This window comes from Eublepharis macularius, chromosome 10, assembly GCF_028583425.1.
Source record: "Eublepharis macularius isolate TG4126 chromosome 10, MPM_Emac_v1.0, whole genome shotgun sequence".
In the NCBI taxonomy this organism is placed as follows: Eukaryota; Metazoa; Chordata; class Lepidosauria; order Squamata; family Eublepharidae; genus Eublepharis; species Eublepharis macularius.
The window spans coordinates 23999946-24129123 of record NC_072799.1 but is presented as its reverse complement, the minus strand read 5'-3'; the positions used below and the strand labels follow the sequence as shown (position 1 = coordinate 24129123).

The window sequence follows — 129178 nt, the reverse complement described above, 5'->3', positions numbered from 1 at the left end:
TATGAATAGCTGGTAATTTGGTGCTTCAGATATGGCATAAGATTCAAAGAGAACTGCTAGTTCCACCTCAGATTTTAATTATACACATTGTCTCATTTTATAGGCATTGGGTAGCCATGTTCCATTTGTAAGAGCCTGAAAATTTTAATCAAATACACGCATGGCTGTATATCAATCAGAGAAAGACTGTTTTTAACTTTTTAGTTATATGGTTTTTCCTTTACGGATATAAGTCTCTCCGTAGTAAAAAAAAAAAAAGTATACACAGTCATGTGTGGATTTGACAGCGATTTTTACTTTCACACACACAGAGATACACACAAAAGTGTGAGAACGTCAACATGCAGAATGGCTTCCCAACCTGTATGTTTGCTGTGGTATCATTGCTGAAGTTGAATTCACTTGCGAAGGTGTATACTTTTTCTTAACTATACTGTGAATTCCATAACACGTATAAAGAAGAAGCGAGGAATTAACTGCAAAGAGGGGCAATAGAAGTGGATGTGGGGAGAGAAAGAATTTCAGAAGCTGGCCTCAGTCATTCTGAATGTTTGAGGCCACTGCCATCTAGTGGCAGAGTACACAATCTTTATACATTAAAATAAACAACTAAATTAGTTTGGTAAACTGCTTTTCTGAGGAGCTGGCTATACTCAGTTATCAGCCAGGATCAGTCCAGGAATCAGGTAGACTAAAACAAATAAAACTTTGTGAATCTCACTTTCCTTTTTCTGTTCTTTTTAAAGAAAGTGAGAACTTTTTCTTTTACCTTTTAATAATTTTCATATTAGTTTATAGTACACATAATATGTCCATTGTAAGTAATATAATTAATATATATATATATTAAAAATATGAATATATCTATATATACACACACCTATATAAAACAAGGGAAGTTGCATAAATGTTTTCTAAAGTAATTATGAGGAAGTTATTTTAGCCTGTTTTGTTTACCATTTTCCTGTATTATTCAGATAAAAAACATTTTAAGTAGCATACATGCATTTTGCTGGATCGTATGTGGCAAGAACAAGGCTTAGCTCACAATGGCTGCCCTCTGAAATTTCTTCCAACATACTGTGGTTGAAATAATCTCTCATTGTGGTGGTCCTTGGTTCTCTTTGCTTTCTCCTAACCAGGGCTTTTGTTCTGGGAAAAGAGGTGGTGGAACTCAGTAGGTTGCCCTCGGAGAAAATGGTCACATGGCTGGTGGCCCCGCCCCCTGATCTCCAGACAGAGGGGAGTTGAGATTGCCCTCTGTGCCGCTCAGGGCAATCTCAACTCCCCTCTGTCTGGAGATCAGGGGGCGGGGCCACCAGCCATGTGATCATTTTCAAGAGGTTCCGGAACTCAGATCCCCCGTGTTCCTGCTGAAAAAAACCCCTGCTCCTAACATACCCCACTCATTTAGTTGCAGTCTTTCATTGACATGATTGAGGCTTAAGTTTAACCCTTTGTTTTCATTGCTTCACAGCTGTAGAAAGTATAATACATTTGTTTTTGCCCCATAAGAAGGTGTCCCAACTACATCGACGGGGGTGGGGGAACCAAGTCTCAAAATTTCTGCGTAGACAGGTGATGAAGAGGACCTTCATGCATCTTCTGCTGCCCCCAAACGTCTCTGGGTCAGGGCCAAATGCTTTTTGTTTTGTCTTCATTTCTTACTCTCGTGTGGTCACAGGCTCAGTGATGGTGCCATATGGAGTTTTCAGCTTAGCAGTGAATGTAATTTCTTATCCTCTCTTCTCCTTAAATATCCATACTGAGTATAGAACTAAGAGACTGGACTGTGAAATATCAATCTTATTGCCTTGAAGGCCTCTAGGAGAAACCTTCAGTAATTCACTGCCTCTCAGGTTCAACTTTCCTTCTGCATTATGGGGACAATAATACTGACCCCATTAGAATGGAACTATAGTGATTACTTAAAGATTGTGTACGTGAACTGTTTGAATACTCCAGAATGCTTGCTGAGTACCATGCTTCTGTTAGTTATGCCAGTCTAATGGACTGTAAATGTAAAAGGTATCTAACTTAGTACTGAAGTTTCCTGCATACAGGATACTTCCAAAAAGGTAGCTTAGTGAGATTTCAAATACTTGATCTTCACTTTAGAGCCTAGCTAAGCATCTCTGAAAGAGAACCCGAATCCCACCACTCGCCCTTGGCCTCTCTTGAGGGTCTCCTCCCAGATAATTCTTTAGAGTTGTTTCTGATTGTTTCATCTATAGCTTCTAAAAACATGGCACCCCTTTCATTCTCTTTGAAGTTGACACCTGGTCCAATGAGATGAAATACGAAGAAATGTCCATGTTCATACAGCCTAATCCTAAGCATTTGTCTCCTGGTTACCAAAAGTAACACCCCTCTCTGTAACAAAAGGGTAGCCTCAAGGTTTTATCATTTTGTAAACTCCATCCTGAGATGCTATTTGCTTGTACAGAAAAAAAATTAAAGTAGGTGATACCTCTTAATATAAAATCATCCTGTTTCTGATATATAACTTTCATCTTCCTTGGCTGTTCTTCAAAAGCGGTTCCTTATGCAGTACATTAGCACAATGCATTATAGCATTGTGTCAGAGCCAACATGGAAGGTGGATGATGTTTTGCAAAACAAAAACAAAATTCACATCCTGTGACACATGGTCCTCTGTTTCAGTGCTGGTTCATGGGGCGTGTAAAACAGGCTGAAAATACTCTCTTGTTCAGAATGGGACAGGAAGCAGTGCCCTTACTCGGAATTGACTATGTAGTGTTGCCGTCATGTAACGAAAGCTGATTGGCTAGGTAACTTCATAAATGTCATCATCTTGGACACATATTCCCTGATTGGCTGCATCACAGCCAATAAGGATAATTCTGTTGGCACCGAACCACATGCCAAGAGAAGCAGCAGATAGAAAGCTTGAATTAAATTATGTGGTAAGGGTAGCAGGAAGGTTCTTTCAAGAACATCTCATGACCCTTGAAATTTCCTTCATGCATTGAGAGTGTTTGCCTATAAAATGTTGTAGCCTGATATATCATCCATTTTTACAGAGATTTAGTTAGGGACAATGTCAAGGTGTATAACTGAGACCAAGGAGTTTCTGAATGCATAGCCCCAACTGTATTATGGGGTCCCAACTAAACACACTGAATGCAACTTGTAATGCAGTTAGGGATATAAATTCTCCATCTGGTGGTCACTGATTCTTGTTTATGCCTACATCTGGATCAGGGCCATTGTTTGTAAAACAGCTGTAGCTAACATGAGAAACTGATGCCTCGCTATCCTGTTTTACCCCAGTGAAGAGATGTTACCAGAACAGCATTTATAAGACCGCTACAACAGAACCTTAATGTCAACCTGAGTTGACAAGGTAAAATAGGTCTGAAAAGAGCTTGATAGTATGACAACTTTATTCTATTACATGCTCTCTACAAAAGAAGCAAGCTGATAGCCCAGATATGAGAAAGGTCTTTAGCATTTCCTATAATGTTAATGAAAATGAGTACAGTTGGTTTAGCCTCTGTCGAAGTTCACAGAGAGATTGGGTTGGATCCAACGAACACAAGTGGAACCCCACTCATAAAATGGATGTTCTTCATGTCCTCACTGCAGTCCTGCTTATGCCAGCCTACCCCACCCCCAGCCATTCTCAAGATTCAGGAAATGTCCTAAGATACAGCTTGAGGATCTGCAGTGGAAATCGGGGGACTCACTCCCTGCACTTGGAAGTACTTGGATCCAACCAGTTAATTCTTATCCGTGTATCGATACGGTTTTGTCTGTGAAAGATGCTATGGGTGCATCTCATCTAACTAGTTTGTTTTTCTCTCCAGAGTCAGGAAGCCAAATGCCAAATCCTTTGGTGGCTCTATTCAAGGCTAGTCGTAGGCTAGGAAAAACTGTTTTTGTATGGTTTCCTTGAGCCTGTGTGGCCTCCACCTGGTCATTTCCACAAACTGGCTTTAATATTAACCAGGAGATATTGGTGGCGGGAGAGGGGAGATGTAGCAAAGTAAAACCTTACAATACAAAGCAAAGCTGCGCCGTGCCCGCTTTCATTCTCCATCCACAGCCTTTGCAAATCATCCTATCCAAACTTAAATCCCAAACTGCACATCAACCTCTAACCCCTCGTTTTGAGAGAGGGCACTGAACATAATCAGTATGAAGAGCTACGATGCTCCTGGGGATGATATTTACAGCCGCTCCTGAATTTCACTTCCTTAAAGGAAAGATGCTTTCCCCATCTATCACTTGAACAGCTGCAACATGGAGACCAGAAACCCACCTTCCTTAAGCACTGGCAGGGCAACTCCAACTAAAACGGGGAGGGGGGAGAGGAATCCTATACGCAGCCTATGCTTCGAAGGTCAATCTTGGTTCTCAGCTTTTCACATGTCACAGCTAAACCATTGAAGCATCACTCACGGTGAGTGTTGGGGGTGCGGGTTCCCCCACCTCTTTTTTTTTTTTTTGCTGATCAAATATGGGAAAGTGTTTTGTTCGATTTTGATCTCCCTTATTGCTGTATCTTCTATGCAATTCCTTTTTCTAAAGAATTACTAACAGAAAAAGTGCTAGCCATTGCATTCTTTGTATTGCTATACAGTGGAGGTGTAGTTTACTAGTTCAGAGTGTGCCTCTTTCCCCCTTCTCCCCTTTTTTCTTCTGCCCTCTGTTTGTAAATGCCTGCATTTATGCTGTCAGTCTGACATGTACAAAGTGTAAGAAAGAATTTTTAAACAGGTTATAAATTATATTTATAAGCAAGTGAAAAAAAAATCCCATGTGTGTCCTTTCATTTAGTTACGGGAAAAGCCTCTTCAGATTCCTTTGTCTGTCAGAAAAGAGTTTACTGCTTCTTTTTTTCCTCCACCAAGGAGTTCCTTTAGCATACAAATCAATGTCTGAGTCTCATTTCCAAGACAGACTGTAACTGCAAAGACCTGCCTTACCGAAAGGTGCAACATGTCTCAAGTTTCAAGGAGACTTCAGCGGCCTGGCAAGGGTTGGGCTCAGCCTGGGAGAAGCTCACTTCGAATGTTAAAAGGAAAAGACATGCCACAGGTTCCAAACTAGGGCTGAGCATCCAAAATGGCTTTAGGCGTGGTTTTAAGGGCAGAAAGATGGGGGGAAAGCCATGCTGAGTCAGAGCAAAGTTCCGCTCTGTCCAGCATCCGGCTCCCGTAAAGAACCACCTGCTGCCTCCAAAGGGCAGCAATAGCGCCACTCCAGCAATGGCGCTACTCTACCCCCGTAACTAGTATTCAGTGGCATGCTGCCTTTGAACATGTGGGTGCTGTTCAGCGAAAACAACCAGCAGCGGCTGTTCGGCCCGTCATTCATTCATTTTGTTGACCCCTTTTAAAGCCAATGAGCAGCTCTCGCCTCCCTCTTGCCACAGGACAAACTACTTTAGAACATGAACCCACCTATCCTGATTACAATCAAAACCTAAATGTTTGGCTAATCCGTTAGGTCAACTCTCTGGCATCCTAAACAACTCCCAACACTTGTAAGTTGAAAGACAGCTGTGTATTTTTATGCAGTTGGGTGTTCTGTTTAAATCAAAGGAATATATACCAGGAGAACCGTTTCCTCATTGCGCTATGACAGATATTCCAACTTCCATTTATCCTTTACACAAATGCTAAGAAACACCAGCAGGTGGGGGGAAATCTAGACATGAAGGAAAATCCATAAGGTGATTCCTGTAAAGTGAGGAAAGGAAGTGAATTAGAATTCAGAATGATTTTGCTGAGTGGGACGTGGTTCTTCTGGTCTTAGTCCTACCAGGAAGAAAATGGATAGTGGAGAGGACTCCCTCTCATCTGCCCATGCTGACCCCTCAATCAAAAACTTTATGCACACAAAATCCATAGGCAACCTAACCTGTCCAAATGTGAGTCATGCCTCCATCACATCTAATTTGCTCTCTAGACATGTTGCCAAAAGATCTCGTATTGACAAGGGAGGGAAGGTATAACCCAACCTCATCAAATCTTGGGAGCTAAGTAAGGTCCATGCTTGGTTGGGGGATCACCACAGAAGACTCTGCAGAGGAAAGCAATGGCAAACCACCTCTGCTTTTCACTTGCCTTGGCAGCCTCTTCCTGGAGTCACCATAACTCAGTTGCAACTTGACTGCATGTATGTATGTGCATATTTGTGGCAATACAGTGTTCTAAGAATTGGAATAATGCATTTTCTCTCATACTACATCTACAGGAATCAAATAGTCTCTTGACCCTTTTTTTAAAACGTAGCAAAGTAGACACACACAACCATGACCTACCCTCCGTCTCTGTGCAGTGGGGGTACAATCTTTTATGGTGTTCCCCAAACTGGGATCCAATACTCCAGGTAGCTCTTCAGCAGAACTTTATTTTTAATTTCAACACTGACCCCTTGGATGCAAAATATAGTGACAAACTCATTCTATGCATGTGCAAAGTGCATTTCCTTCACCACCAAAATACCAGCCTTTCCACAAAAACCATTTTGGGACGACAGCTACACAAAAACATACAGTGAGGTGTCCATATAAGCCTTTGCTTTTGTAGAGAATGGACTCACAAATCAAGAATGCAGAAAGGGGCAATTTGTTGAACAAGAGTTTGGATTGCAGGTACAGAGATGGCCTGTGTACACATATCTGAGCCCTTGTTGAGGTAAGGAATCGGATTACACTATATTACACTGTTTTCAAAGTGAGGCACAATCCTGAAATGAACTGTTTTTTCCTAGACCACCCAAATCCCACTATAACAAAAAACATGCTCCTTATTTCGTGGAGCAAACTGCATGCCTACAGACAATAATGAGTTATTAAGTGGCTTAAAGCAATTTTCATGCATTTTTAGACCTTTCAATAATGCTTCTCTAAACAACAGCCATAAAGCCCACAATACTTTACATCGTGGAAGGAAGTGGTCATGTTCAAAAGGGTTGTCCCTTTATGATCCAAGGCACCACTGAGTGGTCATACCTCCCGCATTATGGACTACATCCTGACATCGATCTATACAAGGAACTTTCTTCCTGTACCCTATAGGGATGTTTTACATGTAAATCAATAACAGAAGGCAGACACAGTAAGCCCCATCTGTGAAGATCGTTACAACAAAGTAATTAAATCGGTGGTAAAGTACACAAGCGAAGCAGAATGTGACCCGACTTTTTGCCCATAAAGCACAGAGACAAACTTATACAAGTAGGAGAGCCTGGAATTCCACGTCATGCAAGCAACTAGACACAGACAACAGCCCTGACACCCCTAATGCTGTTCCAGAGAAAATTCAAGAATGAACCATAAGCAAAGGCCTTGTGGTTCGGAAGCAGAGACATCAGCTGTTCAGGTAGTAGGTTATGTGAAAAGCCTACTCCCGAAACTGGAGAGCTGCTGTCAATCATAGTAGATGACTCAGTATAAGATGTCTTGTACCTCTTTTTCATAGACCCATCTCTTCCTTCTCAGTCTTGATATTTAGCCTACCACTATTTGCCTGGCTGTGAGAAGGAACTGCTGAGAGCTGCTTACCATTGCTAGGCAACAAGTAGACCCCTTAAAGACACTGTACTGGAGAATAATGGCTGAAAGACAGATTCCTTGTTTTGCCCTTGAAAGAACTGAGTTTGATTCCCCACTCCTCCGCTTGAAGCCAGCTGGGTGACCTCGGGTCAGTCACAGCTATCTCAGCCCCACCCACCTCACAGGATGATGCTTGTGAGGATAATAACAACAAACTTTGTAAACTGCTCTGAGTGGGCATTAAGTTGTCCTGAAGGGCGGTATATGAATAGAATGTGTTGTTGTTATAGTATGCAGGCCTGGATTCAAATCCCTGTTCTGCCAAACAACTCTCTGTTTAATTCACTGCTTGCAAGCCAAGCATCTCCCCCAGGATGGTTGGAGAGGGAGCAAACAGGACAGCACACTGTACTGGAGTGTAATGGCGGAAAGATAGATTCCTTGTTTTAAATCTCCCCCTGCCATATAGGCACTAGGTTTCTTTGGTCAACCATTCTCTCTCTGCCCTTCACATCTGAAACATGTAGATAGTAATAACAGCATATGTTAGAGGATTGTTCTAAGGATCATTGAGATAATGGTCTTTATACAGCTCATAATACAGTATCCCTATGCCTTGCTGAGTTACCTCTGGAAAGACTATGGCATAAGCATGATGCAAAAGTACTGTATGCTCCTCACCCACCTGTCCCTGAAGGCTGCCTGAGAACAGAAATACAACAAATGAAAACATCCCCATTCCTGAAAGTCCATAGCAGGAAAAGCTGCACGTGTTAAATGTCTGTCTGTCATTCAGCTGTCAATAGTAGAGGGCTCATGGTGGGACAACTGGAGGCAACCGTGAGGTGTGTATTCCGCCACCCATATATAATGCTCACATCAACTAAAAGCTGTGGTAATACAAGACAAAGAAATTAATACTAATAAAAATAACTATGCATAAATGCTGCTCTTCTAGACAGATTAGTGTCCCACTCAGAGCTGTGGTCAAAGTCAATGTTATTATCCCCACAATACAGCTGGAGAGCTGGGGCTGAGAGGAGGGGCTTACCCAAGGCCACCTGCTGAGCTCATGGCAGTAGTGGGATTCAAACCAGCAGAGTACTGATTCACAGCCCAGACACTTAATAACCATGCTACAGCAGCTTGGACTGATTGAGAACAATGTGGTCTTATGTATGCTAGTAAATATGCCACATCAGAAGAGAAGAGCTTGCCATTTGGGTTGATCTATTTTGTCCATTATGCAGACCTGTCCTTCCCTAAGCAAAAAAGTTCAGTTGCTATCAAAACATTAGTTGCTATCAAAACATTAGTTGCTATCAAAACATTGTCAAAACTGTGAAGTGACTGGAAATAGAAAAATACAATAAAATATAGGAGATAAACAGAAGATAAAAATTGTAGCAACTCGTGGGAAGCAGGTGATAAAATTAATAAAGCACCCATAATACCTACTTTAAAATCAGTTTGAAATATGCAAAACAGTAATGCTACAGGTTTAATACTGGCTTTCACAATGCTCATACACACCACTTTGGAAATCCTCTTAACATTGGCCTAAATAGGGTATCTCCTCTAATACAGTGTATAGAGCAACATGGTAATTGGGTTGAGAAAATGGACTTGGTTATTTCCAAACTTACCTCTTAAGCTTCCCCATAGATAAAATAAGGATGGAAGTTTTATCAGGTTCTGCAAAGCTGAACAAGGCCAAGCAGATTCTCCACCAGTGTTTGTTGTGAACATGGGAAATTTCCACTACATTGTATTGCAAAGAGGTCTAAAGTGAAATGCTTTAAATAATATTTTTTAACATTTGAAGATTAACTTTGATAGATTTAAGTTTCCAGTGCCACATCAGAATATGCCACATCAGAAGAGAAGAGCTGCATTACACTGTTGGTAGTGATGGGATTAATCCCTTGACATCCATGGACCTTAGGGCTCTGAAGGAAATATACATTCGGGTGAGGGAAGATAGGCAATGTGGCCAGTGTGCCACAACCAACATGAAGTTGTGAGACCCTAGATGGGAGCTGGAAAACCTGAGGGCCTCAAGACAGAGAGCCCTTTTGCACTCAAGTTTAAAAATGATGGATCTGAGCAGTCAGCCCTACAGCCTTCGCACCAGCTTGGAACCGCCCCTTTTTACACTCTCTGCTCCTGATTCAGTCTCACGTACTCTGCTGCATCTTATATTCACTTGTTCTACTGTGAGCTTTGTGGGCTACTGAATACACGTCACTTTTTTTTAAGTTTGAGCATCCGTGGTAAGACTAAGAATCTCCACTCTCTATGTGCTGCCATTTCGAACCCCAACTGTTGAAAGTTTGAGTCTTTTTACAGCACAAGAGCAGCTGCACTGAGATTAACACCAATCCTTTCACCCCCCACTGCCTACTACTCACGGAGTGATCTTCCTTCTCCCCTCCCCCCCACCTTTTTTACTGTTCTCTGCAACCAGAGAAGAGCAATAAAAGAAAGCTGGTTCTACGCAGGGAAGGCTGCAGGACGGAAACGTGTGTGTGTGGGGGGGGGACCACTCCATTTAGCCAGGTCCCAACTGAACGCTTTAAAGAAAATAATCTTCTTAGGTTTGTGTTGGGGAAAGATGCCATCTCCACAACTGTTAAATGCCCACAATTCTGTTTTAAAGTGCTTGACGCCTCAACGATACTACCCTTCAGAAGCAGTAAAAAAAAAACAGATGGGGAGATGAGAAGGGAAGGGGCAGAGCCAGCACCACCTCTGCTTGTCTGGGAAAGAAGCAGAGGAGGCGAGCAATGGGCACAGCTGAGCTGCTACTTGGTTCAATGGTTGCTGCCCAATGGTGAAAGAAGCATTAGGGGAGCTGACGAGGGTGGGTGTGGTTAAATCTGCTCTGGCCAATCAACTTGCAATAGGAAAGGGGGGGGAAGAGAGGCAAACATTTTACACTTACTTTCACTGACTCAAGCGTGAGTCAGCATCTGAGGCAAAAAAAAAGTGGTGATATGTCCGTAGTCACATACCCCGGGAGAAAAGCTAACATAGCCCGGAGCTGCGTCACATGACTAGCTCAGAAGTGTAAAAGGCAGAAAAAACATGGGATGTGAAATGGTAATGAACGCGCTGTAAAAACCGAGTGCAAAAGACTTCCCAGCGTGAGAACTAATAATCCTCACTGGCTCTCCTGCACTGTGCTACTTCCCATTTGGCAGCAAACTAGAGGCAAACATACGCGAAAGCAGTTGGGGTGTTAGAGGGCTACAAACCACATTTTGGTTTCAACTTATGCCAGTTGTAAGAAAGGTCAAACAAGCTGGAACAAATAGTCCATTTCATCTACTGGTACTTATTTGATGGTAGTGAGAAGCAGTGAAAGCAATAGTGTGCTACTCTCTTGTCTAGTCACATGGGGGTGGTTTCATTAAAAATGTGAAATCTGACAATCAAAACATGTATGGATAATGCTAGAGGATTCAAAGAAGCCAAACTATTTGAAAAGAAAGTGAATTTCTTTCAATGGGGAACTGAAAACATTTTATTGGGAGAATGTTAAAACATACATATACCATCTTGAACAATTACAACATAGGCTTGTTCCCTAGTTTTTACAATTACAGTATTTACATATTGAATAAGGCACTGGTTCTCAAAAAAGAACACAAATCATCATCGTAAAAAAATTACACTGTCAACATTTCTTCAAAAGAAATAAGTTGTGCTGTGCTAGCAAATGGCTAATAGTCAGGGCTTTTTTTCAGGGGGAACGCGGGGGAACGGAGTTCCGGAACCTCTTGAAAATGGTCAGGGGGCGGGGCCACCAGCCATGTGACCATTTTCTCCGAGGGCAACCCACTGAGTTCCACCACCTCTTTTCCCAGAAAAAAACCCCTGCTAATAGTTGACAGATTATCCTTCTCCTTGAATCTTTCCCTACTGCACCTGCCATTAACAGAAACTCTACATGTTTTGGTCTACATTTCCCTGAAAACTCTGTTTTTTGCCCCAAGAGTTCTTCACACTAGTGCCCATGTGTAACTATTAACTTTGATGGTCATTGGATGAAGTCTGAAGTTGTGTAGATTCTGAGCATAACAACCACCAGGAAATGAAATCATTAGAACAGCCCTTACAAATGTGGGTGACACTTAACTCATCACTGGAAAATAACTTTCCTATCTGTATGAGTAAATAATTTGGTATGAGTAACTATGTTGTAAAGTCATATGATACTGTTAAACCCAAACCACTTGCAACAGTGGCTGGAGACATCAGCTGCATTCACAAAGCACAAACAAGAAGCAGTTTGTTTGTAAGAACAAATCTAGCTTACTTCCAGACTTCCAGGCACCCTCCCTCTTTCCTTTGGACATGAAGCTATTTTAAAATTTTTGGAAAGAAACTGCAATTTGTTGCAATATCCAAATTGAGATGCTTTAACAAAGTGTGGTTTGCTTCTTACCTAAACACTCAGATTCTAAACTATGGTTTAATCCTCATTGGTTGTTTCTTATCTACCAGCTAGGATTCTAAACCAGACTCATACCATGCAATTTGTTAATGCGATTTAGATGTCACTGCATATAATGCTTAGATGAAGCAGGGTCTAGCATTTCTGCTGTGCATTTGAAGAAAGGAAGGAGGAAATGTACATGTCCACGAAGACACATTGATTTTTGTCATGAACTGGAATTTGTGAATGCAGACGGTCCACTCAGTCACCTACAATGCATGATTTTTGTTTAGTGAGAGAGAAAAAATGGCCCTTCAACTGAAACAAAAAAGATTTTACTCTGCCCGTGTCATCTCAGTGCTAACGTCACTCCTTTTTTCTCATATCATACCATCAGTATGAATTGTCAACTACACATTTTCATAAATAAATAGGTTTCATTTAGTGCTTTATCATCTGCAATAGTTTACTCTCAATCCCTATATATGGAGTAACTCCAGACTCCCAACTCAAAATTATATTGGTGTGTATATATATACACACATGCACATTTAAAAGAAATACAAGCCTGAACATCCAACAGAAGAAAAAGTTAAGTGGCCTACCAGCTGACATCTTGCCTTAATTTTGGAGTCCATAAATGAAACACTTTTGCATCTTGAAATGACTTGGAAATTCAGAAGTTTGGAGCTGTAAGGCCTTCTTTTTAAAACTTTACTTTGCGTTCTCTGAAGAAATCATCTCATGCTACAACAAAAGAAAGCCCAAAATACACAGGGCTCTAACAAAAAACAGATTTTGGTTTAACTTGACTAGTTATTTTACTAGGGAATTAAAAAGTCAGGACTCTAAAGTATTCTTAGAACGTAAAATGTGGACTAATTGTAGCTGCAGTTCTGCTGATGGCAATGCAATCATCCAGTTGGTTAATTGCAAGTCCAGATCATTTTTCATCACACATCTACTTCACCATTGCTAAATCACTTTCCAGAAGTTGCAGTGGCATGGTGAATATGGGATGTGAATTGGACGAAGAGAGAAGCAAGCTTCATCACAGACTGAACAGCAACACAAATCTGTCCACATTTCACCATACTCTAAGATTACCTGGAGATAATAACCAGCTTTTCTCAGAAACCAAAATCCGATTGATGAGATCTGAACAAGCTATAAGGGATAACATACAGCAGGGAAATTCTATGGCAAGGAAAAGATTGTGACAGAATTACTGAGGATGCCCAAGAGTTGTTGGTAACATGCTTGTGTGTGTTCGGTACATCATAGGCTTTTTCTTGAAGACTTTGAGGAAATACTAAAAATACTTTCATGGTTTCATCTCCCAGCACGGAATAATGTATTAGCTTAAGCACCTCCTCATAATTTACCCTGAACTTCAAATTCTCATTCAGATTTTAGCAGGTCCGATTTATCTGAAGTTAATTCAACAGATTTCTGTTCTTTTCTGCTGCCCAAGAAAATCAGGGCAACTGTATTTGGATGAAACGACACAAGAATTATAGCAACATAAAGGGGTAGGATTAAGCGAATTTTAAAAAAATACTTCTATGTTTTTGTTTTGAATCCTGAGACAATTTGGTAAAAGAGAAGTTCCTATGAAAACCTTTCATGATATGGCAAAATCATAAATGGGTCGTTTCCTCTCAATCCCAGTCAGGTCAGAATCTCTTTGGGTTTTCTAAGCCTCCATTAGCTAATCAGCAGTTACAGCTTCAGGAATTTATGGTGCCAGTTGTCAAGAAGTGAGGCACCCAAGACGGAAATATATCTTAAGAAGCTAGCTTTGTGCATGATTGACTTCACTTTGGAACAGAAATGTTCATGTAGAAGCAACTAAGAGCTTCACAAGTCAAATTGCCCTCAGAATAGCCGATATATTATCTCCAAATCAATAAGAATCACCCATGCTTAACAAAAAGCAGTAGCAAGTCTTTTCAGATTCACAAGCAGTTGGAAGGTTCATGACTGTTCTTGAGCAAGGCATCTTTATAGACAGGTTGTTTTGCCAGAGACTATAGAAATTCCTAAACTCTCCTCGGTAGAATGGTAGAGCATGCATACGCCCAATAAGTATCAATATACCTCTCTGAAGTCAGAGTCTGAAACAAGCTTTAACTACCAATTACATTTTCCGCATTTCCATCACACATTTCATACATGCTGCTCTATCCCCAATATTTTTAAACCTTTGATGTCCACTAACCTTGCAAAGTAGGGGAGAATGCCTAATGGCTGTAGTTGTGGTATCCCACCAAGGCCTTTCACTTTTATATGACCTATTCATCCCAGACTTTCAGAATCAGAAGATGCACAGTGACCCCTAGAGGGCATAACATTCATTACAAAAGGCCTTCCAAATGATAATGTTAGTATTTCAAAACCTCATGTTTGCAAGCCTTGTTCCGTGTGAGCGGCAAAACTGTTCAATACCCACACTGGTGAACTTCACACTGAAAATTCTAGACATATTAGAAAACTCCTGTCATGGTTAGCTATGCATGTGCATTCCAGAAACACTTTTTAAAGATCCAACTGGAGTAACATTCATACGTTATGGGCACATTTTTAACTGAAAGACTTTATAGCTGAGAAACCACAATATCCGCAGGGAGAAGAATGCCAGTGACTACACACACAAGATTCTAAAACAAAGCTAGAATTAAAACAGCCCCATAAATGTGCCTATGACTCTGTCACATGAAATTACCCTTCAGTCTCATTTACCACTCATGAGTAACCTTTTGGAAGTGCGGAGGCTGCTTCAGGAAGGTACCCCCCACATTACTAGTGTATGCAGAGAAGCCCCCTCACAATTCTTGGGATTCCAGCCCAAATCATAGGGTACTTCTATGAATATAATTACAGAGAGACAATCCAACAATATACCATTTTTTTTAGGGGGGAAACACTATTTTTTTTTAAGTTCAGGCAGATTCTCTTCTAAAACTGCAGTAGGAATGTGGGCAAGAGCAAAAATGCTGTTGAAAACTTAGAACTTCTTTTGCAATATTTTATAATTCTCAGTATCTTTTATTGAAGGAAGGAGTGTATATTTTTGAAAAACACAGAGGCTTGCTTCATGTGTTCATGATTTTCCTGCCATTGTAACTGCTTATTTTCCAACACCACTAAACAAAGCACTTCCCTTTGTTAGCACTGTTCGCTTTCTAACTTAAGACAACACTTTTAAAATACAACTTTTCAAACAGTTTCATTTATCAGTGATTTTCCTGGTAAATGAAAGGCTAGTAAGAATGTTCAGATTTTTTTTTAAATCAAACCTTTATTCAATCATATTCTTATCAAAATATTGTTTGGGGTAAAAAAAATGCCACAATGGCAGATGGCCCTAAAATTTCAGAAATATCAAGGTAGAGGAAGAATGAAAAGGGACTAGAAACCCATCACCAAGCCCCATAAAACTCCCCTGCTGGTCTGTGGCTTTTAAGAGCTGAGACACAGCAGGCTCTGGCCATATCCCACCAGGCATATCTCCTGCATAAGTGCCTTGAAAATGATCAAGGCTGCTCCAAGGGTACAGCCGTTTGTTCTCTGAGGCTTAGGCACAGGGGACACTGGTGGAGGATTATGTATGAGGGATGCTGCTTGACAGCAACTTCGAATACATGGTCTTTATAAGAGGCACAGTTTGTTTATATCAAAGACATCTAGCAGGTCACTTATCAGCCAGTTTCTATTGTACCTTCCTTTTATTTCAGAACACAGCAGGAACTTGGTTGTGGAGTGCAAAAAGTCAATAGGAAATCATCGCCACTTTACTCTAAACTTCAGATGAGCTTTCTTTTGATATTTTTTTTCTTTAATGTAACAATATAATTCTTTTTGTACTTTGTATTTCAAAGGTTCATTTTCATAAAATTTAAACAATCCAAATAATAATAGTAATAATAATAATAATATTAATATTATGGGCTTTCATAGAAAGCAGCATGCATTATCTTGAAGCAGTTGTTGATATGATCCTTCTCCAGGCTCCCCAAAAGCTTTCTGTGTCAAGGTACAGATGCTTGGCTGAAGGACCACGTTCAAGGTTGATATTAATGAAGGCTTGTCATTCCTCTTCCTGTCTCTTGGAAACGTGAAGGAAAGTCCATTTTTCTGAGTTTTAGCAAAGAGATGCCTTTTGTCCGCTGAATCAGAGCTTAATGTCCTGTGACTCTGACATTTTGGCAAGTGTTTTCTTTACTCGCAGGGCTGTGAGCCGCGAAGCAGGGTTGTGAGCCCAGCATTCCGTCATGAGTTTGCCCATTTGTCTTAGGCACTGCAGAAAGAAAGAACAAACGAACATTAAATTGTTTATTGGCTGCAACTTAAAATTTGAACTTGATAAACATCTAAAACTCAAAATATTCCCTTGTGCATGGTCAAGAAGCATTAGTGGGTCTGTAGTTCTGTGTGTACATTCAATGTTTATAGTCTTGATACATGAAAAGGTCACCACAGTTGGAGGCCTTGGCAAGATTCCCACAGTGCCTCCCCCCCTCCCCCCGCACTGGTTACATGGGAAATAGGTAAAAGCACACTACGTTCAGGAATGAGCCTCCTCCACTTGGCAGGTACCAGGCTGCAACCCAGAAGGAGAAGGCAGACGTGAAACAGTTCTGCTGCTTCAGCTTCACTGCTGATTACAAGGGGAGGGGCTTTGGCTCAGTGGAAGAGCCTATGTTTCGCATGCATCTCCAGTGAAAAGGTACAGGTAGCACATGAGGTAGAAGACTTTTACCTGAGACCCTGAGAGTTGCTGCCAGTCTGAGTAGACAATATTGACATTGCTGGACCAAGGATCTTATTCACTGTAAGGCAGCTTTATGTATGTACATGCAATTGCAATCTTACTCCTGCCAGTTTACCAGCCACTACCCTTTCTGTCTGAGTATCTATGGATGCTGCTACATCTGATAGAAAGAAGAGGAAGGAAGCAGAGGAAATGCTTCTTCAAGCAGTAGAGGATTCCATTCTTCCACAAGGTTCAGTGCCATAGATGAACTAATGGCAACCCCCATAGGTACACAGTAGGCCACACAGCTAATCCAGTGAGCAAGTGAATAGCAGCTAGAACAGTAGCACTCATCATTCACTCACTTGCCTGTCTCTCTCTGGGAGGCAGCTGCTGCCTGAACAAGCAAAGCATTAGCTTCTACCTGCTCTCAGGTTTCTGCTCTCCCTTTCCTTTTGACTGGAGAATGGAAAGCCACTGCCAAGGACCACAGAGGGAGCAGTCTCATCTCAAAGCCAACAAGACAGAGAAAGTAGTGGCTGCTGGGAGGGAGTAGGTTGTGGTGGTTGTGATGGGTCTTGCACCTGCTCAGCGATGCTGGATACAACAGACATCCAGCTAGCTCCTGCATAAGCCTTACCCACTGATTTTGCAGATTTTTTTGCAGGGTAACATATTACCAAGTATGTACACATTAGACTGCACAGGTGTAGGTAACTCAATGAAGACTAGTAAGCCAGGCCAAGGGCTGACTCAGGCCTTGGGACCTCAAAATGGATCAGATTAGGGAATAATTTCAGTCTTAGAGGGCCTCTGAGTACTTACATTAAGAATGAATATTGATGTTTCCTGGCCTCAAAACTGGAAACCAGCATTAGCTGTAAAGTAATGTTTCAGGTAGATAGCCATGTTCTGCAGTAGAACAGCTGGATCTGAGTCCAGCAGCACCTTGAAAGTTTGAAGGAGGGAGCTTTGACTCTCGGAAGTGTATACCCTGGAACAATCTTGTTGGTCTCTAAAGTGTCACTGTACTCAAGTCATGCGGAGAAGAGTTACGTGAGCAAAGTCTGGTCATGTCTTTTCAATGCTGGATTCATATTTTCAGAAATAAACAGGCTGCCCGGCTCTCAAAAGCAGTACTTCTACTTTGTTTGGAGGCTGCACTGCTCCATTTTGGCCATTTCGAAGGCTCACAGAAGACACCATGGTTTCTATTATACACTCACTTCACTGGAATTTGCCACAATTCATATGCGACTACAGCAGGAAGGGACCCCCCACCCAAGTGATACAGCTTCGCAGTTCCCTGTTGGCACATCTATTTATTGCGAGGTGCATGATAGGATAAAGTACAGTCTGTCTGGCCTGATCCATGTTATTCCTTCAGTGTGAGTCTCATGGAGCTTGAAGAAGCAGAGGAACCAGGGCAGGTTCCAGAGACAAATTGAGAAAGGAAGATTTTATAAAAAAAGAAGAAGCTGGCTTGAATAACTAAGCACCGTGCAGCTATAAGCAGATTACATCAAACCCTCTGGAGAGATAAGCCCTTCTTGGGCACACAGTGAGGGCAAGAGCCAGGTATAGCTCACTTGGCCAGGCAGGAACACATGCTACCTGGTGCTTTCCTGCCAAATTCCATGCTGTGTTGCAAAGAACACAACAGAGTGACCTTGAGTTCATAACCATGTATCACAGGATCCCACTGTAGTCAGTGGTAGTTATGGTCAGCAAGCATGTCTCCAACTTAGGGCGTCAGTGCCCCAAACACCAAATTTTTGCCGTCCGCTTTGGTATAGCTTTCTTCCTTAATCCCTCCCTAGGCCCTTCTCCCTACCACCACCCCCCACACTCAAAATTGTTTACAACTCTTGCCATTTAAGTCTTTTTAAATCTAATTGCAGAATACTTAAGCAAAGACAGCTATTCCCAAATCACAGCTGTCTCCTACAATAATAGCATTACACTGTACCACTTAACAAGATTAATGACCTCTGCATAGCATCGCCATAACTGTCGGCAGATTTGTCTGCGGCACATCAATTACGGGTCTACTGATTCCAAAACACAATTTTGCTTCATTATAAATTCTCAGTGGAAAGTGTTCAGACAACTTCCTCCTTCCCCTTAAAAAGAAAATACCAGTACAGATCTGAAAAACCATTTCCTATATTAATTTACAAATGGTGGGAAATGGGAGAGTGCATATGACAGAGAGGCTGATCATGGGGGTTTGTACACAGCATACATGGATGCATAACTATTTTGCAAGGCTGGTATATATAGGGTTGCCAGGTCCCCCTACCCTCCCAGGGGGAGGATGGGCACCTCATACTCACCTTCTCTGTGCCCCACACACGCACAATGACCTTACTTCCAGTGATGTCACTTCTGGCTGACATCATTGTGCAGGTGCAGGAGTGCACATGCGCTTCGCAGCAGGCAATTTAGGCCTCAAACGGCCCAATTCAGCCCATTTGGGGCCAAAATCAGTCTGCTGTGAAGCGTGGGAGCGCTCTCAGGGCAGTCCAATGACATCACTCCCAGGAAGTGACATCATCATGCTGCTAAGTTCCCATGCCCAGAAGGCCCGTTCCCATCCCTTTCCCCCCTCCTGGCCAGGTGAGTGGTGGGGTAGGTGGGAGGTGGGATCCCCTGCTACCACAGTGGGACTAGTAACTCTAGGTATATACCAGATTATGATTTCAACACTACAATAATGATGAGGTGGCTGCTTTTACATGTTGTGCACCTGAAATTAGAGGTTTTCACAGTCACAAATCTTGAAAGTCATCTAGTCTGACTTTCCTACATATATTTATACACACCTACCCAACCACTACGACCATCCCTGCTTGACACGCCCCTACACCTTCTGAGTATAGAAAGATGGCTATCCAAGAGAGGGCCTTCTTGGTTTCACCAAAATTACAGAACTCACTTCCCCTGAATATTTTCTGTGCCTATTCCATCACTGTCTTCCATTGGCAGGTGAAAACTTGTTTGTATCGACTGGAGTTCCCTTAATGACCTCTCCTTCCTGCTGTATGTTTTCATCACTGTCTTTTAATACATGTTTTATTGATGATATTGAGAGCCAATCTGGTGTAGTGGTTAAGAGCACTGGGACTCTAACCTGGAGAACCGGGTTTGATTCCCCACTCCTCCGCTTGAAGGCAGCTGGGTGACCTTGGGTCAGTCACAGCTCTTCCAGAGCTTTCTCAGCCTCAAGCACATCACAGGGTGTTTGTTGTGGAGATAATAACATACTTTATAAATCACTCTGAGTGAGTGTTAAGTTGTCCTGAAGGGCAGTATATAAACAGAATGTTATTATTAATGTTATTTATTATTTTAGAATGAATTTAATAATGTTCTATTTTTATTTGTTAGCTGCCTTGGAGACTCTGTTTGGGCCAAAAGGCAGGATATAAATCCTGGAAATAAATAAACAAAGCCCATGAAGTTACAGTGCTGGACCACGACTTGGGAGACATGAACTCCCACTGTACTAGAAGGAGGACCTCAGGCAGTCGCTAGCTCTCAGTCTAATGTAACCCAAAGAACTGAGGATAAACTGGAGGCGGGGATACAATGGGTCAATGCTAGACCACCTGCTTGCCTTCTGAAGATTGTAGGATCAAGCCCTCGTATCCCCAGTTTAAAAGTTCTCAATTAGGTAGTGTTAGAACCAGGGATCATTTCGTAGAAAAAGAACTGCAGGAACTCATTAGCATAACTCATTAGCATATGCCACACCCCTTGCCACCACCAGAAGTCTGTTATTAGCATAACTGATTTGTACATGCCACACCCCGGACCTCACCTATCCTGGCTATTTTGGACCCAATCCTGACCATTCAGAGCCGAAATTGGGCCCAAAATGGCAAAAAGGGGCTGAAAATGGCTGAAAAGGGGCCCAAAATGGTCAGAATTGGGCCACTGCTGAGCGGGAGAGTGATCCACCACCTGTAAGAGGCCCGATCCTGGCCATTTTGGGACCAATCCTGGCTGTTTTAGGCCCAATCCAGGCCAAAACGGGCTCAAAATGGCCAAAAATCAGGTGGGCAGGGCCACCTGACATGTGGCCTCTTTGGAGAACTACCAGAACTGCGTTCCTGCGCATTCCCCCTCAAAATGAGCCCTGGTTAGAACTCACAGAGATCCACTGCCAGTCCAAGTATGCAATACTGTGCTAGATAGACCAATGGTCCAACTTAGGTTCCTTTGAAGTCATGCACACTGTTCTGAGCTTTCGGTAGGAAGGGTGGGATAAAATCTAATGTTACAGAGGTAACTATCACACATAACAACATCTTGTCCTCTAAAGCTCAAACCCAGTCGGTTCAAGTTTTCTATAAGCTCAGAGAGGAACACAGTATCACAGTAACTGAAATAGCTTGCGTGGTTCAAGAGATCAAACAATTAAGAAGCAACTAGAGAAAGGAGAGTCTAAATACTCAGTAATCGTTCCTCTGTTTAAAAAAAAGAAATCATACTTCGGAGAGGCAACTGTACCCCGGGGGTGAAACAAAAGACATCCACAAAACTTCCCCTGGCACAATTCCACTCTACGTCCTAAGTTGCAATTTTCTGTCAGCTGAGAACTGAAGCAAATTCCGGTGAATTTAAAGCATTTAAGTATTCCGACTCTCACTAACACCCTATATATAGAAACGTGGTTTTAAAGGGCAGATCAATATATTGACATGCTTTTTAAAAAAGGAGAGAGATGAAGCAAATACATTATGACTGTAAATACTGATGCTGTAAAATGTGCCCGCAGCATCTATGTGGTATGTCCATGGCAGAAAACCTTATCAAGGGCTTATATGCCTCTGCTTCTCTCTGGTACACAAGGTGGCCTCTCTTTCTTCCTCCATGTGAGCCTTTCTGACCATTTTCAGATCTGGTATTCCATGAAGCAATTTCATCGTGAACAAAACTGTACACAGAATCAGCCAACAGTGATTTCTATAGTCATGGCAGAAGGAATATGAAGCAATTGCAGAAATCTCTGATGCTGCTAACTGTGTCTGTGCACAGACTAGTTCATAGGCGCACAGGATCCAGGACGCAGATCAGATGGGAAAAAACTAACACACCTCAAACTCATGTCCATGCATGCGTCCTTTCTCAAGCGTTGCCTATGTTATGATAGTTCATATGATATTAGCATGTGACATAAAAGCCGCACGTACCCAGTCAGTCACGGGCTCTACAAGCTGGATCTGCCATAGCTAGGAAAATGAAGGGCAATCTGGAAGCTTGCCAGCTCAGATCTCATCTCAGTGGCATATTCAGCAGATGGCCTGGGACCCAAACTACCCGTTACGATTTGTAGCATATAGGTGGGTTCCCACACCTGCCTTTGATGCCGTCAGTCAGATGTCAGGAGTGGGGGGATTTGTTTCCAAGTGCCAAGGGCCCCACAGTTGGATTAGAACCACAGCATGGGAGAAATGGGCTTCAGTTTGGGCCTTAGGCAAAGGGCCCCCACTTCAGCTTCTTCAATCTGCAATATTTATTTATCTATTTGCTTCATTTGCATCTTGCCTTTCTCCCCAATGGGGATACAAAGCACCTTATATTGTTCTGCTGTCTTTCATTTTATCCTCACAAGAACTCTGTGTGGTAGGTTGAGCTGAGAGTATGTGACTGGGCCATGGCCATACAGCAAATTTCCATGCCAGAAGAGAGATTCAAACCTGGGTTTTTCAGATCCTAATCTGTTATTGTAACCACTACATCACACAAAGACTAATAATACTGATCCATTATTTTAAGTATTGCCCAGTTCTCAAAAATACTTCTTCTTCTTCCTAGGTTCTCCAAGCCTACAGTAACCCCACATTTTTAATGGCTTTTCCCAAATATTTAGTGGTGGCCTTTTGAAAGAGAACTCATAAATCCTAAAATGTCTTATTTATGTACATCTTTGTCTTTGAAGTCATCCAACTCAATCCGAGTTAAACTAGGTGACTGAGAGGGGGGGGGGTCAATCTCCCTGCTTCATAATGAAAGACTTCTTACCTCATCACTGCTCCACCTATTGGGAAATGAAGGCCGTAGCTTCTTCATACACACAATTTCCCTCATGTCTTCATACGAGGGGTCACTGGGCACAAGATCATGGTATGGAAGCTGGTATTCTTCAACAATACCTGGAAAAGATATGTTTGCTAATTACCTCACTATCATTTAACTAAAAGTTCCTGAAGGTTCAATAAATCTGGATGATGAAAATCCAAGTGGAGATAAATTTAGTGGAGCAATAGGTTCATGGCAGTAGGGAGAAGCAAGATGAACACAGTTTTCATGCTTACTCTACTGATCATGTAGATGTGAGGACTCAGGCCAGCATGTTCAGTTAACATACAAAATGGTTGGGTGTAGGGGACTTATAACTAATGAAAAATTTGCATTTACTGAATACTTTAAAAGGCTTAATTTTAAATCACGTCAGCTGACAATCTTCTGCCCCAGATTCCTAACTCTAGCAGATTATAGTAAATCAGCGGTAAAAGAATCACAGGAATCAAAGGCACTCTACTATTATTTTGCAAGTCTTATGGGTGAACCGTGGCACTCTGTGCAGGCCTCAGACTCAGTGAGCCCTGCCCATCTCTAACATTTTTCAGCTTTCACAGCAGTGACAGCAAAACCTAACCTCCTTATTTAAACTCTCTGAGTCTAGGAGATGAAATCTCTGTATTGCCGTTTTAGAGAGGTAAAGGAAAGCTTTGCAAAAAGCTATACAGCAAATATCAAAAGGGTTTTTAAAAAAAACACCAAGGAAGAAAATGGAGGAGATGGCTTAGAAGTGCCAATCTTCTCATCTCTGGAATTAATTTTAAACAAGAACTGCCTTGCTCACCCCTACAGTTTTTCTAATTCTGCCAGCACCTGCTAATGCCTGTCTTTCTGCACTTAAATCTAAGTAATCTCTTTGTTAATCAGGGTACCTAAGCAAAATCAACCCCATTGTATTTCTCCATAAACAACAGGAGAGCTCCTGTTTTAGCAGTTATGTTTATAACTCTGGAAGTGCCCATAAATGAGCTCCAAATTCCCACTACAATTATGAAGCATTGCATCTTTAAAGAGACTATTAAAACAGAGAATAAATCTTTGCAGCTAAATGGGGACTTACAGAAACAGAAAAATAAGTCCCAGCAGAAGGAAATGGAAATAAATAAGTTTAGGGCTGCCAACGCTTTTAAATAGATTAGTGGCTGGGGGTGGTAATAGTTGAATAGAAATAATATAGAGGGAGAGAAAAAGAGAGATTCAATACTTTAACCATTTACCTCCTGAAACGCATCTTCTTGCTATTTCCCAAAGAATGAGCCCAAAACTGTACATGTCGGCCATGATATATGACTGGAAATGATTCCGATTCAGGCTTTCGTCCAAGACCTCAGGAGGCATATAACGTTTAGTTCCTACTCTGGTATTTGGAGGAATGTCCACCTCATTTGTATCACTGGAATACAAGGGAAGGGAACAAACAACAAAAGACACTCAATACATTTTCAAAATGTATCTCCAAAAATCCCAACAGGATATAGGGCGGGGAGGGGGGGGGGCGAAACCTCCAAACTAAACCCATCTATGAGCAAGGTCAAAAGTAACAGTTAATCTTAACAGAAATGTTTTTTTTTTACAGAGAAAGCGTCTTAACTGTTAACCAAGAACTTATTTTTGAAGGCTTACTTGCCTGCGGCTGTATTAAGCATTCAAATGCAGAACCACAACAGAGCAAAGACTCAGCAGGGGAGGCTATGTAACATTTGCGAGATTTCATTAGCATTAAGATGGAATTCTGATGCAGAAGATAACAATCGAGCTTCCTTTAAAGGTTGTATTTTTAATGTGCCTGGTCTCCTAATGCTTCAGTGTTTCAACTATTAAAGGCTGATAGCAAAAAAGCTAGAACAGAGCAATTAACTCACTTGGGAGACGGATCTATAAATAACAGAGACTGTTTTCCTTACATAAGCTTAGCAGAAAGTATTGACATCTTGGTGGATTTTTGTATTATTTTCTCAAATGCAGCCATACCAGCGTTTTTGAAGGCCCAGATATGCAAAGAGTGGCTAACAGAGAGCCTGAGAGCCTCCATGTACTTCTGAGATGTTTACTTTTTCTTTAAACAGACCCATCATGCCATTTAAATCTGCTAGTGAAATTCATGACTGGCTTGACATCATATATGTCAAGGCATCATATAGCCAAGTATACTACCCTGTGCAAATAAAAATAATACACAAGGAGAGGTTTGCAGGGCTAAAGCAGATGTTGTAGATACTGGGCGGGGGTGCATTTCAGAGCCAGAGCAAAGAGGAAGCAGAAGTTGGTGGAGATAAGACTTCCCTTCCCCTGAGAGCCCCTCTCTTGTTTGCTTATTGTATTTATCTCATGTCTTCCCAAGGGGTCACATAATCTGATACACACAATTAGAATAGTAAAAAGTCCAGTAGCACCTTTAAGACTTATCAACTTTACTGAGGCATAAGCTTTCGAGAACCACAGCACTCTTTGTCAGATGCCACAGAGAGCTATGGTTCTCGAAAGCCTATGCCTCAATAAAGTTGGTTAGTCTTAAAGGTGCTACTGGACTTTTTACTATTTTGCAACTACAGACTAACACGGCTAACTCCTCTGGATCTATGGCCTTTAGACTAATCACTTGATACAACTTCCTAGGCCTGTTTCACTTCAAAATGCACAGGGGGACTGTTTTGTCCATGTAAAATATCTCTTGTGTGTACAAAACTAGCTCAAGATTGAGATAGGTTCTAAAAAGGGTTTATTGAGAGATGGGTCCATTTCAAAGCACATCTGAGCCTGGAAGTCAGCATTTAATCCCATACCTGAACTACTGCCCATATGTATACTACAGGAAACAGCATACAAGGGCAGTGAGCCGCGGCACTTTTGGATATGGGATTTTTATTTTATTTGTATATTGAAGGTCATTCAGTCATGAGAGCTGATACCTGCAAAGTGAAGCAGTGTGACCTGAAAACGGATGTATAACCTTTTCTACAAGCCTCACTTTGAAGGAGGTTTAGGTGAACTTCAGTAAATTATGCCTGTTTTAAATTTCAGCCTGCTCCCACCCACCCACCCCAAGTTGTTCAGGCAGCCTCCTTATTCACACATGCATTTTCTCCATAAGTTTAAACATGTTTGTACATTAAAAAGTTGCATTAACCTTTAACAAAGTACATCACCACCCCCTGATTTTAATGTGACGCTGAACAAGGCAACAGCATTCTCCTGCAGGACTTTGCATTCGCACAGTGAACGCAAAGGCCGCTCCCCATACAAAGAGGCTAAGCAGCTGCTTTGAACGGGGGAAAGCCTGGTTTCAAAGAGACTCTGGGCAAGTATAAAGTCCCACAGGAGAGTGTGTCTGCCTCAGCTGGGGTCACATTTAATCCAGATAGCACACCTTTAGGGTCCAAAAAGCCTGGAAGGCTTTGCTTTCATTCACCATTGTGAGAGTGAGCATGTGTAGAGAAACCAGTCTCTTTGGCCACAAGAATTAAGGCCTACTGGCAGGAGAAGAGATATCATATGTATTATGCCCTGCCAGTGTGAGAATGACTCCACCGTTTTTTAATACAGGTGCTGGATACGACAGAGAAGTCTGCAAGGCTAGAGGGAGGGGAGGCTGGTGCCTGGGTAACTAAGCTTATCTATCCAGCTGTGGTTCTCCTGGGAAGAGGATATGTGTTCCTGGTGGTGTGAGGTGATGCTGACATAGCTGCAGAACGTCGTCATCCCATGTCACTGCAAGGCACTGATTGGTCAATCAAATCTCCATGAGCTGCATAAAAATGCAGTAAAGAAGTCACTTTTTTCACTCTTAGCATCTGGTTTAGGTCCCCTACTGTTGGCCTTTCGTTCCTCCTGACCTTGCTGAAGTTATGGATGCTTTGACACCCTGGGATTACAACCTGATCTGATGCCTTGGACTTTTTTATCTGAAAGCTGATTAAGAATGCTGTGTGACACATGAAAGTTACTATCATGGAATAGATTGGCACAGTCTCTGCCACTAAGTACACTGTAGGTTTTAGCCAGCTTTAGCATTTTATCTATTTTATTTTCACACTCTCAAAATATAACATTTTACTCACAGTTTTAATAAAATGTTCTTCAAAACCATGTGGTGTTTCTTGATTTCTGGCTTCAGCTTAACCCAGTGCCTAGACAAACTACTTTTGTAACTTTTTTTGTGGAGACTCTCAAGTAAAGTCCAGTAAAGCCTGAGGCCTGTTTAACCTGGGCCGATTCCAGATGACTAACCTTAAGGCGCTTCATGCCGCCCTCTTCCGGATCGCGACGGGGAAAATGCGAAATATCGTGTTTCCTCGCGCGAGTTTTGCGCGACGACGCACAAAACTCGCGCAAGGAAACGTGATATTTCGCATTTTCCCCGTCGCGATCCGGAAGAGGGCGGCATGAAGCGCCTTAAGGTTAGTCATCTGGAATCAGCCCTGATCTGCGTGCTAGGGCTTAACTGGGGTAAATGGTTACCTATTCCCGCTGGGTGTAGAGATGCTTTGTTAGAGTTGAGTTTTCTCCCAGTTCTGCAGGCCCACTCCCTGCCCCGAGCCTTTTAGTTCCCCTCAAACCCTTGACAGCATGAAGCCTTGCTTCAAACCAAGGAACAGCCTGATGCACAGAAATTTTGTACAGGTCCTTAAGCGACCAAGTTCTCCTTGAATGCTCACTGAAGGTTGTTTCAACAGCAATGAATTTAATTTTGCAATAGCTGTTTTAAAAATCAAATCTATGTGCTTACAATTTAATTTGCAGATGATGAAACAATAGCATTACCCAGTAGGATGTGTTCCCTGCCACCACTAAATTCCTAAAGAATCAAAGAACATAAGCAGCCAACCTTCAACTTACTTTTCTGTATGTACTTTCACTTCAGCCTGAAATTCTTTAGTCCAGAACATGAAGAGGCTTACTTACTTACTGTTTCATACAGCCTTGGTTCACACACCTGTCAACCCCCATGCAATTACCTTTAAGACTTTGTGGCAACCAAGCAGGCTCATAGCTAATCATGGGCACAAATCGAAATAGGAAGCAAATTTTGTCACAAAATGGGCCGTTTTGTGCGTTGCAAAACCATGTTTTGAGGGGCTGCGATTATCACAAAATTCACGACTTTTTGGCCTGTTTCGTTCACTTCGTGAACGATTTGTAATTTCAGACAGGCTAGCGCCGATCCATTGATTCCCGAGGCAACAATGGGCCAGACTTTTTGTTACCATTGGAAACCCCAATCATAGCCCATTTACCCTTGATTGGCAGCTCTCCTAGCCATCTGGAGAGCTTCCATTCTGCCCTATACAGGGGGTCAATCCCCTAGGCAACCAAGGACGTGGGCTTTCTGTAGCCACGGGCACACCAATCTCACCCCTCCAAACCCTGTTAGGCAAGTCTGTCAGCCAACCACAGACTTCCTGTTCTGCTCTGTCAGCGTTTTTTACAAAAGGCACCTCTCTCTGCCTCGTGTTTCAGTCCCAGTAGACAGAGGTAGAGGGAGGAGGACCTGTTGCTGGGACTGGAGTGAGAGAGTGTGGATTTGGAATTGTACTTTTGGCTGCTACTGCTGCTTTAAAAGAGACTGAAAGAAGCCTCTTATTTCTAGCTCTTGGCCTTGCTGTGGGAAGGTCTTTGGATGAGGGTGCCTTTTTTCCTCAACCCCACTCTAGTCTCAGGCCTTAGCCTGGCTCTGGGACCTAAGCCTCCTCTTTTTTTTTCTTTGCTTGTCTTTGTTTTGCCTCAGTTCTTTCTCTGCTCTTTTGAGGGCTCACACGCTTGCTGTTTCCTTTGGTTTTGGTTTAGGGCTTCTCCCTCCAAGACCAGTCTCAGGGCCACTGCCTGGCTCTGGGGCCCAGCTTCGTGTGGGTTCCAGAAGGCCTCATTCTCTTCTGTTTCCTTTCTCTCTTGTTGTACACTTGTCTGGTACAGCTCACTTTTGTTTTGTGCACCCACATACCGGAAGTCGTGGGTGCCCCTTAGGGCACATCTCAGGATAACTGGCAAGATTTTGGAGAAACATCCAGCTCCTCCAGTCCACATCCTAAACTCTTGGGACTGTCCCTGCCTCAGTCCACCCCTCACTCCATCTTCCCAGCCCAGCTCCACACCGTGGCTGGTAATCTTCTCCTGACCCAGCAAGTTGTGGTCCCTGTTTCAGTCAAGCACTCTGGCAACACTTGCCTACCGGTCAACATATTGCAACCGTGGCCAATCTGGGAGTGTGGGTGGAGGAGAGCCTGCTGAAATCTCCCCGTGAGTTTGGCATCTCTGGATGAAGGGGGCTGTTGAAATGCCTCTGGTTTTGACAAATCACAAAACTAACAAATCAATTTGCAAAATGGGTCAATTTTGTGGAAATTCGTGGTTCGCGATTCGTGAAACATGATAAAACACGAACCTCTCATTTTGTTTTTTTTCCATTTTATGCCCATGTCTACTCATAGCCAAATGGGAATCAATTGGAACTAATGAACTAACTAGAACATTGCATGTACAAAATTATGACAGTTTCAGCTTGGTAGCCATGTTGGTTTGCACTAGAAGAGCAAGGTTAGAGTCCAGTTGCACCTTAAAAGACCAACTAGATTTCCAAAGTATGAATTTTCAAGCGTCAAAGCTGACCAGGAGAGCTTTGACTCTTGAAAGCCCATATCCCAGAAATCTAGTTGGTCTCTAAAGTGCAACTGGACTCGAATCTTAAAATTCTGACCGTTTGTGATGTTCAAACTAGGCGTGATGTGGGAAATTTGTAATTGGGATCTCCTTTCTTAAAAAGAAAAAACAGAATTCCCATGCAACTGCTTTGGAGATGAGACATGAACTAGGCATGCAGTATTTATCCTTCTACAGTGTTCAGGACACCCTTGCTTCAATACATTTCACAGCTTTAGAGCCAAACTAGATCTTGTCCCTTATTAATTTAAAAATACATATTCTTCTGCAAATGCAGCAAGCAGGACAGCTTTATCAGGTGGATGAACTGCAGGGGGAGAGGAACTCTTTAATTGTTTTCCTCTCCAGCCACTTTTCCTGCTGAAAAACATCACATTCATGCTGCCCTGACCTGGATAGCCCAGGAGAGCCTGATCTCATCAGATCTCAAAAGGTAAGCAGGATCAGCCTTGGTTACTAATTGGATGGGAGACCTCCAGTGAAGACCAGGGCTGAAGAGGCAGGCAATGGCAAATCACCTTTGTTAGTCTCTTGCCATGAAAACCCAGCCAGGGGTCACCATGAGTCAGCTATGACTTGAGAGCAGGATTTCATTTATTTTCCCATGCTGCTTACATCTTGGGCAAAACTTATGAGAACTCACCCACATCTTTTCCCCCAGTAGCTCATGGCTGACTTTTTTCGGCTTCCTCCCTCCCACCCTTCTTTGCAATGTAAGAAACAATACTAACAGCTTACTATATTTATAACTTGGCCTAACCCACATCAATTGCATCGATATCCATTTTATCCCCTTCCAAACACACACCAGAGGATATAACATGGAAGATTTTTTTTTAAATATAAGAATTGTGATATATAAATTATTATGTAGGCCCCAGAAACCTAATTAAAGGATTCCAAATTTGGACCGTTAGCAGAGTCAATCATTTGGCATAGGAAACATGATTATAGGTGGTTATGAGTTGGTTCTGCTGGTTGGTGTGTGTGCAGGAATGAAAATAACAAAAGTGTACACTTGCTTCATATTTAGAAAGAAATGAGAGTTCTTTATTGCAGGAACTCCATACTCTGATAGGAAAGGAGGAGAGACAGATCCTAACTACCCATCTAGTCTAAGGATGGGCATGGATGGCAGGACAAGGCCTGCATCCATGCTGCCAAGATAGAGGGAGGAGAAGGAGAGAGGTGTTGCTTGGAACAAAGCCAGGAAGAGAAGAAGTGAGAAGGAGGAAGTCAGGAGGAGGAAATCCTGAGAACAGGATTAAAGAATACATATTAAAGAATAGTCAGAGCAGTAAACAGAGTGCTCTGACCTCTCTATCTTTCTAACCCCCTCCCCTGAAAGCTGAGGAAAAGGACAGTGTTAAATCCTCCTCTTCCAAAAATTATAAGAATTCAACTCTGAATGGTCATTTCAACAAATAAGAAATTCTTAGCTAGAAGCATATAAACAACTTCCAATTTTTGGCCAGTCAAATATGGCCATCGTTTCAACCTCCTTTCTGCAACGTCCCACAGAAAGCTCAATACCCAATACAGAAGAACTCACTTCTTTTCACGTTCACAAGTCTGGACTAGAATAGACTACTCACCTTATAAATTTAACTGCCAAGCCAAGGTCTGCTATACAACAAGTTCCATTTTTCTTCACCAAAACATTTTTGCTTTTGAGGTCCCGGTGAGCAATAGCTGGTTTGCCCTGAGTGCTGAAAATCTCAGTGTGCAAGTGGCACAATCCGCTGACTGACGAATACGCCAGTTTCAGCATGGCTTTTGTATCTAAGGTTGTGGATTTCAAATAGTCATAAAGGGAGCCGTTCTCGTGGTAATCTGTGATAAGATACAGCTGAGTCCAAGACCCTGTACCTTTAATGTCAGCAGCAATGAACCCTAGAGGAAGAAAAAAATATAAAGTTGCAAATTCAATTCCTTCAGCATTCCTAATTAAGCTGAGTCATACGCCGTAAATAAACTTTTAAAATATTCATCCAATAAGTCTTATGAGCAAAAGTCCTATGAGCAAAAATTTCTCAACCATGGCAATGTCAAAAACTGCCCATTGCATACATAGAAGTATCTCTTAAATTATATGAATCAGGGAAGTCTCTGTTCTGTGGTGCAGTCAGAGTACCAGCAATAGATTGCATTAGAGGCAGGGCTTTTTTCAGCTGGAATGCGGTGGAACGGAGTTCCAGAACCTCTTGAAAATGGTCACATGGCTGGTGGCCCTGCCCCCTCATCTCCAGACAGAGGGGAGTTTAGATTACCCTCCACACTGCTCGGCAATCTAAACTCCCCTCTGTCTGGAGATCAGGGGGCAGGGCCACCAGCCATGTGACCATTTTCTCCGAGGGCAACCCACTGAGTTCCACCACCTCTTTTCCCAGAAAAAAAGCCCTGATTAGAGGCACTGATTAACCTAACATACGAAGCTGCCTTATACTTGATCAAACTACTGATCTATCAAACTATCAACGTATTGTCTATTTTGACTGGCAGGTCCTACCACTTGATCCTTTGAAATGTAGAGAGTGGAGATGGATGCAGGCAAGTAAATATGCCACTGAGCAGCAGCCTCTCCCAGAAGATGTAACGCAATGACTGTCCAAATACAACATCTAGCACTGCTGCTGGATTCAAGACAGATAATTTGAAAAAATCTAATTCTAAATTTTGATATCTGATTTTGGGAGTTCAATAGTTGGGTCACTGGAATTGTCCTTCAGGAGAGAACCGTCTTCAGGGCCACTTCACACATCATGCCTGTTTCTGCACATTTTACTCGATATGGAGGCAGAAAGACACCTACAGTAAAGATGCTTGCTCTAATTTGCTTTCAAACTCACACTGCTGGGAAAAAAACTACTGTATGACTGATATTTCTGCATTACCCTCGTTTTACGGTAGCTTAAAACGGTTTTATGCTGTTCTAGTCCTTTTTTAAAAAAAAAAAATTATGCTGTTCTAGTCCTAAGAGTTCAGAGCATATCTTGGACAACACTCTGATATCTTATTACAGAATCTCTTTCTTTGCAAGTTTTGTTAAATTAGTTCTTAATTTTCTATTACTGCCCTGACCCGGATGGTTCAGTAGCCCGATCTTGTCAGACCTTGGAAGGTAAGCAGGGTTGGACAGGGTCCGGATTTGGATGGGAGACCACCAAGGAAGGCCAGAGTTGCTATGCAGAGGCAGGCCAAGGCAAACCACCTCTGTTTGTCTGTTGCCTTGAAAACCCTACCGGGTTACCATAAGTTGGCTGTGACTTGACGGCACAAAAAAAGTAATGAATTGAAACTACTGAAGCTACTTTTTTGTTGTTCATTTTATCAATTATCAAACATTACTTGTGCATGTGTAAAGGAAAGTAGTAACAAAAAACTCTTGCTAATGGATGCTACTCACCCAAAATGTTTTCATGTCTCATCAGGACAGTCTGATAGATCTCTGTTTCTCGAAACCAACTGGCTTCCTCTGTGGTGAAGAACACTTTGACAGCCACTTTTTCCCCTCGCCACTTTCCCATCCAGACCTCTCCATAGCGACCTTTGCCAATCTGCTTCACCATCTGAATCTGCTTCGCTATAGTCCTTTGCACCTGTCACATGTGAAACCATGTTGCTCACACAAATGGCATCTGCATTAAACAATTCTTAACGCCTACCATTCCACAGCCATTAGAGCCTACCTACTAGACAAACTAATGCAGCAATTAAAAGCCAGTTGAAGTAAGTGGTTTGTGAGTCCTTTCTTACAATTATGCACGCATAAACCATATATATTGCAACGGTTCTTCTCTAAGAATTGCTGAGCACCCACCACCACCACCACCTCACTCTGTAACTCCATCCACTGATTTCAGGCAATGTAATTATGAAACAAGAGTGAAGGTGGCATGGTATAGCCCAAGCATGTCAGATCTTGGAAGCTAAGCAGAGTCCGTACTTGGATGGGAGACCACCAAGGAAGACTCTGCAGAGGAAAGCAAAGGCATACCAGCTCTGCTTCTCACCTTTCCTGAAATCCCCCTTGCTGAGGTCACTGTAAGTTGGTTTTGACTCAATGGCACATAAATAAGTAATTATCAGACAGCAAAAGCACCCTAATATAATGTATATATTACTTGAATATTTCATGGAATATCTTCAGATTGTTATCTGTATAAAGAAACAGAGATAACTAATTTACTAATTAGTCAGTTCACCATTAAAGGACTTCCAAAGGTTCTTAAGATACTGGACGTAGTTCTGTAAACCCCGAAACATCTCAGCAGAGCTGTGTTCACGATGATCACAGTTCACTGGCTTTCATATTGTGTTGCTTGAGATTCATCAGATGACCAGAGGATTCTCATGGAAAAGATACAGGAGAAGCTTGCCAAAAGGCAGCTTACCCTGTAACGACCAAACTTATTCTCAGTGCTGACTGGCAGGCAAGTATTAGGCACTTTCTTGAGTGCACTCGCCTTTCTTGTAGTGCTGCACAGCTATGATGAAGAGGCCTGTAGAAGCCGAGGGTATGCTCTAGAATTACACCCAGAATCCTTTGCAGTGCACATGAATTCCATGGCCATGGTTATTTTGCAAACGCATTAATGCAGGCTGTGTTCTCTGAGTTTAGGAAGCATGAAAGCCACTGGCCTTGAGTTCACGAGGGAATGTCAATGCATATCTTTCAATACACCTGCATTGGGTTTTAGTGCCACAAAGAGAACAAAAGTTAATCTTGTGACACTTTACAGACTTGATGAACACCTCTTTTTTTTTTGCTATAAACAGACCAGCATGGCTGTACATCTGAACTCTGGCATATTGTGAGGGAGATGTGGCAAAGAAAGAAATCAGGCAGTTTTCCTGAAAAGAATCTGATCCTCAGGGCTGAAACAACACAAGGCAACTCACCTGGCTAGTAGATCTGCCCCACCCTTCTTGTGTGCTCCTGTGAACAAGGGCTGCAGACGAAGCCACCCTGGATTCTCCCCAGCTGTCTCACTTGAAGCACAGGGGCTGGATTATGTGCCACCTCTTTTTTTAAAAAGATAACTATCATGACACCTTGTACTAAAGCAACTTCTGCGGGCAAGACTGAGAGGTGGACATTGTTTTGTTTTTGCACTGTTGTATCTGTTTGGAAGTGGTACTTGTGGCTCGTATGCATTATGCCCAAAGTACTTCTTTCTTACCAGAAGAGGGAGCCCAGATCCACTTCCTGAGCTCTGAGACTGTTCAATAAGGTCTTTCAAGGATTCTCCCGGTGGAATGTAAGTCTCGTCTTGCTCAAGCCCGATGCTGTAACGAGGCCTGCTCTCTTGCCTTTTATACCTACAGTTTTATATGAAAACAAACACATATGACTCTGCCTCTGGGTGGCCACAGACATTCAGCAAAAACTACGGCATGTGTTCATTTACCAACTAGCTCTGTGTTAAGCTTTCTCAGGCTTTGAGTTTCGAATCTCTTTTTCAGCAGAGAAAGTGACAAAAATGCTACTTTCATTTCTGTGAACTTGTTTCCAGTTCCACTCATTTCAATTGGCTGTGTATTAGCAATGGAATTAAATACTACACATGGTAGCTCACTGTTCATGTTAATGCATCATGTCAGAGCCAGCCTAGTGAAATGGTTAGAGAGCTAGACTAGAATATGGAAGCATCAGGTTCTAATCTCCACTCAGCCACGGAAGCTCACTGGGTCACTCCCATGGGCAAAAAGTTGAAGGAAAATGAAATACTGTTAAGACACTTTGAGTTCCTATTATGGAGAAAAGCCAGGTACAGGTATCTATATAAACTAATCATTAAATGAAAGGTACCAGTTGGGTCCCCTTGAGATTAAAGGCAGGTCTCAAGTTTGAAAATGTTTGGACTGAATTACTAAACTGATATGTTTCCAGCAGAACGGTCTTGATATTTCCTAGGACCAGTCTGTTCTGTGGATATTGGTCTAGGGGCCAAACATGCATTTGATTCACCAGCCAGTGCTTCATGGGGAACAGCCAGCGGCAAGGCTCAGTCTCCAGGGACTGAGTTCATCCCTGTTGACATGGTCCTGCTTCTGCCAACCTATACCGGCTGCAGCTCCCTTTTCCCCGCGTACTGAGAAGGATCATTGGCTACCATCTCTTACAGGTCCTCCTTGCTCCTGCCATGTGGCAGTATCAGTATCCCCACCAGTTCCCCTCCAAGCAGCCTCTCCTACCCAAGAAGGATGGGTAGGAGAGGCAGCTATTGGCGATGGTAAGAACCAGCAGCTCCTGGAGCGGTGCCAGTGCCTGCCCTCTTGCTCTTGACAGGAGATGATGGGGGGTGATCAGTGAGGCTGTGCTGGGGCCATCCTGATGTGGGAGACAAAGAGGAGCCATGGATTTAGTGGCAGCAGCACAGTTAAATACGGGATGGGCACCAGAAGTGATCATGCCCAGACCCCTTTTATCCTGATTTTTTTATTTTTACAGTTCCCCTGATCATAAGATTGGACACCAATCACAACAGCAGGAAGAAACAGACAATGCAAAAGTAATGAGCTTAATGAACCTACCTGAAGTAACAGAATAGGATGATAAAGACGAGGAGTATACTACAGACAGTCACCGAAATCAGCAAGACTTTGTGGTGGATGTTTTCCTCTGCAAAATCTCAAATGAAAATCGGAGGGGGGGCGGGGTTAACAGGTAGGCAATGGCTAATAGGTAGGCAACAGCAGCATTCCCCAGCAGGCAGCGGAACAAAGCAAAACCCAGGTTCAAGTCTCTGCTCTGCCCATGGAAGCTCGCCGGGTGAACTTGGGCCAGTCACACATACTCCACCTAACCTACCTCATAAGGATGTTGCTGCAAGGATAAAATGGAGGAAAGTGGAACCATATCAGCTGCTTTGGGTTCCCAGTGGGGAGCAAGAGAAGTACTTTGGGCATAAAGGAAGTAAATAAATAAAATAATTTAAAAGTGGATTTCAAACAAGCTGAGATCCCAAATGCTTCCCTAACTAAAAGAGCCTTGTGTTTCTTCCAGAAAGTTAATCAAGTGGCACATCATCCGTTGAAGCTCATATAGAAATTGCATCTAACAGCACAACTGAATTCTAAGCAGAAAATTGCTATGTAAAAAAAAAAACCCACCTAGCAACCAATGAGAAAATTGCCCAATTCTTTCAAGAGGGAGGGAAGTTTGCAAATTCCAGGCTGTGAATACCTTAAAAGTTAAAACAGTACCTTACATTGTACCCAGAAGACATGAAGCAGCCAGTGCAATCACTAAGTATTGCTGCCTCCTTGCATCCTAAAAAGCTGGCTACCATCCCAGCTGGAATCTTCAATCCATCTTCAAGGGAATCCCCGGTAAAGGGCACTGCAACAATCAGTTGTACAGATTACAAAGGCATGGGTGACAGCACACAGGCCCTAGTCTTGAAGACAAATACAGCTGATTAAATACACTTTTCTCATTGGTTGCTAGGTGGTTTTCTTTTGCATAGCAACACCCTGCTGTCAACCAAAGAACAATAACCTTTGCCAGAAGTTCCAATACACCAATATGTGTGTGAGGCCCTTCAGCTCAGATGTAGGCAAAGGTTCTATCCAGCCTGTCCAAAGCTTAATCCATGTCGAGACAGCTGGCTTCTAGAGCATATGCCACCTGTTATTTATTTGTGTGTGAGGGGAGCTAATCCAGGTATAAAGCTTTGGTAGTCCATCTAGAGAAGGCCAGTATCGTGTAGTGGCTAAAGTGGCAAATTAGGATCTGAGAGAGCCAGGCTGAAATCCCCACTTTGCCATGAAAGCTCACTGGGTGGGCCAGTTCACACACTCCCCATCGGGGAGAAAGGCAGAGTATAAATGAAATAAACATATGAATAAATAGATCCTCCTAACACTGCCCATCCCTGCCTTCACTAGTGTTTCAGAAAGCTGTTGGCAAGACTCTGGAATATTTTCATGGCTACAGTTCATGGAGTGGGAAAGCAATGTTTTTTTGAAGAACAAGGCCGCATTTTCATAACTGCGATGTGTAACAAATCCGATTCACGAGTCTAGCGGTTTCAGATCAGGAGCCTGTGTTGTAGCCTGACTGTCTTAGACCCTGGCTCTAAGCTAAAAGATGTACGGGCCATAAGCTGTGAAAACTCTAGCTTTATTGATCTCTCCTGGAATACGGCTATTACATTTCAGGTTTAGCAGAGCGATGTGACAGGGAGGTTCCTAGGGGATTCTCAGCTTTCCACCCTGCAGCTTCATTTCCAAGTTCTGATTTCCTGTGCTATTTGACCACTAAAACACATTTCCTCCTTGCTTGCTCCCTATACGAGTGGCTAACAAACAATACATTGCTTGATTGCATCAGGGCCAACATTTTAATTTAACATTATCTGCTACTGCACATTAGTGGTGTAAACATTCAAGACACTGCCTTTGCTTTTTCAAACCCCTTTTGAAAGGAGAAACTGGCATACTGTTCCCAGTTGGGAAAACACTACCATGCAGTATTCTCACAAGGCCAGCGGATTAGTACCTGAACTATCGCTCCAAGGGAGGGGGACGGGAAACTGAGAATCCACTAGGGAAAACATTCATCCCTATGAAGGAAGCGGCTGCTGCTGGGGACAAAAGAGATGGGCAGAAAATGCTCTGCACTGTGACTTATCAGATACACACTTTTGCTAGCAATGTACATCCAGTCAACACAGACCGTGGTGGACCGCTACATATTAAAGCTACCTACCTTCAAAAGGATAATGGCAGCATATAGTGGGGCAAGGGAATCATGCTTCTGAGAATAAGGTGGTCTGTGCTCTGCAACACAGCTCCAGTTTCACAGTTTATTAGCCAATTAAGGCTCAGTTTGGGGCTTCCTCTTAGAAAAAAATCTAAAACCATAACATTTTAATAATAACATTCCATTTATACACTGCCCTTCAGGACAACTTAATGCCCACACAGGGCAGTTTACAAAGCGTGTTAGTATTATCCTCAAGACAATCATCCTGTAAGGTGGGTGGGGCTGAGAGAGATCTGGCAGAGCTGTGACTGACCCAAGGTCACCCAGCTGGCTTCAAGCGGAAGAGTGGGGAATCAAACTAGGTTCTCCAGATTAGAGTCCAGCCACTCTTAACCACTACACCAAACTGGCTCCAAACCATACAAAATGCTGAACACCGCTATTACTGGGCTCAGTTCTGATCTCATGTATACACAGATGAATTAGGTACCAAGATACCGATATCTGTAAGAAACTGGTGTTGCACAACCAAGAAGCAGTTATGCATCATAACAGGATGTGAAAGACTCCAAGAAATAATGGCAAATGGTTGATGGCTATTTTCTACCTAAAAAGAAGCTATCACTATTTGCCAGAAAGTTTTCCTGCATGAACCCCACTGAAATGAATGAGGGAGGATCAAGAGCTGCTATGCTGTACTCTTGGACGCTCCCATTCATCTCAGTAGATCCTGAGCAGAAAAATTCCCTGTGTACCAGACCCATGACTGGTGTGTCAGTACAGATTGACTGGACTGATACCTTGCAGGTTGATGGAAGCCGAGTTAAGCATACCTAAGGACCATGGATGTTAATCATTTAATAGTAGGCTCCAGTCTCATTACTTTCTGACGCCTGCTGTGGATGGCACTCTGTCAGTTTTGTTTATTGCTCTGTCACTTGCACTTCCATCTATGCTAAACAAGGCTAAGGAAATCTGAAAAGTGCTTGAAAAGGAAATGGACTGAACATCTTGGCAAAATCTTTGTTGAAGTCATCGGTAGCAGAAAATAAACACTCAGTGTGTTATTAATACTTCTTCGCAGACTCCGGATGAATAGCAGTATTCGACACTGTCCCAACAACTGGCAGACAAATATCCAGCTTTTAAGAATGGACAACAGTAGTGTAATTTCAAGGACTCAAGGACAGGGGCCTTTATTGCCCTTAAAGGTAAAAGTAGTCCCCTGTGCAAGCACTGAGTTATTACTGACCCATGGGGGGACGTCGCATCATGACGTTTTCTTGTCAGGTTTTTTACGAGGTGGTTTGCCATTGCCTTCCCCAGTCATCTACACTTTACCCCCAGGAAACTGAGGGCCAAGCTACACATGACGAATGGCAAGTGGATTGAGTGGAGGGCAAGTGAACAGGGAGAAATACACTTGCCGTTCAAGTGTCATTCATCATGTGTAGCTTGGCCCTGGGTACTCATTTTACCAACCTCGGAAGGATGGAAGGCTGAGTCAACCTTGAGCTGGCTACCTGAACCCAGCTTCCAACAGGATCAAACTCAGGTCACGAGCAGAGCTTGGGCTGCAGTACTGCAGCTTACCACTCTGCACCATGAGGTAACATGCAAATGGAAGGAAAACTTTGGATAGAATTCTGGTAACAGACTACTTATACACAGCTGAAAAGAGCAAGAGTCCAGAAGCACCTATAAGACTTAACTAAATTTGTAGTAGGGTATGAGGTTTCGTGAGTCACAGCTCACTTCTTCATTCTAGCTATATTGGAAGAAGTGAGCTGTAACTCACAAAAGATCATACCCTACCACCAATGTTGTTAGTCTTATAGGTGATACTGGACTCTTGCTCTTTTCTACTGCTACAGACAGACTAACACGGCTACCCATCTTGATCTTATATGCAGCTGCTATTTCAGAATGAATTCATGGTCATTTTTTATGGTGCCACTTTTTATTTTATACTAGTATTGTTTCATTTCTTTTAAAATTCACTCAGTGCTATTAATTGGATTACTAATGCAACATTAAAGTTTGGAGGACTCAAAAGAAAACACTGTAGGAAACTGCCTTCACCAAAACACACAAAACTTTCCCCCCAGTTATAAGTCAGCATTTCAAAGGACTGGACTTTTCCATCCACGGTCTCCATTCTCTATGAAGTTTTGAACAAGTTTCAAGCAAAAACATAAAAGCACAACATTGTGTGCACCCTTCTTCTCTTTCCCCCTGCCCCCAGGTTCTAATATTCAGGTTTACTGCAGCAACAACTTGGCATTTGTGGATTACACACACATCAAACTCTGTCCTTTTTCCAATCATTGCTACCCAGCTCATTCAATAATCACATATACAGGCGGGAAGCCAGACATGGTGGCACCAACATTTCTGCTTACAAGGGCGCTAAATCAGTAAAGACGGATTCCGCCTCTCATCTGCCTGCAGTCTGCCTTTTCATTGGGATTTCCAGTAATATTTTTTATTGTTTAAAATGGCAATGTTATATTGGGATCTGATTATTTTTCCTGCTTCCTTAATAAGCAGACGGCTCAGCAGCACATCAGCTTCTTGTTCTCATCAGGGTCATTTTATTTTACTCATTGAGTAAGAAGACTATTCAGGACTGCGTACACTGATCGGGCTGAACTACTATGGCGTTTTTCTCTTCTTCTTTGACATCTGAAATTTCTCCCCCATCCCCTCTTCAGTCTGGTTAGCTTTTAACTTCTTGTTCAGCTTTGCTCATGCATCTACAGCCCTCTTCATTCCTTTCATATTTAGAAAATGACCCCCTCCCTTCCCAAGCAAATTCTAGGCACGGAAAAACACTTCAGAGAACAATATCCTAGCTTTTCCTGACATCACCTCTGTACTTGGGTTAATTTGTAGTTCAACCACCTCTGACCTACAGCTGGACAACCTTCCTAGAACCCAGCTTCCCCTGTGACCCCGGTCATAAGCTTCTTGGATCCGAAGCAAAGTTGAGTCAATTTTTGCAATGGCAAGCAGAAGGCGGTTCGCCATGGAGTCAGAAGGGGAAAAAAGGGGTGGGGAATGAGAATTTCATTCTTCATTTCTGGATTACGGCTGTCATCTGGAAGCTGTCTGACAGATAACGGTCATCAATCTACCTAAAGATAAGCCAAATGACTCATTTTCAACAGTGTTAAAAAAAATCACTTTCCTATTTGGCAATTTTCCACCAGTCCTTACAAAATTGCCTTTTTTTAAAAAAAAAAAATTGTATCAGCGCCACTTTCTATCAGCGACATCATTGAAACAGGGCAATCTGACTGGCTAGCATTGTGACATCATCGCATTGACTGACTTAGACCAGTAACTGGTCCAAGAAGGAAGAACAGTCTGCTGTCAGAGAGGGGGGAAAGGCGCTTAAGGTGAAATGCAGTGCTGATGAAGAGGTTAAAAAACAAAAGGGGAAAATTCGCTCAATGTGATTTCTGAGGAAAACAATCTTCCTCTTCAAACTTTGCTAGATTTCAACTAGAAACTGGTCTGGAACTATGGCTGTTTCCACACACGTTGGATAATCCACTTTCAATACTCTTTAGTGTACATTTGGAACTGCTTTTTCCATGTGTGGAACAAAAAATCCACTTCTAGAGGATTGCTAAAGTGCATTATTCAACGTGTGTGGAAATGGCCTCCATCATATTCATCGCAACTTTAATTTAACCTATTACCCAATCAGCTCACTGATTTTTTTAAAAAAGTGTGTGTTTTGAAGACATGTATAAAGATAATTTATCTCAGTTTGGAAGCATAATCATATTATCCAAAGTAAAGCCATCTTTAAAATGCTTCACCTGAATAAGCAAGAGATGCAAATGGAGTGCTTTTCTTGTCCTCTTTTTACAAAGAGAAAAAAAACCCATGCAGGTTGGAAACCAAGATTGCCTCTTTTTTTTACCTCCATTTTTTAGGGGTGGCAGAGTAGGGTGAAGATCTTTGTTACAGAAATCTTGATCTGTGCAGCATTCAATTAATCTTCGCGGGTGAGAAACTGGAGTGTCCTGCAACAGACATGATTTATAAATAGCTTTGCCCTGAAGTGATGAGTCACATATATCTCGAATACGTAAACAAACAGTAATAAAACAAAAAAACAATTCTCTGTTTGCTGTGTGCGTATTTGTTGATCAGTGGCTATAGACATAGCTTTGAATCTAATCAGCTTTTTAACCAGTGAAAAATCAGGTGGTTCCCCTATAAACCGCCCCCCCCCCCAAAGCTAAGCTGTGGGTCATGATTGTGTGGGACATAAACTGTTGCTAGGAAGGGAACTGGGCAACAATGAGCTACCTAGATATGACCCATACTCCAAAATTCACAATACAATGCTGTGATCGATTCATCAGTGTGAGGCACTTCTTTTTAGAGAAAGAACAAGAAAGTGGTTTTAGGTCCTCAGCTGTTGGACTTAATATGAAACAGCCCCCTTCCCTATATACTCAACCTTTCACAGCCAATGTCATCCATCGAGTTGCTTTGAAACTATGCATACATGCCAGCATATCCCCACATCATGTATTATAACCAATTCTTGCCTTGCAATACCCATTGCTTCTCAAATACAACAACTATACAGATATTTACTCGTTTGTGTTGATTGGCTAACAGAAAAGACTACAAATCTCTTCAAAGCATGACCCTCATGCTAGTTACCTTACACACGGTGGAAGCTTTCAGTAATAATAATAATAATATTCGATTTATATACCACCCATCAGGACAACTTAATGCCCACTCAGAGCGGTTTACAAAGTATGCCATTATTATCCCCACAACAAACACCCTGTGAGGTGGGTGGGGCTGAGAGAGCTCCAGAGAGCTGTGACTAGCCTAAGGTCACCCAGCTGGCTTCAAGTTGAAGAGTGGAGAATCAAACCTGGCTATCTAGATTAGAGTCCCGCGCTCTTAACCACTACACTATCCCTCTCCCTGATTATACTACAGTGAAATAAAAACACACAAAGGTCTCATCAAGTTCAGAATACATTCTTACCCGGCACTGGAAGTCAGAGCCCTCTAACCCTAGACAGCCTGACGTAAGTGTCTGCCCTCCAGAGTCCTCATCTTCTATCATAGCAAAACAATAGCCATCCGTTCTGAAAAAGAGAGAAACACAAATTTAACCAGCAGTTCTCATAAAGGCAGTAGTAAGCATATTACATAATATTCTACTTCAAAGGATGAAGGGATGTGTCAAAGACTCCCAGCATAAAACTCTTCAATACTGTATTCACCCTGGAGAAGGATTTTGTTTCCAACCAGTTCAAGTTGATAGAAATCTTATTCAAGACTGAAAGACAGTAATGTCAGATATGAGGGTATTGCTGGATTATATATTGTATCTGAGAGTGGGACCACAAGTGACGCCTGACACAGGCTGGACACTTGCCAGCTTCCCTCAAGTTTTGATGGGAAATGTAGGCAGCTTGGCAGAATGTTGGACAAGTGACAGTTGAAAAGTCCATTGGACAGCAGTCAGAGAGCCAAGCTGCAAGACCAGGACGCTCACATTTCCCATCAAAACTTGAGGGAAGCTGACAAGTGTCCAACCTGTGTCAGGCGTCACTTGTGGTCCCACTCTCAATTGCACTATGTAATCTGCTTTGGATCTCAGTCAGAAAGGCGGACTGTAAATGAATGAGTAAATAAATAATAAATTTGGATGCCAGCTGCTAGAAAGTACACTTAAATGTTGCAAAATCAGAATGTTTTAAGTATTTGGTTGAAATGTTCAGCTGAATTTTGTGACGCATATAGCTTTTGTAACATGGTGGCATGACGTCTGTGGAACACAGTCTCAGGTTCATTATTTGTCTCAGGCTCTTCCAAGTTCCATCTCCATGTTCCAAAGCAGGTAGAGGAAACCAATTGATGTTTGAAAATTCTCACGAAACCAGGATATATAAATCAGTACATGAAAGAGCTAAGAAATATTCATGCAAGCCTTCCATCTTCTGAACTCTATTAAATTCAAAGGAAAAAATTTGGAGCCAACAGTTATTTCCAGCACCAGTTTCGGTTAGGAAAATGAACTTGATTTATGTTCAGGGGTCCACAAACTGACCCAGTAGTCAAGCAGTAATTTGTAACAATAATTTGGGTATCCTGGTCCAGGGACCCTGCTTCTTTCCAAAGCCCACCAAGATATGAGAGTACTGGAAGAGGTGCTATTCTGAATTTTAAAATGGGTTGGACACTTATCCCCTCCCAACATCCTAGGCAGTGTACTTGAATTGCAGCTTGTGTGGCCCTCCATACCACCAACTTCTTTCTTGAGCACAGTGCCTGGTGAACTGATAAAGCAGCTTCGCAATGCTAAAGAAGGAGGGGACATATGGAGCAAGACAGCATCTTCCCAGGACTTAGCTGGGTACTGCTGGAACTGCCTGATGTGCACTGAAATGGCAAAGTGGTGTGCCTTGTAGATCCTATTTCTGTCTCTCTGTCTCTCTGTCTCTCTGTCTTTCTGTCTTTGTGGACAATACTGAAAAGCTGCCTTTGAAAATTTCAGAAGTAGGTCACCAGGTTCACATTTCTTCCAGATAACCCCATGGACATTTCTTAAGTCCCAGACAGACAAAAGCCTTTTCCAACACTTGCTGCCTAAGATCCTTTAACTGGAAAAACCAAGGACTGAACACAGGCCCTTCTGAAGGCTCTTTCCACCAGTTCTGCCTGCTTCAAACCTCAGCACAATATTAGCGATATCCTCTATGTCCTCTGCAATTGTATGTGTTACGTTTGGAATCTTAGCCAGGGGAGGAGTTTGCTGAATAAGAGCAGAACCACAAATTACAAAAGGCACAGATTGGACACTTGCTTCCCTCAAGTTTTGATGGGAAATGTAGGCATCCTGGTCTCGCAGCTTTGCTCTCTGACTGCTGTCCAATGGACTTTTCAACTGTCACTTGTCCAACATTCCGCCAAGCTGCCTACATTTCCCATCAAAACTTGAGGGAAGCAGACAAGTGTCCAATCTGTGCCTTTTGTCACTTGTGGTTCTGCTCTAAGTTGTCACACAGACATGTGGGGTTCAAATTGGCCACTGTTGTCTACATTTACTTTCAGCATAATCCTCTGTTACGTTTATGCAGAAGCAAATCCCTGTGAGTGCAATGGACCATGCTCAGAATTACAGCCGTGCGCTACTGAGAAATTCAAATACAAAGTTTAACTAACTATCCAATGCAAGACCAATACTGTGATTCCTTAATTATGTGTATATTGATTAATATTTATATTAATTATATTTATATAGATTTATTTTTCTTTCAAAAGGAGGTTTTTTTCTGTGTCTATACGATAACGCTAAGGTCTACACACTGTCACTGAGCCCAGATCATAAAGCATTCTTTTAATTGCCCCAGTGTTAATAATTCCAGTTTTGAATTTTGATTCCTGCCCCCCTTTCCTCCTCCTGGCAAAAGCTAAGATATGCTTACATGTTAGGCCTTACTTTTATTTCTTGCACAGAGCATACTTGAAATTATTGTCTGAATAAAAGTAAAGCATTTATACTTTTACATTCTGTAAATATACCTCAGCAGAACTGTTTTATATATTGTTATATATTATATATTTAATGTCCTGGACAGGAAGAAAAACTTTGAAAGTAATGGAGCACAGCAAGGTATACCCACACAACTTATGCTTGCTAAAACTAGACTCCTTGTCATGTTTGACTGTGTCAGGACTTGCCGCAGCTGCCGCTGGGCATGGCACTGGGCAGTCTGCTCCTGACGTCACAGGGGGGCCAGGGATTTTGCAGGACCCTGCTCTGTGGAAGGAGGGGCGGTATACCTCATCCAGACTCCCCCTCAATCCACTCGCTGGCCTGCTCAACCTGGCCTGCTTACCCCCTGCATCTTCCACCATCTCTTCCTCCCAAGACTCTCCTTCAAGCCTCCACTCTTCTTCTTGCCTTTTCCTTGGCTTCTCTCCACTCCAACTCTGCTCCATCACTCCTACTCAAACCCACCACCACAGGGCTCTTCCCAGCCAGCTTTTATAGGGCTTCCTTCTACTGTCCCACCCCTCTTCCAGCCTGGTCTTGGGCTGCACCAAGCAGTTGCAGCTGGGGTAGCTGATCTGGCCCCACTGACCAGCACCAGCTGTGCCTTGTTCCCTGGCTGCCCAGCCTCCCTGCCTTGGCTGATTGCTGAAGGCCTGTCCAGCTGCAGTCCCCTGGCTAGCAGCCCGGCCTCCCTGGCTGAGCTGATGGCTGAAGGTGGGTCCAGCTGCGGCTCCTTGGCTGGTTGCCCAGGGCTTCCTGCAGAGTGCCTCCAATAGCCCCACCTGGAGTGGCTTGGCTTTTGGCAACTCCTGGGCCAGGCTACTATTTTCTAGCTGGGGTGTGGCTTTGGGTTGTTGGGGCTGCTGCTGCTTCTCCTCCTCAGGTAAGGTCTTTGGGTGGGTGACTGCTGGGCCCCCCAATCCCTCTGCCCTTGCCCTCTTCTGCCTTGCTTAGTCCCCTTTCCTTCCCCAGGGGAGTGGGACTCGCTGGCCTCTCTCTGTCTCCCCCTGCCTCCTGAGGCCCTGGGCCTTTGCCCCTTGCCACTGGCACAGGCAGGTTCTGGCTCCATTTGCCCGTGGGAGGGGTTGACCTGCTGTCCCCCGGCTGCCCCCTCTGCTTGCCAGTCAGACCGGTTGACCTGCTGTCAGCTGGCTGACCAGTTGACCTGCTGTCAGCTGGCTGACCAGTTGACCTGCTGTCTGCTGGCTGACCAGTTGACCTGCTGGCTGCCCCCTCTGTTTGCCCGTCAGCCCGGTTGACCTGCTGTTCCCTCTTGTCAAGTCTGGGGGCTGGGGCTCAGACCCCGGACAGACTGTACTCCTCCCATTTTGTGCTTTAGGGAAAAATATATGAAAATCAGGAACATCCACATTTCTATAAAATGTGAATTATAGACTAGCGAAGTTTCAATTTGTATCAGGGCTAAACTGAGATGGAAGAGGTATTTTAACCCATCAACCTCCCCCCTCCCCAATTTTGCTAATCAAAACCAGCATCCAACTCTGGTTTAGCTTTTCAATGGGGAAAAAAGATGTGTCTGCTAAAAACACAGCTTTTTGCCCTTTAAAAATTCTATCAAAACGGAAAGCCTATTTGATCAGCAAAAGCAAGCAGAGGTTGAAGAGTTAAGTCTAGGGTTGCCGGTCCCCCATTGGGGGGAGTGGATCCCCCATTCTCACACTCCCCTTCGCCCCTGCTTACCTGGTCGGCGGGGGGGGGAGGCAGGAGAATGCACCTCCCAGGCGCGCTCCACAGTAGCCCGAATAGGGGTCAAATTGGCCTGTATTGGACCCGAATCAGACTGCTGCAGAGCACAGTAGCATTCCCACACTCTGCAGTGGCCGAATCCGGGCTAAATAAGCCTGAATTGGGCCACTGCAGAGCATAGCAGCACTCCCGTGCTCCACAGCAACCTGATCTGGGCCAAAATGCCCCAAATCAGGGCCAAATCAGCCCCAATCAGGACCGCTGCAAAGCACAGCAGTGCTCCTCTACTCCACAGCAGCCCGATATGGGCCGAATCAGGCCCATATTGGGCCCTGTTCACCTCCCTGTGGAGGGCAAGAGTGCTCCCAGGGACTCCATATGGCCTGCATAATGACATTACTTCCCACAAGGCCTCTAACCTCCCACCCAGGGAGTAGGGGGACATGGCAACCCTAGTTAAGTCCGTCTCTATTACCTGCAGGGCCTCCACACAAACTGAGGCTGCAGAAGCCTAAAATTTGCGTTTTATAAATGGCTGGTGATACCTGATGTTCATCTCATCTGTTTCTGCCTTTAGACATGAGAACATGACAGTTGCATGTGGATTCCTCACCTAAATATATGTGGACTCTCCAAATTTGGACCAAAACAAAACCTACCCAAACAAATGCAAAGTTACTCATTTAGACAGCCAGATTCCCGTAAAATGTAGCCTTAAAAGGTTAGGTATAATTTGCTACTTCTGAAACATAAGCTATTTATGCAGTCCAGAGAAACAAACATTTTGTAATTACTTCTACTATGCTTTAATGCAATGTATCTGGGTAATTCAAGTAAGACAATTGTCCTTCTAGGCACTAAGTATTATGACTTCATTGATCAAGTTCAGTAAAGAAATTGTAGGGAGGGCTGCCAAGAAAAAACTGAAAGACATCCATTAGGGTGGGATATTATATTCGCTATATTTTATGTATTTTCATGGTGTCTTTGATGCAAAGCAACAAACAAGGGTAATAGAGGAATACAGCAGTCAAAAAATGGATAGCAATTAACTTTTTTAGTTTTTAAAGGAACCATCAACTAATGATTGTCAATAGAAGCCCAACAATCAACTCAAACGAGGCATGTTTATCTTATTTATAAATCCGTCCTGTTTATACATACAGCCAGGATTCTATTTTTTATACAGGAAAAAGGTATATTTCACAAAAATGCCAAAAATTATGTATTACATGTATGTCCCACTCATATATAATCAAAAAAGAAGGGAAGAGAAACTAATCCTTCCATTGATGACCTATGAATGGCAGTTATTAAGCAGAGAAACTTCAAAGGAAAATTACAATGCAAGACTGCTGAAATTGGGTTTATTTGCAAATTTGGACCAATAGACCCCCTCCCACACACACACACCAGTTTGAATCGTAATACTGGATTTTTCCTGTGCTACAAATACTAATTTTCTGCTCTTCTCACCCAGGCGCTATCTAGCAAACTACCATGTGTATTATAGCTAGTTTCCTGACACTCTAATCTGCAATACCTCTTCCCCCTCTGCCTGGAATAAGAAGACTCCTACCTTTTTCCACTCCCTGTAGCTGACAAAGGGACTCTCAAAAGCTCATACTCTGGAAATCTAATTGATCTCTACTGGACCCAAAACTTGCTCTAATCCTTCCTACTTACCTCTCTGAGCTCTGTTGCATGAAGTTCTTTTCTCCTAAGCCAGCTCAAATACTAGAAGTGACCTGGCCGGAAGCAACAAAATACTGTGGTTAAGGAACCACTACTCATTTCATGTAGAATAATAGGCACCATGCTGCTTTATAAGTGAATAGGGCAGGCATCTAATAAATACATCTTGGCTACTCCTGTGATGTCAGGTTTGGATAGCAATTAACTTTTAAATAGGATCTGGCAGACCGGGGTTAGAATCCCCACTCTGCCATGGGAGCTCACTGGGTGAGCTTGTGCTGCTCACACACTCTCAGCCTAACCTACCTCACAGGGTTGTTGTGAGGATAAAATAGAGGAAAGGAGAAGGATAAAAGTTGCCTTGAGTCCCCATTGGGGAGAAAGGTTGGATATTACTGAGCTGGTAATGTCACAGTGAAGGAAAGCACATTGGTTGGATAACAAGTTTATTTTCTATGTTTATGCTCCCCAATCTCTGCACATTGGTTTGGAGAATAACTGTCATTTGACTTGCCTACATGATTTCTTCCATTCTAATATTACTGCAGTGGTACAGGATATAATCCCAGGGTGGCAACCATGCTACTCCTATAATATAACAAACAGGCCTCAGACCTATTCCCAAAATTTATGGAAGAAAGATGTATGTATATGAAGGTGTTCTGATTGATCTGTGAGTTTTATGGAAGCAGGCAGATTTTGACATGTTCTTCCTTCTTGCAATCAGAAGTAGCCGGTATAGCTATAAAGAAGCTGGTATCACAAGCTACACCCATTCCCAAATGTGTGCACCATTTTTTACATTCAAGTAAGTATAATGAGGGCTATCGCATGTTTAAGTGATATATCTGCAATATAATGTTGTGATATATCACTTAAGATACCAGGATTAAGACATTCCTTCCAAACATCTATAACACACTGGCTTGGAGCCTATGAATAATTCCATCAATACTGAATAGTCTCTGCTGTGAAGCATTCTTCCTCTTGTGCTAGCATTTGTATTTGTACAAGATCAATGGTTTCCAATGAGTCTTGCACAAACAGAAGTGCACAAGAGGAAGCATGCTCCATGGCAAATACATGCACAGAAATTGTTGAAGGGCTCCAAGTCTAAGGAATTCACACGTAAAGCATACTTGATTGTTTATGTTAGTAAAATCTTTCTTAAATTGGTTCTTAAGGTTCAGATTTGCAGTCCTAAAGCTGGGAATTTCTCAAGCTGGGAATTTCTATTTAATGCATATAATATTGCCACTCAAGGACCAACACAACAGTATCCCAATGTAATGTACAGTTTGTTTCTGATTAGATCTAAACCATCTAAAACTGAACAGCTCATAAAAACTTATCTAATGCATTAGCATAAGCACTCCTTAGCCAAAACCATTATTTTGCTGTTTGGGCAACTATATTACTTTGGTGAAAGATATGAAAGATAGCACGCAAGTATACACTGAGCCGAACACTGACAGCCATCTGTCATCACTGCTGGTTTTATGACTCAATATGAACTTAGCAGATTGTGAGAGGGAAAGTGAGAAGGAATGAGTCAGCGCTTGGTTCTTGTGGTCCTTTCTTATGTGCCCAGGGTAATACTTATTGTCTCTTTGGGCTCAGGAAGAAATTCTGCCGAGAGAGCAGCAGAGATAACAAGGCTTCCTGAGAGACACCTCCCTGCCTAATCTCATCAATGCCTTCTTTCCTCCACCTTTCCTCTCATACTTACCTAATCTGGCTATTCAGCACATCTGATAGCTTTTCTACCCGGTACTAACCAGGTTAGCAAGCAATATTTTTACCTATAGTCCATCCCAGTTAGTCATATTAAACTCTTCCCAAGTTATTGTCCTACCTCCGGACAAGCCGTTAAGCCATTGTTTTGGGGCAAGACTGATAATAATCACCCTTCCCCTGAAATTGCTTTCCCATTTCTCCATTGTCTTCTTAGTTAGTTCTGTGTGTATGCTGTGTGTTTTCTTTATGCTCGCCTTTTTATTCCTCTGTTAATAAAGAAATCTTTCCAGTAGAACATCTGCCTCTTTGTTTGAGAGTTCTCTAAGAGAACAATCCTGGTATACATGGGTGGAGATTCTTGGTTGTCCCGCCTCACTGCGTCTCCTTTGACACTAATTCCCCCAACAAATTGAGGCGACCTCCTTTTTGGGTAACACCTTGGAGTCCCTTCCATCTCTATGTTTCTAAAGGCCTCATGCTGAACCAGTTCTCCTCAGCCTAGTATATTCTAGATATGAACAGAACAGAGAGGGAAATTTTGTTCTCTAAAGCAGGATCAGAGTAATATTTCACATTCTGTCTCTGCCAAAGAAAAGACTTGGGTCCAGTTGACACAACTGATTAAGTCAGAAGGGCACAACCCAGCTTTCTTTTGATGTTGATTCAAGTGAGGTACAATATTACCATGAAGGAAAAAAAGTATCTCCAAAGGCTCTGGGGCTCTACTTCTCTTATCACCTTGGAAGAAGACTTTGAACACGAATATGGGAAGGAAGAAAGGGGAAAGTAGCAACTGGAGGAAGATGGAGCCAGCAGGTGGGTGGTCACAAGTTCCTCGCTTTCAGCTAAAGCTAAATTTTTTGCATTAAAGTAAAATATTCCTTTTCAAGACAGTTAACTCAGTACTAATATGTAACTTTATTTACAACAAAAGATGTCACACAACAAAGAAAAAAGATCGTATGTAAGGGGGGAAATTCAAATCTGCTAATCGTTTGCTCTAGGCAAGAAACAGATGAAAAGGAACAATTCCATGGTGGCCTGTACACTAGCCCAACCTTTTTGGTATGGTAACCCTCAAGTCCAAATGCACTTTATATGGTGACCCCACCCAGGGCTGGCCCAAGGTATTTTTGACACCCTAGATGAACAATGACCTTGTCACCCATTTATTCCAGCATTCCATTTTCTATAGTTCATATGGGGGATTTTTTTCTTAATTGCAGACTCATGTTGAGCGATAAGGAACCAAGTAAAACATGCCTTGATGATTACTAGAGCAAGATTCTTAGAATCTTAGGGGGGATTAGAAGGAGTAGTGGAGAAGCTGGCAAGGATGCAAGGGGTAGGAGCAGCCATTAGGGAGGACTGACTTGCAACCCACTTTCAGAGGTTTCACGACCTACTTTTGGGTCCTGATTCACAGGTTAGGAAACACTGCATTTGCCCATAGTGCCCTTTCTAATTTGAAAACAAAGCTTTCTTGTAACAGAAAATTGGCCTTTAATTTGGTATTCTTAAACTTCTATCTTTCATACTTTTTATGTTCAGAGTTTTAATATATGATGAAAAAGTTAAAGAATTCATAACAGATGTTACTGTACAAGGGAGGAGCCAGACGACAAACCAGGCTAATTTAAAAACATTAAAACATGCACATATAACTGTTCCCAGGCATGGTGTATGAAAAATAACTGCATAAATGTGGCCAATTGTTTAAGATTAACAGAGGTTCTTTATATTCAGTAATGCCACATGCTGCTTTTGCCCACATTTAGCACTTACAAAAAGGATACCAAATATATTTTGAAAACATCAAAGCTTTCTTATGGTGAGATATTCATAAAGGACTAGTAAATAAATGCCTATTTGGAACTTCCCAGGTGCACAGCATATTCACAGAGAGGGTTAAAGTTTCAAAAGGCTGAGGGCTAACATAACCTTTACAAGGTTTAGGGAGCCCTTTCAAAAGCTTTCACCTTTCTTGCAGAAAGGTCCTTGTTAATCAATCAGTCCCTCTAAACACCTGTGCACTCAGCCGCCACCTCCTTCAGATACATTGACAGTATTTACATATCCTTTGTGCTGATGTAAGGTAACAAGGAAACCTGACACCCCAGCCTTGAAAAGCTACCAGAGGCCATGGGATTCATACTGAGCCCAAAACACACACATGAAATGAATCACCTCATCCCCCTTCTGAAATTCTGTGTGCAAATCAACTATTTGGGGGACCGAATTACTAGCCGGCCGCCTTGTGGCATTTGGAAAAAAGCCAGCTGTATTATGTAACCAGGTAAATATTTGCAGTTGGCTAACGTCAATGTTTGTACTCTTCAGAATATTCCTCATACTCAGTATGAAGTAACACAAAAGGAATAGCTAAGTTTACTACCTTATCAGGTGAGAACTGGCAACTGCTCTGAGATTTAAAAATGATAGTGCATATTAAAGAAGAATTAAAATATCAGAAAAAAATCAGCTGTTTAAACCAATTTTGAACTTAACCCTGAATAGAAAAGTCCAGACACAGTGAATTCTGCAAGAAAAACTACATATAGTGAAAGTGATACTTTCTAGGAGGAGGAAGACTGCTGTAGAAGTAGAAATTTAAATTCTAGGACCACAATGGGCTCTGCAAATTGGTTTTACAAGCTATACATATTTTTCATAACTCCAGTTGTAGAATCTGTTTATTTGGGATTTTTTTTAAAAAAAAGACTGATAGCAGATGGTATCACTAGAGAAAGATTTAGAAAAGAGGGGACAAAGGAAATAAAAGCAAGAAATACAAGTGCTAAGACTTTGTACCAACATTTACAAATACCACAGGCATATAGCAGGCCTTTATATCTTAGGCACTGATAACAATGCAGTATCTTTATTAGGGTCAAACAAAAAGTCATCCAGAACTAAGCAAACTTGGGAGTTCATCAAATCTTTTTATCTGACTGGACATTAAGAAAAGTAAACATACGAATGAACAAACCATCTTGCTGGATCAGACCCAAGGTCCATTTGGTCTAGCATCCTTTTTACAATAGCTGCCAGTCAGAAATCCACAAGCAAAGCAGGGAGGCTTTGCTTGTTGTTTTTCACTGCAATGACAGCTATATTCCAAACAGACTTTGATGGACCAATATTGCAGTAATCTGTCTAAATGCCTTTTAAAGCCCTCTAAACCATTAAACTCCCTAGCAATTTTACACTGCAAGAAGAAAAATCTCACTAACTTGCAGGTGTTGTTGCTTGATTCTTCAGGACAATGATGATGACAGTGACATAACAGTATCTTCTGCGGGGGAGCAGCTGCTGTGCTCCCACCATCTTCCTTCCTCGTATCCATGTTCACTTTCCCAGAGCTACGCAAGGGCCTGCTGTCTAGGAAACTGGCTGCACAAGAAAGGAAAAAAAGAGACATTAAGATTTTCGTGCATGGACACTTTAAGGCTTCTCAACAACAAACGTAAGAACCGCTGCCAATCTTATCAATGGAAGTGGAAAAAGCCGTGTCAGTTTAGTGATTAGAGTGTAGGGCTTAGACAGGGGAGGACAACCGTTCAAACTTGCACTTAGCCATGAAGCTTGCTTGGTGAACTTGGGCCAGACACTCACACACAACCCAAATTAGCCACAGGACTCTTATGAGAAACTGAGGACAAGACAAGCATGTACTCTGGTGACCCCCACCCTATGGAACTGCCTGCCTGAGGAGGTCAGGAGAGCCCCCACTCTCCTGGCTTTCCGCAAATGATGCCAAACTGAATGACTCAAACAGGTTTTGTTTACTCAGATAGGAGGGCTGTACTGTAGGGAGGTGGTCTCAAAGAGATGCTTCACTAAACAGATAGGGACCATAGACTTCACCACTATGTTGCCTCTGTTGCTTTAAGTATGTGCTCCTATGTGCTACCTGTTGCTTTAAGTATGACCCTACTGGGTAGTTCTTTGTTGTCTCATGTCAGTCCTAGAATTGCTTATGTTCTGTTTCAGCATTTCTTCAACGCTGTACTGGATTTCTGCTAATGTTATATCTTTAGATGGCATTGTTTATTGTACTAATCTCTCACGCTGTAATCCAATGTCTCAGTGAGAAAGGCAGACTAATACAGGGCTGTGTTTGCATGGTGGATACTGAAAGGCTTTGTGGTCTAATACCTTCAGGACTTGCTAGCAAGATGCTCAAAACTGTAATTTAATAAATTGATTAATAAAATTCATTATTCTATTATTTTCCATTCATTTCTTAGCCTCATAGATAATTTTAAGGACTTAAGTTGATCTAAGAGGTCAAAGACTTAATATAAGTTTGTGCTAAAGATCATTTTCCTAACTGAGATACATTTTCAGTATTACTGTAATAATAACAATGTTTCAGTGTTATTGTTAAGATTTTATTAGTAAGAGCACTATGCCATTTATACAAATGCATAAACTTTAGAATAATCCATTTTGTAATTTGTCATGAGAATCAAAATTACAGGAGACCGTTCAGTATAGTTAACCTTTATTGGCATCAGTTGGCACAATATTCATAATACAAGAAACAGAAAAACAAAGTATAACAAATCAATGGATATGCCTATGGTAGTTATTTTCATTTCAATATAGGCTAGCCAATTGGACATGTTGGACTCTAAGAGCATTTGTTGTATAAAGCTCCCTGCCTCTGCAATATAATGCAAGTGTAGCCAGTATTTTACTGTCCTGAGCCACGCTCGTTTCCACAAGATTTAAACCAGTTTCTAGACACAGGGCTGCATAAGGTGTACAGCACGGCGTGCCCATAATTTTCCGCAAGAAGCTGGCCTGCACTCGTTCCGTAGCACCATCAAATGCACTTATCCATGCTGGGATGCTATATAATAGTTGGGGAATCACACTGGCCTTAAATTTGGTACAAATTGATTTCCTCTGTTGTAAAAAAAAGGGGGGGGGCTATAGCAGAGGCGCTGATGTTGGCCATATTTATTGATGATTTGCAATGGTTAAACCATGATGCATTATATTGGAAACGCAGCCCCAGATACTGGAAGTGGTTAACCTGTTCTATTTCTTTCCCTCCAATTACCCATTTGGACAATTCCCTGGATTTAGAGAAAAGGATTATTTTTGATTTCTCATGATTCAAAATCAGTTGAGAAAAATGTAAGGTATCTGTTCAGTGACCATTTTAAGCCTACTCCAGAGCAGGAAAGTAATACAGTATCATCGGCGTAAAGTAACAGGGGCACATGTATCGCACCCAATTTAGGATAATGGCAATCAACCTCTTCTAGATAGGGGGTGAGATGATTGAGAAACAAGTTGAAGAGAAAAGGAACTAATCTAGAGCCCTGCTTGATGCCATTATTGGATGGAATTTTGGGAGTTGGTTCCCCTGCCAATGAGCATTTAATTTGGCAAGTGGTGGCTGTATACAGCTTTTTGATAAGGTTAAATAGCCTCCTATCTATGTTTAAATAGTGTAATTTGGTCCATAGGAGTTCCCTATCAATTGAATCGAATGCTCCCTTGAGATCTAGAAAAGCAGCATATAGTTTTGAGTTACTCCTTTTAACATATTTGTTAATCCGATGAGATAGAATAGTACAGTGATCCAGTGTTGACTTCCCTTCACAAAAGACCAGTTGTTCTGGACCTAAAATTCTCTGCTGCGACGTCCAGGAGATGAGCTTAGATAATAAGTGCTTAGACTATAACTTGCCCATTATGGAGAGAAGACTAATCGGCCTATAGTTAGAGGGTGTTGTTTGGTCACCTTTTTTATAGACTGGAACCACAATTCCATTCAGCCAAGCATCAGGAATGATGCCAGTCCTATCTATCATTGTAAACAGAGATGCAAGAGGGGCCATCCACAAATCCAAATCTAACTTTAAGATTTCAGGGAGAATTATATCGGGACCTGATGCCTTCCCTGATTTCAGTTGACCAATCAATTCCTTTATTTCATCAGAGGTCACAGGGGGCCATTCTTGAATGTTTTCCGAGAGAAAATTATGGGAGTTAACTGGGGAAACCTGATTCTGATGGAACAGCGATAGAAAATATTGAAACTACTCATGAGAAGAGATGACAGATGTGGAGGGATCCTTGGCATGAAATGCACTCAAGACTATGGCCCAAAATCTTTTCGAGTCATTCAGGGTTGTAGCTTGATGTAGTTGCTCCCATTGATTAATAATATAATCATTCCTCTTTATTTCAGTTCAGTGCCGTAACTGGGCCTCAGAAGGAGACAGAGCCTATCAACTTTGATAAAGTGGCCAGATACAAAATTATTAAAGGACACAACTCAGTTTAATATTCACACCTGGAAGACATTATCATTCCCTCATGCTTATACAGAATTTTAGTAAAAATAATCAAAATGCATGGAGAATACATTAGCAAAATGGTATATAATATTTAGAACTTTGCAATTATATTGAAATTTGGATTTTTAGTGGTCCATATTTTTGATAATTTAGGCCAGAAGCAACTTAGTATTTCAGCAATTAGCAACAAATAGTATTTTAAGAAGCAACTGTAGTAGTACCATATTTGCTCAAAAGGAAGATGTAGTTTTTTAACCTTTCCGTCTTTCTTAAAAGGGCTGGTGGTGGCAATCTTCCACTCATGTACACAGATAGCGCTGATTGGTGCTAAACAGAAATGTGGAGCCTGTGGGCGGGGGGGGGGGAGAGAGATGATGTGAATGGTGATTCTTTGCACATGCTGAGAACTTTGGAAAATTCATTCGCAGCAGACTGGAGCAGCACTGAAAACGATGCAACGTCCAGCAAATACTTTTCAGGCTGCTTTGAGTTTCAAGGGGAGAGGGTGGACTTGTTGCTTTGGAAACTGCAGTTCCTTGTTTAGCAAATGGCAAAGAGCAGTAGGAACATTGTGTGTGGATTTCTTCCTCTACTAGAACTGACCCATGTTTCTGTCTCCGAATTTTATTCCACAGCACCTTTTGCTTCTTCTGTTGTGTTTCAGACAGGAGTTGCCTAGTTCTCCTCTTTTTTTCCCCAGGAGAAAGAAAACCCCCAATGCCTGCACAGTTTTACAGCAATTTAGCACAACATTAGCTATAGCTGTTATAAATTTGAGGACATTTTAGATAGAGAAGTATAAAGACATTCCTGATGGACTGATGATATAACACAGTCTTTTAAGATCACCTGTTTCAATGGATTTAAAAGTGTGTTTTGTAATCACTGTACTCACAGGAGTTGCTGAATGTAACACTGCTTTATTCTTAACCAACAAGGAACTAACACAGAATAGGAAAGTAAGTAAGAGAACAGTATAGGGGATGGAGTTTTCCTCCATCCCATAATCAGGTTCCAGTTAACTCTTTACTATCCATTTTATTTCATCGCTCCCCCTTTAAGTCTTTCTTCTTCTTCTTCTTCTTCTTCTTCTTCAATAATCACCCGAATAGTCTTTCAAATCCCAGGAGGTCTTCTTGCTCTCATTGGATAGCGGTGTGCTTCCACCCATCATTATCTCTGGGTCTATAAAGGCCAGTTTCTGCAGAAGCTACCCTAATTGGTGACCTGGAAGGGGGCATCAAATTACAATTGGCATCAGTCTCTGGTTTTCTGGGCATTCCTGCTGCTCTCACCCTTTTCCCGACTCTTGCACATCAGTTCTCTGGCAGACATAGTCTTGATGCCGCCTGATGACGTGGCCATCAGGTAAATCAATCTTAAAAGATAGAGGCCCTGTCTGTGTTTGAATGCTACCAGGAATCCAGATACGAATCCAGATAAATTTATGGTATAGGCCTGATCCTGTACTCCCAAGTCTGTCTTTAGCATGGTAATCATGGTTATTTTTTTTTGAAGTGTCTGTTTCCTTTGTACTTCCTCTTTTAGTTTGGGACACATTAAATCCAAGTGAGTCCATACGTGCCTTCCCATTAACAACTGGACTGGACTCGCCCCTGTGACGGTCTGGGGGGTAATTCTGTATTTCAAGAGAAATCGGAACAGCCTGGTCTCCAAAGTCCCAGAAGTCATCTTTTTCATTTCTTCTTTGGAGTCCCCTCCTTTATATATATCCTTGCTTTAACAACTTTGAAGGTCCCCAGTCCTTCTTGGAACACTGCTGGATGAGCGCTCAGGAGGACTAGAGATGGGCATGAATCAGAAAAAATGAACCATGCGGTTCGTGGTTCGTGAAGTTTCATGAACCACGAACAACGAACTTTCGCGAATTGGTTTGTTTTGACTCATGAAAATGTCACTTCCGGGCCAGCAAATCCCCACTTCCAGGCCAGCAGAAGGTCATTTCTGGGTCAGCAGAAGGTCTGCAGGAAGTCCATCCCCTATTGCCTAGGAAACTGATTGATTGGCGCCAGGCTGACTGCAGTAATGAACTGAAAAACAAACCAAACAAACCAGCCTGAAGTTTGTGGCGGTTCATCAGAAATGGGATCTGACAAACTACATGTGAAGATAATGCAAAGAGGTGTAAAAAGTGAAAAGAAATTATTTTCACTTCTAGTATATATTGCTTATTGTCTACTGGATATATTGGAATATTGATTATAGCAAGTTGAACACTGATATGAGAAACATATATTTATCTAAAATGTTCACATCCCATCTAACTATATCCAGTGTCTTACCATAAAACAAATACACAAACAAAAATATATAATAAAACCAATCAACAAACAAAAAACTGGAATAAAACAAATCAAGCTAAAACAAGATAAGCTCTTAATATCTTTTAAAAAGCACTAAAAGAGACTTCAAACAGCCTAACGGCAACTGGATAGAGTTTTAAAATCAACAGCTTCAGAGAATAAAAATGTCTTTATCTTGTATTTATTTATTTAAAACATTTCTTAGCCATTTTTCCACCTTAGAGGAGCTCAGGGCAACTTACAATATGAAACAGAAACAACCATAAAAACAGATTAAAAACAGTTTAAAACTATCCATACATTTAAATAAATAAAAAAGTGCCTAAGCAAAAGCCATCCTAAATTTTTAAAAGTCTACAATTGCCTCCTGAAGATAATGAGTAAGGGGGCCAGGCACACTCCCCTGTGGAGATTATCCCATAATCATGGAGCTGCCACTGAAAAGGTCCTCTCTCATGAGGGGACAGTTAGGAGACCCTCTCCTTAGGATCTTAACTCCCAGGCAGCAACATATGGGAGAAGAAGGCAGGGCTTTAAAGGATAGAGCCAACACTTTAAACTGGGCTCAGGAGCAGATTGGTAGCCAGTGCAACTGCTCTAATATTGGGTGTGCATGTTCCAGGTAGCTGGCCCTGACCAGCAGTCTAGCAGAATTCTGCACTAGATGTAGCTTCTGAACACTCTTCAAGGGTAGCCACAAGCAGAGTGCATTGCAACAGCCCAGTTGGGATGTAACTATGGCATAGATCACGATGAGTGCAGGAATGAGTGCAGCAGTCTTGGTGTCAAGTTCCAAAACATTGGTAGTACTACTGAAAAGGCTTTGGCTAATGCTCACTTCTGAACTTGCAGAGGGGCCACAGAACAGGGATTCTGATGGCAGGTGGGTACATGCAATATAAGATCAATCTTAAGTACCCTAGCTGTTTAGGGATGCATTGGACAAAATCAGCACTACCACTTCAGCTGCCAATTAAGTGCAGAGTTAATGGGGCTTCCACATGGAGGATTCTCCATATTTTCCCTTCTCCAGTCCCCATGGGAGCTATTCCCTCCTCCATCATTCCACCAGGGTGCTGGGGGGAGGGGGGAGTAAAACCAGTAATGGACAAATCTTACAGCCTTATAATCAGAGATTAACCTCTCAAATTAAGTCTCTGGTGGAGTGCTGGGGGAAGTGGTCCCTGCAGGGAACTGGGACAGGGAACATATACTTTCTGATCCATACAGCAGCCTTCCCAACTCTTGTAATCTTTGCTAAAAGACTGTAGTAAAGTGGGTTTAGGAAAGATCATAGGAGAGCTGCATAAAACTCAAAAGATACATAGAAGCATGACAATGTTGTATGGAATCAGGGGGGAAAAAAACTACTTTCCATCAGCACCAAAGCCAGACCAAACACCCAGTGCGGAAGTGACCCCACTGCCTCACTTGATTCAGGTGTCATTTACTTATTAATAACACTTCAGCCCAAAACTTCAGCTGCAGGTGGTTGTTCGAATTCTTCCCATGTCAATATTCCCTGTATTTTGAAAACAGAAAATTTCTGTCCTTCCCCCAATGTTCTAGTTTTGTATGGGTTGAGGCCAAATACTCCCTTCTGGTATGTGCCGAGACTTGCCACGCAGAAGTGTTCCACTCCATCTCTTGAGTATTCTAAGACTCCTTCTTCCAAAACAGGCCTCCTCACAATGGAAGAGAGTCAATGGATCCATCCCAAGATGCAAGGAAATTCTCCTTTGTTTTGAGCACTAAGGGAACATTCCAATGTGCCATTTTTTACATGGAGAAAGAGTAGAATCAAGCAAAATGTCTGAGCATTTCATTCAAAACTGTATTATTCAGCAGAATCTCCTTTTTGTATTGTTGTAATCTGTTGCAAGCCACCTTGGGTATAAATCTTTTAAATAAACAAACAAGAGGTTTTGTTTCTATATACATCTGTAACAGGTGCACTTCTTTTGGCTTCTCTTGGGGGAAAATGCATGACATGTGGGTTCTGAAACAATAAGATGTGACCAAAACTAACTTTAGGAGGTGGGTATATATGCTGCATAAAACTTCTCTCTCTTATTGCTACTTCTTTTGGAAAATAAAACTCCCTTTCTCTTCCTCTAAAAGGATTGTTTTTGGATAAGGATACTTTAAAATCCAGCCTACACAGGGCAAGTTAACATCAACAGATGTTCACTTTCTGGGTCAGTGGAACAGAGCCTCTTAAAACGAAGTCCATCTTTTAGCAAACAGCCACAAAGCTGGGATTGTGACTGTGCTACATTGTTATTCATGGACAGAGAAGGAACTTTTATAAATTTTCCAGGCAGAGGCTTTCAGACATCTGGCTCATGGAGTTACGATATTAAGTAAAAATATTATTAGTAATTTAAAAACGAGAGTTCCAGGTTCTGTTTTCATCTTCCATGGTATTTTTGTGGATGTAATGAAGTTTTTCTCAGAGGAAAGGCTGCATGCTGTAACCTGATCTTGTCAGACCTCGGAAGCTAAGCATGGTCAATACTTGGATGGGCAACCACCAAGGAAGACGCTGCTGAGGACGGCAATGGCAAATCACCTCTGCTTCTTGTTTGCCTTGAAAGCCCCTTGCTGAGGTTGCCATAAATCAGTTGCAACTTTACAGCACTTATGCATGCACAATGAAGTTTTCTACTCTCTGTGGCCAATACAGAAAGTTACATTTTGCATGCAAACACCCCTAAAATATTTGGACCCTAGCCTTAACTATATAAGGCTAGTTATATAGCAAATTTGCCAAAGTCACATTTAACCCAACTGGTTTAAATGGAAGCACTAAGCATGCAGATAAAGATCCTTAATTTGGGGAGGAACATGACTTTATTTTCTGCATCCTGTGATACCATATATTCATCATATGAATACATGAAGCAGCCTAACACTACAGTCAAAGCAGAGGTCCATCTATCTTAGTATCGTGTATTCTGAATGATAATAACTCCCCAAGGTCTCTGGCACAGAAGGGTCTTTTCTGATGCCTAACCGAGATCCCTTTTTAGCTGCAGATATCAAGGACTGAACCCAGGAACTTCTTTATGCAAAGCAGGTGCGCTGCCACACAGCCCCTCCCCTCCACAGTGGAATGCTGAACAACTCTGTTTCAGTCCCAAAGCATTTTTTAAAAAAATCAGGAAATAACTCACAATAGTACCAAGTGTGCTAAAGTACAATCAACTGACTGATTGCATCTGAACAAGCTAAATGACATCCTAAAAATGACTGCTTTTATGGGAAAGGGAAACATTAACTCCCTATATGATCCAGACAGCAGATAAAAGAACTTCCAAAGGATATTTCTGGCTACTAATCTGTTACTAAAATAGCAGAGCTATAAGGAAATGGCAATAAATTATGTCTTTTAAACCACAGGCTGGTCTACCAAATACAGCTGTTCAGAGAACAACAATTTTTTTTAACAAGGTAGATTGTATTGGCTACCTTCATGTACTGAATGAAGGAGCCCAGTCCATATATCCATCTGCAGCCCATTTGCATTGCAAAGTTAGAGAAAAACTTTAATCTAAAATAAATAAGTATCAATAGGTTGATGCAGACCTAACTGGAATCTCTGAAATGCTCATGTTCAGATATTGGTTAGAATTAATGGTGGTTAATATTGGTACTGATGTTAAATTTCTGTAAGTGCAATCGTAAACACAATCACACCCTTCAAAGCTCATTGACTTCAATGAATTTACAAGGATGCAGTTTTATTTAGTATTGCACTGTAAGGCAAGTGGGAGAAGTACAAAAGGAATTTGTTTCTGCATGTCAGAAGTTATTTTTTCATACAATACCTGTGTTAACTTCAGATGTACCATTTAAGCAGTGGCAAAAGGATATCTCAACACTCATATGGGAAGGGGGAAAAACAAGGGTTAAATATAAAATTCTGCAGGATGCAAAGAAGAGAAGTGGTCTTGGTTTACCAGATTTGAAAGTGTATTATGCATCCTCATGTCTAGTGTGGATGAAGGACTGGATGCTTTTGAGACATGAGAGACTCCTGACACTGGAAGGTCATGACTTGAGATTTGGATGACATGCCTATTTGTGGTATGACAAAGTATATCAGGAGAGCCATTTTGAGAATCTGGAAGAAATATAAACTGAAACTAACACAGAAGACACCACTTTGAATTTCAACACAGGAAGCATTTTATAGAAGAGATGATTTTCAAACAGGGATGGCTGACTTATGATTTACTGGAATTCTCACTGGGAGATTGTAAATTGAAGATAAGGGAGGATTTAGTAGCTAAAGGTTATAAATGTCAATGGTTTTCCTATGCTCAACTTTTAGAAAGATTCAAATTAGTTAAAAATGATGGAGATTTGAACATGACAAGACTGAATTTGAAAAAGAGCTGTGTTTAGATGATGAACATGCTATTTCTAAAATGTATAAGCTGTTATTGAAATTTGAAACATAAGAAGAATCTGTGAAAGATTGTATGGTAAAATGGGCTAAACATTTTGGGTATAATATAATGATGGATCAGTGGGAAAATATGTGGATAAAGGGGTTTAAATTTACTTTTGAGTGTTAGACTTAAAGAAAATTTTTATAAAATGATGTATCACTGGTATATGTCTCCTGACAAATTAGCTAAAATGAGTAAAGGTATGTCAAATAAATGTTGGAAATCTAAGGAACATTCTATCATCTCTGGTGGACTTGCCATAAGGCTAGAAAATGTTGGGTTCAAAACCATATGATAATACAATTTTTTTTAAAGACTACTGTACATTTTAAGCCAGAAGCCTTTTTGTTGGGATTAATGGACAGTTGGAAAATCAGCATACGGTCTTATTTTTGTATGTGACTTCAGCAACTAGGCTTTTATATGAGCAAAAATGGAAAAGCACAGAATTGCCTTCAACGGAAGATTGGATTATCAAAATGACGGAGGTAGTAGAGATGGCTAAATTTACAGCTTTGATCAGAGATAAAACTGTCTAGTTTTTCGGCTAACTGGAATCCCCTTATGGACTTTCTGTGTGAAACAAGGAAAAATTATTTGGTGATTTGTGGCTTTGATTTTTAAGAAGATAAATCTGAGAGAAAACAAATAGAAGGGAGGCGGCAGTGGAAAAGAAAATTTTGGAGAGATTAAATTTTAAGTACAATGTTTGTTAAAAAAAAGATAAGTGTTGTAGAGAAGAATGGAAATGAAATTTGTATTATTGTTTTCTTTTATTTCTAAATACTGTTTTTGCTTCTTCTTGTAAGCTTTTTACTATCCTTTTCTTTATTTTTGCTTTCTGCTCTTTTGGGGGTCTTTTAATTCTATGAATAAAATAAAAATTTAAAAAAGAAGTGTATGGGGGTGCATAATCTCACAGCGCACCTCTGGATTTTCATCATGGTTAATACACAAGATTGGCCAATTCCTTAGAATTAACTCAGGTTTTGGTCTGAGTATAAAGCTTGCCTTAGCCAATACTAACATGCATAACCAAATAAGAAAAAACCCAAACAGATATAGTTGTTGTGATTAAAGTTTTCTACATGCCCTGCAGGAAAGTGCCAATTCTCATATGGCAATTTAATTATCATCATTTTAGATCATGACATACAGATTAGTAAATATATTTCAGACTAAACAATGCATGCATGTTTGAATCTTTGCTGTTAAAAAGAAAGGTACACATCATATAAAACTATGATATTAGGAACTGCTTAACTCTATGAAGATGATATATAAAATATCAATGTATGTTATTTTCTTCAAAACCCAGAAAATTACCTAAGCAGGGTTTGCTTTCTCAATTTACAACTTTTTTTTACTCCTCAAAAGCCCCTCTGAGACTTTCTTGAGCCATTGTCTTCCATGTGTGAATATTGCTTAATGTGGGACAGAATGCAGAAGACGTTTTCTATTCTATCTAGTGAAGGCCTGTTTCTATGGGTCACTGTAGCCCAGTGTCCATGGTAAATAGTTCTCTGAACTTGCTAACATGTGAATCTGCCCCCTCATATAACAGCCGCAGTAGCTTTTGGAGTACTCAGAAAGCATCACATAATGTACATTATCTTGGTACGACAGCACTGTAAAGTAGGTCAGAATAATTATCCTTGTATCAGAGACAAGGGGGACAGAAGAAAAAAGTTAGGAAACAGCTACTGTGATGACACCCTCTCATATGAACTCATACACATATATCTCCCACTGGAATCTGTTGAGGAGAATCAGCTATACCGTATACTGTCTGGAATTTTCACTCCTCCAGTATTCCAAAATAGAAAAGAGTCCAGTAGCACCTTTAAGACTAACCAACTGTACTGTAGCATAAGCTTTCGAGAATCACAGTTCTCTTCGTCAGATGCAGTATTCCACCATTCATATCTTCAGGAGGTGGGAAAGACCCACCTTTATGTAATGGGAAGCCTTTGATAGCTAGTTACCTCTGTAATTACTGTTGTGTTTCTAATTTGCTATTGCCAAGCTCTTGCAATTATTCTGATGGTTTACTTCAGTGTGACAACTTGTTTATGGATTTATGTTTACATGACATCTTGTTTATGGATGTCTTCTTGAATAAGGTTTCTCCAGTAGCAAAGAAGGCAGTGTAAAAAAACAACAACATCAGGATATAATTTTCTTGTGAAGAAAAGGAGCAGAAATGGTGTGCTTCAGCACGCAGTTTGGCATGGCTCCTGTTCCAGTGGTAACTTGTAAGGGAAGTCTCTTTTACAAGCCACAATCAACACTATACACGGAACAACAATAATCAGGCTCACAGAGCAGCACTATTTAATTTACTAGATCTTTTTCAACCATATAAAACATTTCTGCTGTTAACCAGTGCGGAACAGCTGATAAACTGAGCTGCAGTAGAAGCGCAATGACTTCTGCAGCTTCTGACAATAACAGAGAAGAATCTGTTCACTCTTTTGGCAGCCAGCCACAAAATGGGGGAAGGGGGCATCTTTAGATAGGAAAATAAATGCTGTGTCAACCATCTACTTGGGAGGGGGGGTGTCAAACTAAGACGGCACAGTTTCAAAATACAAAATAGGTTCAGTTGTCTCATTTTTATTTTTAATACCTTGAGAAATCTCAGAAAGGAACTCAAAGCATATGATTTGAAATCAATTTAAATGTAAGAAGCTGCCAGAAGCATGACTTAAAACATAAGACAACAAGAAAAAACCGAAAAACCACATTGTCCAACATCCCATTTCCTACAACGGTCCTCAGAGGCTTCCACCGAGGCTTAGGAAGATAGCATCTCTCCAGTCTGTACCTTCAGCATATGGTATATACTTGCCTTACTTTATTTATTTATTTACATTATTTAAAGTCCACCTTTCTCATGGAGACTCAAGGTGGATTGCACAGACTCAGTTAACGCAAATAACAGGATTGGACATCCAATGTACAATACCATAGGATTTGGATTGCAAAACTCTGGAACCAAATAGAAATCTGAAGAGAGCTGAAACAAACATAAGCATTAAACTGATGCATTAAATGATGCAAACATTACACAGTGGGATCCTACTTACAGCAACAGACAGTACAAAATATAAACTCTAGTACAGTTCACAGTCGCTAGCCCCTTTACCCAAGCACCCTTCTGAACCATTTTGTTACCGTACTGCCTTATTACCTGTGTAAAAAAGTCCTCTTGAATAATTCAGTTTTGCATAGTTTGCAGAAAGGCCATGCACCTGCAGAAGGCCATACACAGATGAGTGAAGCTATCATGGTGGGGCATAGGGGGATAGGCTGTTGTGCAGATATGAGGGGCCAAGGCCATGAAGGGCTTTGTATGTGATAGCCAGTACCTTGAACTGAGACTGGTAACTGATCGGCAGCCAATGGTGTTACTGCAGAATGAGAGTAATATACATGCTCCACCTAGCTCCTGATAATAACCAAGATGTGGCATATTGCAAAGAGAGGAGTCTCCAAGGTGACTTCTAGGGGAGACCTATACAGAGTGCATATTAGAATCCATGTTACCATGGCATGGATCCAGGTGGCTAGATTAGCCATCTTTACTGGAGGGTTCCAATGGTCAATAGATGCTAGATTCAGCCTCCATAAATATGTCATATCCTTTCTAGAAGCAATCAGTAGTGAACTCCATAACTTAATTGTGTGAATAAGCACTTTCTTCTGCATAGTGATTCTTAGTTTAGCTCTTGCTACTGCTGTGAATTGAGAAGCGTTTACAGCGGCAAGAGAGCATCCAGGCAGCAGTTTTCCCTGCATTTCTTGTCTCAGCCACTTGTAGCCACCATTTCTCCCCTCCACTGGAGGTTTTTTTTTTCTTAAATCAAAAATTGCTACATTGCTATAGCATTATACTATTCTAACACTGTATTGCACTGATCTCCTTGATTCCAGTTATCATTAAAAGAAGGGCTTTTTTCTTGGAAAAGAGGTGGTGGAACTCAGTGAGTTGCCCTTGGAGAAAATGGTCACATGCTGGTGGCCCTGCCCCCTGATCTCCAGACAGAGGGGAGTTGAGATTGCCCTCCACAAAGGCAATCTAAACTCCCCTCGGTTGGGAGATCAGGGGGCGGGGCCACCAGCCATGTGACCATTTTCAAGAGGTTCCAGAACTCCGTTCCACCGCGTTCCAGCTGAAAAAAAGCCCTGATTAAAAGAAATCTCTAACCCTTCTGGTAATCAATTCGTAAGGAGAAATACAGAGGTTGCAAGTTTCCCTTCGTAATGTGACAATGAAAAGTACTAGTGATTTGCTTTTAAAAAATGAAATCTGTAACTAGTTTATCATTGCTTATTGGTGATATACTGATCTAGCAATTCCTAATTGTTTTAAGACCAAAAGAAGCCTCCAGTATGTGGAAAGGAACTGGTGGTCACAGGTGCACTTGGATTCTTGAAAGTGGCACTTCACACCATTGGCTAAATATTTGGCCTGATCTGACTTAGAAAGAAATATGGACCATTAACAGTCATCATCTAAAAACAGATTTCCTAATTCACTAGGACCGCAAAGTGGGGTTTACCTGTTACATTAATTAATTTTTCTTGCATCCTGTTGGAGTTGTTTAGTGTTATGTTGTGTAGTATTATGTTGTGTAGGCATGTTGTGTAGTGTACAAAATTTTAACCACTGAGGAAGGTCTCATGGCCAAAACACATTTGGTTTTGGTGTAAATGTATGATATACCATGGATCACTACACCTGGTCATAGGAAACATTATTAACACAGAGAAGGTTTCTTCTTTTTTCAACCTTGGTTACCTGGTTTTTGCTGGGTTGAAAATATTTTCCCCCTCTTGATTTTCTCTAGGATTTTATTGATATTTTTTTTTAAAAAAATGACTGTTTTATATGATTTGTGAATTATCTAATTGTCTATTTAAACAACTACCTGTTGAGCAGAGAAGTTACAAAGCAAGAACCGGGGGAGAGGTAATATTACTCAATCCGCCTGTGTGAGAATGCACATGCAACGAAAACCAGATTGCACTGTACTGCATTGTTATGAAAGAAAACTGTGAATACATACAGTGAGGAAACCTGTAGAATGCCAAGGAACAGACTCATGAACTACTGAACCAATGGTCGAAAAATCAGGTTCACTTCTAGTCAACAGGATACAAGCAGAACCACCAGGTTTTCAAGCCTCCGTACTAACAAATCCCCTTTTATAAAGGTATAGTAGAATAGAGCAAACCTTTTCAGGCTTTTAAAAAACCTGTTAATTAAAAGTCACTGTTAAAATACTACTAATCCTAATCTGCAATCCCAAACAGAGTTACTCCAGTCTAAACCCATTGATTTCAACGGGTTAGACCAGAGTAACTGTGTTTAGGATTGCCCTGTTAATTTATTAACACAGGGCATTAAAATGTTTTGATTCTTAATTCAGGTAGAAACCAATTTTGTCTATACTGCATCAACCATTATGGTATACTTCTAAGTAGCTAACATTGTATTCAAACTTTAACAACTCTTCATTATATATTTATTTTCATATTTAAATTAAGACTTACCAGATATTAAAAAATAAATAGCCCAGTTGTGCATTCGCATCACAGTAATACTTGAATTTGACCTTTTCACTATACAAAGGAGAGATTTTTTTCCTGTGAGGCATACAGCACCCATCTTTAAATTTTGTCTCTTGACTTTTTGCAGAAGAGTGGCAACACAAAGAGGAAAGCCTTATTTTACTTTGCAATATATTTTCTGAAGATGTATTCCCAGCTGGAACTGTACTTTTATATTAATGTTTTTCATATACAATTATAGATGTGACCCACACAAATATGTGGATAAAAAAATCAGTCCTTAAAAAAAAAGTTGTTTTTGATCTTAAGCACATTTAGTTGGAAGTAAATCCCAATGGAAATCAATGTGACTAACATCCAAGTGAATGTGATAAGAGCAACCTTTTGCCTAGCGAGATCTATTGAAGGGAATTAGCAGAGGGGAAACACAGAAATGCAAGACAAGGCACACACAAAACAGTCCTCTCAGCCCCACAGGTAGCTAGCTGCACATTTAAAAAATCCTACTTCAACTAAATGGAATCCTCTAGTCATGTGCCCCCATGCCTGACCTTTCATAAAAAGTCAGTGAACTTCGCCTCTCCCACACAAAGAGGATAAACGGAAAAACTCATTCTCCTTTTTCCCCCTTTCCCTAAAGCATTTTGTTAAGATTTTTTTTTAAAGCTGACCTCTTCTACTTACATTCAATTTCCATAGGCCTGTTCTATCCTTGCCAAATCTGCCCCCCCTCCGATGAGAGTCATGTGACAAACCACTAAAGTACTGCTGCTAAGGGGCTTCCATTAACAAAACAGAATACCGTATGTTGAGTTAATCCTGCACCTGTGATCTGTTATTCAGCAGTTAAGAAATGTAGCCCAGGCTGCGGTTGCCTAATACTGCTCAGCTGTTTTTTTTTTTCTTCCCTTGTATTCCCTTTGATTGTAAAACTGGCAAGCAAAAAATAGTTCAGCCAGGCACACTGCTATATGACGAATATAAAGCATGTGATGGTAGAAAGGTGAAAGGGAAAGGAAAGCCATGAATTGGAGAGAAAGACAGATTTACTACTCATATAGTATTTATTACCATTTCCAGGTGGATTTCCAGATGGATTAAAAGCTACTTTTTAAGTTTATGTGGGGGAAATGTTGTACCTTACTCCTAAAATCCAAAGTTGCATTTTTTAAAAAAGAAGAAAAGAAGCCCAACATCTATTTGATGTCAGAGAATTACATTTTTCATTTTTTTTTGCAGAAGGAGAGTCTTATTTCCCATATCACCACTCTTTCACGTGCTTTTCCTTTTTGTCTTCCCCTAGAAGTACTCACATGATATCCTCTGTTTTCTTTTTCTCTTCTTGGCCATCTCTGCTCTCACTCACTCACTCACCTACTTTCCATTTTCTGTCCCCCTCTGCCTTTTTTATTCCTCATACTCCAGGTTTGCCCACCTTTTTGCCTATCTTTTAACCTTTTTTAGTCTCTCTCTCTCACCCCTGCACTGTAACTGAGAGCTAAGCTACAAGAGATGAATTACACGAGGAGGAGCCCATGAAAGGAGTCATAATGTTAGCCTGGAAGCTGAGTTTTAAGAGAGATCAGAAGGCTTTGTTAATTTCCCCACTCTACAGAGCCAGGGAGATGCTTGCTCAGAGGGTTTGTTTATTTCCTCTTCACCTCTTACAAGGGGAGGTGAAACTGACAGAGCCTCAGGAGGCAAAAAGGAAATTAAGAAACCCTCTGAGCAGAAATCTCCCAGGCTCTGTAGAGAGGGGAAATTAACAAAGCCTTCTGGTCTCTTTTAAAACACAACTTCCCAGCTAACACTGCAACTCCCTTCATGTGCTCCTCCTCGTGTAATTTGTCTCTTATAGCTTGGCTCTGACACTTGGAATCCTCAGCAAGATTAGCAGCAGTTTGCCTAGCAACCCCCAAAATGGCCACCAAGATCACAAAACATAGTCTTGCAAGATCTCAGAGGCACTTTTCTTAAAGAAGCAGACACTGCTTCTATGATTTGGGTAGGGATCCCATTACCGCAGTAGGGGTAGAGGGTTCCTCACTCCCAGCCTCTCCTCCCCCACCTCTCACTTAGCAGGCAGGTGGGAAAGGTGTGGAAATGGGCCTCAGAACCCCGCAGAATGCTCCAGAGTACATCTGTGTCATGTCTGGACCCAATTTGGTAAAAATTGATACTCAACGCTAGATTGGAGCTGATTTTTACCAAATCGGCCCTTGGTGTGACTCGTCACTTCCACATCATTCTGGGAAGTGACATCATCCCCAGCATGACACAGAAGTGCTCCGGATCACGTGTGAGGTAAGTATTCCAGTTGTAACCCCTGCAACGAGACTCCAGCAAAACAAAACCTGTTTTACAAGAAGGAAAAGAAGAACAAAAAGACTATCATAGGGAACAATGCATAAGTTTTGCAACTTTCAAACTCTCTTAAGGAACAAACCGTACTTCCAGGATTAGCCTTGCTCCCCACAATCTGGTATGATTTTAGGTTGCACTCAAACCTACATATTAATATGTTTTGTACTTACATCTACAAGCACCACAGTTAAGGCTGAGTATGGAAAGCAACATGTAAGGTAAAGCGACTAGAAAGCTGATTGATTAAGTTGCTATGTAAAGACAAGCTATGGGTCACTCTGCATGTTACATCTTTCCCAAGTTTACCGCAGAGCAAACCCATAATCCCTACAGTCACACAGGAGCTCTGGGGAATGGCTTCTATTACAAAGGAAGAGTGCAAATGGACTTGGAAAGCTGCTGCCAGGGGAGGGAAGAGTTCGTGCCTTTCTTCCAAATAGTGTGGGGGAGGGGAGTTTTCCTATTTCTGCTGCTTTATGTGCATACAATGCCTCCTCCACATGAAGCTGCAGAAATGGGTCCCACCTACCCAACCCGGCACTGTTTTTGCATGGGGGGAAAAGCTTGGGAGAAAGGCAGGAGCTCTCTCCCACCACCACCCAGCAGCAGCTTTCTGAGCCCATCTGCACTCTCCTTGTTTTATAGAAGCCATTCTCCCAAGCTGCTATGTTGACTATGCATAGCATAGATTGGCTCTGAGGTGAACTTGTGAAAGAAGTAACGTTTTGAGGGACCCTATGATTTGCAGGAAAACTGGAAGTTAAAGAGGGAATCAGAGCACCAAGGACAGGAGGGATGACACAAGCCAAAAGTTGGACCTGATGGCCAAGTATGATCATTATATTTACATAACTCTATTTATGCAAATTCAGAAAATCTATTGACGTAAATGTTGAAATAATGGCACATTTTTCATTCACAACTCATGAAACTGTGTATACAGGATTGAATTATGGTACAGAGGGCTTTGAATCTGTACCAAACTCAGAGAAATTATGCTTGGGCCCTGATATGCTAACACTCAATGAACAGTCACAGTTTAACTGTGACCCTAATCACAGGAACCTCAAATGTAGAAAGTCTCAATAAAAGTTACAAACCCAGTCACATTTAAACCATTGAAACTAATATGACAAGGCAAAACCCAGAAAACTTGGCATTCAGGTACAATTGTAGATAGAAAGAAACAAATACTGTTAAGTTCATGAGACTTTCTCTCTGCCCTTGTGTTTTGAAGCAGTATTATGAAAACAGAGTGATTATTACATGATACGCAGAGATAGTCGATGACTTATTATATGGAGGATTCGTACAAAAGTTTTGATCAGAGTTTCACAGTATATCACAGCATATTCAGAAAACACTGAAGACAGATAACAGACATATGAAGACAAAATGCAAAAGAAAAACAGATAGTACTTGAAAGGCTTCAGATACACACATGAACTCCAGCCTTCTGTACAGAATGGATCTGCACACTTCTTTCAGCATCACAGAATGCTCCTGCTTGAGGGGTGTGTGTGTGTGAGAGTGAGTGAGTGAGTGAGTGAGTGAGTGAGTGAGTGTGTGTGTGTGTGAGTGAGTGAGTGAGTGAGTGAGTGAGAGAGAGAGAGGGGGGAGAAAGGGAGAGTGGGAGAGAGTGAGAGATTCCTAATGTAAATATGGTGCATGGACCAGTTAACAAATATATCAGAGTATCGTGCCAGAGAAAGGACTGAAGACAAAATGGAATGCAGGAGTTGCATTTGCATCTTTAAAGGCTCAGTACAATTATTTTATGTATTTCATTTAATAGGAGCTCAAAGCTCATTTCAGCATCTAAAAATAGAATTCAAAGGAAGATCAAATTTACCATGCCATTTATATATGAATCGATCTCTGTGCAATATGTGCTGAGTCTGTGCCTGCATTCCATACTTCTATATAGAGGCAAATGAACAGTGTCCATTTCCATAAGAAGGTCCATAATCGAGCCAGATTCTCACTTTCCTAACCAATACCTTTAAGAAATGAATGAACCGTGTTTCTGGATACCAGTTATCTTCACTAGCACTGAGGTAGAGGGTAGCTAGGCTAGCAGAAGTGAGTGAATTTGGAACCAGCACTGAGGATGGAGCTCACTCTTAGAAGCAGCAGAGAAACTGTTAATTATATGCTCAGTAAAGTTGTAAGTGAGTAAAAATACTAATCCAAACTCCAAGGCAGATTTAAGATGTGATGCATGCTTTTATGTAGGATATGTGTTTTTGTATATATATATATAACTGCATGACATATGCTGTTGTAATTAATACTTTAAATGTAATTTGGGAAATATATCATGACTACAACTCAAATGCATATTAAAAATATAGGACTGTTCCATTAACTTTTAATGCAACATTTTCCATGTTGCAAAGGTCAGAAATATAAAATATAAATGAGATATGAAATGGCAAGAAATTGCAGCTTCCAAAGGCGGACTCTATAGCTTCACATCTCCACTGAGCCCCCTTCTTTCCTCAAACTCCATATTCCCCAGGCACTGCCCTCAAATCTCTAGGAATTTCCCAAGACAGAGCTGGCAACTCTAAATGCAAACCTCTGATAAGCAAACCAGCCAAATGTTAATTTGCATGATATAGCAAAAGCTGGTCAATGTGAATGGACAGAAAATGCCTTCCAGATCCCAGATGTACCAATCAGTCAGAGCCTAAGCATAAAGTTACCCTGCACCCTGGGAAATTTGATATGCATATGTCACCCTGTTCTTAGTCATCTATCTGTTACGGGGTCTTTTCCTACCGAGGCTTTGCAGTGGTTTGTGTGCTGACCTGCAGTGGTTTTTCTCTGAGCTTCTTCACATCCTCATTTTCCATTTTTTGTCCTTCAGTGGTTTCGTCACTGTTTCGTCATGCTTTCTCACAATAGGATCAAAAATGGTTTGAGAAAGCACAGGGAAATACAAGGAAAAAAACCATTGCAGGTCAGTACCTAAACCACATATGAAAAGACCCACATTATTACACTTATTTCCAATGAGGAATTATTATTTTAAAGTTTTGCATTATGTTCTTACCATTTTTTCTTTTATTAACTGCAAATATTTTTATATATCTGGAGGTTTTTTAGTCTTACATATTTTTGCATTCTGTCGTTTTGGGGGAAAATATCAATACAAATGTTGCTTAAATAAATTCAACAAGAAAAATCTCTCTGCAGTGTACAGAAGGCATGATCCAGTCAAGTTAAATAACGTTCAAGCACATATCAACCTCAATGATAGATAAGGTTGCCAAGTGCCCCCTGGCAACCACTGGAGGGGAGACTTACTAGGTGCAGGGTGGGGAGGTCACCGGCAATAACATCATGTCACTAATGACATGCTGACATAACTCCTGCAAGTCACATCATCACATCACTAGACCCACCAGAACAACTCTGGTATCTGGGCAAAACTCTACGGGTTTTGCCTAAATACCAGGGCTTCATCCAGCAAAACAATGACATTATTTCCAAGTACATGGGGAGTGACATCATCACATCATCACACTGCCCAGCCTCCCCCCAGTTTCCCACTCTTCCCCCCCACACACACACACACACTGGCCAGCTCAGGCTGGGGGCAAGGGGGCTGGCAACCCTGATTTCAAAGACATTTAACTTTCCCATTGATGTCCATGATACTTGAAAGTGCTGGATGATGAACACAATTAATAGGTATTGCACAAAATAGACAAAGATAACCCAAACTGGACGCTATGTATTAATCCAGTTTGCTTCACCACCTGGATGCATGCAGCTGTTTAAGCAGCGCTGGACTGAATTCAGCCGTGCCTCCATGCTCATAATCCAAACAGTTCAGTGACAGAAAGAAGAGGACCACATTTTGCTCCCTTTTAATACAACAGAGCAGTGAAAGCCCTGTCCTAGCAGGCGCCACCATATACAAACTACCAACATTCTGTACAAAGGGCTTTCTCCCCTCTCTGCAGAATTCAATGTCTCCTTGCTTCTTCTACACTGCAAGCCAAAAGATCATTAGTTATGACTAGTAGAGTCTAGCAGAAATGTGTTGACTCTTCCTTCAGGAACTACAAACAGTGCCCTGTGAAAGCCACTTATCTGCATTTTAGAATAAACAGGAGAAGCTGCTCAATTTAACAGGCTACAAGACATAAGCTGCAAACATAAGCCTGTAACATTCACATTCTAAAAAAAAAAAGTACATGTTTATAATGAAAGCCTCACACTACAAAAGCGACAAAAAAGATTCATATGCTTATTATGCTATAATAATTCACATAGGACTTGAAGAGAAAGCATAACTCAAATATCAAACACACATAAATGCTACACTGAGGCCACTTACGGACAAGGATCCGACATTCCCCTATCTCAGTTTGGAAGAGTTAAAAATGTAAATGTACAGAAAGATCATTGTGCTCAGCGACCTTGTTTGAAAATGTGATAATATGGCACCATGAGTTAAATGCTAATACATTTATTTTCCGAAACATTCTTGTCTAATCTGATGAGTGTTTTTTTTGAGAACTCAACAGTTATTCTGAGGTTTGAAATCTTTTGACCCATTTCACACTTATTCTCTTACACAATAAAGAAATCTGAAATGAAGGAAAATAGGCTAAGCCTGGCCTGGCTTCCACAATGCATAGCCATCATCAACATCACAAAAATGATTGGTTTGTCTAGGATGTGGGAGGCAGAGTAATGTCTAGGAATGTGCAAATGTTCCTCCTCTTTTGTTTTTGTATGCTGTCATTGTGCTGTGACCTGGATAGCCCAGGTGAGCCTGAACTCAACAGATCTCAGAAGCTAAGCAGGATTGGCCTTGGTTAGTAATTGGATGGGAGACCTTCAGGAAGACAAGGATTGCAATGCAAAGGCAGGTGATGGTAAACCAGCTCTGATGGTTTCTTGCCAGGAAAACCCCACCAGGTGTTGCCATAAGTCGCCTATGATTTGTGGCCACTGTCCACCTCCACTATGCTCTTATTGTAAGCCTTTTAGTTTTTGTTGCTGGCATTCCAAATTCATCTGTTTCTTTATACCATTTGTTACAGGCCACTCGCACATTATTTATATGAAACTGATGCTAAAAGATGTGTGAATTTTAACAGTGATGGTTCTATTTATTTTTGTTAACATGGTCTGGAAAAAAAGAAAAACCAAACTTTTCTCTTAGGAAGGGAGAAACCATATCGGAAACTGGGATTTTTTAAGAAATCAAGAACAGTGTACTCCTAATTAAGATCCAAAATGACACCTGTAAGATGTTTCTCCATGCATATATATTCCGGACAGTTGTGTGCGCCATATGGAAAGTGTCAAGATGGCATTATATGTGACAACTGTAGATGGCACACACATGTTCTATGTGTATGACATGTAGTCAGTTTGGTGTAGTGGTTAAGAGTGCGGGACTCTAATCTGGAAAACCGGGTTTGATTCCCCACTCCTCTACTTGAAGCCAGCTGGGTAACCTGGGGTCAATCACAGCTCTTTCACAGCTCTCTCAGCCCCACCCACCTCACAGGTTATTGTTGTGCAGATAATAACATACTTTGTAAACTACTCTGAGTGGGCATTAAGTTGTCCTGAAGAGCAGTATATAAATCAAATGTTGTTGTTGTTGTTGCTGCTGTTGTTGTTGTTATTAACTTTGGGTGGGTAAGCAGCTAAGTGTGTGCTTCTCATAGATCCTTTAAGCAAGTCATTCATTAAATTGTCTCTCCTAAAATTCTGCTACCTGGAAAGGTGGCATCACCTTGCCTCATGATGACAGGACTCCCTTGAAAAGGTCCCTAAGAAGTTAGAGCTTTAGTAGAGCCTTCCTAGTGAAACAACCAGTATTTCAGGAATGCAAAATTAGGTGGTGTTGCATAACACTATACAGATATGTGGCATCTTGGAGAGTTCTTTAACTTGAACCATGTAAAAGTTACTTTTTCATGAGCAGGCGTAACAAAGGAGCTCGATCTAAATGGGCCACTGCATGCTGATTGTGTAAGGAAAATACATGTGAATGGATCTTACCCACATTGATGGGTTGTTTATCTGCAGCTTTGCCCCTCTCTCATTCCCATGGGATCCATTTACAGATAAATGGCTCCAATACAGCTGGGAATGACATTTATAGGACACATGACACTGATGAATGGAGGCTAAGTAAAACACCATAGGAACCTTACATAAGTCTTAAAGAACAAAGAAAGAAAGAAGATGCTTACTTCTTCTGTTAGGCTAGCAATAATTCCAAACATCTGCAGCTAGACAACATAAAAGCAGAAATAAAAAAACATATTTGCAAGGGGGGAAACACCTTTTACATTGCCAAAAAAGCACGAAACTATGCTGCACCATAGGTGCAGCATACAAACAAAAACAAGCCAAAAACACCTCCCACTCAAAACATGCTTTCTGAATTCAGGTCTCACAGTCTTTTCAGTGGAGCTTACAGGTCAGAAGAACACAGAGAGGTGTGTGTGTGTTTGTGTATGTGAGAGAGAGAAGGGGGGGAGAGAGAGAGAGAGAGAGAGAGAGAGAGAGTTAGGTCAGTAAATGAATGTCTGGAATTTGATCCCACCACCCACACATTCCAGTGGGCATTATAAACACTCCTTGGAGGAATATTACACTAATACTGACTAATTTTCACAAATACCTCTGATCTCTTTTAAACCTCCTCCTCTTTATCTCCATTGTGTAAAGCTAGTTTTGCTGGTAATGTGGATCTCCACTGTGCCTGTTCACATAAAGACTTTTATGTTCTCTTCATGGTCAGCTTTTCTGACAATGTACAATGCTCTTTAAAACATTCATCCCACACTACTTTTTCAAATATACCTTGTGACACAAACATTTGTTATTTTCTCATAAATCAGTAGGTATGAGAAGAACCTTCAGATATCTTGCTTATGGTTACCAACCTCCAGGTGGGACCTGGAGATCTCCCAGAATCACAACTGATCTCCACACTACAGAGATCAGTTGCCCTGAAAAAAATGGGTGCTTTAGAGAGTGGATTCTATGGCATTATACCCTACGGCATTATACCCTGACCCTCCTCTTCCCAAATCCACCCATCCCAGGCTGCACCCCCAAATCTCCAGGAATTTCCTAACCCAGAGTTGGCAACTCTTCATGTTTAGTTGGAGGATTCAAGCCAAGTTAAGAGCTGTTTTACACACTGTGGCTATTTTCGAAGAATCCTATTTAGAGATAGGAATGAACCAGAAAAAACGAACCATGCAGTTTGTGGTTCGTCACATTTCACGAACCATGAACCACGAACTTTCACGAACCGGTCCCAGTTCACGAATTGGTTCATTTTGGTTTGTGGAAATGTCACTTCCGGGTCAGCAAATCACCACTTCTAGGTCAGCAGAAGGTCACTTCTGGGTCAGCAGAAGGACTGCAGGAAGTCCATCCCCTGTTGCCTAGGAAACTGATTGATCGGTGCTAGGCTGTCTGCAGTGACGAACTGAAAAATGAATCAAATGAACCAGCCTAAAGTTTGTGGTGGTTTGTCAGAAATGGGATCTGACGAACCGCTGGTTCACGAACCATGAACTGGCCTGGTTCGTCACAAATTATGTTTCGTATTTCTGTTCGTGCCCATCTCTGATCCTATTTATTATGACATAATGTGATGTAAGCGTAATATGTGTTTACATATGTCAAAAACAAAAGGATGCTTTTATCATTCTCCGGGTTATAAGTGGACTCAGTAAAGGAAGCCTTGGCCTCTAATTTACAAGATCTGATAGGATATTTTGGTAGTCATTAATTCATAGAGTCACCATAAGTCAAAAGCGATATAATGGCATATAACATACTCCTGGAGTTATATGGAGAATGACAGTTGTGTCGTTCTCTTTCTTGCTTTTTGAGCTATATGTCTATTCTTCTGCATCCACATAAAACAGGTTATGTGCCAGTCACCTTTCTTTCATTCAAAATCATATAATATCCTTCCATAGAATTACAAGGATGATATAAGTGGATGCCATTCTCACCTATCTGCACCTTGGTTGCTGCTGTAGCAGATGCATTTTTGCATCCCTTGGTCCAAATTAAATTGAACATATTTTATCCTGAAGTTTACCACAGACATTACAAAGCAATTGTTAACTGCAACAGTAGCATTGCAGTTCTTTAAAAAAAATTCTCTCCCATCTCTAGGGCTTTTCAGTTTTCTTTGATTCTCCACAGAACATATTACTCAATGACAGCATTTTCCTTTATAAACTGCTGACTAGAACTTAACAAATACTGAATATTAGTAGGTGACTACAAATACACTCGATGGTGGCAAGTTGTGTAACTTAGGATGAAAAAAATAACATTTTACCAACCTTTTAACTTTTAAAAGTATAAAAATGTCATGTGTCAACAGTAGGCAAAGTTGTTAGAATTATAGCAATGTGTGGATGAGACAGTACACTGTAATATAATGCAAATACTATTATTCACAACTAAACATATTTATTGTGCAGCATCTTACACAAGCTCAAATATATAGAGAGAAAGCAGGACCAAATAGTAAGATCATCCCGAATCACATTGTACCCTGCAAAATATTAGTAGTTCTAACAAATGCAATGTTAAACAAACCTCCCTTTTTATTTTTTTATTTATTTGTCATTTATAGTCCGCCTTTCTCACTGAAACGCAAGGTGGATTACATAGTGTGAAATTTGTACAATCAGTATCAAAGACATTTCCATGCAGTATCAAGGACATTTCCATAAACAATTTCATAGGACTCCTTACAAAGACATATTGTATTTGTAGTCACCTGCTCATTATTCAGAGTTGGAGAATTGCTGAAACAGAACATAATTCTAGAACTGACATTAGACAACATGAAGCACAGATAGTATATAGGAGTACAAATTTAAAAGCAACAGATAATATGTAAGAAAACATAGCGGTGAAGTCCATGGTCCCTAACTCATTAGCAAAGCATCTGAGACCCTCTCCCTACAGTACAGCCCTCCTATCTGAATAAAAAGCCTTTTTGAGTAGTTCAGTTTTGCATAGTTTGTGGAAAGCCAGGATAGTGGGGGCTCTCCTGACCTCGTCAGGCAGGCCGTTCCACAGGGTAGGGGCCACCACAGAGAAAGCCTGTGTATGGGATGCTGTTGATTTCGCCCATGTGCAGGCTGGCACATGCAAGAGACCCTGTTCAGATGAGCGAAGTTGCCGTGGAGTGACATAGGGAGGGAGGTGGTCCCATAGGTATGCTGGGCCAAGGCTGTGAAGAGCTTTGTGCTTATTTTTAAAACTTTATATGTCACTTTTATCCCTAGTTGGGATTCAGAGTGGCTAATTATGTAGATCATTCCTGCTCCACTCTGTCCTGGTAATAACAACCCTATAAGGTAGGTTAGGCTCAGAAGTTCTGATGGGCCCAAGGACACCCAATGAGCTTCCAAGGCAGAGCAGGGGTTCTAAACCAGTTGTCCCATTTCCTAGTCCAACAAGCAATACTGCTCCTTCATGGGGTGGAACAATATGTGAAGAATCACAAGCGATATCTGAATATGCTGTACATTTGAAGCTGCCACAACATAGCTCCAGAGACACAGGCACAGAAAAGTTTCTATAGGAATGTTCTCTTTCCCAACAAGCACCTATATGGATTCCCATTCCTGTTATACAGTCTACCTACCTCTCTTTTATTATTCTATAACCTGTTAAACATTTTGGAGGGAAGGAGTAAGAAATAGCCACACAAGCAAGGCAAGTGCAAAAATGGAGGCCATCCCTTTCTCTATTGAGTGAACTCCAAAGGAACTTATTCTTTGAAGGCCTGACTGCAGAAAGAAAAAAAATCCTACCATTGGCCATACACACAAAAACTCCAGGAAAAGGCTTAATATTCAGAAACTTCCAGACACTGTCATACCAGTTCAGTCTAGGTGTATATCTAGACATATACATTTTAATACAAGACATTTTAAAGAGTTATAGAACTAGAATTTAGTCTCAGGACCAAAAATCTTAAAATACTTTTGAGTTCTCAGAAAATGTTGACTTTATTTTCCCATATTCAGCATACAATCTCTGCTAACATAAATAATTTTGCTATTAGCTGCATCTTTTGCATCCAAGACTTTAGATTTAAATAGCTAATGCTCCTCCAATTTTGTGATCAGCATTATATCTGCAGTTAGACAATTCAAAACCATACTTTTTGCAAATGGTGGAATTTGTATTTAAACGATCCCAACAGAAGCATTTTTTATCTCCTAGTCCTAAAAGTTACTTTTTGGCCACATTCACACAATTTTTCTTTAGTCATTCTGATACTGTTTGGGAAATCCTGATGATTTCCCAGGCATACCTACCTCTCACAAAACGGGAAAAAAGCCAAAATGAGTTTCATGTTTCGCCGCAATCCATGAATCACGAATCACAAAATTTCATGATATTGACACGTTTACCAAAACGATTAGTTAGTTCCATGATTCGTCAGAACCCGAAGCATTTCAACAACCCCCTTCATACCTGGTGATGCCAAACTCGCAGGGAGACTTCAGCAGGCTCTCCTCCATCCACCCTCCCAGTTTGCAATATGTTGATTGGAAAGATTAAAGGGAAGGGTGGGAAGGGAAGTACTGCCAGAGTATATGGCTGAAATGGGGACCAGGAGTTGCTGGATCAGAGGAGGACGAAGGACCAGCCGTGGTGTGGAGTTGGGCTGGGAAGACGGAATGAGAGGAGGACGGCAGGCAGGACAATCCCAAGAGTTTTTGATGTGGAGGGCAAGCTGGATGTTTCTCCAAAACCCCGCCATTCATCCCAAGAACAGGAGGTCTGTGGTTGGCTGACAGATCTGCCTAACAGGGTTTGGAGGGGTGAGGTTGGTGTGCCCATGGCTACAGAAGGCCCACCTCCTTGGTTACCTAGGGGATTGACCCTCAGCTCCTAGTTGTATAGGGCAGAATGGAAGCTCTCCAGATGGCTAAGAGAGCTGCCAATCAAGGGTAAGTGGGCTATGATTGGGGTTTCCAATGGCATCAACAGGTCTGGACCCATTGTTGCCTAGGGAATCAATGGATCGGCGCCAGCCTGTCTGCAATTATGAATCATTCACGAAGCTAATGAAACAGGCCAAAAAGTTGTGAATTTCGTGATAATTTCATGATAACTGCGGCCCCACAAAATGCTGTTTTGCAATACACGAAACAGCCTGTTTCATGATGAAATTTGCTTCATATTTCAATTCGTGCCCATGTCTACTCTCAGATACTGGTTATTCCAAGTTGGTATTTACTTCATTATATTATTTTCTGCATAGATCACCACAAGTAGAATCATTAAGTCTCTTTCTTTCCAAGGTTTATGTAAAAAACAGATGGCTTAAGTAACAAGCATGACAAGTCAAAAACCTGTGGCAAATGTGACTAACTCACTCATTTATGGGTTTTTTAAAAACCGTTTAAAAATAAAGCTGTGAAGAACATCAAAGAGATACTTCACTTTCTTAAATTCAGAAACTCTCATGAAAACATAATGCTACAAAGTTTTTAGTTTGCTTATAAGGCAATCCAGACTTTTAAAAAATAGTATCATGCATTACCAAGCGCAATCAGGAATCTATTAACAACCCGACCACAGTCCATCTTGTTCTATACAATGCTTAGAAGCATCCTAGCCTCAAGGCTGCAGAACGATCCCTAACTGACACTGCAAGTTAAAGGGGAAAGGCTGGAGTTAAATCCCATATATGGTTTTTACTACACAGCCCAATTTAAGCTGATTAATATGTTCAGAAGGTTCTCCTGCACTTAAGAATGCATGTAGGATATGTTCCAAATGAAAAACTCCCTAAACATAGAAAATAAATGCGTAAGGAAGATACATTAGTTTTAAGGGACTGAAAAAAATTCCCTGCCTCCATTCGGAAGTGGCACCAAGGAGCTGTGACATCTCTCTGCTAAATATGGAGAGAATCCACAGCCCTGTTCAGTCATTACAATTTTGACACACCAGCCTTGAGTAATTATGTATTTATTTTATTTATTTATGTCATTTATAGTCTGCCTTTCTCATTGAGACTCAAGATGGACGACAGTGTGGAGATAATGCTGCCCGCAATCCTCCTGAAATGTGTGCTTGCCATTTTGTGTGAATACGGCAACACACATATTGGCCAGCTTTGGTATATGCAATCATGTACCCTAAAAAATGTGTTATCAATCTTGCATACTGCAACTAAACAGCTGGCACGTTCTCCTTTTCAAACAAATGGTTGGTATCTGTGACTACTGGGAGGCTCACATACAGCAATGGGCAAAATCTTAACAACTGAACAGGGCTTATCATAGAGGGATATTATTTATTATACTAACAAATAGCACATTCAGGAAATTTAATTTAGAAAAGGGTTGCTTTCAGAATTCCTACTTCCTAATTCCTTCTTTGCCACAGGACCTCTGAAATATTTCTTTCCTGCATAATTAGCTTCTTTAAACCATTCATAAGCAAGCCAACCATTCATAGGTGTATGCCAATGCTGATATTACAAACCTAAAACATCATCAGGTAGCCCCCATAGAGGTCAACAGTATTATCTAACTTCTTCAACTTCCTGTTCTACATATTTGGCATTTAACCAATAAATGATTAATATGAGCTCCTTCTGAAAATATAGAAGTTACCAAGTGTCAGTAGGTTGGATTCCATGATATGGGAATACAAGGATCCCCCTCCTCCAATGCAGGAGAGATGATTCCCAGGGTCATGGTATCTATATGGCAAGTGAAATCCCCCCTCCCTTTCCATCAGCCCACCTCTGCTGAAACCCTACATACAACCACCCCAGACCCTTGTTGATATTAGATTGGAATCAAGTTTCCCATGGTCAGATGGTACTGTTGATGACTGAGGAATGCCGGAAAGATGAAGACCCAACAGCACCTTCCACTTTCAGTATTTCCTTGAACAGCCCAGAGGAAGCAATCTTATCTCAATTTGTAAGCAATGTAAAAGGGTTATAAATTCACCACGGTCTACATTTTTATATTGATACCAAGTAACAACATACAACAATATTTTGCCCAGGAACTATGTGGATGAGCAGTAGAGGCATTTCCTGCGTCACGGTATATCATTCCAGACTTGAAGCAAACCTCAGATAATGAAGAGTTCAAGAGAACTAGTTTTTGGCTCAGAACTGCTTTCCAAGGGAGCAACTCTCCAGCAAAACCTGCCTTTGCCAGTACTGTAAGATCACAGCCTCTAATGGTGTGTATCCTGCAGTCAATTTCTGCTAGCATAAAAACTATTAAATTAGTCATGGTGTTTTTCTTAAAACTGTGGTACACATTGCACAAGGAAAACCTCATCACATCCAAAAAGCTATTTCACCATTCACAAGGCATAGCTCTATCGTTAGAATGTGGACCTAAATATTTTTAAGGCAATAATGCCTTTACACTAAAGAACAGCATTTCAAAATTGGAAATGGTTATATGTATACAATTGTGCAATAATCATGCCATGATTGGTGCTACAACTCACTCAATGTTCCTTGTGTTAATGGAACACCATTTAGTTGGAGTAGCAGCACGATGAAGTTTTGTTGGATACACACTAATAATGGCAATCACACGGTTTCATTACGTGCTCAAGTTCCCAAAAGAACCCTCTCCACTACTTGCAACAGCAAAACTCATTCCAATCCCACCAATTAGATCCCATGGGCTAACATTCTAATGACTGGAGATCCCTTATTTCCAGTGATATAATTAAAACAGTTTACTGATCTTTCCAGTAAAGAGAAGGGGCTTCAGATTCCTACAGCTAGCAGGTTGAAGGCATTAGAGGAGGTGATCCTCCCCAGTCATAACCAGTTCCAGTGTCCTTGCTGAAAATGACAAAAAAAATTGGCACTACTTTGCCTATATGTGAAAAAAGATTTCTGCTGTTTCCAATAAGCCTGGAAACAAGAACTGTGTGTTTGTATGTCTGTGTGTGTGCGTGCATGGAAGTTTGCTCTACGTGCATGAAATTTTTGCAGGTGTCTTTTTCCTTCAAAATGAAACACGATCTTTATGCCCCATAAAATCTAAATTCTCAATCATTTTATTGGTTTCTAAGAAGAGGGCAGTGCATTTTATCTTAATAATCTGCTTCCGTTCAGACAGTGCTTTGACACTTATGAAGGAAAACAAATTTAATGAGTGCCATTTGGTCAGCCTCTGAGCTCACCCAGCATGACATCTGCAGATGTGTTTGCTTTCAGACCAAGAGTAACTCCACGGAGCAAAAACTACTGCAGTCCAGAAATAAATTGCTAACTATTACCCGGTGTTTTGTTCTGTTTTTTTTTTAAAGAGTGGTACCAAGTTTTGTTTATCCCATCTTCTGGTGCCATGGTGCAACCCAGAGCCCTAAGGAGATGTAAACTATCTACAGTGTGGTACGATTTTCTTTTTCAGACTGGCCCCCATAATCTTTTTTTTCTTTATTTATACAGAACAGTTACAGGAAGGAGAGCTGAACATTTCTATTTGAGGAAAATCTCTACATGATTTATATTCCTAGGCTGGGGAAAGTCTTGTTTAGCTTAAAACAATAATGCTGGAAGGTAGCAACATTTTTAGCACGAGTTTGCTTTTCTCTTAAAGATCATATTGTATAACTATCACTGAGAGGAAATCCAGTCCCATCCACTTGAAACAATGCAGGCTTCCTCACAGATAGCTTCTTGAAACCTGGCAAAAATGGGTAACCATCTGCCACGACATTATTACCTCCAAGGCAGCTGCTTCAGTTACACCACCCAACCCACTCAACACTAGCATGACAAAGCACGAATGAAATTATTGCACACGTGTACCTTACAAATTTTAAGAAGTACTCAACTGTTACCCTCATCCTTCATTTGTGGCGCTGAAGCCTACTTCCTCCTTCTCCTCAAGGTGCATTAACCTGGATCAAAGTAATGCAAGTGCTCCCTGATATGCCAAGTAACTGCACCTAATTCAATCAAGTTTGCTGGGAGAGCTCCAGGATCTGAGACAAGCCTATTGTACCCCCAGTCGGAAGTAAGAGACAGACACAGGCTTGGATAAAAGGGCCGTTTATTAAATGACCATAACAATAACATTCGGCAAGGGCTAACTGAGCGGTACAGGTCAAGCCCTGGGGTCAGCACCTGACCACCGCCTTGCCTGTCTGGGCGAGCCCCCAATGCCCCGGGTGTAGGCCATCTCCTGAATGGCTGCAACCCGGCCAGCTAGGCCCTGGGATCCCACTCAAGCACCTGTTGCGCCCCAGCCGCCAAGCATGAGGTGAGGTCTTGTTCCCGGGGATCCCCTCAGGCGTCTGCCCTCCCTGACGGTAGCCGCCCATGCATACCGCCCTAACAGCAGACCCTGTTCCCCAACCTTGGGGAATGCCACAGGGGCTCACCAGCCCGCACCCTATTCCCAAAAACTCCTGCCACTATCACCGACGGCTAAACCCAACAATACTCATACCACCGCCATTAGTGCAAGGTAGGCGAAAAACCCCCCTTCCACAACGCCAATCAGGGAAGGAGGGAAAAAATTCCTACCTGGCCCATAAATAGCAGCCGGCTATTCCTGCACTAAAAACAGGGTGAGGTGGGTGGGCCGAGCGCTTGAAAAATCTGACGCCGGGAAGGGGCAGAACGCGCACAAAAGCGCCAAGCTCCGCCCCTTCCCAGAACCCGGATGGAGAGGGAGGGAGTCTGCCTCCTTCTCCTTCCAAGGGCTCCAATTGCCGGCTCCCAGCTTACGCGGCGATCCGCGGCTGGGAGAGCCGAATAACAGCAACAACAAAAAGACAATGCCTAACCCTAGAATCAGTATCCAGAGCTGATCAGATCACAACTATCAGTGTGTCTTTTGCCACAAAAGTCTCAGGTGATCATCCATATAATAGTAACAACAAATCTTGCCTTCCTACCTGGCTTTGTCCCTGTCAAAGCTACATAAGCGGGGACTTTTTGGATTTGGAATAGTGTTCAGTCAAGAGAGCCTCCATTGGCAGTTCCAGAGACAGATTTACCAACTAAGTGATGGCCTCAGTACCATTGTTGGCAAATAAAGCTGGGCACATTTATAATAATTCTTATTACAGGTAATAAAGGATACCAAGAATGTTTTAATTCTGAATCAAGAATACTGATACTGGACAAGTACTGCCACCCTGAGAGACTTTTAAAATTGAAAGGCAGAGTATAAATGGCTTCAATAAATAAATAAAATATAACAGCAATATGTTTGCCTCATGGACCACTAAGTTGCTAGGTAAAAGTGAGGGGAGGTGCTGGGTTTAGCAGTGGTTTAGGAGGGCCACTGAAAGCTTTTTTTTTTTAAGGCCTGTGTTCTTAGAATGAATTCCAAGAAGAGTGGACTAAGTTTATTCCTTACAGAGTGGTGGTCCCAAAGCTCGGAGCCTCCCTCTCTTGGAAAGAAGTGCAATTTCTTATTTATCACTGTGGAGATATCAAGATGCCGTTTCAGTGGAGAGGGAAAGGCACTTCATAGGAGCTCAAAATCATTAAGGAAGGAGCATGAGCAAAGATGGGAAGGATGAAGACCCAGATGGCCCAGGCTAGGTCTTAAAAGCTAAGCAGGGTTGAACCTGGTTAGTATTTGGATGGGAGACCACCAGGGAAGTCCAGGATCACTCTGCAGAGGCAGACAATGGCAAACTATCTCCATTTACCTCTTGCCTTGAAAACCATACACTGTAGGGCCTACAGGATTGCTGTAAGTCGCCTGCGACTTGTCAACACTTTCTACCACCACTATAAGACCTGCAGTGCCTGGAGAAATATTTTTTTCTAGTTACCATTTTTCTACTTAGTTGTGAAACTAAAGGTTTGCTATGAGGAAATAATGCAAATGTTTCACCTCATTCCTTTTCCCAAACTGTATTTAAAGGAAGGAATGCAAAATAACTTCAGACAGCTTCTGTGCATAACCATTTATCCACTCCAATACAATCATTAGATTTGGACTTTTAATTTAACAAACATTATTACCCTTAAGATTTGTATAGTGTAATTGGATTTGCATGACATTGTATTTATTGGCTGCCATTGCAGTCTTCTGTGATTAATCATCTTCACCATGGAAATAACTTCCCCTTCAGAAAGCAGTCATGACTACATTTTTAAATGTTATTATTGTGCTATGCACATGGATAATGAGGAAAAATTAAAAGGGCAAGTAAACTCTGAAGGGAATTTGATGCTGCAAGAGGTATTCTGAAGAAAAAGAAGAAGAAAAAATAGGGAAGCAGATGGGATTATATAATAAAGTATTTAAGGTTCCTTTCACATGGGCTCATTCATTAACCCATATGACAGCAAACAGATTTTTCTGAAGGCAAACAGATTTTTTAAAGGTTTCAAACACCTTACGGATAAAATGTTATCCTTCTGCAGTTAATGAAGCTTTAATCCAGGTCTTCCAAAACCTATTCGGTTTTTGTTGTTATTGTGTTTTATCTAGACTTACCAGGCATGGCCTGGCAACCAACACTAGGGGAGAGAAAAGGATATAGGGTATGGTAAAACCAAAGAGTTTCTGGTCATTCCTAAAGAGAAATGATGTCACTTCTGGATCTTCCCCAGAATTAACATCATACTATCCACCCGACAGCCATTTTTCGCTGCCCCTGATTGGGTGGGTGGGGGCTGGCAACCCTAACTTCTACATGGAACATTTTGAAAAAGCAGCTCCAGAATCAGCACCCCACAAACCTACAGTCTGGTTCTGGTTCATGGATGATAGCTTTATCATTTGGAATCATGGTGAGGAAGAATTGATGGAGTTTTTAAACCACCTCAACAATATCCACCTGAACATACAATTCACCATGGAGAAAGAAATTGAGGCTAAACTCCCATTTCTAGATATCTTGGTCATCCACAAAGCAAACTTTCAGTTAGATCACAAGGTCTACAGGAAACCAACTCACATGGATTGGTACTTACACAAAAACTCCAATCACCACCCTCAACAGAAAAGAGGCATAATAAAAACATTAGTAGACCGTGCAAGACGGATATGTGAACCGCACTTTCTCAACAAGGAAATTAATCATCTAAACCATGCACTTCAAGTAAGTGGCTACTCCAGAAATGAAATCAGAAGAGCGATTAAATCAAGGATAAATCAAACAACTAAGAAAAAACAGTCTCCCACAGGAAAAGTGTTTTTGCCATATATCAAAGGAATCACTGATCAGATGGGAAAGTTTATGAAAAAGCACAACCTGCAAACAGTATTCAGACCCACCAGAAAAATACAACAGATGCTACAATCAGCAAAAGACAGTAGAGACCCTCTCACCTCTGCAGGAGTATACTGCATACCCTGCAGCTGTGGACAAGTTTACATCGGGACCACAAAGCGTAGCATCCAGACAAGAATAAAAGAACATGAAAGACACTGCAGACTTGGACAACCTGAAAAATCAGCAGTGGCTGAACATAGCCTAACTCAAACAGGACACAGTATCTTATTCTGGGACACTAAAATACTGGACAACACTTCCAACTACTTTGTCAGATTGCACAGGGAAGCCATTGAAATTCATAAGCATAAGCACAACTTCAACAGGAATGAAGAGACTTTAAGAATGAATAGAGCATGGTTTCCAGTCTTGAAAAACACCAGGCTAACAAAATACTCTACATCTTACAATAGCCCTGCAGATAAGATTAGCATATCAAGCACCAATCCATATGCAAAAGAACCTCCTCAGGATACAGTGAAGCATTAGCATTCCATCAGCATTCCACACCCTGGGAAACTCTTACAGGATGACGCAACCCAAACCCACCTTCCTGAGTAGATATAAATTACCTGCTAACATCTTCTCCACAGTTTGACACTGAGAGAGATCTCTGTCTTTCGGTGCTACACCTCTGAAGATGCCAGTCACAGCTGCTGGCGAAACATCAGGAACTACAATGCCAAGACCATGGCGATACAGCCTGGAAAATCCACAACAACCATTGTTCTCCGGCCGTGAAAGCCTTCGACAATATATTGCTAGGATAGTTACAGCTAAGTATCAGTGAAATGGTCAGCAGTACCATTAAATGTAAACTGTCCCAAGAAAAAGTTTGTCACAATATTATTACAAAGTCATAACAACAACTGTGATTATATACTGCTCTTCTACACAGATTAATGCGCCACTAACTCAGAGCTTCCGTTTAAAGCAAAATAGTTTGTTAGGATTCTTCATTTTAGAAAATACATTAAAAGTGTATTTTGTAAATGTATTTACAGTCTAATGACTGGCATTTTAGGGCAGTCAGAATCATTGTATGCTGTGCATACCATTTTAAAACAAATGCAGAAGTTATTAATCTTGCGAGAGCATCAGCTCCTGTATTACTCAAAATAATTCAATAGTTGCAGTATGCCACAGAACTAGATCAAGAAGCCTGCAATTTAAATTCATTAAGTGATTCACTGATTCATTTTATTCACTATTACCAGGCCACAGAGGGCAGGTCTCATTGTACATGATACACTGCCCACCCCCCATGTCAGGAGAGAAAGCGAATAGATATCCTCTTCACATTTTATAAGGAAAATAAGCGTTCACCCCTTAGTGTTAAACATCCTATTTTAAAAGGTCACATATATGCAAGGAATAATGTAAATCCAGCCACTTAAGGTGAATAATACGTTCAATATCCTTATCCATTAGCACTTAGTTGGGCCACTCTCTGCAGGATGGCAAAGCATATAGCTGAAAATACTGAAAAGAAACCACTATATACTTTATAACAAATTAAATTTGGCACCCTTTTAACAATATTTGAAATATTTTCCTAAACTTTATGCATAGAGCAGCAAACAGCTATCTCAACCAATTGGACTGGAAAAGAAAGGAATTTGACAAGCAGATTGAAAGCCAATGTGGTGTACTAGTTAGAGCATCAGATTAAGATTCAGGAGACTTTGTTTCAAATACTAATTTGCCATGGAAGCTTGCTAGGTGACTAGACCAATCATACACTCACAGTCTAACCTATCTTACAACGTTGTTGTGAGGATAAAATGGAGGAGATAAGAATAACATAAGCCATTTTAGGTACTCATTGTGGAGAAAGGTGGAGTATAAATCAAGTAAATGGATAAATAAATTCTTCCAAGAGAAAGTTCCAGATAGGTAGCTGTATTGGTCTGCAGTACAACAGCAGGATTTGAGTCCAGTGGCATGTCAGAGATGAACAAGGTTGTTAGGGTGTCTTGTTGGTCTCTAAGGTGCAATTGGACTCAAATCTTACTGTTCCAAGAGAAAGTAAGCATTCTTGTCTGAAGAAGTGTATTTCTAAACACTACTATGAATTTAGAAGAACTACTACTATATACTGTATACTTATAGTAGTCATACACTAAAAGGAATCGTACTTTTAGTAAAAGGAGTGTGTAGTCGTACACTAAAAGTATACAACTAAACACTACTATATTTTATAATTTCATGGATATCAAGGCAACATAGTCTCTGTTCACAATACATCATTTTATCTTCTCTGCTAGGTTGAGAAATTTGATCGGTCCAATGTAGAGATGGGCACGAACCAGGAAAATACTGAACTGTGCAGTTCATAGTTCATCGCATTTCACAAACCATGAACTTTCACAAACTTGCCCCAGTCCATCAACCGGTTCGTTTGGTTCATAAAAACATCACTTCCAGCAGAAGTTCACTTCTAAGGCTGCAGAAAGCCCTCCACCCCGGTTACCTAGGAAATTGATTGATCGGCACCAGGCTGTCTGCAGTGACAAACCAAAAAATGAACCAAACTAACCAGCCTAAAGTTCGTGGCGGTTCATCAGAAATAGGTTCTGACAAACTGCCGGTTTGTGAACCACGAACTGGCCTGGTTCATGACGAATTTTGGTTCGTATTTCAGTTTGTGCCCCCTCTAGTCCAATGTCACACAGTAAGTTCAGTAGCTGAAGCACGAATTTGAATTTAGGATGCTCCATTCACACACACCAATATGACATCTCAGATACCACACAAAACCATGGTTTCATTAAACTGTAATTAGTGTGATAATCTGACCACAGGCCAGTCCACTAACTGTGGTTAATAAGGATCCATCAAGTTGGAACCTGAAACCATTGTTTGAAGTTGGATAATTAACCAGAGTTAGTCTTAATTATGCTTTCAACGCAGGCATCCTGGTTTAATCCTGGCTTGTATCTCACTACTGCCCCCCACAGCTACAGAATGATGGAAAACCCAACATTTGTTGGGGCAAAGCATGAACTGAGTAATCATTCTTGAGCTGAATTCAAAATTAACCATAGTTAAAATAAACCATGGCTTTGCATTGTATCTACATCTGTTATATTAAACTTGAATACAGAATGCTATTCTAATACTATTCTAATGCTACAGAGAAAACACTTTATCCAAAACTCTATGCATGAAATATATGTCTTGCTGCACAAAGAAATATAGCTGAATGGTTTGGGCCTTCTCCAAGGTTAATTTATTGCACGTCTAAATATAACTGTAAGTTCCCTTGACAGAGGACTGTGTAATGTCTACAAGACAAAAACCAGCACACATTGTTAGTGAGACAGACAAGGGGATGGACTGAAACAACTATTCAGTGCTTTACTGGCTGCCTGCCATTCTCCAAATGGCACAATTATGAAAAATTTGAGAACATTACTTTTTATAAGATTAAACGTGGACTTCTGTGTACAAGTTTGATAACAACTCACCTTGGGCCTTGCAACCCTGCCCACAACATGCAAACAATGCGTCTTTTGAACACTCAAAAGAGTTCTAAAATAGAAAAAGGCAATGCATGGCTAGTATCTTGCCTACCAAAGCTATCATATGGCACTTGTTCTAGAAGAAAGAATGGGGAAATGAAGGTTAAAAGTAAACACTGAAGTTATTAGAGTTGATAATTGTTAAACTGTTAGTTTGTAAAGCACTGTCAGAAGTAAAGAGTACAATTTTAAAAGAAGAGAGAAATTACAATAACAAACATCATGACAACACCTTGGAAAGCAGTAACTTGGAACTGCCGAGAGCTTAACAACCCAATAAAATGTAGGAGAATCTCAAATGAGCATGCCCTCATTTTGTGTTTTTACAGGAAACACATTACAGAAATCAAGTTAAGAAAGACAAACTGGTTTTCTTTTTCTTTACAAGCCCCTGGAATAACAACAACAACAACATTTGATTTATATACCACCCTTCAGGACAACTTAATGACCACTCAGAGCAGTTTATAAAGTATGTCATTATTATCCGCACAACAAGCACCCTATGAGGTAGGTGGGGCTGAGAGAGCACCAGAGAGCTGTGACTAGCCCAAGGTCACCCAGCTGGCTTCAAGTGGAGGAGTGGGGAATCTAACTCAGCTCTCCGGATTATACTCCCGCGCTCTTACCCACTATACCAAACTGGCTCTCCAGGACCTCAAAGGCAAGAGAGGTAGCAATACTTACAGCAAAAAATACACCATTCCACAATGTAGAAGCCTTAATAGATCCAAAAGGTAGATACCTTTTTGTTAGAGGTGATTTTGATGGCTCCCCTTTAACTATAGCATCAATTTATGCGCCAAACATAGATCAACTCAGCTTCCTAAAATCACGTTAGAGAAACTTACCCATTTCCAGAAAGGACATGCCCTTATTGGAGGAGATTTAAATCATATAATTGACTTATCTTTAGACAAAACTCACAAAAAAAATCAACTCAAAGAGAAAAAAGGGGAGATATCAAAGCTAAAGGAATTATTAGATTCTTTCAATTTGATGTTTGAAGAGCTCTTAATCCAGGCACCAAGGAATATACATACTTTTCAGCAACACTTTTCTTGCAGACAAGAGAACTGTTGCTCCTTTCAAACGTGGCCACTTTTTTTAGCTCATGGGGATCCCCCTCCCATCAGCTGAAAAGCAGCTGGGTGCACACCTCTACTGCAGAAAGCTCATCTTCGGTTGCCTAGGAAACTGATTTATCGGCACCAGGCTGTCTGCAGTGATGAACCGAAAACGAACCAAACAAGCCTAAAGTTCATCCCGGTTCGTCAGAAATGAGCTCTGACGAACCGCAGGTTCACGTACCACAAACCGGCCAGGTTCGTGATGAATTTTGGTTCATATTTCAGTTCGTGCCCATCTCTACTTGTTACCTCAAGTTTATTCATCTGACATAAGTAGCAGAAATTGATCAGATCACTTGTCTGTGTCATGTCTCATTATATCAGATGGGAAGAGACTTGGTCAATAAACAAACTTTTGTTACTAAACCAAGGCATTTGTTCTGCATTATCCAAAGAAATTGATACCTATTTTGATTTAAACAAAGACTGTAGAGTGACCCATGATCTGGTATGGGATGCCTTTAAAGCTGTGCTTAGAGGGAAATTTATTTCAATTGGAATAAAGTATAAATGGCTATTTCCGGAAGGTATCTGGTTTAGTTACAAAGATCAAGCTTACAAGATAACATCAGAAGATCAACTAAGGGATTTTGAGGACAAAAAACAAGAATTTCAGCAAGACACCAAGCAAGAAGAAAAGGATTTGAAGTCTGAAGGGGGGGGCAGGGAACGAGCACTGCGGTTGCAGCTGCTCAGAGAGAACTGCGTCCGAGGCCCGGGGGGGGGAGACTTAATTTGGATTGTAATCTGTATTTTGCAAGGTCAACCACTCCATCAATATCTTACAAAGTTCTAATTTTTTAATAATGGCAGTATGAAGGGAAAGCATTATTTGTAGTGTAGTGTTGTTATATGTTGCTGTTTTTTTTTCTTTCCTTCCCCTGCCCCCCTTCTTTCCCTTTGTATTGTTAGTTAATGTAATAATATATATATATATATATATATATTAATTAGGAGGGTTAGGTCTTCTCAATTTAAGCATGTATTTCAATGCAGCACAAATCAAAAATATTTTGATTTATACAACAAAAGACACTAATAAGTATTGGGATTACATAGAACAATCCTACATTTCCCCTCCCTTTTAAAAGGAAGTACTATGGAATAAGCCTAGTGATAGACCAAAAAAGGTAATATCTAATCCCTATTTGTCATTAACCTTAACTATATGGAATAAATTTAGAAAGACATTGGCACCAGACGTTTCTCCGGCCCAAGCCTTTCTTGGACAGAGGTGGTTTCCCCCAGGAAATGCCCACAATACATTTAAGGAATGGAGAGAAAAGGGGTTTATAAATTACACAATATTACAAAAGTCACAAAAGACAAATTCCACATTATTTCAATTAGAAGCAAATCTTGGATCTAATATTCCTTTGTTACAGTATCATCAGATCCATCTTATGGTGGTTAAAGAAAGTTCACATACACTGATGGACAGAGTACCCAACCCCCTTTGAATCCCTCTTACTGAATCTTTGAATTCTTACTGAAAAACACTGCATTTCAATACCATTCATCTTGATTAGTAAAAATGTTAAGTTGAAGAAAGGCATTGCATTACAGACAGACTAAATATCCCATCCTAGCAACAGCAAAGAGCTTCTTCTCTACCTATGAATTACTGAGCCAAATTCAAGGTATTGGCTATCAGCTACAAAGCTCTTCATAGCCTTGGTCCATCGTATCTACGTGACCATCTTTCTCATATTCCACCATGGAAGCACTGCTCATCTGAAAAGGGCTTCTACAGGTGTCACCTGCACATGGGCAAAATCAACAGCTGCCTGTACACGAGCATTCTCTGTTGCTGCCCCCATTTTAGGGAATGGTCTACCTGAGGAGGTTAGGAAAGATCCCACTCTCCTGGCCTTCACAAATGATGCAAAACTGAATTATTCAAGAGGGCTTTGTACTCAGATAGGAAGGCTGAACTGTAAGGAAGTGGTCTCAGAGAGATCCATCAGTAACGGGATAGGGAACCCATCAATAAATGGATAAGGACAGACTGTAGATTTTACTATTATTGATATAAATATTGAGGGACCATAGACTTCACTACTATAAGTTCCTATGTTGGATAGTTTCTATGTTATTTAATATGTCAGTTATAGAATTGCTTATACTCTGTTCCAGAATTCCTTTAGCTCCCGTTACATGTTTACTGAAATGGCTTTGATATTGACTGTACAGACTCACACTGCGTAATCCGCCTTAAGACTCAGTGAGAAAGGCAGACTATAAATAGCACAAATAAATAAATAATGACTTTTCCACTCCGAGAAATGAAAAATGCTTTTTCACACATGGAATAAGAAGCAGCAACAAAAGAAAATGCTACCTGAAAGAAATTCCTTGAGTTTCACTGTGGTACATGTATAAAATGACAATCCTAAAAAGTCAAGTCTGCAGAAATCTTTTGGAGTACTTTGCAAAGGTACTGAATTCTAACCTGGTATTTTGATGATCCTGATTCATGGAAATCGTCTAACATGACAGTTCCAACAAAAGATTTTCATTTGCTTAGATATCTTACTCTATGTTCTTTATATGACACAACCTCAAACTGCTTTATACCATGGGACTCCCACACTTTGTTTCAAAATACACATACAGAAATGGGATTTTTTTTTTAAAGAGCTCAGAGTAGGAGCTTCTTCCTGATTTACAAGGTTAACAGTACTGTGTGGATAAGACTTACAAGCTGAATACAATTTCTTGCTACCCATTTTTCCTTGCAATGAGAAAAATAAAACTTCTTCAAATATTCACCATATATCAATGTCAGAAACTGTCTTCTATAATAGAAGTAAACATTTGGTTTTTATGTGGAACACATCCAACTTCCATCTCTACAGAACCAGCATCTGTTCCAAAATGTGATGGAATTACAGACAGGAATGCTTATTATCTCATATGTATAACTTCGGAAGTCTCTAATAAGATAAAATAGAATGGGGGAAAGTGAAAAATGTCATATACTTGTACCCGTCCTTTGAAAAGGAGCCATCAGCGGACCAAATGGACAGTAGACAGTTGATTTTGCTCTGCGGGCTTAGATTAATTGATGTGGAAATATAGATCAGGCTCAGATTTGAATTTTATGAAGGATGGCTTATTACAAATAAGAAGAAATGCCAAGTGCTTGGAAATCACCCATTGTCACTTTGCTCATGAGTTTAAGTTTTGATGTGTAGTATAAAAAACCTTGCTATTGGACTTGAAGACTTGAGGAGAAATCATCAGAACCTGAAATTGAGAGGGGCTATCCAACTTTTTGGAAAGAAGCAAATCATTTCTATATATTTATCTAGGAAATACCCTACCTTTCTGCAAAAATGTATTCAAGGCAGTTTACAGGAGGGAATTTATACATAGCATTTAAACCATAGAAGATGTCATGTATGCATGCCTGCAATACATGCCATGGGTGTATTATATGCTGCCCAGTAATCCTCTGACACTGTGAAGAGTTCTGACTTCTGAGTGCCTTTCAATGTTTGTTGTTTAGAAGCTCTCTGTATTATCTCTCCTTTGAAGCTAAACACTTTCATTTCTTTAGCCGACAGCCTTGGAGCCAGATGCAGCTAGACTGAATCGTATCTGCCATGAGAACAAGGATGAATTCATTCCTCACTTGCTATTGTTGCATATCACAGTTTAAATTTTGATATTTTTTGTCTCTAGCGTTCGCGCCAGAAATTTCAATGGGCTACTAACCTGGGGGGTGGGACTTTACTCTATAACTAACCATGCTTTTCCTCTACACGTCACTTCTGCCAATTTCACTGTCTGAGTACATTGAACCTGATGGATCTCTAATAAAGTTTACTTCAACCAAATCACCTGCGTGATTGATGTGGAGGACTTGGAGCTTTTAAGGTTTCCATTTTGTTTTAAACTCAATCAGATCAGTTGTCTTTCTTCCCTAGGAGTGCTTCCATGTCTGAAAAACGTGAGCCCTACTAAGGTGGACTTAGCTTTAGCAGTAGGAGGACTTCAGATGAGGCTCAGTTCTTCCAGGTCTTGCTAACCAATCTACAGGTAATGAGAAAGGCGGTATACAGAAGAATAAATATTAAATATGTGATCCTAAAGACAAAGAACTGTAGCAATATTATTATAAGGATAATTATTAATCAATATTCTGTTGTGTACAGCTTGGATCCTGCAGATCTCCACTAACAGAAGGCACTGCCATCAGCAGAATGAGATTTTCTCACATCTCGCTGCCCAAAGTGTTCTTTCTGGTGGATACCATGATGTCAAAGATCTGCAGCAGGCAGCAGGGAGCAGGACAAATCTGCAGTAATTGAATACAACCATTTACAATTTATTGTTGCAAGGATTCTTCTCCCCAAGCAGTATTTTCCAACCTGGAAAAGTTGGTACAAAGGGCAAGCCCCATGCCCTGAACTTCTTCCACTAGTTCCACTGACACTACAGGCAGAACAACAATTTCATCCCTTTTCCATCCTCTGAGCCTATTAGTCCACACAAGTCCAAGACGGAAGGAAGTAACTTTCATGGTCAAAAAGGACTGCTGGGGAAGGGCAATGTGGTAAAGATCCATGAACTTCCACTGATGAATCATTATATCCAAACCATTTTAAATCCCCCCCCCCATGAAGCAGGCAAATAAAGAATGCAATATATCACTGACAAAATCAATGGATTAAACTTAACCGAAATTCAAACACTTTAAAGTTGTGAAAACTTATAACTCTAAACCAAATCACAGAGTATTCAAGAATCCTTACTTTGTTTTGCATGGAGATATATTAATACCCATGTTGTATATGTATCTCCTCCCCAGATTTCAGGGTAAGCAACTACATGGAGTGCTGGGCTTGGGAAAGTGACAGGTTTAGGAGGTGTTTGTCATGTGCTCTCTTCTCAACTATCCATTCAACAGCTGAAATAAATAGTGCAAATAGTTTGTCTTCATTTGTAAAGCTGGCAATGCTAATGGTCAGCATTGGGAGGCCTTCCACTGGCAGCTGTCCTTGCCTGCCACTGCTTGTGGAGAATGGTGAGGTATAAATGATGTAAATAACCACCACACCACACTGGTTTTCATGGGATAGCTCCTGCTGAACAGTAGCAAGCAGCCAGGTCTGAGTGCGTCATACAAGTCACTCAGTAGCTGCTGGGCTTGGCCCCAATGAGTCCTCCTCCAAACAGCCATGGAAAAGGTCCTGCCACCTCGCCCTGCCTTTATTTGACAGAAGGCAAGGCTGGAGTGCTGAATATATTTTTTTCAGGCTTTACGGCAAACCTTGAGCATTTTTAAAGGTTGTAGAAATATCTTTTCTGTCCTGTCCTTGCTCCAATCTCCAGATTTAAGTATCATCAGATTTGGCCATGCTGATAATTAAATATACTGATGATAACAAGAAGACAGGAGTTGTCCAGTGTTAAACAGTACATGTCCAAGGAAAAACATTTCCTAGGTAGGCTTGTTATCTGTGTTACAGCCTGGTTGAAACATTACAATTAAATCTACAGCAACCAGGGCCGATTCCAGATGGGCACAAATAGAGCGAGTGCTTTCGCTTTTTCAGCGACCTCACTCGTAAAAACCCGCAATTTCCCATCCCGGCTTACCTGTGGTCCATGGCGCTCAGTTGCGCTCTATAAGCGGACGGTGTGAACGCGGTATTGCGGGTTTGCACACTTCTGGATGCTTCGTCGCCGCGGAGAGGCCCTCCCCTTTCCCTCCTTTCTTTGCCGGCCGGCCGGCCACAATATTCCCTTAATTTTTTTTAAAAAACCGGGCGCCATTTGCGCAGTCGCACGTTTGCGCACATCGAACTGTGCAAATGCGCACAAATGCACAAAAGTGCACAAAAGTCGACGCTGCATATTCGCATACCTGCACGATTGCACATTTGCGCAAAACACGTAAAAAAATTTAAAAAAAAAACGAAATGCGAACCAATGAAGCCCCCCGACGTCAACTGTGACGGGGAGGAAACAACCAATCCCGGGTACCTCAGTTGGCCGTGCGAACATCCGGAAGCGGGACGGCACGGCACGCTGCGAGACAAAGCGGATGGAGACGAAAGTGAACGCGTGGCCGGTAAGCGATTATTTCCGCAGAAAAACCGCAATTTCTGGCCATCTGGAATCGGCCCAGAAATTTGGTTATTCTCTCACTTCTAAGACAGTTTCTCCTATACTGCCCATAATCCAATCTCTTGTTAAAGTTAACTCTTCACCAAACTCTCCTCTCCCTCTTATCATTTCTGACAGCCAACTTCCAACCTAGTTGTCAAAATCTTCACTCGTTCATTCCCATCACCCAATTGTAATTGGTTGTTTCAGAACAGCTCTTCCACTGGTTCTGGCATGGCTGGGGTAGTTTGCTCTGCTCTGTCTCTCACACAGGTACTTCCTGTTTCATTTGTTCACTTTTTGCTGCCACAAAGATTTTCTTTGGGCATAGCCATGATCAAAGTACAGCCTGAACAGACCCAATAGTATGTCCCTTGAACAATTTCCTGGCCTCACTCATAGATGGTTTTAAAGGGGATTAGACAAATTCATGTAGGCCAATCAATAGCTACTAGCCGCTGCAAGTAAAGGGAACCTGCACATTCCGTGGCAGGAAATCTCTAAAGCCCAGTGCTAGGAGGCAACATCAAGAAAGAGCTTGACCTCTCTAAGCCCTGTTTGTTGGCCCTCTAGGGAAACCGGTTGGCTACTATGTGAAAAGGGATGCTGGATGAGATGGACCAGTCCAATCCAGCAGAGTTTGTCTTATGCTCTTAACAATGTATGTTTTCCAATAAGAAATGAGCAGATAACACTTCTGTATTTTTCAAGTTTTTCTCTGCAGTCACGAAGGCTAGAAATGCATTTCTCTTTTTAAAAGAATAGCTGGAATTTCCAAGATGCCAAGTTGTAAGTTAAAAACCAAACTTCTGTTCTTTTGCAGCAATGTTCAAATGGGCATAATACAAACACCCTCAAATAAACAACAGCTGGATGCAATAAACTAGTGCTGCTTGAGGGCATTTCATCAATTAAAGAGATGGTAATAAAAAGGATTTGTTCTCTCCTCTTTATTGATTTACTTTAATTACATCTCACATTGATGGCAATACATTTGAAACCACAATGTTTTAAAAATACACACACCCCAGCAATCATGAAGGGTGGCGAGCCATAAGTGAAACACAAATGTTGTCATTTTCTCTAATCACCTTGTAAAGACAAAACCGCTGCACCATTTGTACCACATCTTTAACCAGCTCTTTAAAATCCTGTAAGTATTGAACATGAGGCTTAAAATCTTAGCCACAAAGCCAAATGCACTTTCCTCCAAACCCCAGGCTAAGATGTACTCTAAGAAGAGAAGAAAATGCCTCACGTGGAAAGGAAAGAAAGAAATCTTTACATTATCGTGGGAGCAATTCCAAACAGGACTATGTGGAAGAACATTATTCAGTGGGGCTTAGTCCCATGAAAGTGTCCTTTGCAGGGCTCAGGGCCAATGACATCACTTTGGGTCAGCTGGAACAAGGGGGGAGTTTTAAAAAGTTTAAATCGCCCTCAACAAAAATGGTCACATGGCTGGTGGCCCCACTCCCTGACCTCCAGACAGAGGGGAGTTTAGATTGCCCTCCCTGCCACTCCAGCGGTGAGGAAGGCAATCTAAACTCCCCTCTGTCTGGAGATCAGGGTGGGGCCACCAGCCAAGTGACCATTTTCAAGAGGTTCCAGAACTCCATTCCACTGCGTTCCAGCTGAAAAAAAAGCCCTGGTCCTTAGGATCACAGCCTACATTGTGACAATTTGTTTGCGGAGAAAAATGCCATGTATTCAAAAACACGCCTATAGTATGTTTTCAACACTTCCCTAGAAGCCAAACTAGGCAATTGGAGAAGAATCTACATATTGTTTACTGGAAAGGAGGGAAGCAAAGAGAAGTGCAGCTGAAAGAATTCACATTATAATGTGGGAATTTAAATAATATATGAATAGGAAAATATAGTTTCTGCTAATGTGCACAGAAAGATGCCCATATAAAGTTTATATGCAGCAGTATTTGCAAGGAACTAAGAAAAATCAGCTCCTAGAACTGAATTTGAAATGTACCCAAATGCCAAATTATTCAGGCCAACCTGATTTTCCCCAAACCTGCATCGAACAATCTTAGTTACTGAAGGTGCTTGTTACACAATGTGGCGTTGGATCCAACCAGCTTTTTCACTGATGATAAAAGGAAGAAGCAGTCAACCAAAAAGGCTAAGTTGAAGGTCATGGGACCTCCATGAACAAAAGGTATGTGGGAGTGGGGTATAACAAGGAGGGGAACTGGCCAAGAGCTGGTTGGCTCCGACCTACAGACTAGGCAGTTGGGATACAGAGTCTGAAGATTATGAAATTACCATCAAGCCTCCTCCAATTGTATAAATTCACGCCAAAAGGGCAGTGAAGCAGCTATTCAGCAATAAATGGTTAAATGAAGGTAGAAGCCATTTCTTGAATCTATTGGCCTTACAGATAAGATGCTTGTTTAATTAGATAGCCATACTGAAGCCATTAGCAGCTATAGCCAGTCTCTTTTGTAGTATTTCATACAATTCTTGCCATGTCAACCAGACAACAAATAGCAACTCTACTGTTGGAAAGAAACAGAAACATTCATGAATAGCCACTTACAGCTGACTGTGCCAAATATTAGATGTTTCCTCAATACACAGCCTTGATAGACTCTATGAAGCAGAAGAAAGTTGAAATATTTATGAAAACCAAATTTGAAGGGAGTATACAGCAAACAAATCTAATCAGTTACTTTGTCTCTGAGATTATCATCGCTAGACTACAAGCCCAGCACACTCAGAGTCCTTGCCTAGGCTTTAGGAAAAGCCGCTTGCCTAGAAGGTTTACAGATTTCTCCAGGACAGCATCGCCTTTCAATTCCCAAACTATTAGAAAGAGCTGAACGGTCTCTACCAACTGTGGCTTGGCTAAAGGTGTCTGCTAATAGGTAACGCTATTCCATCCCCTCACCCCCACCATAATGACATTCTGTACCATTTTTGTGAGCTTTCAACTTCTTGATTTCTAACCTCCACTATCTGTCCCAAAGAAAACATTTCTTTAAAGGCAAATACAATATTGGATATCAATGGTACACATGGTGAACTTATAGAGGCATCGTTCAAGGCTTCCTATTAAGCAACCAGGCTGAACTCCGCACTGACTCGCTTAATGCACAAGCTAGGCGTAACACAGTTTTGAACAACATACTGCATCCCAAGTTCTTGGACAGTTCAACATCCACATACAGAATGCAACCTTGAGAAACACTGCCCTAATTCACACAACAAACTACTGGTTAACTATGAAAGTGTTTAAAGACTAATAAAAGTAGATACTTTGGATAAAAAAGGTTTGATTTGAATTCATAGTTTGGTTCATATTGGAAAAAAGCAACATCCATTTATTTAAATTTAAATACCGCTTTTTATATTAAAAATACTCAGTGTGGTTTATTATAGAAGTTAAAAACCACAACATAGTTAAAGATGGCCAAAATATCCTCTGCAGAACCACCAAGATAAAAGGCCAGCAACATAAAATCAGAAAAAAAAACCTTTAGTTTAAAAGTAATATAAAACTTCAGTAAACAGCATCAGAAATTATAAATACACTTAACCATGGCAATCACGTCCTCAGGGACATTAAGAGCTCAGGTTGAAAAGCAAGTTCTGAATGTGTCTTCTATGGGACAGGAGAAATGCCACCAACCAATCTTCCACAGGGAAGAAATTCAGCAATATCAGGGTGAATGGTGAAAATGTCCTGCTCTGGCACACTTCTAGTTATGGTGAAATTCATCACAAGCCAAATTTGCAGAAATGAGGCAACATGAAAAGTATAATTGTAGATACACTTGCAGATATTCCAGTCCAAGAGCATTCCAGGCTTCAAAGGCCAAAATCAACACCTTGAACTGTACCCAGGACCAAAGAGGCAATCAAGTTGAAGCACTTAAAGAGCCTTGTGGCGCAGAATGGTAAGCTGCAGTACTGCAGCCCAAGCTGTGCTCATGATGACCTGAGTTCGATCCTGGTGGAACTGGATTCAGGTAGCTGGCTCAAGGTTGACTCAGACTTCCATCCTTCCGAGGTCAGTAAAATGAGTACCCAGTTTCCTGGGGGTAAAGTGTAAATGACTGGGGAAGGCAATGGCAAACTACCCCATAACAAAAGTCTGCCAAGAAAACATGATGATGTGACGTCCCCCCCCATGGGTCAGTAATGACTCAATGCTTGCACAGGGGACTACCTTTACCTTTTACTTAGGGGATACACGTGTCTACCTGCTCATACCTGACAAAAGACAGGTTCCTGCACTCTAAACCAATTACTTCTAGAAAGCCTTCAAAGATACAGTTTGATGAAAGCCAGTTTGGTGTAGTGGTTAAGAGAGCGGGACTCTAATCTGGAGAACGGGGTTTGATTCCCCACTTCTCCACTTGAAGCCAGCTGGGTAACCTTGGGCTCCAGAGAGCTCCAGTTCTCTGGAGCTCTCTCAGCCCCACTCACCTCACAGGGTGTTTTGTTGTGGGGATTATAATTACATACTTTGTAAACCGCTCTGAGTGGACATTAAGCTGTCCTGAAGGGCAGTATATAAACCAAATGATATTAATGTTATTATTATTATACTCCCCCTCCCCCCTCACAGCACATTACAAGGGCCTAATCTGGAGGCAACCAAGCCATGGCAACAGAGGCAAGGTCACATCATATTAAGTGGCACACAAAACTGATAAAAGGAGTTCCTGGCCATGCCCACCACTTGAACTTCCAGGAATACCCCCATACATCTGTGGGATATGGCATATACTTTTTTCAAGTTTCCAGTTTCCAAGCTTTAAACTATGGAGAACTACTTGTAGAAACTGCTTAGATTAGTACCCACCAGTTTTGACTTTTTTGGTTCCAGAATACAAGCCATATGTGACCCACTTGCAATACAAGTCACTAGTGGCCACTGGAGGCCCAGCCCAGGAAGTAGATAGTTTTGGAACATCTGTACAGATACCAGGTGGACTTTGAACCTTGCTATAACAAAGTCAGGCCTGCCTTCTCAGTGCTGTTGACTGGAGGTAAACTCCCCCCAAGGTAAAGGGAGATGTATGGTAGCGCATAGCAGTCTGGCATGCATGCATACACACACACTTTGCAATGGATTTGTTGCATCATTGCCAAAAAGAACGGCCACTGCTGGTGCAAGAGATGCCCAACTAGGTAATGTTTAACATAAACAGATTATGAATGCAATCAGATTGGCACATAACAGATGAACAAGAAGATTATGGGCAAGAACAAGACTATTCCCCCCTGCCAATTCTTGTTTTGTGTCTGGAAAGAAAACCTACACAACACTTTACTAAGTGTAAGAATCAATTTATGAAAGGATCATTAGCTGATAGAGATCTAGCAGAAGCAGCATAGCACTTAAACCAGCCTACTGAATGCTTCTGCTTTTGTGTTCCAGTGAAACAAGAACTCCTCTGAGAATTATCTCCACTACTTGAGATATGCAAAACATATCACAATATTGTCCTTCTAAACAGTTTTCTCTCTAGGATGCAAGGTAAATGCCACATACAAAAAGTGATCACAAATGCAACTTAAAAAAATAAAGATAAGTGCTTGGGTTTTTTCATTTAATGTACATTCTTTCTAAGTGACATGCAAATGTCTAAATTAGCATTAGAGCAAAGAATATTTTACTGGACTTTTCTAGAACCCTTTTAAAAAAGATCTAATTTTCAACCTCCCAATATCATGTACGAATTAAACTGAACTGGTTAAAAGTAACTGGATAATATAGCCCATATGAATGGATTTTAGAAATCCACAGATTTATTTATTTGTTATTTATAGTCCACTTCCTTACTGCAAATCATTTTCTGATGTTTTACTTTGCAAGCCACCTTGAGCAGAAATTCTAGAGAGGCAAGCACAGACACTTTCTAAATAAATTATGCATACTTTTTATTTTGCTTATTGCTCATAAATGCAACACATTGGGTTTATTTGGTTGTTATTACCGCAACCAAGCCATCTTTATTCATTTGAAACATTTATAAGCCCAACTTTCTACCAGGTAACTGGGATCTAGTATTATACTATACCCAGATGTGTTAAATATGTAATAATTTAAATGATAAACATTTAATAAATAATAATAATAATATCTATTATTATTATCCATCATTAAATTTTATTAACAACAACATATTAATTCATTGCTGCACGGTGCAGTGATGAACATTCTCTTAGATTGCTTTTCAAAGGAGTCTAGTCAAAATCCTGGAGAAGAGAGATCCAGAAATTTGGTTAGGGACATGAAACCTCCACAATGCAGCGTACCTCTGAATAGGAATTGCTGGGTGCAAGAGCTGTTGCCTTTTGAACTGCTTCAGGACTTCATGCAATACAGCTGGTTGAACATTATGGGGAGAAAAAAGATACTGGACCTTTATTCAGATCTGGAAAGACTCTTCTCATGCTCTTAATACAGAGAGCTTGAATTTAAAGCAACAGGAGAGAAATCATACCATTGAGTATGGAAGCTAGCTTTGGAATATTATACCTGTTTCATAACAAAGAGGAAGATGGAAAATGATGTTGAGTTTCTGTCATTTCCCCTCAGGTAAAGGACAGAAGAGATTATGTTTCAAGCATCTGTGATGCTGCACACAAATTGTGTTTGCTGAACGTTAACATAACTAGAAGATAGCAGCCAAGAACTCCATATAATAGATATAGCATAAAACCTTCCAACTACAGTCTGTAAATCAATAACTCCAAGAAATAATCCCTTTGTCTTCCGGGGGACTACCATTTCAAGGTCCTCAGTCTTAAACACACCACAGTTATGCATTTGACACCTGTGCCTTCCCTAACCATTGTCATTTCCTGTATTTTGCCATATGGTACATGGGATCATTTTACATTAAAAATATTATTTAACACAAAACGGAATGATGTATCTACTGTGCAAAATATACATCTTCTGGGGAACTTATCTTATACAGCCTGATCTTCTGATTTGGATTTACAAACATTAAGAGCATAATTGTATACAAATTCAAAGAAACAACAAGAATGAATCATAAAGACACTATTTTAAAAAGAAAGTGAATATATTATTGAACGTTTTGTCAGATCTGTGTTTTCATAACATTTGGATGGGCCCAAGGAAGAGAATAAAGACCAGGATTCTGCACATAATGAACAGCAAGTTCAGTTCTTAATGATTCCCACTGAGTTCTCTTAGGCAAAGCCAAGAAGAACCGTTGCTTGCTCTGCTTAAAGTGTTTTTTTACCTCCACGCAGTCCAAAAGTAATAAGCAAGATGAGTGGGCAAGTTAGGATTAGATTTTTGAAGTAAACAAACCTTTCTGGTGGGTCACGTGGTAAGCGTTTTGCAGTTGCTTTAAATCCACTAGGTTTGTTTCTATCTCAATAACTGGCATAAGCAACAAAACAAAGGTTTTCATGGTTACCAGATATATATTTAGGTCTACATTGTTCCTAGTTCTAACGTAAGTACAAAAAGTGAGGACTGGGGTGTAGTGGAGAGAGAAGCACAGGGCTCTCCAAGGACAGTTTTGCTTGCTTAAAAAACAGGGCACACAAATCAAGTACCTTTCCGCAATGCTAAAATCCTGGATTCAATTCCAAACTCTAGCTTAGTATCATCTCTCTGTAAAATAATTTTACCATTATTGGCTTCTTGAACATGGGCTAAACTCAAATGAGCAAGAGTGAGATGTGAAGGAACTGAAACTAATCCAATAATAAAAAACACCACTTGGAAGACAGTTGATCCCCCCTCCAAAACATCTAGCATCTTAACAGAGCTATCCACAAAGCAGTTAAGTCTCTTCAGGTAACAGAAGAGGGTGAACTCACGTACATCTGTTTTGATTACATGTTCAAAGGATAATGGATGTTGGTGTTTGTTTACATGTTCAGATACTGAAGAGAGCATAGAGTCAAGAACCACATTAAAATGAGATGTTACTAAAAGCTAGACCTGATTTACTCTATTATCTATTTCTAGAGTTTGTGAATAATGTACATCAGGGCTTTTTTTCAGCAGGAACACGGTGGAACAGAGTTCCGCCACCTCTTGAAAATGGTCACATGGCTGGTAGCCCCGCCCCCTGATCTCCAGACAGAGGGGAGTTTAGATTGCCCTCCGTGCCACTGGAGTGGCACAGAGGGCGCTCTAAACTCCCCTCTGTCTGGAGATCAGGAGGCGGGGCCACCAGCCATGTGACCATTTTTGCCGAGGGCGATTTAAACTTTAAAAAACTCCCACCTTGCTCCAGCTGACCCAAAGTGACATCATTGTGCGGTCCTGAGTTCCACCACCTTTTTTCCCAGAAAAAAAGCCCTGATGTACATTAAAACTGCAACATCAAAACCAATACAGGTCCTTCCACCACCTCATTCTTCTGCACAGGTTACTAACTGGTAAGAAAAGCTGAAGTCTCAGACTTCTTCCATAAGGTTACTACTCCAGTAATCTATTTCAGAAAGCTTCAGTAAGATTTCTTTTCCAGACTCTTACGACCAAACTAGGTCTCCTTGGCATAAATGCGAAGTTGGAAAATTTTGTCCCAGTGTACACTTTTTAGTTACCACATAGTTTATCAGTTAATCATGTGACAGTAGTAGCACCTTAAAAGATCAACAAAAAAATTCCAGAGTATAAGGTTTTATGAGTCAGACTTTATGTTGGTGTTTAAGGTAGTACTAGACTCAAAATCTGTACTACCACTACATACATGGCAACCCACCTGAAACTATCATTTGAAGGTATTTGAAATATATAAAGAATACTGAAAAGTCAGGAAGATACCCTCACCAAAAGAACCTTTTTGACGAACTACAACAAACTCAATGAAACTATCAGTTTTCATGTTATCCTTATTATTCTTGCCATAATGAGATATTTGTTTTTCATAAGAGCGTCACATTGCTAAGTGACATAGAGGATACTGACTACTATAATTCATAGCTCCTTTTTAAATCAGCACATTGGATTTAAGCCTCATTACATTCAATTTTGTTTGTTTTAACATGGAGAAAGTGCCAATGTAAGAAGAATGTAAGTTTTAGTGACTCTTTCCCATTTCATATCATTTGTAAATTCAGGAAGCAGATTCTCCACCTCCACATCCAACTCATCTGTGAGCTGTGAAAATGCTAAAAAAATAGGGCAAATCTATTTCCCCAGCCAATGATTTATTATAACCCAATGGCTGTTGTATTCTGAAGAACCATCTATCTGACTTCCAGGTATCTCTTTCCTACCCAACTTTCTCTAATATATGCTTCATAATGTTTCAAAATTCTTTCTGGTGACAAGAAAAAGTCATCAAGAATTTTGCTGGTTCCTGCTAGAAGAACATTCAGCACTAGTAAATGAAGCTTGTATTCCCCCATCACTAATGGACTTTCCTAGCTTGGACCTGCTGGAAGATTTCTCTGTGTGCTAAAGTCATTGTACAACTGGAAGAAGCAGCAGTCTAGGAGGGAAAAATGGTTCTGAAAAGGGCTATTCCCTCCAGTGTCACCCTGCCCAATCAAGGGGGGAGAGGAAGAGCAGGTTCCCACAGGCCTGGGGCTGCTATCTGGTATAGGAGGCTGCTTGCACCCACCTGTCTGTTCACAGTTGCAACTGCTCACCCACCCACTCACTTGTAACAGCTTGTGCCCATCTGCTCACTCATGATGGCAGCTGTCCCTTGTTTGGGGTTGGGGTGGCCCCAGAAGGGGGCAGCCCTTCAGGGCTACTGATCCACTGATGGCTTTAATGGCCAATCTGCCCCGAGTGGAAGTGTGAAAAACCCACTCTATCCCCTAGCACTAAGTTAAACATGTCACATCCTGTGTCATTTTTCCACTTATGCAAGATGCTGTGCAAGCAATTTCTGGGCACTATAAGATGTAGGAAGCAAAATGCCAAAGATCCAACAGAAGCAGAAGTGCATGAAATCTGTTTATATTTCTACTTGCCATCACTGGATATAAGCATGCAATTACAACCGCTAGTGGAATCCCCCAATGAGTCCCCCATATTGAAGAAAAGATTTAAAGATACCCCTACCACCCCTACTTCTGAAAAGATTGGTTCTCATGCTATCTTAGAGTAACTCAAAACATGTAGCGCATCTAATTTCCCAATAAATTATTAACAGCATCTAAAGCATTCAAGACATTTTTCTGCTGTAGGGATACCTGTTTTTAACATTTTAGAATACCTTAACAATCTCGGGGTATACTTTTAAGTCTTCGTTTTGAATAAAGTAAGTATAAGAGTCTTGTTAATAAGTTAACTGTGGTCTCTTGGATTATAAATGCATGAAGGGTCAGAGAACTCGAGCTTACTAGGAAATACCTTAATGCCCTCATCAGTGAGTGAGGGAATGAAGCAATGAACGAATCCATGAGGCCTAAATGTCTTCAGATATGTGTGTCTATTATACTAAATTAGATTTTATTTCTAATTCTGATTTGATTTTGTATTCTTCCATTGGTATTTGTTTTACTTTTGCTCATGTTTCCCACTTGGAATATCCTAATAAGACAACAAAATTCCAGTCCTTTGGGTAGAAAAATTGTCAGTGTTTGTCTTTCAGCAGCCCACTGCAGGTTTCCTGCATAAATCTCTCCACGCCCTTACAGATGTTCATATCTTAGTACAGATCTGTTTCCCTTGAGGGTTAGCCAAACCATTAAGAATCTGTCTTTAAGGTGGGAGAAGCAGCCTAGCATCTGGTGGTAGAATATGAATATACACGTACACACAAAAAAAAACTGTTTTAAACCTATTTTAATTTTTCCAAAGCTATTCCTAAACTTCCATGGTAACAGAGGGATTCCCCCCCCCCCTAATAGATCCTTGGAGATTAAAAAACAAGCACCTGCAACTCGCATCCCCAAATTTTCACACAGAATATGATCCATACCATACTTAACTTGGAAGCAGCTCTGCACTATGGCTTATTTCCCAGCAAAAGCTCTGGGAAGTCGTAAAAGAAACAAAAAATAATGTTTCGATGATACGGGATTTTCTCAAACCAATACCAGATCCTATGGAAAAGCAAGAAAGTAGGTGCCACAGAGGTTCTATTCTGCAATTCTGGAAACTCAAGAGGCACATTTACAGTGCAACCTTACGCACGCTTACCTTGTAAAAGCCCCAGTGGATACAGAGGGGCTTACTTCTGAGTAAACCTGCACAGAATGGCATTATTAGTTAACTTTTAGCAGTGTGGTTCTTACCATCTGACCCGTTATGAAAGAAAAATTACTAAAGGTAGCTGTTTTGATATTCACATTTAGTCTAATTGTACTGTTGTGACTTTAAAACTGCCATAATACAAGGCTGATATGTAGATTCAAGCATCTATTAATATTTCCAATTTGCCAATTCTAATATAGAGAACATTAGTTAGGCCAGGTTGACCCTGGATGTATCGCCATGATGTAACAGCTCTACCAAACCTTCTCTAGCCACTTACAAAGACAGTAAAGTCATTGGTAGGGTTGCCAGTTCAGGGTTAGGCAATTCCTGGATATTTGGAGGTTGGAACCTGGGGAGGCTGGTTTGAGGAGGGGAGGAAGCTCCGTGGGGTATAATGCCACAGACTCCACCCTCTAAAAGCAGCCATTTTTCTCCAGGGGAACTGATCTCTGTAGCCTGGAGATCAGCTGTAATTCAGGGAGATCTAAACTCATCACCTGGAAGTTGGCAACCCTAGTCATTGGCCAGACGAAGTAATAACAAACACAAAATAACAACTAAAAGCAATAAATTAGAACCACACTGAGGCAGCCTACAAATATACAATGGTTATGAACTGGTTAAAGTGTCATTCAAACAGTCCCCTATATGTGAATCAAAACACATTTTTAGTGGTTGGAGCCACCAAAGGAAAGTTGACTCTAATGACAGAAAGATGACACTACACAGTAGATTCAGACATGCAAAGTTTTTCTCTCCTTAATTCCAAGGATAAAGACCTAAATTCTGCTATCCTTACCAATAAATATAACTGGTGGACAAACAAATTGGGTGACTATACACAACCATTTGCCACTATACCACCACCTGTCATGATGGAGCAATGTGCACTCAACTGGTAAGAAGCTATAGAAATTGGCTATGTGGCGAGTACCAGTTTCTACAACGAAGCTTGGAAAGCAGGAATGTGAAAAATACTGACTCAGTCAGAACCCATCTTCAATGTGGCTCTAGGAAGACTCAAGTAAAATCATATAGCAAACTGTTGCATCATAGAATCATAAGGTTGGAAGGTTCCTCTAGGGCCAACAAGTCCAGCCCCTCATGTGCAGCCATTCTATGTATTTTTAAATCAGTACTTCTATATATTTTTAAATCAGCAATATTTGTATTTAAGGACAATGTAATTTTATCCAATCATGAGGCCAATATTTGTGAATCAAAATAAGATCAGTGTTCATTAACAAATAATGACAGGTTAGATAGGCATCCGTCAGTAATATTTCAGAAAGGGTATTCTCTCTTAGAGCAGTAGATTGACCAAATACTCCACTATTTCTCTTCTAATTCTGCATTTTCATTCTGTAAAAAGTTGAGATAGTTTGGAAGTTCTAGATCTTGAACTTCGCAATTCATCATAGTCCTTCCCCCCCCCCCCAAGGAAGCACATCCTGTTGGAGAAGTTCTGTTTTGATCTGGCCTTCCACAGGGTGTTAGTATTCAGCATCTTTGACTACCCTGCCTCAGATCACGTTATGCTTCAGAACAAAATGATTATCAAGTATGCTAAAACTATTTCTTCAAGTCATTAAAGGTGATATAGCCTATTAAAGAGACAGAACAACCCAACACATAGACCTAGTTTTCACAAACAGAAGAGGTGGTGGTAAACAGGTCACTGGCCTGTACCACCTCAGACTGCAGATCATTCAATGTTCCCCTATGAAAAATAGCAGGATTTGAGTTCAGTGGCACCTTAGAGACCAACAAGATTTTCAGGGTATAAGCTTTCAGAAGTCAAAGCTCCTTTCTTCAAATACCATCAAATCCTGCCGTTCCTCTGAAGACCTCTATAAAAAGTGTACATATAGAAAACTAGATGTTAGGAGAAAGGGTCCTAAACTGGCCTTCTCTCTGACATGCTGCTTTTCTATGTGAATGCTTTTAGGTGGTGGGAGACATTACGTTGTGTGACCCCCCCACACCTCTTGAGTTTTGAAGCGGTACAATTCAGCTCTGCTACCTTCATCTACTGTTATTGACAACTAGGAGGACATAGGCAAATTATTTTAACAAGTTTAAGTGTACTAAACTATGACCTGAACTGTGTCAGAATTCTTTTTTTTAAATTACCACTTGTGAAACACAGAGAAATGCCAAGTTACCTTACTCAAAAGTGAGTATGCTTACTCTATTAATTATCCTCAAATAAAGGGTTACAAGAGAGGTATTGCAATAAAACTTATTTATATCAAGTTCAAATATCTCCTGCATTTCTTCCTCTGACTGCTAATTTCTGCATTTTAAAATGTGCCATACTTTGTTGCCTGAAGAGTTCATATATTAATTTCTTCATTTACTTTTCCATTCAGTCCCTCTAAGCAAGCAAACACAATTATGCTGACTCATATTCTTTGAGTAATCATTTGAATTCAAGTCGGCTTTTCTTTTTAAAAAAAGTCAAATCGAATTATAAAATGGGGAAACAGACAGAAATTTTCAAATCGCTGCTACGTTTCTTCTTTCCATAATCACACTACAACACACTATGAAAATATTCTCAAATAACTGCATCAGCGTTAAGAATAATCATTACCTGTCACCAAAATTTGAATCTTCTTAAAAGATACTGTGCTGCAACTATGAAGTCGAACTGGATTGTAAAATAAATTATAAAGTAGCACTGGAACCAAAAGAGGAAAGGGGGGGTGGGGGTGGGCTGAATTAAGTGAAGACCTCCAGCATCACATCTATCTGCTTGTGAATCAAGTTTTCCATTCCAATGCACTCCCTAATAATGTTGCACACACAAACTTGCTGCATCTTTTCACACAAAGCACTTGGTCGCTTGCAAACTCTTAAAAGTTCCAATTCTCCACCCTAAACTTTTCCTTCCTTAAGAGCAACAGTGGAGTGAGATGCTATCCTTCAGCTCAGTGCTCTGTCAGAAGCACAATGCACAACATTTTATCTTCTTACCCCTGGTGTGCACGGAGAGGAGCATAAGCAAGGAAACGTGAAGTTGCCAGTTTGGTTCGTCTAGCCAGTTCATTGCAGATGCAACAGCAGTAGCAATAGCGGCGGCGGCGGCAGCAGCTCTGATTTGCTTGTGGTTTCAATCTCCTGTTTCTCTCTGTCCCTTCCTTATTTCACTTAACAGCCTTTTTAATCCCGCCTCTCTCAGATCCTCTGATGAGTCGTGCCAGCAAAGCCTGGAGATGAGAAAGTGAAAGGCAAGCCTGTTACAAACTGGTTCTGTCACCACATAGTCTTCAACTGATCACCTCGTGGGGAGGACGACAAAAGGGCAGCAAGACTCCCAAGCTGGACTGGATTCCTGAGGCAGGAGCACGGACTGATTGCTGCCCACACAGGGAATTTGTGTAAACTTAGAAGCTGCAGCCAAACGGAGAGTGAGTGAGAGAGGAAGAGATTTTAGCTCCCCTCTTCTCTTTCACACTCACATGCACAAAACAAAAGCACCAGATTCTAAAGGTTCCATAACAGGAGGCACTTTTTCTTTTTCTTTTTCTTTTTTTTTGACCAGGCATTACTGGCCAAAACACAGAATATCCCTTTCCCCTCCCAAAAAATACTTTTATCATTTCACCATTCATGTTTATGTACTGAATGACTGAAAGACGTGTAGGTTACATTTGTTAAATAACTGCACTAATAATGAGCTTCACACACACACCCCCCCCCGGCTTTTACATTTCATTCTATCTTATGGACTCAGACAAAATGTGATATATATAAATTAAATTATAAATTAAAACAAATAATTTACTGGGGGATTTTTTTCTAGGCCATAAAAGTAAATGTGCCGTCAAGTCAAAACCAGCTCAGTCTCACCTCATGGGGCTTTCAATACATGAAACGAACAGAGATGGTTTGCAGTTGCCTTCCTGCCCATAGGAGCCCCAGTCTTCCGTGTTGATCTCCCAAACTAAGTACCAACCCTGCTTCGTTTCTGAGCTGATGAGATCAGGCTAGTCTGGGCTATCGGGGCTGCTGTTCTTTAGTACAAATGGACTATTAATAGGTAATCCTCTTTTGGGCTTGCTTAAAGGTAACTGGACCCAAATTAGTTCATACAAGTTTGGACCCACCCTCTCATTTTCAGATCTTGTCATACAGTGTTATTGGCTGGGAAGAAGACAACATGGTATATGCCCAAATTAATAATTTTACAGCAAGATGGCAACAGAGTACTACGCTGTGAAGTACTGATTTTTTTTCTTTTTTCTTTTACAGTATATTGATATACTATAAGAACACTTTCATATACAAAATGGGACAATTGAATGTATCAATTCTATCATGAAAGCATTTTAATTACTTGTTTACCATTGTTCCCCTTATACCTGACTCATATAATTCAATGAACACCTTGGTTGGCAAGGTATCACAAGAATCACATGTATTACAGAATGACAGTTCAGAAACAGCAAAGCAGCCCAACTTAAAACTAAACGAAAACATGATTGTATTGTCGAAGGCTTTCACGGCCGGAGAACGATGGTTGTTGTGGGTTTTCCGGGCTGTATTGCCGTGGTCTTGGCATTGTAGTTCCTGACGTTTCGCCAGCAGCTGTGGCTGGCGAAACGTCAGGAACTACAATGCCAAGACCACGGCAATACAGCCCGGAAAACCCACAACAACCATCGAAAACATGATTCCTCACAAAGACCAGACTGATTCATTGGAATTAATCCCAAAGCAAGCTGACATTACAGGAGATGGAATCAGAGCATAAAAATGGCAGAGAGAAAACAGTGACCAACAGGATAGACCGAAAAAGGAGGCAAGCCAACATGGGATGTAATGGAAAGAGGGTCTTAGAACTCTTCAGGCTACAGGATGAAGGCATTTGTTTGGGAGTCAGACCAACAGGAATGTATAGCAATTGGAATCCAGATTTCTATATAAAAGGCAAGATGAAAACAGAAGGGTAAGTCTACTTTCCAGATAAAGGAACCTTGGAATTATGAGCAAACTTTCTCCCTTCTATTCTAAGACACATCACGGCCACTTCTGGAGCAGTTCTCTCTCTCTCTCTCTCTCTCTCTCTCTCTCTCTCTCTCTCTCTCTCTCTCTCTCTCTCTCTCTCTCACACACACACACACACACACACACACACACAAACTTAAAATGTGATTATTATTATTGCAAAGAATATCATATTAAATATAGATCATAATTTTCTATACATTTTTTCAATGTAACTAAGAGGAACACTATGCTTTACCTGTGTACACATCCATACAACAGCAATTATCACTATTGCTGTATGCATACTATAAAACTAATGCTGAAATGCTGCAATAAAATATAGCTCATCCTAAATAGAATAAAGTAATTGAATAAGCTCCAGAAATCATCTGACTAAAGAATTAATACTCTGACAGCGTGATCCAAAGCAGAGTTAAATGTTTATAAGATCATTGAACTCAATGAGCTTAGAAGAGTAACTCTATTGAGGATTGCACTGTAAATGAGGTGCTTTTATAAAACTCAGACACACTTGCACGTGGGCTTGAACATTGGACTGTATCCAGGCTAAACTGGCAATTTGCTCCAATACTTCATTACCATTGCTGACTCCCCCTCCTCTCTACAGTGTCAGCTGTCCTGCAGCAGCAGCATTTCAGGGAGATCAGTGAACTGAATTAGAAAAGGGGGACCAGGAAAATTCCATTCTGTCATCGGCATTGGGACATTTAGTTTGGATACAAACCATCGTTTCCTACATTTACAAGCATGTGTGTTTGTGCGTGTTATATTAATGTATGTTAAAACAATCAATTTTGGAGGGGGGGTGTTCCTCCTATGAGAGAAGGAACCATTACATACTTCTAAAACCGTAAAGAAGAAAAGCACATCCTACTGAACATAGTTTCAGGTGGGTAGTCATGTTGGTCTGTAGTAGAAGAGCAAGATTCAGGTCCAGGAGCACCTTAATAGACATCGGAACGAACTGCAAAAAAACCCCGAACCATGGGTTTGTGGTTCGTGGCATTTTCACGAACCAGGAACTTCCACAAACTGGGGCAAGTTCACGAACTAGTTCATGGTTTGTGGTTCATTGAGTTTAAATGCCCCTTTCCAGCCACTTAGCAGCAGCAGGGAAAGGGGCATTTAAACTCTTGGATCAGCTGATTGTTGGGGAGATACCCAACAAGCAGTTGATCATTAAAACAGGAGCTGTTTAAATGGCCTCTCCCAGCAGTGGGGAAATGGCCGTTTAAATTGTGAGTGGGGCTTGGCTGGCCAGCTGGGGGTTCCCGGCCGGCCGGCCAGCCAGCCAAGCCCCACCCACAGTTTAAACGGCCATTTCCCCACCTCTGGGATCCCCAACAAGCAGCTGATCCATGGGTTTAAATGCCCCCTTTCCTGCCGCTTTGCAGGCAGGGAAAATCCATGGAAGTTTGTGGAAACGAGCTTCCACAAACCACTGGTTCGTGGGGTTTTTTGGTTCGTATTCAGGTTTGTGCCCCTCTCTACACCTTAAAGACTAACTAGATTTCCAGGGTATGAGCTTTCGAGCGTTAGAGGTCTCTTTGGCAGAACAGTATTTAAAGAAGGATAGTATACAGTCCACATATTCATATGACAACAGTTTTGGAAAGTATGTAGATGTCAAGGAGAGCTCTGGGCTTTCTCAGACAGAAATTCCTGATTTCATATGGCAACCCACTTTTGAAATGGAAGGAAGCTTTAAAAGCAGGTTATGATATTGCATGGGACTCGGATGTCTGAAGGAAAAAGTTTCTTTAAAAAATACTGCAAGGCATGCCCCAAGCTTTAGGCGTGCCTAGCGTAATTCCTTGAATCCTGGCCACACACGACCAGATTGTTTCTGGGGCAACATTTTTAAATAAACATCTCTTGAACTTCTTTGTTCAATTTGTGTCTTGGATTCTAACTCCCTCGCTCCTGTTTCTGCAGCACTGCCATTCTGTAGCAGAAGTGGTCCTCTACTGCAGAGTATTTTTATTTATTTATCTATTTATTTAAAAACATTTGTATGCCGCCTTTCTACACAAATAGGGTCCCCAAGTTCGTGGACATTAAAACATTTTTAAAAAAATTAAAACAACATTTTAAAAAGTATTATCTCAATTAAAATGCACACACAAAAACAATAAAAAAATGGAGGAGGACCAGTAACAATATGCCAAACGAAACAAAAAAGTCTTCACCCGCTGGCAGAAGACAGCAATAGAGGACAGACACATCTCCCTGAGGAGGAAGTTCCAAAGTATGTTCCTTTGCTGGAACGCACTTTGTAATCATATGAGACCAGCAGCTTGCAATGAGCAGAAAGCACCTAGTGCTGAAAGAAGTGCTACACAATAAAACACCGCTTCTGCAACGGAGAACAGTGCTGCAGAAATGGAAGAAAGAGGTTAAGATCCCAACCTGTGTGGTCACTGCTACAAACCACCTGCGTGTGCTCAATATGTGTGTGCATGTGCGTGCTATTGCCTGCCTCTGCATAACAACCCTGATACTTCCTTGGTGGGTTCCCATCCAAGTACTAACCAGGGCTGACCCTGCGTTGCTTCTGAAATCTGACAAGATCAGGCTAGTCCGGGTCATCCAGGTCAGGGCATGTGGTCAGTAGATTTCAGTTCTCCTGTGGATGACCTGCAGCAAATGTTTACCTCCCGTGTCAATGCTTGACATCGATTGTGTCTGCCAGAGGTGCAGTGCTGGGGAGGAAGGTAACTATCCAACTATGTTCAATCATATTTGTATACATTACTCCTGTAATACGGCACCCTAAATAGAAGATAGCTAGATTTCAGCAACAGCTATATCATGGGAGTAGTACACAAACTGTCCTTAGATGTCCTTGTGCCCCTGAGAGTAAACACAGAAAAACAGATCAGATTATATAAAATAAATACATATAGTCATTCCCCATGATGATCCTATTTTACTAAACAGATGCCATTTCACATGTTTATATTGAAAATCTAATTTTGGTATGTCTTCAGTGGATTTGTGACCCATCTTAGAATGCTTTTCATCTCACAAAAGAATGAATTTACTACAGTTCTTATTTTATCTTAAACATGTCTGCTTAGTTTCAAACCTAATTTGAATGCATCTCAACAGAACTCACTTGTCAACATAAGGGGAAAAACACTGACACCACTTTAAGTAAGGAAAGGGAAGGCTTATAAGGATAGCTTATGCTGTAAAGTCTACCTTTCAGGTCACTTACAGAGCAATTCTATGCACCCTTACCTGGGACCAGGGCTTTTTTTCAGCAGGAACGCAGTGGAACGGAGTTCCGGAACCTCTTGAAAATGGTCACATGGCTGGTGGCCCCGCCCCCTGATCTCCAGACAGAGGGGAGATGAGAGTGCCCTCCGCGCCGCTCGGTGGCGCGGAGGGCAGTCTCAACTCCCCTCTGTTTGGAGATCAGGGGGCGGGGCCACCAGCCATGTGACCATTTTCTCCGAGGGCAACCCACTGAGTTCCACCACCTCTGGTCCCAGAAAAAAAGCCCTGCCTGGGACTAAGCCCCAATGAATACAAAGGCACTTACTTCTGAGCAAACCTGTATATGACTGTGGTATTAGTCTAAGTTTTAAATGATACCAAGTCCATTAGTATTACTGAAGCTTAGTATGCAATGCTTTGGATGAAAACACATTTGGGAAGTAACAATTCCTTATGAAAGCAGTTCCCATACTTCTTGTTTCTGGGATTTCAATAAGGTGTCAAATGGTACAATGTTATTAAAAGAAAAGACCATAACAGAAATAGTACTGTTTACATCTGATCATGAAAGTAGATGGACTATGTACACATGGTTCCATCACACTAGCTGTAAGTATTCTTGCCTCTTAGGCAAAAGAACTGAGGCTTCTGAGCTTTAAGAAGCCAAATGAATTCTGTGGGGAGGCTTGGGTTACTTAATTTTATTTCTGTTTTCAGAGTATCGTATATTCTGCACAATCAAGGAACCAAAGCTGTATACATCCAAGTGAGTATCAAGGGTACTGTATTTGGTAACCAAAGTGTGATTCAAAATCAATAAAGCTTGAAGCTACTATGATTACACCAGCTTTGTAAGTAGACCCTCCAGGCTTTCCAAGTGTTGTTTGATATAAGCAATTTCACCCATATTATATTTGCCCACCAACGTAAAATACAGGCTAGCACAAGCACTATTAAATTCTGCATGGGGAGTCCTTCCATAACAATCTACAAGATAATATAAATGTGTGGGGGGGGGAATCTCACTTACTTCTCCATTTAGAGAATGACATCACTCTTTCCACGCTTGTTAATCTCATCAGTAGTGTAACTCTAGCTTTTATTTGTTTTATTGCTCATTAACCTATTATGCACTTTTTTATATCAGTAAGCCATGGAATCCAACAGCTGTACATCACAGGCACCAATAACTGCAAGAAGCAAGAAATTTTGCCTCCCTCCCCTTCAAGCAAAAACAACTAAACATCATAAAATACAGGGTAGACAGACAGACCAACATGAGTATCCATTCCAAACACTATGTTTTCCCACTAAGGGCACTTTAGAGAGTCAGAAAAAAAGAAAAGAATGCAAAGCAAAATCATTTAACTGTTGGGGAAAAGGGAGCTACCAGGAAATTCCTTTAAAAATACTTAGAAATGTTTTTAGTATATATAGTTCACTCCCATTATAGAAGTTTTCACAGATACCCTGTTACTAGAAAGAAGGCGAAGTGATCAAATGTTATCACAAACTTTCAGTTCAATGCCCATTTCCAATCCCATCACATAGATTAGCAAACAGATTGGACAAAATGTACATATTTTGCTCTGTCATCCAGTTGCCTTTTTTACTTGGAAGGTGTCAATTTGTAACCAGTCAGCCCATAGCCAATACAATTAAGTGGGTCTCCTGCAGGTGCCACCCTGCACGTGGGTGAAATCAATAGCAGCCTGTACATGGGATTTCTCTGTGGTGGCCCCTTCCCTGTGGAACAGCCTGCCTGAGGAAGTCAGGAGAGCCCCCACTCTCCTGGCTTCCTGCAAACGATGCAAACCCGAATTATTCAAAAAGGCTTTTGTATTGTAGGGTGTGGTCTCAGTTGCTCTGCTGATGTGTTAGGGACCATAGACTTCACCCATAGATTTCACCATGTTGCCTTACGTACTATCTGTCATTTTAAATATGAGCTCTTATGTCAGCCCTAGAATTGCTTATGTTCTGTTTCAGCATTTCTTCAACTCTGTATTGGATTCTTGCTAATGTTATGTCTTTGTACATTTGTGTTTATTTACCCTATGGCATTGTTTATGAAATTGTCCTTGATACTGATTGTACTAATCTCATACTGTGTAATCCGCCTTGAGTCTCTGCGAGAAAGGCAGACTATAAATGACAAATAAATGAATAAAAATAAAAATAGATCAGATGAAACTAGCTCCTTAGGACTGAACATATGTACTTGAAAGATACAGTAACTTAAATAAGGTACCAAAAGGACAAGAAAAAAATGTATTTCTGCTGAGTTCCCTGTGCCTACAACCTTGTCTGAAGCTGGCTGCCTAGTCTGAACATACCGCATAAGCAAGCCATGGATCTGTGATCTGTGTGGGTATGGTATTGGTAGGCTAACATTGTAAGCGCAGTGCCTAAGGGCCACTTCAGACATGAAGCCAGATTCCTGCATACACAGCATCACTTTTAAATCGAGCCTCAGGCTCATGGAAATCAATAGCATTCACTTCCAAGGACCTGTGCTTAGAAACACAGTCTGAATATCCAATCCAAGTGCCGTTGGCCTTACTGATCTGTGAAGTTGGCCAAAAAGCATTCAAGAGTTTCCCAGCTTTCTTTCTTTCTTTCTTTCTTTCTTTCTTTCTTTCTTTCTTTCTTTCTTTCTTTCTTTCTTTCTTTCTTTCTTTCTTTCTTTCTTTCTTTCTTTCTTTCTTTCTTTCTGAAAATTAAGAAGTCTTTTCTCCTCACTCCATTTCCAGCTTGCATCATTCCACATCGCTGGCCTTGAGCAACTCACAGCAGAGAACTCGGCTTCAAACTCCCAATGAAAAGACTAACACTTTGTTACAAGTAAACAATCCCCAACCCTCCCCACCCCCCACCCAGCCCAACTGAATAAGTGGTATTATATTCCAAGCACGTATTCCCTTGCCTTTCAGTTCTTTGTTGACCCCCCTCCCCCTCCCCCATCTCTCCTGACCAATCCTCCAAGATGGGAAAAGGAAAGGAAAATCCCAAAAGTTGTCCAAAGGACGCAGAGGATGATTTGTGTTCCCATTTATGGGGTATGACTGTTGCTGCTGATCTGCTTTCAGGCCTAGATTACTTGTGATAAGGGCTGACCTTATTTGAGTATTCACACATTATGCACTCATGGGGAGCAAGCAGGGAAACAAAAGTCCCTCAGATGTCCTTTGCATCAATCAAGTTCACAGCAGGGAGGCTGCCAAACTTTTCTTCCATTTAACTCAGCAGAGGAGAAGAGAGGGCAAGGCTGACTTAATAAAGTTTAAAGCTGTGCCACAGTAGACTCGGGGCCCGTTGTCATCTCCCCCACGAAAAAGTGTATTTTTCAACAAATTCTCTCAGGTTGCTATTGGCAACAATGCCTTCATGAAACTCAGACTGTAGAAGGCGAAGGAACGCAGCAGAACTTTTAAAAATCTCTCCAACGCTTTTCTCTAATAAAGTATCAGCCAACTGTTTCCATACATTTATTTAAAGATGGCTCTTTTTACTAAAATAAATGGAGTGGATTTCAGGGGAGGGGGATTATACAATTTGGCATAAACACTGAGGCTACAATTATACACACTTAAGCCTAATTAAGAATAGTGGGATTTGTTTAAAGTAAACAGATATATATATGATTGGCATACACAACTGTAGAGTTCAGTGAATTAAGGGTACTGCAAAAGTTATCATTAATGGGTAACACATGTGCTTTATCAAACAAATATTTTAAAAGTTTGCATGAATTCTTTATCTAAACCAGCTACTTCTAACTAGAATAACCTTCCAATCTACTGTGATTCCTACCCATTATTCTATGTGACCTCTTTGTGTACTCTGGGACAAAAGACAATTATAGGCAGCAGAGCCCTCAATACGTTGTAGGCTTGCCATATAAAATCAGAAGATGGGAAAATGCAAAAATATTATTGCTCTCAACATTGAATGGTACGATTTAATTCTCAGCTATTGGTTTGGGGATTTTTTTCCAGTGGCTTCCTTTGATTAAGAGATTCCAAAATATTTTCAAAAATTGGGTGGATAGCAAATGAAGTATTTCACATTTTGTGGTATAGCAGGCTTAGCCCTATACTTATCAAACAGAAGAGCTTGCTAAAAAGCTGACAGGCTGCTGAGTCACAGTTGAGTGTGATTCAGAAAGTAAGCATGGAAGGAGCAGCAGCAGAAGGGAATGTCTTAAAATCCTAGTGGTTAGAGCGTCAGACCAGACTCAGAGCCAAACTACAAGTGACATATTACACAGGTTGGACACTTCCCTCAAGTTTTGATGGGAAATGTAGGCATCCTGGTCTTGCAGCTGTAATGGAGAGCCAAGCTGTAAAACCAGGGCGCCTACATTTCCCATCAAAACTTGAGGGAAGCCGACTAGTGTCCAACCTGTGTAAGACGTCACTTGTAGTTTGGCTTTCAGTTCAAATCTCCAACCCTTTATTGAACTCACTTGGTGACTTTGGGCTAGTCATTTACTCTAACCCCAACCTACCTCACAATGTTTTTGTGAGGATAAAATGGAGGATAGAAGAACAACAAACCCTGCGCTCTGCTCCTTGGAGGGAAAGTGAGTTTAAAAAGTACTTATTAACCAAATAAACGAAATTTACAAGATTCCTGTGGAAGTGGAAAGGGAGAAATTAGAAGTGGGTTAACAATTGTGAAAAGAACTGTTTGTTTTCTTTTTGCTACTGGTTCTACCTGTAAATATGTATATAATCCTTCCAGCAGAGGAACACAAAGATAAAACATATTTGAGTTTGTAATGTTTGGATCATTTGGCTAACTATAAATCCACCAGGGTTCCCAACAGCCCTCCCTCCTGAACTTTCGCCTACAAATGCCCTTCCATCTTTCCATCAAGGAAACTCCGTCAGCAATCACAGATTGGTAGTTCCGCATTTGAGAAAGAAGGAGCCCGTGATAAGGTTACATCTGGAAGGTCAGACTGGTGGTTTTCTAGGGTCATTACCAATTTTGTAAAAATAATAATTTAATCAAATATCATCAAAAATGAGAGGATTTCAGCTTGACTAACAGGTGTCCTTCCTGTAGCCGTAAGCCCTTTGTTACAAACAGCTGGCAGCATTCAGCAATACATGTGACTGCTGGCCTGGCTGGGATTATGTGGAGGCACTGGTTATACAAATCCAAACCTTCTGGGGCTGAAGAGTGACCACCATTATCTAAATAATTAAAAGATCCTTTTCTTATACTTTATGGAACAGAAAGAACTAGGTTGCTTGGCCAGCAGTGGCCCAGAAAGTTCTCTAATGCCTTTGCAGGAGAGCTGCCAGAAGAATGAGTTTTGGGGTTACATAGCACTTTTTTCTAACTGAAACCCTGCAAGATATCATGCTTATATTATTATAAACGGGGCTTTTTTTCAGCGGGATCTCCCAGGATCTGAGATCTGGCATCTCTGAAAAAAGATCACATGACTGGTGTCAACTCCGGTGCCCAAAGACCCACGGGCCGTCTCCCCGGATGGAGCTTCTTCCTGGCCACCTGCTTCTCCACCCTCTTCCCCGGCCTTTCCCTCCCTCCCTCTCTCTTTCTTTTCTTCTTTCCTTGCTTCCTTCTTTCTTTCCCTCCCTCCCTCCCTTTCTCTTTCCATCTCCTTTCTTCTTCTCTTTCTTTACCTTCCTTCCTGAGGCGCCTGGTTGGCTGAGAGGCAGGCCAGGAGGGAGAAGAAAGGAGGAGAAAACCACCCTCCTGTTGCTCTTCCCGCCACCGCCGCAGCGCCAAGCAAGGGGTAAGAGAAGGATGGAGGCACATGGCTGGATGGAGGCAGCAGCAAACAAGCAGCTCGGTGGGGTGCTCCCCCCTCAGCCACCTTACAGGGAAAGGGCCCCCATCCCACCCACCAACTTCACAGTGGTGCTGGTAGAGGGGGAGCACCACTGAGGGGGAGAAGGAGGAGTGCCCGGAAGGACAACTGCCGCTGCCACCCTCGGCGGAGCCAGCTGAAGAGCCCAGCAGCGGGAACCACAGCAAGTGAGGCGGCAGCGCCCAGTGGCGGCAGGTTGAGAGTGGCCACGTGGGGTGAGGCAGGGGCGAAGGAGAGTCTCGGGGCTTCTTCGCTACCTGCGCAGGCAGGTGAGGCACCCCACCCAGGCCGGCACTTGTTGGGGTTAACGGGGCAGGCAGCCACTTCCCCCCCCTTCCTCAGTCTTTAGGAGCGAAGGAGCCTCTTGGAAGTCTCCCCCACAGAGGTCAGTGGCAAGCCATGGCACTGCAGCTCACAGCCAGCTCTTGTTTGTCAGGCCAGGTGGTCCCACAGGGAAAAGAGGGGGTTGTTCTATGATCCCCCATCTTCCAAAGAGATCTGTGAGCCCTCCTCTTCCTGGTAGAGGGGGTTGTTCTATGAGCCTCCCTTTTGGGGTAGGGGGTCTTTAGGGGAGAGGATGTAAGAGAACAAATGGTCACAAATTAGACATTAAAAGTGAAAACGCTCAGAAACCTGGAATTAAAAAGGATGAAATATTTCAGCAGAGATCAACCTCTCTAAGTGTGGAGCTTCATTGGTCAAGTGGAGTCTGCATTGAGTCAGTGGGGAAATGGGAAGGAGATGTTTATAAGGGACCTTTACTTCCCAGCCTTTTTTTTTTTTTTGCCTTCTGCTGACTCTTCCATGCAGTCTTTTGCATAGCATGGCTTAAATGGTCGAGGGACTAACAGTATGTCATGTTAAATTGCTTCTGTTTTGTTTTGGCTGTATATCAGCTTTCTGCTTGTTTTCAAATTTATGCGGTCCATACCCTATTCTATTATTGAATGTCCTAGCCATAGATCATATTGACTTACACTGTAATCCGCCTTGAGTCTCAGTGAGAAAAGCAGACCATAAATAACATAAATAAGTAAATAAATTGGACGTTACCTAGTCCCACAACCTAGGAGAATAGAAGAATCTGGATTTAAGACTGTTTAATGCCACTGCTTTCTGTCAGATTTAGATGGAAAGTCATAAACTAGTGATGGATGGCTATATCCTTTATGGTATCTGGACAAGCCAATGTAAGCCATGAGATATTGTTGCTCTAGAGTTTCGTATTAAGCTGAAGTAACATAATGGCTATGGGCTGTGACCCAGGAGGTCTCTGGTTCAAATCTCACTTCTGCCAGGAGCTCACAAGGTGGCCTTGGGTACTCTCAACCATACATCTGCAATATGAGAACAACACTGGCCTACCTTACAGGACCATTGTATGGGTTACCGGTAATATCTGCAATGCTCTCTGAACAATGAAATTGCTATAGAAATGCAAAGCATTATTATTTCACTTAGAAAAAGTGCAATAATACAAAGCCCCGTAGCTTTGTCTTTATTTATTCCCTTATTGGACTTCTATCCCACCCCATCCCAAAGGCAGAGTAGCTATCCACAATACTTAGAATGGAGAGGAAATTGAAAGGTGTGCATTTGTTTAAAATCTGGACCCTACTAACTGATTTTACACTTCCTTTTTTTTCTCCAAAAGATAAAATCATTAATTATGGAGCAGATTACCCAACCTAAAAAATGACAAGTGTAAAACAATCTTCAAAAATTTGGTGTAACGAGTCATGGGGGGCATCGCTGCCTGCGGGATGGATGCATGCTGAGAGATCTCCGATCCTCCCATCCCCTGAATCCCCATTAAAAGCAACACAACGGATCTTTTAAACAATAGAGTATGAGAAATTCAAGTGCTAAAAAGAAGAAAAACGATTCTAGAGCAGTGAAAAACTTACAATCATTCTTTTCGGCATCAAAAGAGACACTACTAAGCGAAGAAGGAAAAACGGAGCAGGCCAAAATGGCCGACGGAAGCTTTACAAATGGGACTGAAAAGGTAAATAATTCTGAAATTATACTGGTTCCACAGCTTGCAAAACTGAAAACTGACATTCTAGACCAAATGTCTAAATTAATTGCCCCATTAACTTCACAACTTGCTGAAATAAAATTCGATCTGCAGTCAGCAAATCAGAAAGCAGACAGAGCCTTGGATATGAGCTCTGCTGCACAAAGTGAAATAAAAACGCTGCAAGAAACCATCGAGACCCAACAAGAGAGACTAATTAATCTTGAAATCAATGTCAGACAAAATCACCTTAAACTAAGAGGAATTGATGAGCTTTTTACACAAAAGGAGGACTTATCATCTGTGATTACAAGCTGGCTTGTAAAGCAAATTGAATTAGAGGAGGGTATAGCCCCCCTAATCACCAAAGCATATCGAGTTGGAACAATCAAGCAATATAGAAATAAATCAGTACCAAGGGACATAATTATAGAAATTCCTGACCAAAGAATAAGGATGAAGATAATTGAAAAGGTTAAAATAACTGGATCATTTTTATTTAATGGATCCCCTGTGCAAATATTCAATGACTTGCCAAGAGAAGCCTTACTGATACGAAAAGAACTAAAGCCTATCACAGAGACACTGAGGAAAGCCAACGTTAGATATAAATGGCTAAACTACGTGAAAATATTAGTAATACAGAATGGGAAGCATCATATTGCTACTAACTTGGAAAATGGAACAGAACTTCTCAACAACATCGGGGTGGAGATCCCTATGGAGACAAGCAAACAGAACCAGAAGAGGAAATCAACGGACTTACTTTCTCTGCAGAAGGGAAGTAAAATTCCCATAAGACATGCTTAAGGTGCCTTGGAAGACAGGATTGATATCTCAGTAACAAGTAGTTTTCGTTGTGTACTAAATATCTTTAATAAATGCCAAATGGGGATTTGGAGGGTGGGAGAAGGGTGACC

The 129178-nt window shown here is 41.2% G+C and overlaps 1 protein-coding gene across 1 annotated transcript; it reads right to left on the bottom strand.

The window, feature by feature from the left end:
- Positions 1-11043: 11043 nt before the first annotated feature.
- Positions 11044-115322, bottom strand: BMPR1B (bone morphogenetic protein receptor type 1B). The gene is made up of 11 exons (XM_054990042.1): positions 115132-115322; positions 54104-54263; positions 43212-43314; positions 42117-42219; positions 36007-36103; positions 34653-34791; positions 32876-33068; positions 31065-31362; positions 24033-24208; positions 22756-22886; positions 11044-16269 (listed from the first exon to the last, which is right to left on the bottom strand). The coding sequence occupies exons 1-11, from the start codon at positions 115202-115204 to the stop codon at positions 16144-16146; spliced, it is 1599 nt and encodes a 532-aa protein (XP_054846017.1). The 5' UTR covers positions 115205-115322; the 3' UTR covers positions 11044-16143.
- Positions 115323-129178: the final 13856 nt, after the last annotated feature.

Excerpts from the sequence above, each read along its gene's own strand:
- BMPR1B (XM_054990042.1), bottom strand. The coding sequence starts at position 115,204 with ATGAACTGGCTAGACGAACCAAACTGGCAACTTCACGTTTCCTTGCTT. Across the intron at positions 31,363-32,875 it reads GAGACATGAAAACATTTTGG|GGTTCATTGCTGCTGACATT; the intron begins GTGAGTAGCATC and ends TTCTTCCTCTAG. Across the intron at positions 22,887-24,032 it reads AAGAAGATGCGTTTCAGGAG|GTATTGTTGAAGAATACCAG; the intron begins GTAAATGGTTAA and ends TATCTTTTCCAG.